Source organism: Vipera berus (assembly GCF_964194415.1).
Source record: "Vipera berus genome assembly, chromosome: 8".
In the NCBI taxonomy this organism is placed as follows: domain Eukaryota; kingdom Metazoa; phylum Chordata; class Lepidosauria; order Squamata; family Viperidae; genus Vipera; species Vipera berus.
The window spans coordinates 9,740,038-9,884,216 of record NC_138211.1 but is presented as its reverse complement, the minus strand read 5'-3'; the positions used below and the strand labels follow the sequence as shown (position 1 = coordinate 9,884,216).

General features: G+C 40.6%; 2 protein-coding genes across 5 annotated transcripts; both read left to right on the top strand.

Annotated features, from left to right (window-relative positions):
* Nucleotides 1-62,233: 62,233 nt before the first annotated feature.
* MSANTD2 (Myb/SANT DNA binding domain containing 2) lies at nt 62,234-133,795 on the top strand (the record flags this gene model as incomplete). Of its 4 annotated transcripts, XM_081333874.1 has the most annotated exons (5): nt 68,064-68,421; nt 70,533-70,576; nt 71,290-71,548; nt 74,104-74,164; nt 75,766-78,172. In XM_081333874.1, the coding sequence occupies 3 exons, from the start codon at nt 71,470-71,472 to the stop codon at nt 76,616-76,618; spliced, it is 993 nt and encodes a 330-aa protein (XP_081190000.1). In that variant the 3' UTR covers nt 76,619-78,172. The 4 variants fall into 4 exon arrangements, 3 of the variants coding, with proteins under 3 accessions (XP_081189998.1, XP_081190000.1, XP_081189999.1); XM_081333872.1 differs by lacking the exons at nt 68,064-68,421; nt 70,533-70,576 and adding an exon at nt 62,234-62,746; XM_081333873.1 differs by lacking the exon at nt 68,064-68,421 and having other exon boundaries at nt 70,485-70,576.
* ESAM (endothelial cell adhesion molecule) lies at nt 126,934-139,648 on the top strand (the record flags this gene model as incomplete). The annotated part of the gene is made up of 5 exons (XM_081333410.1): nt 126,934-127,041; nt 133,582-133,747; nt 136,319-136,441; nt 138,102-138,249; nt 139,177-139,648. The coding sequence occupies 5 exons, from the start codon at nt 126,934-126,936 to the stop codon at nt 139,646-139,648; spliced, it is 1,017 nt and encodes a 338-aa protein (XP_081189536.1).
* Between the last annotated feature and the right edge of the window lie 4,531 nt (nt 139,649-144,179).

Here is a 144,179-nt window from a genome sequence, read left to right as displayed (position 1 = left end):
TGACTGTGTGTAAGTTAGAACTAATTCTGCCATATTCTCCCATGGGAAAACCATGAGGTGTAGTCACCCAAACTTTGGTTTCAAGATAGGTTTTGGAAAAGAGTCAAACGTCTAGAGCGGGGATCTGCAACCTTGACAACTTTAAGATTTTGTGGACTTCAGCTCCCAGAATTCCTCAGCCAGAAGAATATTGATCTTGAACGAATGAGTTAGCAAAAAAATCACAGTCGCAACAGAGGAATAAAAACAGGATTCCTTCCCTGACACTTCCCCCCCCCACTTTTAAACTGGTATTTACTAGGGAAGAACTAGCCAAGTTTGTTGATTACTAAATTTGATCACTAAAAGCAAAAGCTCTGTCACTTTAATGCTGTTAAGATGTGGGAAAATAATGTGTGATAAGGGTTGGGGGCCATGCTGAGTAGCTCCACCCCACTCTTGCCTGGAAGAGGGCCTTCCTGCGAAGTCAGAGCCACATCAAGTGCACAGCATTGGTGGGACACAACTAGGTGGCTCATGCGATCCATGGAGATCGAGTTGATCCCTGTGCAGAAGGTGGGACTTCTAAATCTGAGGTGTGCTGAGGAAGCACATCTGATCACTTTCCAGTACTTGCATCCATCTGCTTCTTCCCTCATTGATTTGTGTTTTCCATCACAAAGCCCCTGAAGGTCAAAATTTAGTCAGCAAAACTCTGCAACTGTGCCCTACTCAGCACCTTGCACAGATCAGATATAGACTGAAGCTGCATCTGAATAAAGGCCCATAGAGTAGAGATACTCTAGATGATGTTATTGTTGTGGATGCTGATGCTGAAGATGTTTAAGATTTAAAAGCCTAAGTGTCAAAATAATCACTTGGTTGTCAAAGGGGAAGTCCTGCCAAGTGCTTCACTAAAGAGGACTTCCTACACCAGTGGTCTTCAAACTTGACCCTTTTATGACTTGTGGACTTCAACTCCCAGAATTCCTCAGCCAGCAATGTTTCTTAAACTCAGCAACTTTAAACTCCCAGAATTCCCAGCAGAACAAAATCACAACCAATGGAAGTTTTCCATAGAATCACTGGGATTACCCAGTGTGTTATAAGTCACAATGTAGTTTGAATTTTAATGACATGCATGTCAGCATCCGAGTTTTTGCATTCTACGTAAGCTGAAACTTCAAAGGAAACTCCGCTGCAGTAGCCTCCCCTTGATTACAAAAGACAAGTGAAGATAGGCATCAAGATGACAAAGGATTCAGAAGACCTCATTGCAAGTCAAGTGCTCTGAATATTCTCACAAAGCAGGTCAATTTAGTACAGACACAGGTGGCCTTCAAGTCATTGCTGGACCAAAACTCCCAGTGGCTTAACTGTCGGGCATGGTGGCTACAGCTGCTGATGCTGGTAATTCAGCAAGCACAGTCCTTTGCCCTTGCTGTTGCAAATGCCCTCAGTCTGAAAACCGCAGCAACAAACCAACATGGCTGGTTTTCGTTGGAGGAGGGTAGTTGCACCTGGGCACCATTGGTCTGATTTTATTTTCTTTCTTTCTTTCTTTCTTTCTTTCTTTCTTTCTTTCTTTCTTTCTTTCTTTCTTTCTTTCTTTCTTTCTTTCTTTCTTTCTTTCTTTCTTTCTTTCTTTCTTTCTTTCTCTCTCTCTCTCTCTCTCTCTCTCTCTCTCTCTCTCTCTCTCTCTCTCTCTCTCTCTCTCTCTCTCTCTCTCTCTCTCTTGTAGAAACTATTGAATGAATCAACATGGGTGATCTAAATACATCTAATGCATTGGCTGGAATGTCCCTGATACATTCTGCTTTTCAGCCATAAAGGTTATCTAGCTATTCCGTGGATATAAAATACACGCATAAGGTTTTCACGTTGCCATCCCTGAACTGCCTCCTCTGTCATTTAAGCCATTAGCATCGTTCCCTGACAGCACCTTAATGTGCCAGAACAGCTCAGGGTCCATCATGGAGCTAAATGAAAAGGGACAGATGGTTTCTATCCCAGCTCGATCAAAGGATGGACCACGAAGGCTCTGTTTGGGAGGGGCTTGCATTTTAAGTGGATTGCTTACACTCATCGGAAGCTGGTGACGAGATTGAACCTGTCTCATTCCACTCTGGACACATTTTTAGCATATCTGAGAGCCCCACATAAACAGGATTTCAAAACTCCCAGCTTCCCCCCCCCCACCGCAGCAAGGAGGATCATCCAGAGGTGAGAATAGCAAATGACACCTAAGCAACCAACTTAAAGATACCTTCTGTCTACCCATTTTGGCACTGGCTGTTCAATTGTCATTCTGTGTCAATTAGGGAACTCAGAGGAGAACCTCTTATGAAGGACAGAGTTAGGAGCCCCACCACTACCATCAGCATTTTGACAGACTAATGTCACAAGAACGGCTGACTATAGACGTTACATTTCCATAAAAGCAACTGAACATGTGGTTGCTGTCTTTTCCCTTTGGATCAGCTAGGCTGCCTGTTCAGCATTGTAATCATTCTGCTTTTAAACTGGTCACATTGTCCTCCCAAATATATATACCTTTTGTCTGAATATATGACAGGAGCCAGGAACTGCAGCAGAAAATTTGGAGAAGTGGGCAGGAGCAACCGGAAGTGTTCCATACAGATGGGACATCAACTTTTAAAAAGAGATTCAGAGAAGATCATGGAAATGATAGGCCATTGGCAGGGATGGTTACCAAAGAAAAGATACAAAGAGGAATAAACCCCATTGCAGGGGTGTCCAACCTTGGCAACTTTAAGAATTCAACTCCCAGAATTCCCCAGCCAGCAGTGGACAACCCGCCTGATTGGAAGAAAAAGCAATTGCTTTTGTATTCTGCAAAGGAAAAGTCTGCCTCACCGCCAGACATGTTGGCACTTTAGGCTTGAATTTTCAGAGAACATCTAACAATGTTTATCATCAAAGGTTCTTGAGTAAACTTAATTCTTGCGGTTTGCACGCTTTTATTGATTGCTAACTAGTTAAAAAACAGAATGTCACGTACAGAAATAATTGGGAAATTTTATCAAGGGAAAGAAACAAGAAGAGAGGTTTATGAGGATCTGTGACAGGTCTGTTGTTTTTTAATTTGTTCATAAATGATCTCGATTTAGATACATGCAATCAGTTGACTCTAATGGCAGAAAGTGAAGAAGAACTAAAGAGCCTCTTGTTGCGGGTGAAGAAGGAGAGTGCAAAACTTGGGTTGAAACTAAACATTAAGAAAACCAAGATCATGGCATCCAGCCCTCTCAATTCCTGGCAAATAGATGGGGAAGAAATGGAGGTAGTGACAGATTTTATTTTCCTGGGCTCCAAGATCACTGCAGATGGGGACTGTAGCCAAGAAATTAAAAGACGCTTGCTCCTGGGGAGGAAAGCCATGGCAAATCTAGACAGCACACTAAAAAGCAGAGACATCACCCTGTCAACAAAAGTGCGTATAGTCAAGGCTATGGTCTTCCCAGTTGCAATGTATGGCAGTGAAAGCTGGACCATAAGAAAGGCTGAGCGCCAAAGAATTGAAGCCTTTGAACTATGGTGCTGGAGAAGACTCCTGCGAGTTCCTTGGACTGCAAGACGATCAAACCGGTCAGTCCTAGAGGAGATCAACCCTGACTGCTCTTTAGAAGGCCAGATCCTGAAGCTAAAACTCAAATACTTTGGCCACCTAATGAGAAGGAAGGACTCACTGGAGAAGAGCCTAATGCTGGGAAAGATTGAGGGCAAGAGAACAAGGGGACGACAGAGAATGAGGTGGCTGGATGGAGTCATTGAAGCAGTAGGCGTGAGCTTAGATGGACTCCAGAAGATGGTAGAAGACAGGAAGGCCTGGAGGAACATTGTCCATAGGGTCGCGATGGGTTGGACACGACTTCGCAACTAACAACAACAAATCAGTTGACCCAGTTTGTGGATGATGCGAAAATATTCAGGGTGATAGGAACCAAACGTGCTTGTAAAACACTCTATAAAGATCTTCTTAAATTGGGATAATGTTCAATCAAATTGCAAGTGCAACTCAGTCTAAGTAAAGTTATACACAGCGGGGCAAAAAGCTCTAATTTCACATATATGCTGGTCAGGTCTGAGGTGTCTATAGGTAACAAGGAACAAGCTCTTGAGGCTATAGTAGATAACTTAATGAACAGGTGTGGGAGTTGTAAGGAAGTCAAAGTCCATGCTAAGTATCATTATCAAGGATTACGAATAGAAATGTCCATCTTGGAAAAAATACTACCTCCTTCTGGAGGATAGAATACAAATGTAGTTGCTGCATTTAAAAAGGATAAAGTAGAGCTGGAAAAAGAACAGAAGAATGTAGGCAAAATGTTCCATAGAACTTCCTTGTGAGAAAAGCTTACACGTTTCAAACTCTTTAGCTTGAAAGAAAGACAATAGAGAGACAGAACATGCTCAGATCATATTTGGCATGTTCTGGCTAAGGATTTTATGATGATTAAGTGCCATCAAGTCAATATCAACTCATAGGTAGACATTTTTTAGGAGAATCTGTCACCAACCAGGTCTTTTACGTGCTTTCGAACTGCTAGGTTGGCAGAAGCTGGGACGAGTAACAGGCGCTCACTCTGTTACGCGGCACTCGGGATTCGACCCGCCAAACTGCCGACCTTCTGATTGACAAGCTCATCGTCCTAACCCACTGAGCCACCGCGTCCCATCTTATACCCCAACAAATCAAGACAAGGAGATTCCTTTTTTAAGGCCTCCTTCTATCTTGGGACAGGTCAATCTCTTCTTCAAGTCTTTCCTGAACAGCTTGTTCCTTCCCTCCTCTGTCCCCCCAACCCCCCCTCCTATCCCTTCTCCAAGGTCAGTTCTAAAACTCATTAAAGAGGACAATAGGGAAAGTGGACCAGATCGATGTCTTCTACTAGTAAGATGCCTAGACCCTGGCAGAAGGAGCACTGGATCAGGATGGATCTTGGCTTAATCCAACAAGCCTGTTCATTTGTTCGAGAGAATAACTATATTCCACTCAGCGTGCAAGTCATTGTTAACTAGATCTATTCTTTAAAACCGAAGATTCAACCAATTCACGTGACATTTCTCAAGTCAGACCTTTGGCATTTCCTGCTTGGCTTAAAAGAAAAGAAAAAAGTTGAGTTCCCATCTAAAACACCTGGCAGCCTTGATCAGACCATGCAGTCTGTCAGTTTGAGTCCTCAATCTAAACCAGGGATAGGCAACCTTGGCTCTTTTATAACTCGTGGACTTCAACTCCCAGAATTCCTGAGCCAGCATGGCTAAGCATGGAAATCTCTCCCTTTCCCCTCAGCATGGCTGGCTCAGGAATTCTGGGAGTTGAAGTCCACGAGTCATAAAAGAGCCAAGGTTGCCTACCCCTGGCCCAGGCCTAGGCCACTTTATGACTCATGGACTTCAACTCTCAGAATTCCTGAGCCAGCCATGCTGAGGGTAAAGGGAGAGGTTTCCATGCTTAGCCATGCTGGCTCAGGAATTCTGGGAGCTGAAGTCCACGAGTCATAAAAGAGCCAAGGTTGCCTACCCCGGATCTAAACCAGTACTGTAAGCGATTCTATCTACTTCCTGTAAACTTCCTGTAAACTCTGGAGAGAATTGTGGGACACAGATGACTGTGTAAGCCCAGAGACCAGACTTTAGCAGTAAGCAAATTATAAATACATATGAAATCAGAATGATTGCATGCCTGTTCAGTCCTCATGTGGTAGCCTCTCAAAACAAATGTATATAACTGGCAGCTGGGTGTGCAGACCAACATACCTCCCATTTCAAATATATGAAGAACAGTTTCGGGAGCCAGTCCATCTTTTTTTTTTCATCTTAGATACTTTGGTGGATATTAATTTAGCTATTATTTACTTATTTTACTTATATTCTGCCTTTGTTATTTTATAAACAACTCAAGACAGCAAACGTATCTCATACTTTTTTCCTCCTCTTCTTTTCCCCACAGCAGCAGTCCAACAATCCAAACCTGGGATGGCAAACACACCCACCCATATATCTCAGTCCATCTTCTGGCCATCCCAAAAGCATGTGGCTTGCCCCAACATTATACCCGTTTCTCCCAATTCTCCCAGCTGAGCCTGGGAGGTTTTTGTGACTCCCCAGAGCAACGCAGTTGCTGAAGATGCGAAGGGAAAAAAGAGCATATGCTGGGAGGGAGAGATGACAAGGTAGAGATTAACGCTCTAACTCATACACACCAGGAGGGGACAGAATGAAAATTGCCAGAGAGTACAACAGAGATAAAAAGGCATGACAAATGAATGTCAGGAGGGAAAGTCATATCTATATTAATGAGATGAGCTTGGGAAGGAAAACTCAGTCCAAAGAACAGAGGGACAGAAGAAATACGTAGCTGGACTGGGCCCAGTCTCCTGCAGGAAAAGCACTGTGCAGTAGTCAGAAGAGGAAATTAATTTGCATTTCAATGAAGAATGGACTAGAAGAGCAGCACTCCACCTTTGCAGTGTGCACAAAAAAACAAAAACAAACGGGTGAGCTTTCTCCAAGATCTGATTAGTCACCAAGTAGGATGGACAACTCTGCCTTTTATGGTATGAGAGGGAGATCATATATCATATCTACATGCAGCAGATCATCAGAAGAAAGTAAATGAGCCCTATTCAGAGAAGGTTGGACTATAAGGAGCTGCTGTTGAAGATGGCCTTCATGGAAATGGGGGAACCACCAAGTGTGAGCTTGTACTTTATGAGGAACAGCTTGCCCCCAGAAATCGTGGGTGCTCCATTGCTGGAAGTTTTTAAAGAGAGACTGGGCAATCACCTGTCTGAGATAGTATAGGTCCTCTTGCTTGGTCAGGGGGCTGGACTAGAAGACCTCCAAGGTCCCTTCCAGCTCTATTCTAGTCTATTCTAAGGTTGGGTGAGAAAAGAACCTGAAATAAAGCTAAATGGTTTGTGAAAAGAGACAGGGATGTGACAGCAGCGGTTTCCCAGTTCATCCGTTACCTTCTCACTTCTTTATTTTGTTCTGAGGCTGAAAGAACATTGAGTGTAAGACTTTGCCCATCTCTATAATCTATCTTTAGAACCGTATTTAAAAAGGTGAGCAGCAGCTGCATCACTACTGCCCACAAACATTTATTGCTTAGATATAACCCCAACACCAAGAATTGACCCGCCTCCCACAAAGGTGGGATTTAAAAAAAAGGATTTTTTAAAAAATAAATTAAGTAAAATAAGCCACTCATATATAACACACCTAATTCCCCACCCAATCAGAGCACACCTCCACCCACAGAACACACCCCCTCTGGCAGTTTAAAAAAAGAGGAACAAACAGCCACTACCACATGCTTCTCCCAGAAGAAGGAAGCTGAAGCCACCAGCCTGAGGATGACGGATGGGATTCCGTCGAAACATTGCTCTTACACCTTCAATTCTACGTGGGAAAAAACCTGAATGACCAAAGATCCATATATATATATATATATATATATATATATATATATATATATATATATATATATATATATATATATATATATATATATATATATATATATATATATATATATATATATATATATATATATATATATATATATATATATATATATATATATATATATATATAGTATTTGTCAAGGCTTTTTTTAATACACCTTGCTAATTAACTCTTTCTTTCCTGTTTCATTATTTGTGTAAATTATTCAAATCTATCTATCTATCTATCTATCTATCTATCTATCTATCTATATATATATATATATATATATATATATATGTAACATTAAAAAAGCATCCCAACTCCATTTCTGTCCAGGGTGCAAATCTTGTAGCACTTTGGAGTCTAACAGCCAAATCATACATGGCATTCAAGATTTCCTTTGGATTTATATTACTGGGATTTCATTATTTTAAATGTTAAATAGGAAAAAAAAAATGCTCACGTTTAGAACTATGGCAACTAGATTAAGGAGAGTTCATTCGTATCTTTCCTTCCCTGCTGAGGTTCAAGTATGCTTTTCCATAATTCTTGTGGGGAATTCAGAAAATTAGTAGTTAGGGTTGTACTGACATGAAATCAGAAGCAGCAAGATCAGGAAAGAGCAACAGTTTTACTTTGGGACGTTTTTAGAGAGCCTAAATGAACGAATAACCAGGAAGCGCAATGAGAAGGCCAAAAAAAGAAACAAAAAAAATACAATGTGAGAAAGTTGCTTGTTTTAATTCAGTTTTTACAAATGTTGCACTTTCTCAATCTGTTGTCTGATGACTCCCAGTAGGCTGAACAGCATGGCTTGTTTGGAAGTCTGAGAGCTGTCTTTGCAATCTGTTTGAAAAATACCAGGTAACAGTGTCACCTGTATCTTGTTTTTCTCCATAGTATAGCTCCAGTAACAACGAACACAGTAAAAGTAGAAAGCAAGCATGCCTTATGTTAAAAGATACGTGCAGAGGAGTAAAATAATGCAGCTCAATGAAATCATAAAGACATCGGCTCTGAAACAAAGAATACCTACTGCACAGAACTGTCTTTAAAATCTGCTTGAAAGCAATGATTGGCAAGGTTTTGTTCCTTAAGCTGGGCATCATCTAGTGCTCTCCAGGGCTGTCTTATGCTTCCCTTCATCTGTTGTAAAACCAGACTGGACTGTGATGGAATGAAAATTACATGCTACAAAAGATTTTTGGGAGAATGAAGCAAGAAATACATATGGCCACGATCAGAAATCTGTCAATGCAGCAGTGCATGGCAGAATCTAGTAGACTTTTCATAACCCTTATGAAAGGGTAAACAAATATTACATTGTCGAGTCTACAGTTTATTTTGCTCTCTAAAGGTAATTTGTGTGAGAAGTTTTTCAACAATACTTTGATGGGAAAGCACTCCATGAATAGACAGTACCCGTTAAAAGTTTTCAAAAAGATGAAGAATTTCATCCTGTTAATACTGTCGTTGTCTTAAAATCAAGTCTCTAGCTAACACATGTAGAGAAAGATTTCCAAACTATAATCAAGTCTAGAAGCTAGAATTCCAGTCATTTCCAGCCACCAGGAGAAAGATTCAGCTCATTTGTCCAAGCTTCATAGCAATTCCAGATATCCATCCTTCCTTCCTTCCTTCCTTCCTTCCTTCCTTCCTTCCTTCCTTCCTTCCTTCCTTCCAGTTTACCACTATTCACCCAAGACATTCCATCAGAGAGAAGAGTGGATGACTGACAGATTGAGAACATCTCACAATTTCCCAACTGGACTGCTTCTGAATGGCCTACAAAACCATTTAATATCTTCTGTCTTGGAGGCAGGCAATTCTACTCAGTTTCCGAGCAGGACCATGGACAGTTCTTGGTGAGGAGCGTAGCAAAACCCTGAATTTGAATTTGCAGTGGTTCATATGCCATTAATGTCAGCCTACTGGACTTTCTTCTACCTAGGTCACAAATCAGGCAGATCATTTGCAAATAACTGCCATCTCAGTAATTTGCCATATGACCCAGATTCTCTAGAAGCTGTGTGGCTTATAGCTTTAATATATTAATTAACATATAATACCCAATAATATATTGTTAGCCTGTTTGAAGAAGTGTCCTTAATATAGAACAAAGAAACCAAGTTCTTTATGGAGAACAAAACTTTATGTCCCTTGAGGCTCCTTTTTGCTCAAACTTTGTTTATTCATGCAGTCTTGTTGCCTTTGTTTATTCTGACAAGTAATGCAAGAGTGATTATCAGAACAAGCACCATCAAATTGCTTTTTATTCTGCTGTTAGGAAACTCCCTCAGTGCTGCCATCTTAGTACAAAGAGATTCTTCCGAAGGACTGGTTCCTTGTCAGGTAAATGAATCCATCTGAGTATTTTCTTCAAAGTATCCCTTGTAGCATGAAAGGGTGTGGATTGCTTATTTTATCAAAGAGATTCATCATGCTCATAAAATAAGTGGACAAATGACACAGTTCTCCTCTGTGGTGACCTGGGCTTTCAAGTGCTGTCCTAATTCTGAATCATGTCCAGAGTTTCAGCATTGCAAGTGATTCCTTCAGCTCCATAGCAAATTACTTTTTATTTAAAGATAAAGGTGTTAACTTTATACCCTGACACATCTTTCAGCCTGACTACTATAGGCATCTTCCCCAGACTATGGAACCTTGCTAAATAAATTACAAGGGACATTAAATAAATATTATAATGAGTCCCTTTGAACTAGCAGGATTCCAGGATACTCAGATCCCTTTCTTTATCAGTCTTAAATGAAATAAAGGAATGAGATTAGTAGCGTATTTCTGCCTTTTATGACAGTAGGAAATCTATTCATGTTGATAAGATGCTGCTTTAAATTAACATAAAGAGCATCTTACCATTAGGCCAATAGTTGTTATGTATGAAAAGCCCATGGTTTAATTAATGTATGTATGGTTTAATTTGATGTATATCCCACTTTGTCTCAGCTGATTTCAGAGTTCAAGCCTATTTTTTAAAGAACAGAAATCAATGCATCTATTAAATCTACAAAGAAAAAAACATGTTTCATTTTATTTATTTTTTATATAACTGTTTTAAGAATGTTGACTATAACAGTATAATCTAATACAAGCTAAACTTAAAGAGAAAAAAAATAAAATAAAAAAGAAAGGCTAAAAATTGCAAGGAAAAGAAAGTCATTTTTTTCCCCTCTATATAAAATCTTTAGTTCCTTCTACTGTCCAGTTTTTACATCATGAAGTTATTTATCTCTGCTATCTCTTCCAAAAACCAGAATAGTTGCATTTCCTACAGGAATCTGTTTGTTCTTTATAAATTCCAAAATCTCATTGTAAAAGTTTCAACACTTCAAATTTATCTGAATGTTTAATCCGTTTAGAACTTTCTAAGAGTAAAATGTTATTTAGCTTTTTGCTATTTATTTCAGATTCTTTAAGTTCTTAAGCTTATAATTAATTTTTCTTTTGTTTAGAGTAGAAGATAAATTCACCCGATGAAGACTTTTCAAACTTGTTCTTCCACATGTCTCTACTTGCTTTAATATGATTAATAGACACTTTTCAAAAGGTGATTAGAAAGTGAAGTTTGCAAACTTAGTGTCCTTAAAAGATTCTGCCACAGTTGTAAGCAAAATGGCTCTTCCTGTCATCTCCTGATGCTCAAGACACTGTCCTGCGTCTCCATGTAAGAAGTAGCTGTCTAGAGGACAAATTGGCAATCTCCTGTCCTATTCTTATCCAGACATCCCAGTTTACTCATAGTTCCTTGGTCTTTTCATGGTTGTCAATTCACAGAGCTGTCTTTAATTTGCTGTACCTCCTCTAATTTACTAATTTCAATGAATCTAGTCTGATTAAGTCTGAATACAAGTACAACCAAGAGACTACTGTGTATCTAAACATAAACCACTTAGCTTCAGTAATATTGATCTCTGATTATCTTTAGACCTTCTGGGACTGGATAGTAAAAAGTAAAGGCAGATGTGTGACATCTACAAAGTAAACCTGAACAGTGGATCACCAAATCTAGTTTAGAAAAAACCTAATCTCCAAACCTTCTCAAGAGCTTTGAATAGTGATTTTATGTCTCATTTTGCTGCTCATCTTTTCTTGATTTCATAATAATATCCTTGTGACTATTTTTTTACTAGCTTGATCTGTACCTGAATTTACATTAATTTGAACCATGCCTGATTCATTTGACAATGATGATCCTTAGGCTGAAATAAGTTTTCTGGTTGCTCCTAAGATTCAGAATAGAAGCTTTCCTATTGTGACTCTTTGGGCCTATGTATTATTCATAAACTCTCTTGTTCTGGGTAAGTGAAGGAACCAAATAAATATTAATTTCAAAGTCATACAAAGCCCTCCATAGCTTCTACAGTGGCTCTCATTGCTCCAGGGACATAGCAGAACCTACCACGCAGAAAAATAGAAAAAAATTGCCTGAAAAATAATGTTATCAAACAATTATCAAAATAATTATTCCATAACCAGAATGAATAGTAACATTACAATGGAATATTAAATGCCATGCATTTTAAATATTTTAATATTAAATTGCAAGTGAGGAGTTGTGCCAAGTATTGTATGATATTCTTAAATTGCTACTTTAAATTGGACCTTATCCAACAATCACATTCAGCACCAATAGCTAAAAATCAGGTGTTTTTACTGTGTCCTATGCTTCTTGAAAGTGTGTCTTGAGACCATGCTTCAACTGTAAAAGCCAAAATTATAGAAAATAAATCCTGTTCATATAGATTAAGTGAACTCTGAATAAATAAGGTGAACCATAAACTTAGATTACAGAATGTTAACCACATTAAGCAGTTGCAGCAAAGTGAATTAAAAATATTTGACACTTATTTAGATTGTGGGGGCTCTGTGACCCAGAGCCTGGTTTCGTGATTTAGAGAAATTCTTTGGTCTTCATAAGAGACCTTCCGTAAGTTCTCAGACTATAAATGAGAGAGTGGGTGATCTGTGCTTTCAGACTTGCAAGATTCTATTAATGTAGCCTTACAATAAAGTAGAATTAGCCCATCAGTTCATGTTTTCCATCTGGTCTACCTGGGAAGGCTGATATAGATACACTCTTGAAATAATTTCAGTAAGGAAATGAAGCAACATCTTTCATTGTCAAACAGCAAAGATAGCGTTGCTTATGTTCTATTTATTGAAGTCTTCTCGTGACGGGGGGGAAAAAATAACAGTAAACATGGCAAGGCTACTTATTGCCTAAAAACAATAACTAACAGGAATCTTTCACCTTTTTTAAAAAAATTCAAGAGCAGACACCTGATGGGAGTCAGCGGCTCAAGGATGAAGCTTGAACGTTACAATCAGAGTGTGGCTTTGGCTGGATGACTTTCATTGGGAAAATTGTGGAATGAAAAATATTTTTATTTATTTATTTATTTTATTTTAATTCCATTTATATCCCGCCCTTCTCCAAAGACTCAGGGCAGCTTTACAAACTTAGCAGTATGCTCTTATTGTCCAAGGCTGCAATTAAGCCTCATTATAATTAAAACATTCATGAGATAAGAAGACAACAACACAGCAGGCTCTTCATATGAGTATTAGATGCCAAGCCAGGAAGAAATTCATTTCCATTATCAAGACCAGATTCAAATCAACTTCATTAGTGGGATGAAATGTTTTCCCCAAATAATGGCAGGGATTCTGATTTGGTTCAGCCTTATGACCAAAATTCCATTTATGGATGGAAAACACATAAATTGTTTTCACTGGCTCTGTATTCCATTTGCAACCATTTATGGCCTCTTAATTAAGTCAGGAAGATCCTATGGAATTGTGTGGAGAAAAGCAAACAAAAAGGGCTGAACGAAAATAGCTTCCTTCTCTTCTGGAATCCAGAGGGATCCTCCTATTCACAGAATCCATACCTATGCCCATAATGAAAGACAAATATGCTTAAAGGGGCTTTGGGACAATTGTCAGCAGAGAGGCCAAAAGGTCATTTGGCAAAAGGCATTTATTCCTGATGGGAAAGCCACTTTGACCTAGTGGTGAAGGCACTGTGTTCTGGTCTCACATTAGGTACAAAGCCAGCTGGATGATCTTGAGCCAGTCATTTTCTCTCACCCCTAAAAAAAAAGATGGAAACAGCAAACCACTTTTGAGAAATCTTGCAGGGACTAGGTAACATCAGAGCTAATGAGTGGAGGGTTCGGTCTCTGCTCATGTACAGTAGTTTGCCTTGTTAGAGTTGGTGGGACTTTGGACAACTATGAGATTAATAAGATCTCCACAAAGGGTGGCATCTTGAAGCAGGAATCTGGTGGCACCTTCCCCTATGAGTAAATTTTACTGCTACCGTATTTGTCTCCTCCCTAGACCAACCAGTTTCTCCTCCTGCAATGAAGAACGTTGCCTTCTCTTTGGGGTTGTCAATTCTAAATTTGGTACAGACTTCAGAAGAACCGCTGGAAGCTCCTCAGCCATTGATTGATCAGGATGGTTATAGAAGACATTGTAGCCATTGGCTTGTCTGAACTTTCAAGTGTCACCTAAGTGAATCCGATTCATCGTTCTAAAACTGTCTAGATAGAACCGCTAAGGCATTTCAAAGCTTCCTCCCTAATAGTGGATTAAAACCTTTTCTATAAATAATTATGTGAATCAGAAGAGATTTTAATGGATATACAGCAATCGGTTAACACCGACATCCACTATACCTATTAACCTTGGCCCAAATGAGTCACAATAATACTTAATTTGTCCTTCTTAAAACTGACTGGTGACTTTCAATTATTTTATCAGAGGTAGTTTTGCAGAGGCAATGAAATGCCACTTAACGGATGCTGCTGTGAGTGGAGCAATTGCTAAAGCAGATGCCCCTGTTGATCAAGCTGGAGATTCAATTCCAGGCAGGTTTGGCTTCCTTTTGTCAAGACAGACAAGGAATTGTGTTTGTCCCTTACAATAAGCTGCCCGATTTGTCCCCATTAATCTGCTTGGCAAACAGCAAGCGACTGGGATCTGGCTGTGAATAGCCAGAAGGCTGTATTCTTCTTACCAGATTTATTACAGGAGACATCACAGCTAATTGTCCCTTTATTCAGTGATTAGTATTTGTTTGCTCAGGATTTTCCAAAAGGAGGTTGGCTTCTCTTGTCAGATGGTTTACTCAGCCTTTTTCCAAACATCCCTTCAAGCTCTCATGTTAGGACTAGTCATGTTAATCCTCTTTGATCCCCAAGGTTTTTATTTTATTTTTTTTAAAAAATGTTCCAATGGAAAGTCTCTTTTTTTGTTCCAATGCTCAGAGTGTTTGTATCTCATTAAAAATGTAAAGATTGACAGTTGATTTTTCTTTTTTTTTCCTTTTTCATCCATCTCTCGTGCACTTGGTGATTTGCCTAGTCATGGATTCAGATGTATCAAATGTGTTTGTATACATCACACTTAGAAGTGCACAAGCCATGTAGAATTGTGTTATGTGCCCATCAGGACAGAAGGAGGGAAAGAGTAAGCAAGATACTTAAATATTGCAAGCCATGAAATGTTTGTGTTTTTACTTCCAGTCACTGTATAATTTGGAGAAATGGAGGCTCCAGTGTGCTGCAATATATCTGATTCTTAATGGTATCCCAAGACCCATCATTAAGTTTCAATTAATCAGTGTGATGTGTGCAAGATCATCTTTTGATTGAACCTGGGTGCGCAAACCTCTTTTCTGTGTTAAGAATTACTTCTGCGTACACATAAATATCTCTGTTCTGTAGATTAACCTATACTGTGGTGACATACCTTCATTAAATAAGAAAACATGTATGAATTACTAGTTGTATACATATGAAGCCTACGCACTTATGCAGATGTTGATTCATCATACAAGGCTTTGGTGACATAATGCATAAGCCAAACCAAGTTCTTACTGTAACGCTTTGTCTTAAAAAGGTATTAATATCAAGAAATAGTTTTCTGATGCAAGAAATCATATCGTTTTTAACTGGTCAAGAATATTCCCAGACTGCTTGGGATAATAAATTAATTTTTTAACACAGAGAATTTAATTAACATATGAAGATCTCGTACCAAGGGCAGCAAGTCTTTAAAATCAGACTTATCTCTTTCCCTTAAGGTGTAAGAATGAAAGTCCTCAGCTCAGTGGCATGTCTTTAAACTAATAGGAACAAAGCCATCAATTAAATAAATTGTGCCAGCCCTCCTAGTCAGTAAGAATCATATACCATAGCAGTATGAAGAATTTCTTATCTTGAAAGATCTTTGAAGTACACCGGACAATAATCTGCATATGACAAGCTAGAATAGAACAAAGAGTTGATGGGATATCAAGGTTAGTTTTCAGAAATAAAGAAGGAAACAATGCTTTGGGATTTGGTCAGAAGGGAACTTTCTGATGACAAAAAGAAATGCAGAAAATAAATATAAAAATAACCCTGTTTATTCTACAATAACAAGTATGCGGGGCAGGAGGGGGCAGGGTCCAAAAGAGAAGAAAGGAAGAACATTTATGATGCCACAAGATAAGGAGATTTTAAGAAGAGATTGACAATTTGTCTGAAATGATAGGGGGAGTTGGACTAGAGGACCTCTAATGTCCCTTCCATCTCTGTTATTCTATTACACTGAACTAGAAATGGACACCATTTTTACTACTTAAGGAAATTGTAAGCAAGCAATCATTTGTTTCCCTAATGGTCACCTCTTTGTCTTTGTGTGAACTAAGATTCCTTCCCCACACATGAGACCATATTGCCATCATTAAAGTATCATGAGAATACTCACCAGTCTAAATTTGATATGTAAAACAAAACAGGGTACAAAATTTTTGAGAATCTTAGGATTAATATATGTATTTTTTTTCTTTTTAAACAATGCTTGAGAAGTATACAGTATTGAGTGAAATGAATAGGCCCAGTTCACACAGTTAATGGATTTTAATTTTGTAAATCCAGATAATATCTTGAAAAACCCACATATTCATTCGGATATCATGTGAGCTAGTTGGTATTCTATTCTTGCCCATATTAAGGCAGGAGATTTAAAAAACTTAACAAAGATCCAATTCCTTAATAACATATAGAACGTGAATAGCCTGACTGGTATACAAGGATTCCTCCACGTACAAACACAATTGAGGCCAAAATTTCTGTTGCTAAGTGAGACAGTTGTTAAGTGGGTTTTGTCCCACTTTACAACCTTTCTTGCCACGGTTGTTAAGTGAATTACTGCAGGTGTTACGTTAGTGACACGGTTGTGAAGGGAATCTGGCTTCCCCACCATTGATTTTGCTTGTCAGGTCGTCGCAAAAGGGGAATCACGTGACACTGGGACACTGCAACCGTCATAAATATGAGTCAGTTGATAAGCGTCTGAATTTTGATCATGGGACCAGGGGGGATGCTGCAACTGTTGTAATTGTGAAAAACGGTCATAAGTCACTTTTATTTGGTTGTAACTTCAAATTTTGAGGACTACCTGTTTACAGTGGTGGGATTCAAATATGTCAACAACCGGTTCTCTGTGTGGATGCCGCTTCTGGAACTCCGATCTGGGCCTCGGCAACAAAAAAGTAGCTACCGGGTCTCCCGAAGCAGTGCGAACTGGCTGGATCCCACCACTGCCTGTATAGGATCGAATTGTTGTTGTAAGAATTATTTTCATATCTTAAAACTCTAACCACATAATCCCCTGTACCAACCCTAATGCCTCACAGGTATGTATTTGTGCATACAATGACCTAGTCCAGGGGTAGGCAACCTCAGCTCTTTTATGACTCATGGACTTCAACTCCCAGAATTCCTGAGCCAGGAATTGAAGTCCATGAGTCATAAAAGAGCTGAGGTTGCCTACCCCTGACCTAGTCAAGTAATGAAAAGTCTGCAAACAAGGAATCAGTCAAGTTCAGAGAGCACCAAGGATTCCTGGCTTATTTCTTCATCTGGAGCTGGTAAAAATGAAGGACAGGTCACTTCACTAAAGAAAGCACTTTAAGATAACGGCATCCGTTTTATTTTATTGGGGCCAGATGAGAAACAAATAAGAAAATTGTATAGTTTGCTATTGGGGTACAAAATGTTTGAGGAACAAGTTAAAGAACCAATGCTGATATGGGCTAAAAATTTGGGACATGGCATAGATTTTGATATTTGGCAAACTCTCTGGGATAGAAATAAAAAGAAAACGCTGGCCTCAGCTTACAAAGAAAATTTATATAAAATGTTTTACTGGTGGCATCTCCCCCCAGCACGATTAGCCAAAATGTACAAGACAATATCCCCTAGCTGTTGGAAGTGTTCCAAAGAATTAGGTACTTATTTTCGTGTTTGGTGGTCCTGTAATAAGACGCAAAAGTATTGGGAAAGGATTTGGATATGGTAAGAAGAAATATCAGGATGGAGTGTAGATTATAGGCCATAATTTTTTCTACTAGGCATAACAACAGAGAAGCATACCAAAGAAGAGTTATATATAATGATACACATCATCACAGCAGCGAGAATGACGTTCGCCCAGAAATGGAAAAACAGTGAAATATCAGACGAGAGTGAAGTGATAAAATTTGGGCATGCGCAGAAATGGACAAGTTAACTTTGGAAATTAAAAATAAAGATCAATCAGATTACTACAAAATTTGGAATAAGTTTTATTCATGGTGGGAACAGAAAGGAAGGTCACAACAGAAACACACAGGATTTCACATATTACTAGAATAAGGTGGTCGATAAGATTGAATATTCTATAACTGTATATAAATGATATGTACATAAAGTGTATATATGTATATAAAACACAAAAATGATGTAAGACAAGAAGGATTGTCAGACCGTTTACACCTTGTCCAAAGTTTTAAATAAAATTTGCTATAAAAAAATAAAAATAAAAGATAACGGCATCCGTCATTTCCTCATCCATGATTCAGACAGAGATGAGTGAAGTCTTCCTGTAAACTGATTTGGCGTTTAACTGTATTATCACTCAGGAAAGGCGATCTAAATCCATCCACCGGGCATCTGATGAAATGAGAAAGGATTATTTAGAGCCGATAACCCACAGCCATCCACGTCTTCTGGCCTTTATATATTCATTGCCCTCTCTGACTAGTGATCACCTGAATTATATTCTCGCTCATATTATGTCATTTACATTTTTTTTAAAAAGACGTGCGATTGAAATGAAAGAATTGTGTAGAGCCAGATAGATAATGTATCCGTTTAACTTAGGAAATATTCTACAAAGACAAGCCTATAGCTTTCAGCTTGGTCTCTGTCCCCCTAACTCTGCTGTTAGCAGAAGCAGGCTGAATGTGATGGTGCTTTCATCTTTGAGAAATCTCAGTGTTTCATCTGAGAGAACGAAAACCCATCTTCCTGAAATGCCAAAAAGTCACCACCTTGAGAAAGGTCCCAATATTTGCGTATATTCAGTGCAACACCATTCCTATAATAAAAAAAACTCATTTGTTTCAAGTCAGGGTTTTTTGTTTTCCAGAGTGAGCTTAATCCGTGTTTAATTCCACGTACAACTCAAATAACTGGTCAGAGATTTCCTACCGTAGTACCCAGGAAAGATGAACTTTAAAAATGCTCCTGATATATTGAAATTAAATGGTGTCTTTTATTATTTTCCCTGCGTTACATTTATTTTTTTCAGACACAACAGTCTGCAATCTAAATGCTTTAGGCAAGTCATGCTATTGCCAGGATGTCAAAACTCAATACTGAAGGATTGGGCTTACTACAAATTACTGTTGATGTATACCTATGGTCCTTGGCTTGCAACATTTGTTCAGGGACCATTCAAAGTTACAGTGGCACTGAAAAAAGGGACTCATGACCATTTTTCAGACTTATGACCCCATCGTCATCATGATAAAAATTCGGGTGTTTGGCAACTGTCACATATTCATGACAGTTACACTGTCCTGGGGCCAAATGCAAGTTTTGTAAACTTTCCACTGGCTTCCGTCAAGCAAAGTCAATGGGGTAAGCCAGGTTCACTTAACAACTGCATAAATGACTTAACAGTTGCAATGATTTGCTTAACAACTATTGCAAGAAGATCGTGAAATGGGCCAAACACTCACTTAACAACTGTCTTGCCTAACAACAGAAATTTTGGGCTCACTTGCGGCTGTAAAGGGAGGACTATCGGTATGCCTTTTCCAGAAGCAGAGGGAGAAGCCTGCTTTGGTGGGTGTTCCTAGAAATGTATTTCTGTGCTTTTATTTATTATTCATGTAATATAATTATCTCCTGGGAATTGTGAATTCCTCTCAATTGGAGCTGGGAGCAAGCTGCAATATGAAATCACCTGTGAGTTTTCATTCACAGGAGCAATTCCAAAGAACAATTTGGTGCTATACACTGGTTGCATTATATATGCATAATCAGAGGCTCCTATTATGATGCTTCCAGCATTTGAAACTAAGCCTCTAGTGACCAGAGGTCTTTTCGGTCTAATCGTGAGATGCTATTTAAGATACCTCTGGAAGAAAAGAAAAAAAGCAGCATTATTTTATGATTCTGAAAAGGTTTGAGAAAAAAAAAACTTGTGCTTTGCTTCATGCATCTTTGCATAATCTCATGTGCAATGGAAAAGAATCTGCTTTTATAACAGATTTATACTCCACACCATCTGTTTCTTAAGAGACCTGCAAAGCAGCAAACCATCAATATACATAAAATAATACAATCATTAAAACATCAAACAATCAAAACAAGAGAAATACAATAATATATAAAAATGTTAACCAGAGATAAATCAATTTATATGTCCCTTTTTGTAAAATAAGAAAAAAAAGAAGAAGAAGTAAGACTGTATAACTTTAAGGCAGCCTGGAATATATCCAAATAAGTAATCCACCAGATCTTGGGGACTGGGAGAAGAGAGAAGTCTGCTCTCTTATTTATCTTTCACTCTCTGTAATTCTTCATATGTTAACTCAATCCTCCCTACCAGCACGATCAATGGTTAAGATTACAGGAATTAATCTCACACATCCAGGGAACACAGTTTTCTGTAGGATTTCTTCATCCACAGTTCATTCAAATTTCACTCACTAATGAAATTTTAATTACTTATTTGATTTACTGTATACGGCCACTCATCTCATACATGACTCTGGCTGGCTTACAATAGAACAGATAAAAACAAATAAAATGCGTAATATAAAATAAAGACACATAGCAGTTATGGGTCATAAAATAACCACGCATCTAGGGTCCCAAGCCTTGGTACAAAGCCAGGTTTTTAGGGCCTGGTGAAAAAGGTCAGCGGAGATGGAGTTAAATTGCATTTTGTGTTTCAAAAAGAAGATTAAACCAAATTCCAAGTGAGGCCACATTGGTTGATTTTAGTCAGGTGAAAGCACCTAAGAGCAAAGGAACACTGCCAGGTGTGAAGTCAACCTTACTAGTTAGGCAAGACAGGAAACAAGACTAGATGAGCTAATTTTACTTTATTCTAAAGCTACATTAGCAGAATCTTGCAAGTCTGAAAGTACAATTCTCCCACTGTCTCTTTTACAGCCTGAGAAACAAGAAACAAGGATAATGCCCTATCCACTTATGGGCTATGAAGTCTTTTATCTGACCATTCCGTGGGTGGCATCCATTGCCCTGTCTCCCAAGGTCTTCCCTACACACCACTACATATATACCTGGATGTGAATGGCCATACCAAGCAACCCAAAAGAGCTTGCTCGGGCCCACGTTCTTCAATTGGGCTGAAGCCATTCCACTTTCCTCCCAGATATCTAAATCAAGATTACCATGGGGTCAATCCCAGTTTATTTCAATAATATAGCACTGCTTTGATAACAAGCCTTTGAGTTTTACACTAAAGCCTTGTTTCTATGGCTCAGTTTGGCAGAAGCTGCACTTGTCAGATAGGAATTTTATCGACTGCATAAATATTGATGACTCTAATAATTTGTGCCCTGCATATGCTCTCCTTAAAGCTATCGTGTAATCCTCTAGCCAGGGCTACGTCTGTAAAGAAAAAAGCCACCTCCATTTGCATGGTAATGAAGTGCTCTGAAAGTCCTCTTTGGAATTGTTAGCCACACTACAGAGTCACTAATGGATAGGGAAGCAAGACTTAAGGATAAATTAATTCTTCCAGACGCGCTGATACATTCACGGAATAATAGATTTTAGTAGCCACCAAGAAAGATGTGTTTGATGGGATCTAGTATCAGAAATTAGTGCAGTCTTTATCATTAGTAGCTATCGCACTACAGTTGCTGTTATGGGTGGATTCAGTTTCTTGGAGATAAAAACAAAACAGAGTAGAGTTACAATAGGAATAGCCAGAAAGTCATAATGATGGGAATGAATCTGTTAATGTAGGAAACAAAAAAATAGTTGAACTAAAGGGAAAATAGTTCCTTCTATGGTATTTATTCAAATTCATCGGTTAAATTTATATATTAATAGTTAGCAATAGGAAAGGCTAATATGGTCCCCTAGCTTCTATGACCAATGCCAAAAAGGATGGGAATGAACATTCTAAACATCTGCATGAACAGCTGTGTTTTTCATGTGAAATAATTTCCAGATCTAGATTCACTTTTGGCTGCCTTGCGATTGTTTTGTTTATTAATAGCGGATATTCATATTGACTGTTTGAAGATGTTATTAGTTTTGTGCTGTTTTTTTACTTTAAATCGGTAGACATTGGGTTACCATAAGCTGCCCTAGAAAAGCATTTGTTTATATGGATGGCATGAATATCCTTAAATAAATAACCGTGCACTCTATTATCTGAAGCTCTAACATTGGTTTTTTTAAATATTGTGTTTACTCTGAAATAGTGCGATCAATGACTTCCTAAACTTAAGAGGAGGTTATTTTATATATGTGCTTCCAAGTGAGATAAGATTTCTTGCTCATATAGCCTACAGCAGACTAATGCAACTACTCCCCCATAAATAAAGGAATTGAGTTCAGGTTCCTTTGAACTATTTTATTTAGTGGGCCATCAAGGAAATATCTCTTGTATGTCCAGGTCACGCCTTTTCAGTTCCTTCCCTTTCAATAGTACACAATATTCTTTGCATTTCCAATCTAGTATACCTTGGGCTCTTTAACTTGCTTATAATACAATTCTTCTCTTTGAGCTTAATGGGTTGTTCTTTAAATGGGAGAAGGTAAAACAAAAATCTATGTATCCCCCTGCAAAGTCAGAACTTCTCAGTATAATACTGTATGCTGGAAAACCTACTGCCCCAGAAAGATAAACGAGGCATTAAAACACAACATACTTAGATCGGCAGGAAAATAATAGCTTTGCCAATTTACTTTCCAAATTCAGATGACCTTCACAAACAAAAAACACAAAAGGGAAAAAAGGTAGGTTTTTTTTTTTACAACATCCACAATTCTACTGACTTCTGTTTCAGATTCCGGATGCTGGTCCCTCCCCTTGTCAGATTCCGGATGCTGGTCCCTCCCCTTGTCTTCACAAAAATGTGAGTAGCTGCTGCAGAGTTTCTAGAAATATGGCAACATGCCCAGAAAATGAAACATGAAATGGTAGGAAGTATTCCAGACTATTAAGAATAAGAGACAACAACAACAACAACAATAATAATAGGGACCTTGGAGATCTTCTACTCCAACCCCTTATACCCTTTCAGACAAATAGCTATCCAGTCTCTTCTTAAAAACTTCCAGTGTTGGAGCATTCACTGCTTCTGGAGGAAAGTTGTTCCACTGGTTCATTGTTCTAAATGTCAGGAAGTTTCTCCTTAGTTCTAGGTTGCTTGTTTATTTGATTAGTTTCCATCCGTTATTTCAGGTGCTTTGGAGAATAGCTTGACTCCCTCTTCTTTGTGGCAACCCCTGAAATATTGGAACACTGCTATCATGTCACCCCTCACCCTTCTCTTCATTAAACTAGACAGACCCAATTCCAGCAACTGTTCCTTATATGCTTTAGCCTCCAGTCCCCTAATCATCTTTGTTGCTCTTCTCTGTACTCTTTCTAGAGTCTCAACATGTTTTTTACATTGTGGTGACCAAAACGAGATGCAGTATTCCAAGTGTGGGCTTACCAAGGCATTGTAAAGTGTTATTAACACTTCACGTGATCTTGATTTTATTCCTCTGTTAATGCAGCCTAGCACTGTGTTGGCTTTTTTGGCAGCTGCAGCACACAGCTGGCTCATATTTAAGTGATTGTCCACTAGGACTCTGAGATCCCTCTCACAGTTACTGCTATTGAGCAAGGTACCACCTACTGTATACTATACCTGTACATTTGGTTTTTCTTGCCTAAATGTAGAACCTTACTTTTTTCACCATTGAATTTCATTTTGTTAGATAGTGCCCAGTGTTCAAGTCTGTCCAGATCCTTCTGTATCTTAAGCCTATCTTCTGGAGTGTTGGCTATTCCTGCCAGCTTGGTGTCATCTGCAAATTTGATGAGTTCCCCATCTATCCCCTCGTCCAAATCACTGATGAAGATGTTGAAGAGCACTGGGCCTAGAACAGAGTCCTCGGGCACCCCACTACACACTGCCCTCCATGTAGATGCAGTTCCATTGAGGACCACACGCTGAGTATGGCCAGTCAGCCAGCTATGAATCCATCGTGGTGATGCTGTCTAACCCACATTTTTCTATCTTATCAAGTAGTAGGTTGTGATCTACTTTATCAAATGCCTTACTGAAGGCCAAGTAAATTATATCCACAGCATTCCTCTGGTCCACTAATTTTGTCACTTGGTCAAAGAATGCAATAAGATTTGTCTGGCATGATCTGTTTTTGACAAATCCATGTTGGCTTTTAGTAATGACTTTGTTTGCCTCTAGGTCAGGGGTAGGCTGGCTCAGGAATTCTGGGAGTTGAAGTCCACGAGTCATAAAAGAGCCAAGGTTGCCTACCCCTGCTCTAGGTGTTTAAAAGGCAACATTTCTTTTACCATTGACACTAATAACTAAAAGTGCTTAATGGAACAAAATATTGGTGAAGACAAGGATAATGGCAAATGATAAAAATCTGCATGAACAAACAACCAAAACTACAAATACCATGAACCTGAAGGGATAAGGTTTAGAATATAAATCCTTGGCAGACCTAAATATTTAAAATGCCCTTTGAAAGACTGCATAGCCTCTTCCTTACTCAGTTGCCTATTTGTACATATTATATATAGCTCTTGGTAGCAATAACTTAGCTGGTTTTTTTTCGGTCAAGGGTCATTCTCCTTAAAGATAAGCATAATATATTATAGCATGATATGGCATAGCCCAAACTGTAAAATAAGAAAAATTAGGGAGACAATATGTGTAAAAAAAGAATCCAGTTAAAGATAGAACAGAAAGGCCAGAGTTGGTCATAACAAAATGAAGGAAGAAGATATTGAGTTGGCAACATAAAAAAACATTACCGCAAAAGATGGATATACAGAAGAATGATCTTTCTGTCCTTCCCACTGTTGCTTAGTATTACCATCAGCAAACCCCAGATTTTCATCCGAGGTTTGCTGATAAGACAGTAGGACATCATCTGTAAATAACAACCCCCACATTCTAAGATATTATAAATCCAATGAGAGGCAGTTTAGAATCAGATCCCTTGTCACGTCTTGTTCATTCATTCACTCTGTTTGCATCCCGCCACAATCAAAAGGATTCACAGTATCTTTTGTTGTTTGTTTTCTGATTAATGATTGGGAACTGAATGCAGTACACTCAGCTTCTCAGAGGGATAAAACTTTCTGCCAACCAGAATCTATGGCTCGAATTAATGGAAACAGTACAGAGGCAAAGAGAATATTTTTTTTTGTCCTTTAGTTAAGCCAGCTTTAGATGCACTTGCTTGATTCTCCCACTATGTGAGGATCAGAATTACTCAAACTTGAGCTTTTCAAAGGCGGCACTTTTCCTATAAAGTACTCCAATTATAAAAATTCATGAGAGTCCTTCTTTTAAATCTAAATACATTTTTTAAATGTCAATATTCTTTTGCTACTTCATCCCTCCACCACCTCCAAACTGTTTCGCCATAGAAAAAAGCATTTTTAAAGTATTGCTTTTGTTTAACTCTTCTACAAATCACCCTGGGATCTGTCACTAAATCCCCATTTTCATTCACTTTATCCCTCCCTTAAACACTGTCATGCCTCACTTACAAAAAATGCATGCAGCGCTTCCAAACATGTTTTTTTATTTTACAACCGACGATCCTAAATATGAACTTTAAGGAATGTTTCAAGACAGCTTGCCTTTAGCTGTAATTTCACCTTTTTGCCACCTTTGCAATTCAGACTCTTCAAGGCAGAAAGGAAATCTAAATATAATAAGCAAATAGCTGATGGTTTGTTTAGAAGTTCCCAGGACTGGAATCATGAATGAAATGGTCTTAGCTGAAGTAGTTAACATGCCACAACTACTTGACTGTCCTGCAAATTTCCAGAACAACAGAAAAGCTGATTTTGAAAAGATGGCTTGTTACCTAATGCCTTGTCTATCCCTTCTCATTGTTTCAAGCAATGGGTTTAGCCTGGAGAGCATGTGTTCTCTAAATTAGTGGCTTGGGGTTTATTAACATCCCATTTTCAGCTCTTTAATCTAGACTTTGCTGAAGATCATTCATCACTGCATCCTCCCTCTAGGTCCTAACATCCCCAGCAGCTTGGTCACCTGGGTAAGCCCAGGGATGTTTTGTCCCAGAAGAGTGTGGATAGTAGGTTTAACAGGTAGGGGCTCATGTGTGAATTTCTAGCTTGGGAAGGAAACATCATTGGGAAGGGTGATTTCAAAGCTGTGCTTAATTAGGTGGAAGGAGGGTTTGCATGACCACTAATAGTGGATCAGAGGGACAGTGAGCTATGACTGACTGCTATACAAAGGCAACCAATTACTTGCACGTTTGCATTATGTATTAACCCATCTGGGCCTAGTATATTGGCTTTGAAAGGAAGACAAAGGAGGGGGCGTGTCAATGATCACACACCAAATTATACTGTCTGTGCCCTATTGTCCAAAGATAAGCAATTCATACCGAGGGCAGCTGGAATGGTAACTGCCAAGGGACTATGGGCTCACTGTGTAATCTTGGGCCCCAGGATGGAGATGCTTCCCTTGCTGGAATTGTGGTTAAGTATATCTTTGTTTGTTTGCCTAAAGAAATGTATTCTCCAAAGTGAACGGGACGGTCTCCTCCCCCAGATGCTACCCTTGGAAGTCTAGAAGGAAAGACAGCTTTGGGATTTGGGAAACTTACAATTAAATTAGCCCTGCAAACAAATCTAACATGCAGAAGAATGAAGTGATAGAATTCTGAAGTGATGAAGAAGATTGCAAGTGGGATTTATTCCTTAAGTTTATTTTGTATCACAATTTCTTTTTTTAAAATCAATATATATATATACACATATACATTTGTGTGTGTGTGTGTGTGTGTGTATAAAGCAGATGTCCCTGTCCAGCTCACACTTTTGCTCTGCTATTATTATTATTTTTTTGCTGTTTTCACAAGATAGCAAAGTCATCCATCTTCTGTAAAAAAATGGCAAGAACTCAGTCTACCTTGTAATTTTGCTACACAAATGGGCTAGCTAGGCATTATTCTCTGAAGATAATTAACCCATTAAGACAATCACTCCCTCCTCATCAAAGGTTCTCTATAAAAGATCCCCTCAATCAAGACATCACTGGCGAAGTTCACATTTCTTCAACAATTGCCAGAAGAGTCAACTTTCAGTTTCTCACTCAACGCTCAATAAAGAGCCCTTTAAAATAATAACCCATTGATGCATCTTACTTCACTTTTGTAAACTTCCCAATAGCTGCTAACCTATCCCAGGCTGGCTGGAATAATAATAATAATAAAAAAAATACAGTGCAAGTTCAGGGGACAGTGAGACTTCTCAGCTTTTTTCTTCTTCACATAATCAATGCTTGATATCTAATAAATGTTAATATTATAAATGGTGTTTGATTCCAGTATGTAACAAACAGGGCTTTTTTTCTCATAGAACGCTCAGAACGGAGTTCCGGCACATTTTTTGGATGGAACCTTGTAGGGTAGGCAAGGCGGGTTGTATGACGTCTGTGAGTTCCGGCACCTTTTTATTTTACAAAAAAAGCACTGGTAACAAATATAATACATACATCTCTATTTCGATCTCTATCTCTATATCCATCTCTCTCTCCCTCTCTTAATTTCTATCTCAATCTCTCTCTTTATCTCTCTCTCTCTGTGAATATAAGTGTGTGCTGTGTCTGTGTATATATTTAAAATATAAATTTAATGACAGAGCAAGCCAGTGAAGGCTTTAGAAAGTTTTAGAGCAGCGCCTTAAGGATGATTGTGTGTCTCTGTTCACATCCAATACTGGAACAGTGTCTGTTTATGCCACCGATCACAGCCAAGCTTGAGGGAATTAGGGAGGTGACATCTGCTACACTGGTTTCCCTTTGGTGTGTAATTTTATGACTCCTGTAACTTGGAAAAGAAATAACAGCAGTGACCACATGGCAGAGGCAGAGTAATGTGAGGGCATGCAACACTCAGAATGAGGGACTTCCATGATGAGACAAAGGAAGTTTCCAGGAGATGAGCCATTTGACAGTTTCAAAAACAGTCAAGGAGGAGAAGGCCTGTTCTTAGGCTTACCTTTGGTTTCCAATGCACGAGGCTTAATTTCATTCCGATGCATACTTTGTTCATTTATGTTTTAAGCTGTCATTTATTTATTTTTTTAGTGACTTCCATAGAAATCCATCTCACTTCAGTAACTCTGACAGGCTCCTAACAGTTAAAGAAAACAAAATCAAATAAAACATGTACAACAACCAAAGAGACAAACTAATCTAAACAAATATTGATTACATTGCACTAAAATTGTAAATCTCCCCCCCCCCTCATGCTTGGACAACCATTCACATCTTAGAGCCTTGGTGGAGCAGTGGGCTAATGCCTCCTTAAGTAACACCAGCTGCCTGCAATTAGTGCAGGTTCGAGTCCCACCAGGCTCAAGGTTGACTCAGCCTTCCATCCTTCCGAGGTAGGTAAAATGGGGACCCAGATTGTTGGGGGCAATAAGCTGACTTTGTAAAATGCCGCTTGGGGGGGCCTGAAAGCCCTAATAAGCAGGCATATACATAGAATGAAGGCTATTGCTAAGCACATTGATTTGTGCTTCTTAGATTGTAAGCCGCCCTGAGTCTTCGGAGAAGGGCGGGATATAAATGGGATTTTTTTAAAAAAACGTTTTCTACAAAGTTAGTAGGAGCTGGACTAATCTAATCTTGGTTACTTCCAGAGTCCTGCAATATGATATTCTGTAAATGATGGGACCCACATCATGCTTCTCCTGCTGGGTCCAGTGGGATGGGTAGAAACAACCACACAATCCCATGAAGAACTTGATCCTATGCCACTAAGAGTTTTATAGGTAACTACCAATCCTTGAACTGCATTTAGAAGCAGAAAACCAATGACCACTGACTTCAGTTGAGTTCACCCTCAGTCACACCACTGAAGCCCAAAGCATACTTATATAGAAGTAAATAATTGTGAAACCTTTGTTTGTAAAACAAACAAACTTTGGCTTATTCTGTAGACTGCTGTCAAAGGTTAATGCTTGAAGAAATCAGCTGTTTATAGGACATACAATTATGGGAACAGTATTTTGGAGGTTACAACATAATCATGCAGACTTCTTTAATTAATGCAGGATAGTAGTGAAACTATTGGAAGGAACAGATGGTGTAGCAAGTCTAGCATATAATAATGAGAATTCTTAGAGAGCTAAGAAGCAAACATTGCTATAACTTTCCTTGAGAATCTGATAATGGAAAAGGAGCGCATAGATTTAATATATCAACTGATAAAAAGAAAATGCAGGGTATAATAAAAGGCAGGGGAGAATTTGTCTTTAATTGCTACATAGAATATACAATGGAGAAAGTGAACACCAGAAATATATATATAAATATATATATATATATATATATATATATATATATATATATATATATATATATATATATATATATATATATATATATATATATATATATATATATATATATATATATATATATATATATATATATATATATATATATATATATATATATATATATATATATATATATATATATATATATATATATATATATATATATATATATATATATATATATATATATATATATATATATGTTTTCTGAGGTTTTTAGAACTAAAGGTGTAGGGGCGACGTTTCGACGGAATCCCATCCGTCATCATCAGGCTGGTGGCTTCTGCTTCCTTCTTCTGGGAGAAGCATGTGGCTGTTTGTTCCTCTTTTTTAAACTGCCAGAGGGGGTGTGTTCTGTGGGTGGAGGTGTGCTCTGAGATCATAAGTAAACTAAACTTACAGCCCTGTGACCTACTTGTGAGCTTCGATGTCGTATCCCTCTTCACCCAAGTGCCAATCAAAGAAGCCTTGACAGCTATCCTAAATAAATACAACCCCCCAAAACACATCCTAGATCTGACCAACCACTGCCTATCTAACACATACTTCATCTACAATGGACAAAGATACAAACAAATGGAAGGAGCACCCATGGGATCACCCCTTTCACCTGTCATCGCAAACCTCTACATGGAACACTTTGAAACCCTCGCTCTAGAAAAATCCAACCACAAACCCAAACTCTGGCTCAGATACGTAGATGACACCTTCGTAATCTGGCCACACGGCAAAGAAAAACTGGATGACTTCCTCACACACCTCAATAGCCTACACCCCAAAATACAATTCACCATGGAAACAGAAGCTAACAATCAACTTCCCTTCCTTGATGTCTTAGTCTACAAGAAATCCAACGGCTCCCTAGGACACACTATCTACCATAAAAAAACACACACAAACCGCTATCTGAACGCACTCTCACACCACCACCCAGCACAGATCAACTCCGTAGCCAAGACACTCATCTCCAGAACAAAACGCCTAGCTGACGAACAACACCAAAAAACCGAACTACACACTCTCACTAATGTACTAACAGCCAATGGATTCCAAAGAAACACGATTACCAACTTAATCCGAAGAGAGACACCCACAAAAACCCAAGACAGAGAACAAGAAAATGGCAAAGCCCTCCTCCCATACTTAAAAGGGACCACAGACAGAATCAGCAAGGTCCTCCAAAAACACAACATCAAAACAGCATTCTACACAGACAGAAAAATATCCACCATCCTAAGAAACCCCAAGGACATAATTGGCTTAGAAAACCAAGGAGTATACGAAATCCCATGCACCACCTGCCCCACCACATACATCGGACAGAACAACAGAAGAATAAGTGCACGCATTGAAGAGCACAAAATCTCACTCAGAAAAGGAGAACAAACTTCATCCCTGGTCCAACACTTTGAAGCCACGGGACATGAAATTGATTTTAAAAAAACCAAAACTATCGCCAAAATTGAACATTTTAACAACAGAATAATCAGAGAAGCCATTGAGATAGAAAAACGCCCCCACAGCATAAACAAACGAGATGATACCTCTCGCCTACCAACCATTTGGAAACCCGCCTTGATTGACAGACGAGTCCCAACCACCAAGAATGATAGACCCAAAGTCATGATAACACCACATGACATCACCACCACACAACCATTCAAAAAGCAAATCCGAACCCACAATGATAACGAGGCACAACCACAAAACAGAAACCTAACTACAGCTGCAACATCAGCCACTTTAAACCCCTTCAAACCACACAATAAGCAAACTGACACCCACTATAAAAACATGGCACCACCACAAACACGAAGCCGAACAAAAGCAGCACAACTCACCAGCTCAGGTCTAAGGCTGGCAGCTGAGACCAGCCCATCCACTCAAAACACACCCCCACCCAATCAGAACACACCCACCATTCAAAACACACTCCCACCCAATCAGAACACACTTACTCCCCCACCCAATCAGAGCACACCTCCACCCACAGAACACACCCCCTCTGGCAGTTTAAAAAAGAGGAACAAACAGCCACATGCTTCTCCCAGAAGAAGGAAGCAGAAGCCACCAGCCTGATGATGACGGATGGGATTCCGTCGAAACGTCACCCCTACACCTTTAGTTCTACGCGGGGAAAAACCCGAATAACCAAAGATCCATATATATATATATATATATATATATATATATATATATATATATATATATATGTTAAATGCTTGTTAACTATTTAGATTACCTTGCTAGGCCCCAAACATGGGACAAATCTTTATTTCCTGTTTCAGCCTAACCGAAGGCCATCAACAAGCAGTAGTCACAACAGTGACAGCTCATATTTTAGCAATCTAAAAAAAAATTACATATATATATATATATATATATATATATATATATATATATATATATATATATATATATATATATATATATATATATATATATATATATATATATATATATATATATATATATATTCGGAACATCTACAAAAAAAGAAAGAACCATTCTTAGGAACTTGGCTGGAAAACGCTATTTAATTCATCTTTTGCATGGACAAAGTGGCTTCCTGGAAAGAAAGAACTTTTAAAATATTTCGCATGTTATTTTATTTCTCTAAAGAGTGAAAGGAAGAAAAAAACACAAAGACTCACAAATAGAAAAAATAAGAAATTATCTTGGAATTACCATATTGAAATACTGCACTTTGACACCACTGAGATACTACTGCAGAATGTTCTCATATTATGGCACATAAAATTCAAAAGCTATGAATAACATCTTCTAAGTTAGCTTTTAGATTCTTGCTGAAACTCTGCCATAGAAGCTCAGCTCAGCTCTGTATTTAATACTGAGAAAAGGTTAAAAATTAGGATGTGTGCATTGAACCTATTCTGGATGTGTTACCAATACAACACAGCATAAATCTGTTTAACATTTTTATTGTTTTTCTTTAAACCCTCTTTATTATTACTTTTTCTCCCCTTTGCTACAAACACCAGACAGGTTTTTTTTTCATTCCTTTCATCAACTCCTAATCTTGCTTGTGGCACGTGCCAAGCATAGGAAAGTATGGGAAGATAATAAAAATCCATTACAGTTTTGTTTCTGTAAGCCTGAATGAAATGCAATTTAATTGGCAGATTATTCTGTCACTGTTAATACAAGTTCATACCTCGCCTTCTCATCAATATACTTTACAGTCTGAGGTTAATTGTGAATGGGTCATGAAATTACAGTAAATACTAGTCAGGGAATATCTAATGACTTGTCTGCTTAGCTTTTTGTTAATTGTTAATTATCCTTATTTAATTTGAATTTTTAAGTTAGCATTCTACACGTGGCTGAGGTTTCTACGCACACCCTACGCCCAACAGAAAACTAGCACAGTCTGTGCTGATAGCTACAAAGAAGCCACCATTGTCTGCAGCTGATCTTTCTGCTTTCAAAGGTGGAATTTTTCACCAAGCCTCACCCACCAGTGGAAACAAGGAGGCTGTCACTTCCAGCTGTCCTTTGAGAAGCAGCTGGATCTGTGCCACCTGCCAGCTGCATGAAAAGCCATCTTTGAAATGAGCCATACCACCCTAAAGGACTCTATTTTTCAGTTTCTAAAGCCACACCGCCCTCTCATTTTAAACTCAAAATATTAACATTTCTACCATTCCCCTGTCTGGTAGGACACATGGAAAGCGTGATTCCTAAACTGCCACGTATTTTTTAAAATAAAGGTACATACGTGTATATTAAAGGATGCATTGGGGGTGGGAAGTTATCATAAACCATAATCAAATAAAAGGCACATAAACACTTATCTGTCTATAAAAGAACCTGAGTTTTCAAATTCTCGGGCAAAATGCCATCCTATTCTCTAGCAAAACATTTACAAATTCAGTGGTGGTTTTTTTAACCTTTGGGTGCGTATTCACATACAAATATGATAATATATATGCTATGAAATATATTTTGGCATGTCAGGACAGGAAGAGAAAAATTCAGTCCTTTGCTAGCAAAAGATTTTCTATATTTAATATAGCTGAGAATGTTCTTGTTGTAACAAACCTGGATGAATCAATGAAGGTTCTAGGCATGTATGTAACAAAAACATACTAAGATTTGCTTAATCATTAAGATAAGTACGGATAGCAAGATTTTTCAGCTCATTTAAGTACGTTTCAAATAAAATCACTTTCACTGCTATAGTAATAGTCCACAATATTTATGGTGGGAAAGGACACCATGCAATTCAAAAGCAAGGTACATTTATTTTTGTTATCCAACTTAGACTCCTTCTTGTATGAAGCACTTTCTCATTATATTTAACTGAGTATATCATATAGTCAAGATAAAGCAACCAATTCATCATCTGCAAGTTGCTCCCCCCAAATTAGTAATCTGATCATAATATAGATTTTGATATAAGAAAGTATCTCATTAGTACAATATTATCGGCTACTTCATGCAGACTTCTCCTGTGCTGCGGGAATGGATACATAATCCATAAATACAATTCTAAATAAAAGAGAACATTTATAAATCACTACCTTGATACAGAGGGAATTTCATTACTTTTCTCCAGATAATATATTTACATAAATCCAATATGCAGTAGTTTCACATGATTTTGGTCAGCGTTATTGCCATTGTGCAAAAAGGCTTTGGACAAAACCGATTATCCATTTTAATCAGTAACATTATGCTCCTACTTGCTAGAATGAAGCAACCTAAGACAAGAATTGAAATTCTCTAATTTTTCATGGAGTATCTTTAATTTATTATTGTATTTAGAAGGACAACACGAGTAGAGTTGGCAGCTGAAACAGCCTCCCACCAGAAAGATGGCAATAGAAAAAATGTAGGAGCATCACTGCAAGATGCTCATTAGTAATATAAATATTTTCCATGACAACCTAAATGAATTTCACCCCCCCCCAGATAGAAATGTATTGGCTTGGTTTCTTTGCAATAGATACTAACTTAGAAGAGAGCCAAATAAATTTGGGAGAGATCGGAACGCAACTGTCACTTTTTCTCTTAAGTGCATCTAATTTATTTATTTATTTTCAATTCTCTAACCATAAAATTAAACTGTGGCATATAAAATATCATTCTTCAAAAGCAAATGAAAAGCATATCCAGCTTAACTGTGGTCTTATTACAAAGGTGTTACGATGGACTATGTTGCCTTCTTAGCCACAGGCAAGCAAAGAACCATTGCAAACAAGTTACTCTAGCCTCAATTTTCTACTTGAAGTCATAAAGGTATAGCGCTTCCTACCTTTCCCAGTCACAGGGCTTGAGAAGGTTCTATTCCTTTCAACAACCACATGTACCACACTTCATACATACTATTTGTCATAGCCTCCCTCCCTCCATCCAACAGGATAGCTGACTCAGGAATTCTGGGAGTTGAAGTCCATGAGTCATAAAAGAGCCGAGGTTGCCTACCCCTGGTCTAGACAGCCTTCTTGGAAAATCAAAGGCCTTTGTTTCCCCTGTTCTAATACTGGGATAGAAGAGCCAGTTTGGTCTAGGGGTGAAGGCACCAGGCTAGAAACCAGAAGACAGTAAATGTTAGTCCTGCATTAGGCATGAAGCCAACTGGGTGACTGGGCAAGTCTCGCTCTCTCAATCCTAGCAAGAAGGATTCCATTTCTGAAATCTTACCAAGAAAACTGAAAGGACTTGTCCAGGAAGTCAAAGCATCTAGATAGATAGATGATAGATAGATATTAGAGAGAGAGAGAGATTTGATAGAGATTAGTTAGAGATAGATAGATACATGATAGATAGATAGATAGATAGATAGATATTAGAGAGACAGAGAGAGAGAGAGATTTGATAGAGATTAGTTAGATAAATAGAGATAGATAAATAGATTAGATAGATAGATATTAGAGAGACACAGAGAGAGATTTGATAGAGATTAGTTAGATAAATAGAGAGATAAATAGATTAGATAGATAGATATTAGAGAGACACAGAGAGAGATTTGATAGAGATTAGTTAGATAAATAGAGATAGATAAATAGATTAGATAGATAGATATTAGAGAGACACAGAGAGAGATTTGATAGAGATTAGTTAGATAAATAGAGAGATAAATAGATTAGATAGATAGATATTAGAGAGACAGAGAGATATTTGATAGAGATTAGTTAGAGATAGATAGATAGATAGATAGATAGATAGATAGATAGATAGATAGATAGATAGATAGATAGATAGATAGATAGACAGACAGACAGACAGACAGACAGACAGACAGACAGACAGACAGACAGACAGAGAGACAGGCTAGGCTCTCCAACATTATCTACTAGCAAGTTGATCATACAAACCATATGTTTTTAGCCTGAAGGCTGCATGAGAAATATCTACCCGTACGTTAAGAAAAGAGACTCCAATTATGCATCCCTGCATGTATGTATGTGCATAGGAACACTGGAAAACTAACATAACCATATGCAAAATGTGCAACTTCATTAAAAGGAAAGTGAGTGCTGGAGTTGCACGATGAATCACCCTGTCTTACCCAACCATAACAATGTCGCAGGACAACAAGAAGAATGATGCATGATATGCAAATTTGAGTGGGTTAAGGCTGAAAGCATTAGGATGTCTCAAACAGTGGCAACAATTAATTGCTTGCTTGCTTGCTTGTGTGTGATTGTGTGTGTTTGTGTGTGGAATTAGAAGAGATGCCTTATTTCACCTCTAGCTGCCTTCATCAGAATCCTTTCTTATTCAATTGGCCAAAGCTGCTCAGATCACTGTTACTCATCCAAATTGTTGCAGATTATAAATCAAATGACACTGTTTCATTCTGGAAATGAACAAATAATCTTAATTTAAATTGCAGGGCTGCTTTTCAATCAGCTGCTCTAGACAAATGAGGAATTTTTCAAAAAAGAATTAATCATTCACTTGATTTGCATTGCTTGTTCACTTTGGGCCACTCGGATTATCAAGAGTCCTTCTAATTTTGTTCTTATTATTTCCCTTGTAGCAGATTGTTATGTGCCAAATGGAGATTTTTGCCTAATATGAACTGTCCTTAGAACTACCATTTCTAGGTATAGACAAGATGAAATTACATTTTGACACATGTAGATTTTGAAGAAAATGAAGAAACACTTTACTTTGGGTGGGAAAAATCTATTTTTTTGATTACAGAAAATAGGAAAAATAAAATTACATTATGTTTTTCCTCTGCAGTCCTCTAGGACAGAAGGAAACATCTTAGATGCTGAACTTTTAAAACACAACAAGAAAGTTAAAACATTATATATAGTACCAATAGCTTTGCATTTTTAGACCAGAGAACTCAAAACAAGATGAGAATGGAATCTCAAAAAGTTTAATCCAGTTCAGAATGTGTGGCACCTAAAAATACTAACAAGGAACCATCAGATGGAATACAAAAATATTCCATAATTTACAGAGATTATCCACCCTTGTTTAGCAACTCGTGAGATTTATTTATTTTTATTTTTTTGGTAAGGAATGAAAAAAATGAGATGAGACAATTCAAAGGAGAAGCAGAAATGGAAGAAGGCATTACCACATTGAATCATAAACCGAATGGAAATTTATTTCAGATGTTAGAATCTGAAGCTCTAGAAGTAGAAGTGTAGTTTTTGAACATGTCTCCAAAGCACCAGAAGGCGGACAAGAAAAAATGGATGGAAACTAAGCAAGGAAAGAAGCAACCTAGAGCTAAGGAGAAATTACCTAACAGTGAGAACAATTAATTAGTGGAACTGCTGCCTTCAGAAGTCCTATATCAGGGGTGTCAAACTCAATTTCATTGAGGGCCTCATCAGCATTCTGGTTGCCCTCAGGGGGCCGGGTGGGTGTGGCCTGGGTGGGCATGGCCTACTGGGTGGGCATGGCTAAAGTGCATATGGCCTACTGGGTGGGCATGGCCAGCTCTACATCGTTCGTATTTAGGGTGCCTATGGGGGCCTGGGCAGGAGTGGGACAGATCTGGGGGTCTCTGGCAGAAGGAGGGTCTCTGGGCCAGGGCCAAGGCAGTGGGGGCCGTTCCCTCACTGTTTCCAGGATGGCTTTGCGGGCCGCATGAAACCACTTCATGGGCCGGATCTGGCCCCCGGGCCTTGTGTTTGACATGTCTGTCCTATATGCTCCATCACTGGAGACTTTTAAGAAGAGACTGGACAGCTATAATACTTGTCTGGAATGGTATAAGGTCTTCTGCTTGAGCAAAGGATTGGATTAGAAGACCTCTTGTTCCCTTCCAATTCTGTTATCCTGTTTATGGACATCAATGTAGCCTATATTTGAAGTCATTGGAGGGGCAGATCTCGACACAAAGGTCAGTTCCAAAACAGTTTTTTGCTTTCAAAAAACAAAATAACACTTTTCTCTTTACTGACCTTTTCTCATAATTCAATTGCGGATGTGAGGGCGATCTGGCTGCGACATCTGTCACCCCATTGATCGCCAGGGTTGATTCGGCTGATCTGGCTGGCTAGGCGGGTGTCCCCTTCCTCCCTCACCACTCCGTGTGCGTCCCTCCCGAAGCTGCGCGCTCGGTGGAAGAGGACGGCCATCCCAGATAGAAGGAGTGTACCTATCTTCGGTCATAATTCAATTGTGGAGACTTTTTCATATGGTTTAATGATGTATTTTCATCTTCATGTGAATATCTAGTTTAGATTCTTATTTTCCCCCTCCCCCCCAAAAAAAACCTCTCATAGTAGCATATCAAATAATAAACCTATTCTTTTTGATGAGCGATTGCTTGCGTGATCAGGATCACGTGGGTGAACAGAGTGAAACAAAATGCAGAGAAGATGCACCAAGGCTGGCAAACAGAGATGCCACACTCACCATCCATGGACATTAAGTAAGGTTCCATTTTCTCCTTTTCCTGAACCACGTTTTTTGGGTAAACAATTAAACACATTTGTTACAACTCATGTACCAGCACTTACTTGTGAGCAGCAAGATCTTTAGCTTCTAAAATGTGTTTCTCCAAACTGATAAGCCAGGACAGATTGATGGATTGACTCCTCAGCAGTTTTGAGACAGAAAATCAACTTTGCTGCATTTTCCTACTACATTTTAACATTTATGAACCGTTTGACTTGATAAACTTCTCTGGCTCCATTTATTATGACCAAAATTGCAATGGTTATCTATTATTTACACGAGCGATAGTTCTTTCCAAGATTAGACAAAATTAGTTTACAAGACAATGGCATACTAAAGCTTACACAATCCATTCTGAAAATTCAATCTTCACTATGTTTTGCTACAGTGAGTTTCGATAATTTCACAAGAAAGCAAATTACAGAATTTCACTGCTAATTTTCCTTCTTGGATGATTGTTAAGTAACCATTAGAAATAAGGGGCTTTCTTGATTTTAAAATGTAATTGGATAAAAGATGATATACTTTCACAGACTTTCAAATTTAAAAATAATAGAAGCCTGCAGATACTGCAAATTAGTATTTTACAGCCACATTCCTCATATATGTATATATAAGAGATAATAAATACTAGTACAGCAAGAGGAAAGAACTCTATTGCAAAGGAAGGAAAGTGTCCTGGAGTGGATTACAGTGACAAGGTCTATAAAAGCCCAATAGGCAGCTTTAGAAAACATTGGTATTAGAATTGCAAATTGTATTTGGGAACAATGAGCTTGCTATTCATCACTGTTAGGGTTACTCAAGGAAATGACAAGGACAAGAGACAAACGCTCATCATAAACAGGAGAGGCAGCTTTCACAAATCTTTTAGGATTACCTCCACTTGGCTCTGTGGGTGTTTTGTTTTTTGGTTTGTTTGTTTTGCATATGAGAATTTGTTTCAGGTTCACTGGTTGAATGAATCTCTGGGCCTGCCATCTAGTTCTTGAAAAGGTGCAATACCTTCATCTAGTATGGGATGCAATTTAAATAATAATGCATTTGAGTGGCTGGAGTTGTAAGCTGGAGGTGAAAACCAGTATGTAAAGTTCTGCTGTTCTATTTTTACAGACTGTCTTTAAATAGTTACTCCCTGGGAATTTATTTGGGGTTCTACTGATTTGTCTGTGGATCTCATTGGGTGGATAGGTCAGCTTTACTGAATTCCTAGTTTAATTCTAACAGTTGAATATCTCTGTCAAATGAAGTTGTAGGCCAGGGGTGTCAAACTCGCAACGTCACGTGATGTGCCACGAGATGCCCTACGCACCGAGATGCCCTACGCACAGTCACTCATGCACTCATGACCTCTTGGATAGACTACTGCAATGCTCTCTACATGGGGCTGCCCTTGAATACCACTCGGAGGCTCCAGCTGGTGCAGAATGTGGCCGCGCGAGTTGTGATGGCGGTCTCCCGATACTCCCATGTAACACCTCTGCTCCGCGAGCTGCATTGGCTTCCAGTTGTCTTCCAGGTGAGATTCAAGGTGCTGGTGATGACCTATAAAGCCCTAAATGGCATGGGTCCAGATTATTTACGGGAGTACCTTTTGCCGGCGTTAACTTCCCATCGTCCCGTGCGCTCCCACAGAGAAGGCCTCCTCAGGGTGCCGTCGGTCAGGGAATGTCGACTGGCGGCCCCCAGGGGGAGAGCATTCTCTGTGGGCACACCTGCCCTCTGGAATCAGCTCCCTGTTGAGCTCCGGATGGCTCCCGACCCTCGCTCTTCCCGCTGCGACCTGAAGACTTGGCTATTTGAACTTGCCGGCCTGGACTGAGGGACTGGGTTTTTAGATTTTAAATTTTAAATTTTACATTTTAGAATGTGTTTTATTGTTTAGGGCTACTTGGTTTAATTTATTTTAATTTTTGTATATTATGTGTTGTATATAGTGTTTTAATTGCCCTGTACACCGCCCCGAGTCTTTTGGGAGAGGGGCGGTATATAAATCCAAATAATAAATAATAAATAAATGTGTCACGACATATCGCGACCTTTTTGCCATTGCCAGCAATGGGGTGGGTGTAGTTTCGCTATGATCCATCCGGCCCGCAGGCCGGCAGTTTGACACCCCTGTTGTAGACAAAAGTTTTAATGATGTTTTATGGGTGGAAGCTGGAAGCATGAATGTCATCACTGATATCAATGCATTAATGGTTCAGCAGAAGAATTAAAGATAATTTCTTGAAGAAATATAGCGCAACAAGCACAGAGTAAAATATTTATTATATTTTATAATAGCTTTATAATATAATAAATATAATAGTTCATAGCTTATTGTGTTTACTCACATTTTTCTGGAGTGGATTATATATCAACACGCACAAAGAAAACACTATACTTAGATAACATTTTAAATGTTTGAGGACATGGACATATTCCATAAATACTGAAACTCTAGCAAATATGTAGGCTTCCTCAAAATCTTTGCTTTTTTTTGTAACATAGCTTCTCCAGCAATTTTATTTTTTTTGTCCTTATATGTATATACCTAAACATCCATATCTTTCTTTTCATCTCAGTGTTACCAAGTGCACACATTTTATCAGAGTATATCACACTGTTTTGATTCACAAGAATATTGAGAAAAGCTAGAATTGCATGATTGTTTTTAAACTACCGGTATTACTATTTCATGATAGGAAGAGTGATGAATCTCTACTGGGTGCTCAAATCCTCTGGAAACCCTTTTTTGATTGTTGAGATTTAAGGATGTGTTCACACTCAGCTGTCTATTCTATGGGACTACCATGTTGAATCCTATCTTATATAGACCAAATTCTGTTTAACTGCTGTCTGATCATATTCCTCTGTTCCATGCAAGGCATTTTGGTTTAGTCACCTGCTTTGCTCTGCTTTGTTTTCAAGTAAGCATTTAATGTATTCTAATGCCTGCAGTTCATGCAATTTGTAATGCCATGATCTCTGTAATCCCTGTAATTAGAATTGTATAATTACATATCTGATTGCTTCCATCCTGGAGTCCCAACAGCTGTGATTCCATAGACCTCCACAGTTTTTTGAGGATTTTCCCCCCTCAAGCCCTTCCCACCCAGCTGAGTTTTGCAGGAGGAACACTGCTTTCTCCAAACACTGATTTGTTTAACCAACATTGGTATAAATGGCTCTATAATTAAAGCATTTTGGTTAATGTGAAGAGTGGAATAGCCATAACAAAGGCAACAGGAATTAAGCAGTCAAGAACAAACACAGAGTCTTCTCACCCATAAGCCACAATTACCATAGGCTAAACAGCAGTTGAGATTTGGGCCTGTTTAGCATAAGCTTTTCCTATCCCAATAAATCGATGCCTTCCAATGATACCATTCTGCTGTAATTCTCCCATGAAGTGGAACAATTAGTGAAGACTTTAAGAGCTAATAATTGTCATTGTTTGGTTATAGACACAACTCTGAATTTATAATACAATAGATATTCTATGCTGTAACATAGTAGGCCAATTTTAAAAAACTCTATTAGGAACTCATTTGTGGAGTTCCTCAGGGGTCGGTTCTCTCGCCCCTCCTGTTCAACATCTATATGAAGCCGCTGGGTGAGATCATTCGTGGTTTCGGGGTGGGGTATCATCAGTACGCTGATGATACCCAACTTTTTCTTTCCACCCCGAACCAACCCAGCGATGCCCTCGCCGTGATGTCCCGGTGCCTGGAGGCGGTCCAGGTCTGGATGGGGAGAAACAGGCTTCATCTCAATCCCGCCAAGACTGAGTGGCTGTGCATATCGGCATCTCGGGTCAACCAGACTATTCCATCTCTAACGATGGGGGGTGAGGTGTTACCCCCCGTTGATAGGGCTCGCAACTTGGGTGTCCTCCTGGATTCACGACTCAATTTTGAAGACCATATAGGAGCCGTGACCAGGGGGGCTTTTGCCCAGGTTCGCCTGGTGCGCCAGTTGCGACCCTACCTGGACCGAGATGCCCTACGCACAGTCACTCATGCGCTCGTGACCTCCCGTTTAGACTACTGCAACGCTCTCTACATGGGGCTGCCCTTGAGGACCACTCGGAGGCTTCAGCTGGTGCAGAATGCGGCTGCGCGAGTTGTGATGGGGGTTTCCCGATACTCCCATGTAACACCTCTACTCCGTGAGCTGCATTGGCTTCCGGTTGCCCTCCGGGTGAGATTCAAGGTGCTGGTGATGACCTATAAAGCCCTAAATGGCTTGGGTCCAGGATATCTGGGGGAACACCTGCTGCCGGCATCAAGTTCCCTTCGTCCAGTGCGCTCCCACAGGGAGGGTCTTCTCAGGGTGCCACCGGTAAGAGATTGCCGGCGGGTAACACCCAGGGATAGGGCCTTCTCAGTGGGGGCGCCTGCCCTTTGGAACCAGCTGCCAGTGGAGCTGAGGACTGCCCCCGACCTCCGTTCATTCCGCCGGGGCCTGAAGACCTGGCTCTTCGAGCTCTCTGGCCCAGGCTGAGGATTAATCTTATTTTAACTGGGGTTTTATTTATACAGGGACAAATGTAATTTTTTTAAATTTGTTTTTAACTTTTGTATTTTTGTTTTTAATCACCCTGTAAACCGCCCTGAGTCCTTCGGGAAAGGGCGGTATATAAATGTAATAAAATAAATAAATAAATAAATAAATAAATAAATAAATAAATAAATAAATAAATAAATAAATAAATAAACTGGTCACCGTGCTCCTCGTAAAAGCTTCATAGGGTAACCAGTTGTCAGATAAATACATAGAGGTACCATTAGACAGTCTAAAGAAATATTAAAATAATAAAAAATTAATGGGTAGGTATTAATTGGAAGGCACATTTTATCATTTTAATATAGATACATGTAAGATTTGATAAAAAGCTGAATCAGAAAAGATCTCAGATTTACTTAGCATGCTTTTTAGTTAATGGAGAGTTTAACTTATTTACAGTTTGAATGTTGAAGCTTTCAACCTACAATAATTTTATTTCTTGATGGGGGAAATAAAAAATATTCCAAAGAATGGATAATTGTATGTGGAGAAGAGATAATAAGTGTTTCCCATTCTCTCTCTCTCTCTCCTTAGTGGTTTCAATATCATGGAGGCAAACTATGTAGTCACAACAGAGTCACAGAGAGCAAATCCCTTCATTAGAGCTTCTACTGTAAGCTATAAAAATATGAGCTAGACTTCGAATGCCTAATTGTCAACTGCTAACAAATCAATAAAATGTAAATGACTTCACTTTGTTAAATTTGTACCTTGCTTTTCCGGTAAATGACATTAAGGCAACAAACAAAAATACTAGTAAGGATAAAACATTTAATAAATTCATTTCCCTTGGAACTACTAGTCCTTCAGGCACTGTAAGTTTTAAACATTTAATATTTTTTTAACAGTCTGGATTTTAGGGAGGTTTTTAAAATGCATTTAGAACAGAATAACAAAGTTGGAAGAGACCTTGGAGGTTTTCTAGTCCAATCTCCTGCTCAAGTAGAAAACCTTACAACATTTCAGACAAAAAGAACCTCCGAGATCCCTTCCAACTGTGTTATTCTGTAAAATGCATTTACATGGAGCCAATTGTTCAAGTGGCTTACACACACCCAAAAAAAAACAAACACCCAACCCCACCCATAATAATAAATAACTAAAATTCACAGGGTTTGGTTCTTTAAATCAAAAGAAGCGACTTAATTAATACGATGTCAACGGTGATTATATCTGTCAAGCTGGTGTCATCTCTTAGTGACCACATAGATTTTCTCCAGAACGTCTTGCCCCTCTCCCTCAAATCCTTCAGATTTTCCAATGTTACCCCAATTGCTGTTGCAACTTAGTCTACCAACTTTGCTGAAGACTGTCTTCTCTTTGTCCTCGTTTCAAATGTCAAAAGCATACATTCAAAAAAGCATTTTTGTCTTGCAGGCTACTGAATGGAGCATGAGATCTGCTTTGATACTCATTTAACTTTATCATTACATCCAAAGACTATTAAAGTCCTTTATCATTTACAGTAGTCAATATTTTCCCATGTTTTTATTAGAATAAGAATAAGAATAAGAATAAGAATAGAATAGAATAGAATAGAATAGAATAAGATAATAGAATAGAATAGAATAGAATAGAATAGAATAGAATAGAATAGAATAGAATAAAGATAATAGAATAGAATAGAATAGAATAGAATAGAATAGAATAGAATAGAATAGAATAGGTGTAAGATAGAATAGAATAGAATAGAATAGAATAGAATAGAATAGAATAGAATAGAATAGAATAGAATAGAATAGAATAGAATAGAATAGAATAGAATAGAATAGAATAGAGGGACAGGTTAGAAACGAATAGAATAGAATAGAATAGAATAGAATAGAATAGAATAGAATAGAATAGAATAGAATAGAATAGAATAGAATAGAATAGAGTAAGATAGAATAGAATAGAATAGAATAGAATAGAATAGAATAGAATAGAATAGAATAGAATAGAATAGAATAGAGTAAGATAATAGAATAGAATAGAATAGAATAGAATAGAATAGAATAGAATAGAATAGAATAGAATAGAATAGAATAGAATAGAATAGAATAGAATAGAGGGACAGGTTAAAACGAATAGAATAGAATAGAATAGAATAGAATAGAATAGAATAGAATAGAATAGAATAGAATAGAATAGAATAGAATAGAATAGAATAGAATAGAATAGAAGGACAGGTTAGAAACGAATAGAATAGAATAGAATAGAATAGAATAGAATAGAATAGAATAGAATAGAATAGAATAGAATAGAATAGAATAGAATAGAATAGAATAGAATAGAATAGAATAGAATAGAATAGAGGGACAGGTTAGAAACGAATAGAATAGAATAGAATAGAATAGAATAGAATAGAATAGAATAGAATAGAATAGAATAGAATAGAGTAAGATAGAATAGAATAGAATAGAATAGAATAGAATAGAATAGAATAGAATAGAATAGAATAGAATAGAATAGAATAGAATAGAATAGAATTGAATTGAATAGAATAGAATAGAATAGAGTAAGATAGAATAGAATAGAATAGAATAGAATAGAATAGAATAGAATAGAATAGAATAGAATAGAATAGAATAGAATAGAATAGAATAGAATAGAATAGAATAGAATAGAATAGAATAGAATAGAGGGACAGGTTAAAAACGAATAGAATAGAATAGAATAGAATAGAATAGAATAGAATAGAATAGAATAGAATAGAATAGAATAGAATAGAATAGAATAGAATAGAATAGAATAGAATAGAATGGAATAGAATAGAATAGAAGGACAGGTTAGAAATGAATAGAATAGAATAGAATAGAATAGAATAGAATAGAATAGAATAGAATAGAATAGAATAGAATAGAATAGAATAGAATAGAATAGAATAGAATAGAATAGAATAGAATAGAATAGAATAGAATAGAGGGACAGGTTAGAAACGAATAGAATAGAATAGAATAGAATAGAATAGAATAGAATAGAATAGAATAGAATAGAATAGAATAGAATAGAATAGAATAGAATAGAGTAAGATAGAATAGAATAGAATAGAATAGAATAGAATAGAATAGAATAGAATAGAATAGAATAGAATAGAATAGAATAGAATAGAATAGAATAGAATAGAATAGAGGGACAGGTTAGAAACGAATAGAATAGAATAGAATAGAATAGAATAGAATAGAATAGAATAGAATAGAATAGAATAGAATAGAATAGAATAGAATAGAATAGAATAGAGGGACAGGTTAGAAACGAATAGAATAGAATAGAATAGAATAGAATAGAATAGAATAGAATAGAATAGAATAGAATAGAATAGAATAGAATAGAATAGAATAGAATAGGAGTAAGATAGAATAGAATAGAATAGAATAGAATAGAATAGAATAGAATAGAATAGAATAGAATAGAATAGAATAGAATAGAATAGAATAGAATAGAATAGAATAGAATAGAATAGAATAGAATAGAATAGAGGGACAGGTTAGAAACGAATAGAATAGAATAGAATAGAATAGAATAGAATAGAATAGAATAGAATAGAATAGAATAGAATAGAATAGAATAGAATAGAATAGAATAGAATAGAATAGAATAGAATAGAGGGACAGGTTAGAATAGAATAGAATAGAATAGAATAGAATAGAATAGAATAGAATAGAATAGAATAGAATAGAATAGAATAGAATAGAATAGAATAGAATAGAATAGAATAGAATAGAATAGAGGGACAGGTTAGAAACGAATAGAATAGAATAGAATAGAATAGAATAGAATAGAATAGAATAGAATAGAATAGAATAGAATAGAGTAAGACAGAATAGAATAGAGTAGAGTAGAATAGAATAGAATAGAATAGAATAGAATAGAATAGAATAGAATAGAATAGAATAGAATAGAATAGAATAGAATAGAATAGAATAGAATAGAATAGAATAGAATAGAATAGAATAGAATAGAATAGAATAGGTTTATTGACCAAGTGTGATCGGACACACAAGGAATTTGTCTCCAGTGCATAAGCTCACAGTGTACATATAAACAGGAAGTAATAGATCATTCACCATAACCATAGTTATAATCATTAATCATAAATTACAAACAACAATTGATAAATCATAAGAAACCAATGGGAGAAGATAGTAGGAAAGATGGGAAGATGAGAAAAGATGAGAAAAGATAAGAAGTGAGACACTGCTGTGCTTTGATGCAGACATTTGGAAACCAGAGAATAATTCTGACTTTCTAAAGAAAGTAAAACCTTTTCATTGACCCTTGCCAAATACCCATTTTGAATTCACTTCCTCTTCAGCTTGATTTTTTTTTTGCAAAGCTATTGTATTGACTTGTTCCTTATATTTACTGCTTTAGATGTTATCATTAATGAGAAACAAAGTTAAAAGCTTTGGATCCGAGAAATTAACCTTTTTTTAAAAAAGTTTCTATAATACTTTTTCTTCTAGGCATCCAGTGCCAGAAACTTAAAATTGAAAAGGATTTATTGTGAAATGTAGGGTTTTATTGATTCTCCCTTCACTGTGAGAGGCTACATTTGTAATCAGAAGGATTTCAGGAGCTTCGGTTTTCGTAATGAAATGGCTTTGAATGTGTCTATAATTCTCCTAAAGACATAAGAATTGTGCTTAGTTTTTCAATTGTCAATATGATACCGGTTAGCCAATCATTAACTTTCAGCAAATCTGAAAGCATTTTGTATATAATTACGTGGATTGTGTGTACTGTATATGCTTATTTCTCTTATGGTCTCATCGTGCACTAAATAATAATGAAGGGATAGTCTCCAAAAAAGAAGTTTAAAATAGTTTCCTGCTTTCATAGCACAAGCATATTTTATTAGGACATTTATTTATATGGAGAAGTCTGTTTGTATTTCTCACTGAATATTGTGCACTTTGACTGGAAAAAGCTTTCTCATGTCATAATAAGTAGTGCTACCTGCCATTTTTTAAATTGGAGACGTTAAGGCTGGAACTACAGACAGTCCTCATTTATTGATTGTTTAGCAACCATTGGCAGTTGCAGTAATGAGGAAAAAATAACTTTACAATAAAATATCACATTTACAGCCTTGGCACCTCTGAAAAGCAAAGGAAAGCTGTAGTGTGATCATAAGCACTTAGTGACTGCACCACTTAACAACTGAATTGCTGGTTCCAATTGTGGTCACTAAATAAGAACTACCTGTAGACATACAAGGGGAGAGGGAGAGAGAGGAAGGATGAAAGGTGGAGTAACCCTTGTCTTTCGCTAGAAGTCTTGTGAGAGAGAGTTAAAGTAAGGAGACCTTAAATGTGTAAAACTATAGATTATATCTATATACTCAACGTTTCCTTAGGCAAAATCTATTGGTTTCGGTTTTCTACCAATTGCACAATTCATATAGAGTTTGTCTGTATAGACAGAAGCTAAAACACATTTTAAACCTTACTTTTTAGGAGTAAATGTAAGGACTCATGAAATTCCAGTGAATGTGGTCAGTGAGTAACTAATCCAGAAAGTAATGGAATATGGTTTTCTAGACCAGGGGTCCCCAATTTGTGGGCCACAGCCATGGGGCGCATAATGGTCTGCCACTGTGCCTCAGGGAGCAAAGATGGGGCACCGCCGCACCACAGGGTGCAAAAACAGGCCGCCACAGCGCTGCAAGGTGCAAAAATGGCCACAGACATGCTGCGGGGTGTCGAAATGGGACACTGCCGCACTGCGGGGTGTAAAAATGGGCTGCCACCACGTCAAGGGGTGCAGAAACAAGGCACAGTGCCACGCAAGAATAGGACAGGGTTAGTGAATATCACGCGGGTGCTAGCCCTGCCCTGTTTGTGGCATGCACATGCTCTTGGCCCCATGGACACACGGACGCACACATGCATGTAAAATGCTTTTTCCCTCCCTTTTCCACCGGTCCGCCAACCGACAAAGGTTGGTGACCTCTGTCTAGATCATGCTGAAAGCTAATATGAACAAAGCTGACCAACTTTAAAAATTCACAACAGTATCATTAAAGCATCATACTCTTCCATTCCATATCCTATAGCAGTTGCCCTCAGGGGGCCGGGTGGATATGGCCTGGGTGGGCGTGGCCTACTGGGTGGGCGTGGCTAGAGTGCGTATGGCCTACTGGGTGGGCATGGCCAGCTCTACATCGTTCGCATCAAGGATGCCTATGGGGGCCTGGGCAGGAGTGGGACAGATCTGAGGGTCTCTGGCAGAAGGAGGGTCTCTGGGCCAGGGCCAAGGCAGTGGGGGGCCGTTCCCTCACTGTTTCCAGGATGGCTTCACGGGCCGCATGAAACCACTTCGCGGGCCGGATCTGGCCCCCGGGCCTTGTGTTTGACATGTCTGCTATAGAAGAATCCCTTTCTAGATCAACTGTAGGATGTCTCATCCTTCAGGAGACCTTCCCTGTTAGATGAGGCCTTTTTCTCTTGGGCTGTGCTTTGATGACTTGAGTGGAAAAGGGCTTCTGACCTTCCTTTTCTTCTCAAAGGTAAGGGGGGGATTTATGTAGGGGCAAGCCAAGCCCTCAGGGAATGCAGAACACCACAGTGGTCTGATCTGCTCAAGGAGGTCCCACTAGTTCTTCCAGTTATAAACTTACAGAGATTAGTTCTGTCTGTTCAGAGGAACAGGAAAAATACCATTGGAGATCATTCTCTGCATAAAGGAACTACCGTAAGTAGACAGCAGCAGCACCTGATCCCCAGCCCCAGATCACGGGGGCTGCCCGAACCCCTTAGCAAGTCCCCAAGAGAAAGAAGATGTATCAGCTTGAGCCACTCGCTCCTTTAAACTCTGTTTCATTAACTTCACCCAACCTCATTAATCAAAGATAGAATAAAATGAGCCCCAGGGAACGCAAAGTTTGCCCCTCTGGCTTCAAGCTCCTTTAATTACATTCTCAGTGGGAAGGGTTTCTTGCACACACACAGGCTCAATGCAAGTCTCCTGTCTTATGGGGATTGACAGTAGTGGACACAGGCCCAGGTCGCGACCTGGCCAGAGTAAAATAGACATCCTGACCTCATTTTTTTTCTGCTCTTTTGACAAGTACTTATGCTTTCTTGTAACTCTGAAGGACCCAGGCAGACCGGGAGACGAGTCAATTATTTCATCTTTACTTACCAAAAATTACATTTGTAGACCTCACTTAAATACAAAGGAAAAAGAAAAAGCCAAAGCAATTAGGCACGTATCGCGATTGTGCCAGCTGGGGATGGTTAAGTTTGTAATCTTAGGTATCTTATTATGTACCAATCAAATTTTCTCTGAATTACTCAAGGGTAAATGATGAAGAAATGTGTTTATGCATTTGAGATAAGTACACCTGGTAACAGGTAAAAGCAACATCAACAAAAAGAATGCACACTTCAAAATTGAGCCTTGGTGGAGCAGTGGGCTAATGCCTCCTTAAGTAACACCAGCTGCCTGCAATTAGTGCAGGTTCGCATCCCACCAGGCTCAAGGTTGACTCAGCCTTCCATCCTTCCGAGGTAGGTAAAATGAGGACCCAGATTGTTGGTGGCAATAAGCTGACTTTGTAATAATGCCGCTTGGGGTGTGTGTGAAAGCCCTAATAAGCAGGCATATACATAGAATGAAGGCTACTGCTAAGCTTGTAAGCCGCCCTGAGTCTTTGGAGAAGGGCGGGATATAAATGGGATTAAAATAAATAAAAAATAAAATAAAATTCACCAAAGTTTCATTGAGAACAAATGGTAACATTTTAAAACCATCATCACATTGTCCCCAAGTGGAGATCATGTTAAAGGTTTTTCTCATTTTCTGAAACGATGCTAGTTACGTTTTCTAAGAAAAATTCTTATACAAAATAGGTTTCAGCTAGCAACAATATGGCAAAAACATTAGAAAATATGCATGTTGTGATAGTAGTTTGCAATAATTAGAACATGGGTGGAGAAATACAAATCATTTAAGTGGCAGAAACCACTCTTTGCTGCATTTTACTTACATGAATCCTCTTCCAGGAAAGGTAACAGGAGAAATTAGTTTGACTTATTTGCAGAAGCTATTATCTGCAAATAATAAAAAAGTTGTTATCGCTAACATCACAAATGTTTTTTTTCTCCAAATAAAAGAGGGTGGGGTGCTTGTGGTGATATCTATATTTACAAACACCCATTGAGAATGATTTAAGAATAAAGGTAAACATGCAGGAGACGGATATATTCTTATGGGGACAAGACAACGCTGCACATCCTGTTTGCATTATTGTATCATATTAACCTAATACCCTATTTCTCCACAAATCATCAATCAAGTTAATATGCCATGGATTTCCAGATGCTTTCCATTTCCCCTATTTGTAAACATTTTATATTAAGCTTCAGTAGATTTCTGCCCCAGGTGATGGGTGATGATACAGCGTAGGATGAAGGACCTGTTCAGTGACAAGCAGTTCCAAATACAAGGACAGTTGAGACAGCATGAACAGCAAGTCAAAAAAATGGCACCAAGGAAGGAATGAGTTTAAACAAATTGCTCAAAGTTTGGATATAGTCCTGAGGAGCAGATCTCTTGATGGGCTGAACAGACCTGCCGGATCAATGTTAGATGCTAGAGTGTTAGATGTTAGAATGTTAGAGGATCTGTTTTAAAACAATTACCCTCCTGATTCATTATATGGAAACTCAACTGATCCATAAGTTCTAAGCAAGAGGATGTGTAATTCTTGAACTGGAATGAAGCAAATGGTCCTCTTAGTTTCATTGATAGACAACAAACTTGAAACAGGGAATTTGAAATCAGAAAGGACGAATTGATGGGGCTGATCAAATTTGCAAATTACCATCTGGTTGATTTACCTAATAATAGAAATATGTAATCAGGTCAAAGTGCACCTTGTTTAAATCTGAATATCTAACAAAGCAAGTTTAGATCAGATCAATAGTATTAACATTTCTCCCAGACCTTTTTATTTAATAAAAAATCTCTCACACACAAGAAGAAAAAACAGCAAATGAAAATTGTGCCCATTTTTTTCCCACAGCAAGACCACTAACTCAGTTTTCTAGGAGCTAATTTTGGTTAGTAAAATACATAGAGAATTGCTGGGGAAAGCAGAGATTTCTATAGCATTAAGACTATAAGCCAGTGGCCTCCAACCTTTTGGGCACCAGGGACCAGTTCAGGGAAACCACTTGCTTATAAAGTTGCAAAGAGTCAGACACAACTGAATGGTTAAAATAACAAGAAATAATATACAATAGTTTCCAGTTGAAAACTGATATAATTCGTCAGTCACACTGTATAAGGATCTGTTCTCTAAGTAAAATCAGCATTATATAGTAATTTTTTTCAACTTACTTACCATGTTTTGTTGTGCGTCACTAACTTTTACTAAGTAAATATTCTCTCTGTGTGTGTGTATATATATATATAACAAATGCATAACCATAGAACACTAGCTTTCTGGGTCTAGTGCAAAGATAACACTGATCTGGAGTGTTTTAAAATAAAAGAATATGGCAAAACCATCGAAAAATAGAAGAGGAAAGCAGTTCTTCTCAGAAAATCCAGAGAAATTCAACCTTTTCTTTGATGCGTTCTACTTCGGCAGCGCCAAAGCCTGACTCACAACAGCCTTCAATCTTAATACAATTAGACCAACAATCTTTTGTTCCGGACACCACACCAACCCCTCATTACAATTACTTCAAAGACATCACACTAATGAGGGGCTGTGTAATGGGAAAGCTGCAATGTGGCACCCTGCATGCCCGTGTGTGTGTTCTGGGATGCGGCAGAGAATTACTTCACTATCTATAGCTTGCTTAGCACCTGCTCTTCAGTCCGCTGGGGCGGACTGGCCTAAGGTGTTACTGAGGCCTCTGGGAGAAGGCTCAGCTGGGGCTGCAGTTGGTAAAAAGCCCTACCGAGTAGTGCAGCAAGATCTGGAATGTGCGGCGGGCGAAGAGAACAACAGAGACCGATAAATTTGAAACAGATGCTCTTCTGATGAGCTGTCTGCCAACAATGTGGCTGCTAAGAGACTCCTAGGCCCCGTTAGGAGAATGTCTTGAAGGGTGTCTCCAAGTTTGATATCAGTTTACTCAGTGGTGGGATTCAAATATGTGAACAACCGGTTCTCTGTGTGGTTGCCGCTTCCGGAAGTCCATTCTGGGCCTGGGCAACAAAAAAGTAGCTACCGGTTCTGCCAAAGTGGTGCAAACTGGCTGAATCCCACTACTGAGTTTTTACTCAGTGGTGGGATTCAAATATGTGAACAACCAGTTCTCTGTGTGGTTGCCGCTTCCGGAAGTCCATTCTGGGCCTGGGCAACAAAAAAATAGCTACCGGTTCTGCCAAAGTGGTGCAAACCGGCTGAATCCCACTACTGAGTTTTTACTCAGTGGTGTTCTGTACCAGCCTGCTACCGGCCCTGCAGAAAAGGCAGGGACAACCCCTTTTACAAGAAGGCAAGAGGCTGGAATTACGCCTGCCAAATTTATCGCTACAAAAACAAACAGAACAAGACAAACCAAGAAACAGGAGCTTTAAGAAACAGGAACTATCCAAGCGGTTGCCTTCAGCAAACCAGCCCTCCCACACATTCCCCTTATATAGAGTTCAGGGCGTGGCTTCTCTCTGCCTCCTTCAGAGGAGCCCCATTGCCTTCCTCTGTTTACTCCTAATTGACTGCCTCCTGCGTCGGGCGTCCTTGAACAGGGCCAGCTGTGGGTCATCTTCATCCACGCTGTCAGGCTCACACAGCTGGGTCTCCGTGGTGACCAAGTGGGAGGGGCCTGGCTGAGGGCTCTCATCAGCAAGATCTTCAACCCCCTCAGCAAGGTCTTCAACACCCCCCTCCTCCTCTGAGTCGTCCGACCCAACTGCCGAACCCACAGGATGACCCTGAATCACAAGTGGTGGGATTCAAATATGTGAACAACCGGTTCTCTGTGTGGTTGCCACTTCCGGAAGTCCATTCTGGGCCTGGGCAAGAAAAAAAATTAGCTACCGTTTCTGCCAAAGTCCTGAATTTACAAACCACAATTGAGCCCCAAATTTTCATTCCAGAAGCAAGACACCTATTAAGTGAACTTTGCCCCATTTCACGAACTTTCTTGACTTTTTCAGGCTGAATGGCAAAGGATTATTCAATTATAGGTGCTAACGGTTTCAACCGATGGTAACTCTATCTTTTCACAACGGATTCTATGTGATTTTATGATGCCTTTCCTCATGCTTACTTCTTCTTTATTTATTTATTTTTCCACTTCTAATGCAACGATCCTTCAAATAAATGGTCGTACTTAATATTATGGAACGTTTAGCAATCGGTCCGTTTCTGATGTATTTGGGCACGATGATTTTCTTCCAGCCAATCAACCTTTATACTTTTTTCTGCTTCCCTGAGTGTAAAGGGAAAGCTGAGGCTTTGTCCAAGGTTCCCTTCTTTTTTTTTTTTTTGAAGAGAGACCCGTTTTGTCGAAGTACTCTAATAAATTGTATAAATAATCTTCCGAGTCAGTGGCTTTATTGGACAGAGAGGCAGAATCTCGAGCCAAAACCATAGAAAACCAATAGGATGACGAGAGTGAAATAAACAGGGCAAAGTGCAGAGCTTGGTGTGTGTGTGTGTGAAAGCCCTAACAAGCAGGCATATACATAGAATGAAGGCTACTGCTAAGCTTGTAAGCCGCCCTGAGTCTTCGGAGAAGGGCGGGATATAAATGGAATTAAAATAAATAAATAAATAAATGTCCCAGGGCTATACTGTACAAGCAGTCTTCCACTTACGACTACAATTGAGCCCAAAATTTCTGTTTTTAAGTGAGACATTCTGTTGTTAAGTGAGTTTTGCCCCATTTTTCGACCTTTCTTGCCACGGCTGTTAAGTGAATCGCTGCAGTTTGATAGGTTAGTCACACGGTTGTGACGTGATTCTGCCTTCCCCGTTCATTTTGCTCGTCAAAAGGTTGCAAAAGGGGATCAGGTGACTTTGGGACACAGCAACGGTCATAAGTGTGAACCAGTTGCCAAGCTTCTGAATTTTGATCATGGGGCTGCTGCCGAGGTCGCAAGTGTAAAAAGTGGTCGTGTCCCTTTTTTTCAGTGCCGTTCTAACTTTGAATGGTCACTAAATGAACTGCGGTAAGTCGAGGACTGCCTGTATATACCAGGGATGGGCAAACTACGGTCATGCTGGGAGCTGAAGTCCACTGGACATAAAGGGACCATAGTTGCCCACCGAATACAGACTAGGACAGGAATGGCAAACCTTTGAGGCTCAAAAAAATTGGAAAATATCTAACGTTAGTCTGCTGCTGCTCTTTCTCTTTTTCTCTCTCTCATCGAACAAAAGATAGACAATTCTTTATCTCTCCCGCCGCCCCGCCCCCAGTCTAGTGAACAGTGGCAGTTGGGAGCAATGCCGAGGCTTGGCCTGAAGTAGAGGTCCAGGCCTCAACTTCAGCCTAGGCCACTGCTGCCCCTGAAGAAGGCCATCTCCCGCCATTCCCCAAGGAACGCAAGCTTTGGGGGATGAGATAATTGTCGCCGTGGTTCAGGGTTTCCCAGGATTTGTTGTGTGCCACTTACCTTCAGGCGCTGTTGTCTTTCTGTTGACAGGCCCCTATGGCCTACCCGAAGCTGTTCTGGATCACATGAGGCCTTCGTTCTTGAAACGGCTTCAGAGAATGCTCTTCCACAGCCTCCGCAGCCTCCAAAAACTGAGGAAAATCTTGTTCTTCACATGATTTTCTCTCAGGTGCAAAGAATCAGGGCCATGTGTTCAGCTGCACTTCAGAAGATTTATTGCTCAAGCCTATACACCAGATTCTAATCAATTAAAGTTCCATATTAAATTGGCGCCAGATAAAGGGCAATGGACTCCAAGAGGGGATGAACTTAGACCATTTATGGGAATGAAATGACTCTAGGCTGATGACTCATTTAACTCTGTCCTCCAGCTCTGTCTGCTTTTTTCCGCACATTGTTGGAGGTTTCTGAGGTCACACGGGAGCAAGGCCCTCTCGAGCAACTTCTGCAGGCTATCCTATTTTTATGAAGCTCCACAGACTCAAAAAAAATCACACAAAAATGGGACATCAGTTCAAGAATAGTTGTTGTTGAGTGCTGGTGAATGCTGGTATGTCCCCCAAAATCTTGTGGCATGTCACCTTTGATATTTGTGTCATAGGCTTGCCATCACTGGACTAGAGCGTTATGGTCTGTCTACGCTATGTTACTTCCTCTTCACTCTTCAAAACCAAGTTCACGTCAGACAAGGCCATATTCCATAGTTCGCCAGCCCCAATAGTTTAATACACTCAAATCAAACAAACTGTATTATAGGAAGTGAACCAGGGTATTGTGAATGGAAGCTTTAGCTATCAGTCAGAAAACTGTACAATCCTTTTGACCCCTTTCAGGGAAAGCTGAACTAAATCAATGTTTACTGTAATATTATATTACACATCCATTGTAAGTTACTGTTAGTATTACATTGGTTGTAACCATTGCTTTAAATATGCTGCTAGAATAGCCTTGATCAAAGCAGTCAAGTAAAATAAATAAATGACCCTTTGCACACATTCATTATTTCTGATTTTTGTACAGATAGTCCTCAACTTATGACCACAACAGAGCCCAAAATTTCTGTTGCTGAGACATTTGTTAAGTGAGTTTTGCCCTGTTTCATGACCTGTCTTGCCACAGGTCAAGTGTGTTAAGGGAATCACTGCAGTTGATAAGTTAGTAACACTGTTGTTATGTGAATCTGACTTCCCTTTTGACTTTGCTTGTCAAAAGGTCACAAAAGGGGATCATATGAACTCGGGACATTGCAACCATCATAAATATGAGCCAGTTGCCAAGCGTCTGAATTGTGATCATATGGTTATGGAGATGCTGCAAAGTTTGTAACAGTGAAAAATGGTCAGGTCACTTTTTTCAATGCCGTTGTAACTTTGAACAGTCACTAAATGAACTGTTGTAAGTCGAGGACTACCTGTATTTTCAGATCACCCCCTAAACCTTTCGAGAGGCCAGATTTTATTGCAATCTGGACTTCTCCCAAATCTTTTACAGTCTGAATCCAAACCGCTGTTCTAGACAGAAAGAAATTGGAATCTTGCCCTGTTTTCATATGGCATTCCATTTCAGCACCAAGAATGCTTTCTTTGTGGAGAAAAAAAATAACACTAAAGAAATTTACAAAGCAGACCTGGGAGCTCATAATTTAATCTGAAGTCAGGGCACCTTGTAAATGCAGCACACATTAAACATATATTATATGCACCATGTCCCACAGTTCCTGTGGTAAGACTGCACTTTAAAATGCTGCAGGGCTGAGCTATGGGACTACTTGGTAACTTATCATTTCAATAGAATCATTCAAAGCACTGCAGTGCAGAGGTGTAATCCCTTACCTATATGCCCCAAGCGAAGAAAAACAATTATAATTGTGAGTTGCTTGTAGGATATAAAAATGGGAAGGAAGGAAGGAAGGAAGGAAGGAAGGAAGGAAGGAAGGAAGGAAGGAAGGAAGGAAGGAAGAAAGAAAGAAAGAAAGAAAGAAAGAAAGAAAGAAGGAAGGAAGGAAGGAAGGAAGGAAGGAAGGAAGGAAGGAAGGAAGGAAGGAAGGAAGGAAAGAAAGAAAGAAAGAAAGAAAGAAAGAAAGAAAGAAAGAAAGAAAGAAAGAAAGAAAGAAAGAAAGAAAGAAAGAAAGAAAGAAAGAAAGAAAGAAAGAAAGAAAGAAAGACCATCCAGGACTTGACTGCAGAGGTGAAATATTCTGCATACTGCATTGAGAACTGCAGTGCTTGGGGAGGGGAGAATCAACTTAAACAGATATCCCTATACAGATGATTAGCATGGGTATATATATATAAAATCTAGCCTTCACCCTTCTTATAGAACAATTATATATCAAATTAAACCGAAATTTGTGATCTCATCCACAGTAAAATCCATTCTTTTACGGATATTTTTTTTAAGCGTTCCATTAATAGTATTCCAATTCAACAGAAATCTGGAGCGCTTCCCATCCCATGGATAATCAATTCTGATGCAGTGTGAAAACAATAGAAAGGAAGGCAAGGATTACATCACAGAGGGAGCTTATAAACATAAATGGAGGGTGAATCAAAGGAAGACAGAGTCTTAGCAGAAAGCATTTTGTTAAAATGTTCTGATATTTTAATGAAGCCAACTCTGATGAAGGATTTATACCACGCCAAAGGTCCAGTGCCAGCATGTGAGAAAGCTATTCCTATTATGGAGAATAAGAGCTCCCTTTTGTGTTCAGATATGGGATGACACATTTAAGCATAGCTACGTGCACAGGATTAGAAAGTGATGTGTCCTTTACTGTACCTCATGTAAGCATAAAGAGGGAGAAATGCTAGCAAAATTGTATGAAAACACATGCTCACATTGGGTATGTCTAGTTTAATGAAGAGAAGGATGAGGGGGAACATGATAAGTGTTCCAATATTTCAGGGGCTGCCACAAGGAAGAGGGAAGAAGCAATGGATGGAAACTCACCAAAGAGAGAAGCTACCTAGGACTAAGAAGAAACTTCCTGACTGTTAGAACAATTAACCAGTGGAACTCCTTGCCTCCAGAAGCAGTGAATGCTCCAACACTGGAAGTTTTTAAGAAAAGACTGGACAGCCATTTGTCTGAAATGGTATAGGGTTTCCTGCCTGAGCAGGGGGTTGGACAAGATGACCTCCAAGGTCCCTTCCAACTTTATTATTATTATTATTATTATTATTATTATTATTATTATTATTATTATTATTATTATTATTATTATTAATTTCCTAAAGCTAAATGGGTTGTTTCATAGCATTTTCAGGAACACAATTTAATATACAAAATGTAATACAGGCAAATCCTCAACTTGCAACCTTTTGTTTAGCAATCATTTGAAATTACAACTGCACTGGAAGAAGTGATCTATGACTGATCCCCATACTTATGACGGTTGCAGCACTCCCGCAGTCCTGTGATCAAATTTGGGTGCTTGGCAACTGGCGTGTATTTGTGATGGTTGCAACATTCTGGGGTCACATGATCACCATTTAAGACCTTCCCAGCCAGCTGCTGACAAGCTGCTTACCAACTGCATGAATCACTTAACTGTAATGGTTTGTTTAACGACCGTGGCAAGGAAAAGTTTGTAAAATCAGGCATTGCTCATTTAACAACCATTTTGCTTAGCAAAAGAAATTCTGCTCCCAGTTGCGGCTGTAAACCAAGGGCCACTTGTGTGTGTGTGTGTGTGTGTGTATGTATGTATGTATGTATAGTCACCTCGCTAGTTAAATAATTGAGAAAATTTAGACTGCCAACTAAACAAATGCCAATTGTATCATATATTGGAGATGCATACCTTCAACATATGTACAGTTTCATTCACAACTCCTAGAGAATATTTACAAAGTGGAATTTTTAAGTCAGTGTAATTAGGAAATGTGTAATGTCGGACAGATGGTTTGAGACAGCAGCTGCAAAAAAATTGAAAAGCCACAGAAAACACAACAAAACATGCACTTGTGGAAAAGCAAATCTCAGACGTGCAATCTGAGCTAATCATTACTGAGAAAACCTTGGCTAGTCATTTTCTATGGAGATTCTCAGTTGTCCAAGTAATGGTTGTCCCAAAGGTGTTTTTTCAACTGGACTTTCTTGTTTTTCTTCGAAGACGTTTTGCTTCTCATCCAAGAAGCTTCAGTCCAGTTGCCTCTTGAAAAAGCACCTTTGGGACTTGGCTAGTAATGTACAGTTCAAGTTCAGTAGGAAGTGAGGTAGGAATTCTAACAGTGGAAAGAAAAGGGGAAAACATAATCCCATAAAAAGTGGGATATCTGAAATATCTATGGATATAGGCCACACTCATCAGCATTGATGGTATTTGAAAGAAGTCAAACAGAGCTAGAAGGAAACAAGGGTTACCAGCAATTTCAGGAAAAGTTTGAGGTTTCCAGAATTTTTTTTCTTTAAAAAAAAAGCTAGACAACTCAGTGGGAAGAAAACATCTCTTCCTCTTCAAAGCATTGGAAATGACGGAACGCTGGCTTTCAGTTAAAACATAAAAAGTTGAAACTACTCTAAGTGAATGATAAATGATTCAGCTTGTTTCAACTCCAAATAATTTGTAGGGTAGCAACAATGAGATTAATAGTAGAAAAATAGAAGAAGAAGAAAAAAGATTTTTTTTTCTGTGAACTGGATTCCTTGGAGAATGTTGAAAAGAGATTAGTTGCAGTCACTTCCCATTACCAAACTTGGGCTCAAATGAACATGACTCTAGATCAGCTGCAGTGTTAAAGACACATATATTTATTTAGTAAATTTATACAACCACTCATCTCATGTACATGACTCTGGCAAGCTCAGAAAGTTAATCAAGAACAACAATTAATCACAAAACATAATTAAAAGCATTAAACACAGCAAAACTATTAATAGGTAGTAGTAAAGATAGGTAAAATGAGGACCCAGATTGTTGGGGGCAATAAGCCGACTTTGTAAAAATGCCGCTTGGGGGGGGGGGGCAAAAGCCCTAATAAGCAGGCATATACATAGAATGAAGGCTATTGCTAAGCACATTGTGCTTTAGATTGTAAGCCGCCCTGAGTCTTCGGAGAAGGGCGGGATATAAATGGGATTTTTTTAAAAAAAAAAATTAGAAAACACAGTTTATTGGAGGGTCTGTTTCTCTAACACAGGGGTGTCAAAGTGCCGGCCCACAGGCCAGATGTATTATGCCGAAACCATGCCCACCCCAGCTCCGGCAATGGGGAAAAAGTCGTGATACATCACGACACGTCACGTGACGTTGCGAGTTTGACACCCCTGCTCTGGTTCTTCTTCCTCAAGGAAAGAAACAGTCCAGTTGTTTTTTGGAAAAACACCTTTGAGAAAACCACGGGTATGACCTGGATGATTGAGCATTTCCACAGAAATCTAACAATATAACCATCTTACAGGCACCATATCCACATTATTGGATGCCCAGTCCTTATGGCAAAGCCATGTTTTCAGCCCCTGCTGACCAGGTCAACAAGGTGAAGGCCAATCTGTCCTCAGGGGGGTTGATATTGCAGAGGGCAGGTGCCACAACAAAAAAGGCTCTCCTCCTGTGTCCTATCACACAGCCTTGAGTTATTTATAAGAAAGGTGGGATATAAATGAATACATACATACACAAGACGTCTATACATACACAAAACAATACTCCCTTTGTAGAGGGGACCTTCCCTGCTAGAACAGGAAGATGTAGGGAAGGGAGTTCCCACAAATACAGGCAGTCTTATAACAGTTCGTTTAGTGACCATTCAGTTACCATGGCACTAAAAAAAGTGACTTATGACCAGTTTTCAGTTACGACCTTTCCAGCATCCCCATGCTCCCGTGATCAAAATTCAGACGCTTGGCAACTGGTTCATACCTATGACGGTCGCAGTGTCCCGGGGTTACGTGATCTCCTTTGGTGACCTTCTGACAAAAGAAGTCAATGAGGAAGCCAGATTCACTTCACAACTAGTTTACTAACTTATCAACTGCAGGGATTCACTTAACAACTGAGGCCAGAAAGGTCATAAAATGGGGCAACATTCACTTAACAAATGTTTCACTTAGCAACAGAAATTTTGGGCTCAAGTTATGGTCCTCTGTGGAAGATTATCTGCAGCCCGGCCCCACAGGGCTTTTATAGGTCATTACCAGCCCCTGACATGCACTGGGAAGCAGACCGGCAAGCAACACAATTTGTGGGGCAAAGATGTAACACGCGCAGATCGAGGCGCGCACATCGCTGCCCACCCCACTGCATTCTGCACCAGCTGCACGCTCTTTCAGGGCCGCATGGTTTCCAGCCCCTATTAAATCGTATAAAACCACGTGCACGCGGCAGGGCACACAGGTAGTCCTCGACTTATGACCACGTTTTGCACAGACATCGCTAAAAAAAATAAATCAACAGGGCGAAGAGATTCCAAAAGAAGCGAACTGGTCCCATTTAATACCATTTACACCAGGGGTCTTCAAACTTGGCCCTTTTATGACTTGTGGACTTCAACTCCCAGAATTCCTCAGCCAGCAAAGCTGGCTGAGGAATTCTGGGAGTTGAAGTCCACAAGTCATAAAAGGGCCAAGTTTGAAGACCCCTGATTTACACAATATGCACCTAAGCTCCTCCTAACTCGCCACGTGCGGCCACGCCCCCTCCCCCCCCGCGCGCGCGCGCCAGCCAGCGCCTTCCCTTCTTTCTCTTTGCGTTCCCCGCGCTTGGCTCTCCTGTTGCCGCCGCCTGGCGGAAGCCCCGCCCCCTGGATTCTCCCCGTCACTTCCGCCCGCTGAGCCCCGCAGTCCCAATATGGCGGCGCCCTGTGGCTCCTCACAGCTCTCCGCCGCCGAGTCGCCGCTCAAGATCCCCAAGATGGAGGTGTTGTCTCCCGGCTCGCCCGGAGCGCTGAGCGACGGCAACCCCAGCCTCTCCGACCCTTCCACGCCCAGCGGCGCTTCCCCGTTAGGCCCCACCGGAGCGGCGGCGGCGGCGGCGGCGGCGGCGGCTACCTCAGCGGGGGCCGGTTCGGGGGGAGGAGGCGTCGGGGCCTCGCCTTCCGTCTCCTTCTCCCCGGGCGGCAGCGCGGCGGCGGCGGCGGCGGCGGCTTGCCGAGGCATGTCGTGGACGCCGGCCGAGACCAACGCGCTGATCGCCGTGTGGGGCAACGAGCGGCTGGTGGAGGCGCGGTACCAGCAGTTGGAGGGCGCCGGCACCGTCTTCGGCAGCAAGGCGCCCGGGCCCGCCATGTACGAGCGCGTCTCCCGAGCCCTGGCCGAGCTGGGCTACGAACGGACCCCGTCGCAGTGCCGAGAGCGCATCAAGGTAGGCAGCGCCGCCGCCGCCGAGCCGGGGATGCTGAGGACGCGGCGCTCTCCAGGGAAACCAAGCCCCATCCCTCCCTGCCGGCTGCCGGGGCTTCTCCGAGGATGCGAGGGGGCGGACGGGACAGCCAGGGGTAGCCCTTTCCTCGTCCCTTGAACCTCGCCCCTTGCCTTCCCAGGGCTGCCGTCCACGCCTCGACGTTGCCCTGTTAGCTTCACACAGCAACCACGGGGGCCCCTCTTCTTCCTCCCCCCCCCGCCACTCCCCGGCGTGGATCCTGCTTATATTTCAGAATTTGTGAAGGAGCGAGGTTGTCGTTTAAGATGGGGAGCGGCGACTCCTGCCTGCCTGTTTAAAAGGGAACGAGGCGCTTAAAAAAAAAAAACCACCCACCCACGCAATTCAAAGCCCAAAAACACGAGAGGATGGATCATCCCAAAGGTGTGGTTTTTTTTCCCAGGAGGCAACTGGACTTGCTTTCCACCCAAGAAGGCTTCTTCGTCTCTGACTGGATGGTGGGGAAAGGAAGGATTTATCTTTCTTGCAGACAAAACAGACTCATCCCCAACAGCCTTCGGCTGTCTTCAGCAGTGAACAACAATCTCTGCAAGGAAGATAAACCCTTCTTTTCCCCACCACCCAGTCAGAGCTGAAGAAGCTTCTTGGTTGAGAAACCAAACGTCTTCAAAGGAAAACAAGAAGGTCCAGTTGCCTCCTGGAAAGAAAAAAGAAAAAAAAGCACCTTTGGAATAATTATGAGCTGGATGACTGAGAATCTCCATAGACAGGATGGATCCGGGGGAATAAGGTTAGAGGTGAGAATCCAAGGTTTTGTCAAGGCATAAAGTTGTGCTCTGGGGTGGTTGGGTGTTTTGAAGTTCCTTTGGGGCCGAGTTAAGAGGTGGTGTGAATAATTGTAAGTCCTGGTGAAGAATGGTATTTAGGGACTGAGTTTGTGATAGTTTAAGCCATCTAATGCAAAAGTTTTCATCTAAAAGATCAGTGATGTGCGCTTGGTTAGCTCTGTGTGGGGACTTTAAGTTTATCTGATAGTATGTCAGACTGAGAAAGGGAAATGCTGGCATTTAGGTGGGAAACACTCTAGGAAATGAGCGGGGAGAATGACGTGGAATGTGTGGCTTGATCTTCCTGCTGTATAAAGTCTCTTTAATGCAGTAAACTTCAGAGAGAACTAATACCAAACAGACCCATACAAGTAATCTTTGATTTTTCTGCCAGATTTCAAAGATGGGAGTAGTTACAAGATGATGCATATGTGGGTTGATTAAGGTGTACTTTTTTGAGCTGAATGAATGCTTCCATCTTTAAAAAGTAGTAGTGCCTTGGGTAGTATTTGAACTATCCATTGCTTCTTACGGTAGATGTAAGGGCAAGCAGACACCTTGTAAAATTCCTTCTGTTAAAATTAAGTTTTAAATTTCAGAGCTTTATATATTGTCTTTAGACTATTTTGATTCTGTGCGCTAGAATTGAAACTTCTGGGTATAGTCCAAAAAGTCCTGCAAATGTGGGTGACATAAATCATATATGGTCCACATGTATGTTGATCTATTATGATTGTGAAATTTGCAGATTGCATTACATTTTTATTTTAATGTTGCTTTTAAATAAGATATTCCATGCTTTCTTCAGGAGTTGAGAAGTAGATTTTCTAATGCATGGACAACTGTGCTCTTTTTATTAGTCAATCATCAGATGTTTGGTACATAGATTTCTGATACTTTGTGTGATTTTGTTTCTGGCCATAGTTATGAGTCAAATAATTTCAATATTTGACAACTGAAGGCTGTGTTTTGTAGGGCAGACAAAACCTGTTGGTTCTGGTGTCTGGAAAATATATAAAAAATGTACTCTGTTTCCACAACAGCATCTTTTCCATCTGCAGCTCTCTTGCTCAATTATGAATTTATAGTTATGATATTTGCTTGATACCTCTGCTTTAACAGAGTGGTAAATTTAAAATATTGTATTTAAAGTATGCAACTGTAATGAAGATTGAATATTTACTGTACGTGCATTATGAAAAATAGTTCTTATTTTATCTAGCTGAGCATAAATATTGTGAAATTTACCTTTGGGTAGAAATCCATAAGATTTTGTGTGTGTGCATGTGTGTGTGTTTAGTCAGTGCTGTATAGTTTTCAGCTGTATGAGAGTCATTCCTAAAGAAGTTTGAAAGGTTGGCCAACATTTTGAAATGGAATTGCATTTCTTGACAGAAATAGGTAGAAAGACAGCAAGCCAAATCTAGGAAAACAATTTCATACCTACATATTTTGTAAGACTGTGATTCGGGGGGCGGGGTTTGTCAGGAAAAACAAATTGAGGCTTTAAATTAAAAAGACACTTAACAAAGAGCAAATATGAAATAAACCTTGTATCTGGATGGCATCTGTAAATATATCAAAAAAGACGGTGTGATCTGAAATACATTTTTTTCTACACTGAAAGATGGCATAATCAAATCAAAGAGAGGTAAAGCTAGACTTAACTATGGAGAAGAAACTTCTTGTTAATTTATGCTGTTCCACAAACTAATAGAAAAGTTCTGTATTATTTTAACACGCCAAGTGAATTACATTAGAAATTACAGATACCTAGGGCAGTATTAATAATGATGAATAAAAATTGACTTTCTTTTCAAAACTATTTAAACTCGATATTTTCATCCATTTACATATTTTAAAAAGGTGTGATACGCTAATAATTACATTGTGGTGATCTAGGCTTCACAGAAAACACATCAGTTAAATTTGTAATGTATGTAATCTGAAGTCCACAAGCATTGTGTTATTTTAAAATTCAGCATCATGTAGTAAAATTTTGCATTCTGAGAAATTTTGCATGTTATGTATCAGATATTCAGCACAAATAAAGCAGGTTTTGTGTGGACTTTGAAAATGACAAATGTAAAATTAGGTTGCTTGACAAGGTGGCACAATAATGTACCTATTAATGGCATTTTTAGTACCAACAATTTATTTAATATACATACTTTGCTTGCTTAGATGCACCTTTCCTTCATTCTGCAGGAGAACTAAAGAAATCCTATTTTTAAAAAGCCAGCAGTTACTTAGGTACACAGGTAGTTTCTCAGAATCTGTTTTATCTACCAGAATGTGTTTTAAAGAACATGAAAATTCACCCTCTAAAAGAGTTAGATCTTATCATAAATGCATTCTTGCATAAATAACATACCCAAGCTTCTTGCTTCTCAGCACAGCTTTTTTGTGATTTCCAACCTCCCATATTGTTGTTCAGTCTCTAAGTCGTGTCTGATTCTTTGCAGCCCCATGGACCATAGTACGCCAGGGCCTATTGTCCTCCACTGTTTCCCAAAGTTTGCCCAAATTTATGTTTATTGTGTTGATGACACTATCTAACCCAGAGGTCCCCAACCTTTTTGGGCACCAGGGATCAGTTCTGTGGAGAGAGGTTTTTCCACCGACCGGAGGGTGCATGGTTTTGTGTGCTGCCTGCATCCCGCGGATGGGGAATTACTTGTTTGTGAGGACCGGTTGCTGGCATGCCATGGCCCGGTACCAGTTCACGGACCAGGGGTTGGGGATCCCTGATCTAACCTCCTCGTCATCTTTCTTCCCCTTCTTCTGTTGCCTTCCGTCTTTCCCACCACTCGGATATTTTCCAGTGAGTCCTGTCTTCTCATTAAGTGGCCAAATATTTGAGCTTCAGCTTTAGCAACTGTCCTTCCAAAGAACAGTCAGGGTTGATTGCTCCCATATAACCAAACTCTTTTCCCATTGTATTGTGTGGGATCCTTTTTAATGGGATCAGATCCTTTGGTTGCACATGTTTGCCTGTGTGCTTGCTGATATTTATGTTACTTTCCATTGATAGATTTAGGAACTGCTAGTACTGCAAAGCTATTTGAAATTTCCATATACGAGTACATATCTGTTTACACTTAATTAATTATTCCAAAGGTTAATTTTTACATCTAAGTCATTTGACGACTATTTTCATTAGGAAATTTTAGGGGGGGGGTCCGAGTTCTCTCTCAGCCATGGAAGTTCATCAGGTTAAGTTGGGGAACTTATAGTCTCAACTCATCTATCTCACTGGACTGTTGTGGGAAAAAGTATAGGAAGAAATGTTGTATATGGCTCTTTGAATTCTTGGGAAGGAAAGTGAGATGTCACTTTAACACAGAGTAAGAAATTGTAACATTGGGCTAGTGTTGCTGTGTTTATTTTTATTTTAGATTTGTTTAGCTTAGCATGATGTAGAAACTTATCTAGTGTAAATTCTGCTTTCTGCCTTGGAATGCATCTGTACAAAACCTGATGGGGGTGGGTGGAAAACTAACCATATTATGGCTTAAGGTTATATGCAAGCTGAATATTTTGTATCATAAAGAACAGTAGCTGTAAAATAAGTAAAACAATAAAATAAGGCATTTTTTTCTTAGTAAAGGTAAAGGTTTCCCCCGCACATGCGTGCTAGTCGTTTCCAAATCTAGGGGCTGGTGCTCATCTCCGTTTCAAAGCCGAAGAGCCAGCTCTTGTCTGAAGACGTCTCCGTGGTCATGTGGCCGGCATGACTAGACGCCAAAGGCGCACGGAACACTGTTACCTTCCCACCGGAGTGGTCCCTATTTTTCTACTTGCATTTTTTACGTGCTTTCGAACTGCTAGGTTGGCAGAAGCTGGGACGAGTAACAGGTGCTCACTCTGCTACGCAGCACTTGGGATTTGATCCGCCAAACTGCCAATCTTCTGATCGACAAACTCAGTGTCCTAACCCACTGAGCCACAGCTTTGTTCATTTGCAATACATGATTTGTTTTGCTGAATGAAGCTGTCACAGCAGATGTTTTTTTTTCATGGAGTTACAACTAGAAGATCCATGAGTTTTTCTATCACTGTGTCTCTAACTCCCCTGCTCTGCGTCTCAGCAGTCAGGTTTGTGCAATTCATTTGAAATCGGGGTTCTTACAATTGTTCTGAATACTGGGTAGGATTATTGCTGGGCCTGGTTGCTTCTGTCATATTGAAAGAGGCCGTTAAAAGAGACTTTCTTAAACAGTCGGCCTTAATTTGCTGTTTCAAATTGTTTGTGGGTGGTGGAGTTTTCTGATGATCTTATCAGAGCATGTGAAGACATCCTGGTTAGTTTTCTGGGAGGGACTGTTTATTTTAGCTTGGTTTTCAGTAAAAAAAAATTAGAAACTTTTATTAGTGACTTCTGTTTTTAGACTGTACGTTGGTTAGGTGATCAGCTTTGTCACACAACTAAGCAAAAGTGTCCAGATTTCAGTAGATGTGGTTTTATTTACTTGATATGATTCTAGACAGCATTATTTTGCCTTTTTATATGACCAAGTCAAATTCTTTGTCATAAGTGGATTATGCAGCTTGCTGAAAAATTACTTAAGCAATGATTTAAAATCTATTTTACATTGATAGGCAGCAACATTTCTGATGTATTTATCATCTCTTTCCTGCCCCCAAATTTAGAGAAAAACATATATCCATATGGTCTGGTGAGGAAAGGAACAAACAATATGCCAGTTTTTATTAAGAACTTCTTGAATTATAACCAGAGTTGACCTGGGTTTGTTAATCTTTTTTTTCCTTTCTAAATATAGTATAGCACTTTAAGGAATAAGAAGGGTGTACGTATTTTCCTGAAAGGTATTTAGACTTGTTTAAAATGTTTTTTTTTCTAAATAGGAAAAGGGGGTAGAATATTGCAATACATAAAAGTTAAGTAGGATTTAGAGAGTGATGAATATCAGACCCTATATGGGCTACCAGCAAAACGATAGGAAGCTGTAAAGTAAATTGTAGCAAAACGCTAGAAATTGGAATTGGTGATTTGAAAGACTAATCTGACTCCATAAACTTGAAAAGGGAGCAAGCACTTTTTGGGCAATGGTCTTGTCCACACTAACTTTAGAGGGTGATAGCAAATGCTTGGCACGCCACATTTCTATCCTTCTCAGTTTGACTCATTGCAACTCATTAAAGGAAGTTTTTAAACCCTCTTTGTGGAGAAAATCCTACTTACTTCTGAGTTGTCCACATCATAATCCCAAACTGTGTATAAGAAACTTAAAGGTGGACAGCAACTCTCTGAAAATGTTTCTGATTCAAGATCTGTCCCATAAGCTTAGTGGCTTACTGTGGGATTCGCCTTGTATCTCCCCCATTCTGATGCTCAGGTCATTTAATTAAGAAGTAAACAATGTCCTTGGTAAGGCTTTGCCATGCATTCCAAAGTCCCTTGTAATACCTATGATGGAATGGGATGAAACAGCCTATACAACAGGAGTGTTAAAACACACTGTATAGTTTAATGAAGAGAAGAGTGAGGGGTGACATGATAGCAGTGTTCCAATATCTCAGGGGCTGCCCCAAAGAAGAGGGAGTCAAGCTATTCTCCAAAGCGCCTGAGGGTAGGACAAGAAGCAACGGATGGAAACTAGTCAAGGAGAGAAGCAACCTAGAACTAAGGAGAAACTTCCTGACAGTTAGAACAACTAACCAGTGGAACAACTTGCCTCCAGAAGCTGTGAATGCTCCAACACTGGAAGTTTTTAAGAAGAGACTGGACAGCCATTTGTCTGAAATGGTATAGGGTTTCCTGCCTTAGCAGGGGGTTGGACTAGATGACCTCCAAGGTCCCTTCCAACTTATTATTATTATTATTATTATTATTATTATTATTATTATTATTATTATTATTATTATTATTATTATTATTATTATTACTGTTACTTCGCCCAAGCAAATGATTCTCGGTCCTCTTCATACCACCGCCCCACTTGTGTGTTTTTTCTTCCATATCTCAAAAGCAATTTCATTCTTGATGACTGTCACTCAAATTTCAGGGAATTCCGAAATAAAAAAAATCGCTTATTACAATAACTTTTACCTGACTGCATGTTGAAGAGATAAGATGCAGTAGAGTTATAAGGGAAATCCACTCTCAACATATAAGCTTTCTGGAAACGGTGTTGAGGTGTCCAAATTGCTTCAGCTTCTTAGAACTGTGCTAAAAAAAAAACAAGACCATTTTTGTTCTACTCTTTTTTAATACTTCCAAGTTATTGTCATCCCTTTTCTATCAATGAGTTATATTTGTTATGTTTGTATAACTGGAAACAGGCCAGTTCTTTCTCCCCTCTGCCTCATAATCTGCTCCCGGGAGTTGTGATAACTTGGAGATCTGTGCAGGATTGCATGAGAAGGAAAGAAAGCATTGGTACCCCACGAATGGGTCACCATTCTCATGGCATTGGATTCTCCCCAAAGTGTCATGTTATGTTGCATGGGTCAATCTTAGTGGTGCTGCTTTGCTCCCCAAATTGATGTTTTTAACCCTTTTGGAAGTGTTTTAAGTTCCTAACAGTTTGAACTGGAAAAGCTTTGCCCGCTCTTAGTCAATTTTTCATCAGTACCCCCACCCTTCGCAGTGAACTACATTAAGAAGCATAATTTAAGCCTTTCCCCTTAAGAACAGAAGTGGGGTAGAGTTAGAAAGAGGGGAAACCTAGATAAGAAGCATTTTTAGCAGTGTTTTATTCACACTTGCCTTAATAGGTAACTTGGCTTCTTACTGAATGATTTAAGGAGCAGTGAAAATGGGTAATATTTGATTGAGGTAGGGTATAAAAGAGACCTAAAAATCTAGAGTTGGGTTTAATGTTTTATTATTAGACCTGACCATCTTAGTATTGTGTGTTTAATATTTGATCATGGGAATACGGAGCATTATTGATTTCACTTCTTTTAAATTTCAGCAGCTTCCCAAGAGACAGAGTGAGTTAGTAAGGATGCAAACTATGTAAGTAATATATTTTACTAGCTAAACAGTTTAGGCCAACATTTTTAAAATAACTTCTTGTTTTCTTTTTGGAGTAAGGGACAATCCAGCTGTCTGCTTTTGGTGACTTCTTTCTTTCTCTCTCTGCCTTTCAATCTCTTCTTCCTCTTCTTCTTCTTCTTCTTCTTCTTCTTCTTCTTCTTCTTCTTCTTCTTCTTCTTCTTCTTCTTCTTCTTCTTCTCTCTCTCTCTCTCTCTCTCTCTCTCTCTCTCTCTCTCTCTCTCTCTCTCTCTCTCTCTCTCTCTCTCTCCCCATTTTCCCCTCACTTTTCCTTAACTTTCAGACTATGGGTACCACAGTAACTGTTCTTTCTCTCCTTCGTAAATGTGTATATCTTATGGGCTTGTTGGTATCTGACTTGGGGTTTTAGTTCTGCATATTATAGCAAGCTTGGGGATTAAGAAGAGAAAGCTTCGGCAATAAAAGACAAATAAATGGAACTGATATATTAAAATTATTGTTAAATGTGTTGTCCTCTTGTGGCTCTTTGCTGTGAACTTTAAATGGCTGTGAAGATTCAACTTGGCTTTAAAACCTCTTCCTAAAATCCTGTTTGGTTTAAAAGAGTCTAATCAATGTGGCAGAGTTTAGAACAAAGTTAAAGAAGAATAAAAATGGCACAAGAGGTATAGACGTCGGCCACTATAAACTAACAGGCATGTTTTCTGTCTTAGACCCTTCGCAGGTGTTACAGCCGAGTGAAGGAACATGGTGTGGGCAAAAGAAAAAGCAGTTACACTTTTGAACAGTTGGAGCAGGTCTTTGGTCAAGGAGGATGGGATTCTCAACTCTGCCAACCGGTGCTCATCAATAGCAGTGGCTTGTATCAAGAGCTGGAGTCTGATGGTAGCACAATGGAGGAATATTCGCAGGACGAATGGGGGAACCATAGTCAGGATCTTTACTGTTACCAACCAGGCGAGCAAGAGTTAGGTAAGATGTGGCAAACTTTACCGAAACACCGGTGACTGCTAATGCTTTAATTGGTGCCACTGCAACTTGCGTTGCAACCACGGACTAGTGTTTCTGTTTTGTACATCTTCCTGTTGCATGCCTTGAACTTGAAGTTGAGATATCTCATTTTAAGCAAGGAAATGGGGCAGTACCAACTCTTATTTTGGTAGACTATTTTGGTACACGCCATCTGCTTGCATATTTTATTCATTACATTACATCTCTCGTCCAGAAGTTCTACGTGACATATATTCTTTCCTCCATTTTTTACTCACATAGACAATTCTGCGAGATTGAACAACAGCGATTGATCCAGGTCAGCTTCCAAGGTTGAGGGAAGAGTTGAATTGGACCCAGATAGATCCTGGCCCAAAGCATTAATCAGCATGTGACTCTATTTACATACTGTAGTTATATGTTCCCAACATCAGTAGCACAATTCATATTTTGATACAATAAAAGCTCTCAAGATCATTGCTTTCAAATCTGATTTCAGAAAATGCAGTTAAATATTGAGAGTTTTGCTTTACAGATATTCCTTCACTTACGACCACGGGTTGGGTCCAGAATTTTAGTTGCTAAGCAATAGGGTCCTTAAGCAAATCATCTGTGATTCGATCAGATTTCACAACCATTTTTATCATGGTCATTAAGCAAATTGCTGTAGTCATCAAGCAAATCCAGCTTTCCCCATCGACTTTGCTTGTCAGAAGCCAGCTGGGATGGTTGCAAATCACAATCAAATGACTGAAGATGCTACAACTGTTACAAATTTGAGCTACTAGTCAAGCTCCCAAACTGTGATCACATGACTGCAAGGGTGGTAAAGTAGTCATAACTTTGAGGATGGGTTGTAACTCACTTTCTCAGGACCATCATAGCTTTGAACCATCATTAAATGAATATTCACAAGTTGAAGGCTGGCTGTATATAGTGAAACCTCATGTTAATGTACTAATTGAGGGCAGGGGATTCCATTATTGGAACTGAAAGAAGGCATGGATTACAGAGATTTCTCATTTGCATGATGATGTCATTATCCATTGCAATCTGTCCGTAATATCAAAAGTCCTTTCCAGTACAACACAATAAAATATGTTTTCACTCCTTTATAGTCTTTTTATTGTTTATTGTTCCAATTAACAGCCGCCATACGAATATTCAGACATACTGTTTTTGTTTTGTTCTTTAATATTAATTGGTGTTAGTTAATTGGTGTATGGTAGAAATTTGGCCTTTGACCTCTTGCTATTTTATAAGGGAGCCCCTCAGGCAGTCACTTATGCCATGGTCACTTCACAAATGCATTATTCCAATGTGCTTACGTGGGGCTGACCTTGAAGACCACCCAGGACCTATAGCTGCATGAAAATGTAGTGGCATGAGCAGTGATAGGCACCACTCCATGTGCTCATGTGTCACCACTGCTACACCAACTTCATCGGAATACTGGTTGTGGATGGGCTGCTGTGGTCATGTGATCTTCATGTTCAGTGACAGTTTCCCAGCCAGTCGTGCAATGCCTCATTCTCCCTCTCCTTCCTCGCAGCAGCAGCAGCAACTCACCTGCCTGCTGGGAAGGGAAGGGAGATTCTTGATACTCCCTGCCAGATTCCCATAAGGAATCTCAATGGGGAAGCTGGCAGGAAGTTAGAAGTTACTTCTCCCACTGCTTTTTTACCCGCCCTTAGTCATTATGTTTCTTTGTTTAGGTAAGGAAATATCTCTGAAACAATGACCCAGCAGGACCCGGGTTGTGTAGTTTCCTGTAAAGCCCTGTACAGCATAGGGCCTGTCTATATGATAGATCACTTTTCTCCAACCTTTTCAACCTACTCAGTATGTTCCAACAGAGTGGGTACATTCCAGTCCCTTTGCTAAATGTTGCCATGTTGTGGGTTCCTGGAACTCCCCCAGAGATAAGGATGGTGCCCTCTCTCCTAGGGCTGCAGAAGGCTTTGCAAACCTGGTTTTGGTCCTAGGTGCGCGGTTGATGTTTAATAGTTTTTTCAGCAGCCCGTCTTGCATTGTTTTGCCATGTATTAGATCAGCGGTCCCCAACCTTTGCACCTTGGTGGCCCAGCTGGGGGAGGGGAAGAGGGGAACCGGACCACGCAAGTGGTGGGCTGGCACACATGTGCATGCGCAGGTCGCCTTGTGCGAGTGGCGGGTCAGCATGCACCTGGCCACTGCTCACCTGGCCCAGTTCTGAATAGGCCCCAGCCCCAGCAGTAGGCTGCAGCCCAGGGGTTGGGGACCCCTGTATTAGATTACTATAGCTGTTTTTATGTTTTTCCTAGTTTTGTATGCCCCCCAGAGTCCACTGGAGTTGTGCAGTGAAATAAAGTTCTAATCGGACATGACTGGACAGGGGAAACCTTTACATTTTTTAAATGCATACATAAATAATAAACTACAGTGGCTCTTGCATTCATACTGAAATTGGTCACCATTATAATCTGGATATAATTGCATTTTTAAAGTAGCAAGGTTCCGTTACTATGGATTATTTTAACCTCTGCCTTACCTTTTAGATGAAATGCCTGCAGTGAAGAAATCACTGAAGATAAAACAGGAATCTTCAGAAGATTCTCAGTAAGTAATTTGAATAATGTTCTGCCTGTAAATTAAGACTCTGAAACTACCACTTTTCCAAGGGTAATGTAACAGACTCAGTTTTTCCAGCTGAACCAGACTGAAATACAAACTTGGGCTGTATCTCCTTGGAAAGTTGCAGTAACTCTGCATGTATATTATGAGTGGCTGTGCAATGTATGGGCGGTGTTTGTACTGCCCTGTTTATATCAGCAGTGTCCTGAATGCAGGAACTATAAAAGCCTAGCCAGATGTCTCATTGGATAGACAGAATAGGTCAGGAGGAGATTAAGCTGAGAGTAAGTTTCCATAAAGGGATGCGGTGGCTCAGTGGGTTAGGACGCTGAGCTTGTCGATCAGAAGGTCGGCAGTTTGGCGGGTCAAATCCCGAGTGCCGCGTAACAGAGTGAGCGCCTGTTACTCGTCCCAGCTTCTGCCAACCTAGCAGTTCGAAAGCACGTAAAAATGCAAGTAGAAAAATAGGGACCACTCCGGTGGGAAGGTAACAGCGTTCCATGCGCCTTTGGCGTCTAGTCATGCCAGCCACATGACCACGGAGACATCCTCGGACAAGCGCTGGCTCTTCGGCTTTGAAACGGAGATGAGCACCGGCCCCTAGAGTCAGAAACGACTAGCACGCATTTACCTTTACCTTTACCTTTTTAAGTTTCCATAGCTTCCACTTTCCATAGTGGAGACTTTAACCTGCATTTTCCTGGTCTTAATTGAACTCCTTAATCACTACAATGGTTCTTTCTATAAGATTGTGCTTTGTTAGTAGTTGCATTAGATACAAACATGTAGAAATCCCTATCACTTCTCAGGATGTAAGTAGTCCTCAATTTACTACTGGCTGCTTAGTGATCATTCAAAATTTCAACGGATTCCCCCCAAAAAGATACTTACAACCCAGATCTGAAGTTCCAATGGTACTTCCCCCTCCCCCCAATGGTCACATGACTGCACTTTGGGTGCTCAGCAACATGGCCACATTTACAGCCGTTTGCAGCGTCCCGCTATCATGTGACCATTATACAGTGGCAAAATGGTGCCATAACGAATCACAGGGCTCGCTTAACGGCTGTGGCGTTTTGCTTAACAGCTGCAGGGTTTGCTTAACAACCATCGCAAAAAAGGTGGTGAAATTGGACTGACGGTTGCAGCCTATGACCATAATCGGCAGGCTCCATTACGGTCATAACTCAAGGAATACCTGTATTTGCCACACAGCATTCACGATGACATTGCCTTAAAAAAAAAATCAGACCGCTGCTTCAATTTGCTCCACATCAACCATACGGACAGTTAGCTTCTCTCCTGTTTTCAGTCCTTCCTGTCCGAAACTAGAGAGGTCAGAAATGGAATTGGTTCCATTTTGCAGGCAAAGTATAGGCTCAGTGTGAGTTACCCCTTTGCTCCGTGCTACAAGGGTTGCAAGACACTATTGTGATTTATTTTTTTAAGCAACCATTTGTCCTTAGCATCTGATAGGCCTATTTACCTCCATTGGCCTTTGGTGATTGCGTCTTTTTCTTCTTCTGAACTTCTTAATTGCCTGCCTTAAAACTTAGTCCTCTTGTGTTCTTTTTTTTTATTTAAAGGAAGTGCGACCTAATGCAGAATATTGTACAGATCTTGGAATCCGTCCAGTTAAAATGGGAACTCTTTCAGAGTTGGGCGGACTTTTCTCGGCTACACCTTTCTAACAAACTGGCTATATTTGGGATTGGCTATAATACACGGTGGAAGGAGGACATCCGTTACCACTACGCTGAGATCAGTTCCCAAGTTCCCCTTGGCAAGCGACTCCGGGAATATTTCAACTCGGAGAAGCCCGAGGGCAGGATCATCATGACCAGAGTCCAGAAAATGAACTGGAAGAATGTCTATTACAAATTCTTAGAGATTACTATTAGCGAAGCCAGATGCCTAGAGTTACACATGGAAATTGACTGGATCCCCATCGCTCACTCCAAGCCAACGGGTGGAAATATTGTCCAGTATCTATTGCCTGGAGGCATTCCAAAGAGCCCTGGTCTGTATGCCATCGGCTACGAAGATTGTCACGAGAAGCCAGCATCTCCTGATCAGGAGAGCATCAGCCAGCAGCCCGGAAACGAAACTCTGGGAGGAAGCGAAACGCCCTTGTCGCAAGCGTCCCTCAAAGTGGAGATGGAGCCCGCCAGAATCATCTATTGTTACCTGGGCATCGCCGAGGTCAGGACTCTCCAGCAGTGCTTGTTTTTACATTTTCAGGCCAACACCAAAACCTTCAGCAAAGAGTGGGTTGGAATCAATGGATTTTTATCACAGAATTGTATCGTGGACCCGGGAATTTCGCCCAAGTCTATTTATATTAAATTTGTAGAAGTAGAAAGGGACTTCCTTTCCGCTGGCTCTTTGGTGGAGTGCCTGGAAAAAGCCATTGGATACCCCTTGAAATTTAACAACTGACTCTCATCCTTCATAAGGATCAGGACCGTGTAAGTATCACCTGTGGCATTTTGGGCATCTGATTAGTACAAGACTGGGCAAAATCAGATGCTCTAACCGAACTGAAATGAGAGAGACACTTCTAGGGGCTTTTTTTTACAAAAGTGTATCTCAAGTCAGTCCAATATGCTGTTTACTTCCTTGGGCCAGTCGACTGGTTTTATAAAGAAAAGGGACTTTCAAAGGGAGCATTGTAAATATGACAACTATTGGTACATTCCACGTTGGATGAACGTACATGTTAAATTTCATATGAAAAAGCTGTTTTCCACAATGTCTCATTTTTTTACACATGTGTCTCAAGTGTGATTACGGTTATGTAATAAATAAGCAATAGATAATGAGTGTCAACCCAGTCACACAAGACTGTTTTCCAGTGCCACCACCGTCAGCACCCCTTGTATATAATTTAGCATTTCAGTTTCCTTACCCATCAAGTGTTCTTACAATTTTCAACCAGTGTTGCCTGCAAAAAACCTCTCTTTCTGTGATGTACCCCACTTTTACTAGTAGTGTTGCCATATCACCTCTTTTATTTTGGTTTTTGTTTTGTTTACATTAAAATCATCCGTGGCCTTTTAAGAAATATTTAGTTAACCTCTGTGTGGCAGTTAAAAGTAACTTGGCCGCTGGGAAGCATTTGATCAAATCATGCTTTTATCAAATACAATCAAAGCTTTGAGAAAGAGGTGGGTGTGGGTGGGGAACTGGGGAGTTATGGACCAGGGGAGTAAGCATTTTTAATGCCTCATTAAAATGTTCCGATATAAATCCCATTGCGCTGCTGGCTAGTGCCAGGTTTTTTTTTATTTTGTTTTTTACAAACCTCATTGATCAGTGGAAGTTGTGACATACAATGAATGTGTCAGTCCAAATAAAAACAAACAAATGTGGATTTTCAGAAATGTGTTTCTTGCCTGATTGTATCTTTATGAAGATGTGTACTGGCATTTTTTAAAAGTGTTTTATTTATTATACATATTTTTTAATTATTTTGAATGTCTGTATATTCATATGTTAGCACTGTCTTCAGAAGAAAAAAAAAAGCCCTCAGGATGGCTTATCTTGCAAAATCCGTACAGTATTATATGAATAAATAATAGCAAATATAACATTTCCTAATAAAAATACAACGTTCTGTATACAAGATTATTTTCCATCTGCTTGCTGAAGGATCCTCATAATTTTGCAAGTTTGCGGATGCTTCATTGGAGAAAGCACTATCAGGATCAATCTGTGATCTTGAGCGTGCTATTTTAGCTCCCCCAAGATGGTCACATTTGTGCAACACGATCATCCCAAATTCTGAAAAGAAAAAAAAAACAACGCTCCTTGTTCACCATCAATACCGTTGGACCTGACCAACTTGGTTTTTTCGCTTGCAGGAAAAAGTTTAGCTTACTCTCCGAACCAGATTCCCGCTTGGCGACTGCCAATAAAGTCAACTTATCATAAGCCAACTCTTTGACTCCTAATTTCAAAGTTAGAATTCCCATTTTGAAAATGACGCTAAATGTTTCCTTCAAAGCCAGGTCCCCATTTCAGAAAGTTGCCCTCGCCCTTGAAAGAATTAAGATGTAGGGAAGGGGTGTTCTAGAATGATCAGTGACCTGATCGTGGAAAAAGTCACACAGGATCCACATAAACAGGCAGACAAGGGTTTGGCAGTTTGCAGAATTCCGCCATAGCAGCAGCTTACCTGAAAATAGTTTTTGGGGTGGGGTGGGGGGGGGAGGGAGGGATTGGGGTTTGAAGAGTTGCTGTCTGAGCTTGTGTGTAATTACGTCACTTTTTCGCTAACAGGATATATGATCAGTTCAATGCTCGGGTTTTGCAGTACTAAGTACCGGTAGGTGATAACATGAGCTCACCTGGATGGGGAGGATCACTGTTTCTGAAAATAAAAGCCCATTTTGTGATTTATCTCTTATTTTATGTGTCTACCCAGTGAAATCCAGAAGGGGTTGAGGAATTCCTTATTATAACAAAAGTGCACAAAGATAAAATTCAGAATCTCGTCTCTTATCTCACCTGCCTCTTTCCAAGTGGAGGGCTTTCCAGTGAAGGTTTAACATTTGTTCTTTGACTGTACAGGTAATCCTCGACTTACAGCCACAACTTAGCCCACAATGTATGTTGCTAAGCGAGACAGCTGTTAAGGGAGCTTTACCCCATTTTACAACCTTTCCTGCCACAGTTTTTAAGTGAATCACTGCAGCTGTTAAATTGGTAATGTTAAGTGTAACTGGCTTCCCCGATTTTCTTTGCTTGCCAGAAGATCACAGAAGGGAATCACACGATCCCGGGACACTGTGACCGTCATAAATATGAACCAGTTGCCAAGCATCTGTATTCTGATCACATGACCATGGGGATGCTGTAAAGGTCATAACTGAAAAACAAGTCATGTGTCCCTTTTCCCAGTGCCGTTGTAACTTTGAACGGTCACTAAACGAACTCGTAAATCGGGGAGTCCCTGTGTTCAAACTTTGGAAACTTCACGGAAAGCTCTCTTAGTTTCTGCCAGCAGGGGGCGACGTGCAACAAAGAATTCCAGGTTCTTCCAAATGCCAACTTTTTAAAAAGAATCCAAACTACTTATTCCCTTAATAATACTAACAGCTGATCTGCTTCACTCTGGAAAGCAAAATGGGGGCTCTCTCCCGAGAAGGAAAAAGGCAGGACTTTCCCTAAGCTGATCCAAAGAAATATTAATAGAAGAAATGTTGAAAATACGATGGTGACGTTTGCATATTTACTAAAACCCTGTGATTTGTGCAAAAGGAAAGAGAAAAGGAAAAGGGATCGAGGAGAAAATCCATGTGGTTGCTAAGAGACGACAGCGTGATGGCACATAAGCATTATTGATCGAGATTTGCAAGATTTTGTTTATTAACCCACCCAAAAAAAAAACAACAAAAGACCAAGCAGGCTGACTAGAATTAGTTGGAGTGAATGGAATGGAGTTTTCTAGAAAAGGGCACGGTTGGTTAAACTCTGAACAACTTTCTGAGGCTCCATTGCAACATTCTTGGCAGATTTGGAAGTGATGTCTTTGTAGCACACGTGTCAGGGTTCAGAAGCAATGGAACAGGCAACCCTGGGTACATTAAGGTGGTATAATGTCTCCCCCCGCTCCCCTATTTTTGGAAAAAAGGGATGCTGCCTCGATCGGCAGTTGTGTTTCCTGAGATTTTGAGAGGCACGAAACTTCTGCTTCAAAGTCTGTGGCCAAGATCACCGCCAGGTATGCTAGCAAATCAGGATATCTACGGGGATTCTCAACCATCCAAGTCATGTTTGTCCCCAGAACTGCTTTTCAAAAGGCAAATGGACTTTCTTGGGGGATTTTTTTCTTCTTTGAAACGTTTTCTTTGAAAATGTTATAAAGGGTGGGGGGGGACCCAAAAGAAAGTCCAGTTGCCTTTTGAACCTTCTTTGAAAACATTTCGCTTCTCATTCAAGAAGCTTCTTCAGTTCTGATCAAATGGTGGAGAATAGAAGGATTTATATTCCGTGCAGTCATCTGGTCCTTAGCATGCTGAAGGTCGAGCGTAAGAAATCGGGAGCTATAGGAGAGCGGGCATCCAAAGCTTGTGACAACATGCCATCTCCTTTGATGTGACTAATGTGAGAAACCTCTACACATGTTGCACTTTTTTTTTGGTGTGTGTGCTTTCAAGGCTGCTGTCTCCAGGTGACTGCCTGAACGGCAACTTTCTTGGTAAAGTTTTCCAAAATTGGTTTGCCATTGCCTCCTTCCTAGGGCTGAGAAAGAGGGACTGGCTCAAGGCCAAAAACTCACAGCCTCTTTAGTTTCTAGCCTGGTGCCTGCCTTCTCCAATACACCAGACGGGCTCTGTTATCAATAGCTGTAGCATTCGGAAATTGCTTGGTAGCGCTTCTCGCAAATAACAGGCGAAAAGTGAACATTCCAGAATGTTTCATGCAGTTTTATTCTTTGTATTTATTGTACCTGTTTTCACTGTTGTTTTAATGACTGGCCCTGGACCAAAATTAAACAAGTTGCTTTGTAGGTGAGGTGAGCAGTCTCCAATTTTTTATAATACAAATATATATGTGTTGTGTGTGTGTGTGTGTGTGTGTGTATTTGTATATATAAAAATTTGGAGCTGGAAGAAACATTAAAAATGCTAATCTATTTTACACACATACACAAACATGTATATGTAGGTATAGGTGTAGGTATATGTGTATATCACTCTCTCTCTCTCTCTCTCTCTCTCTCTCTCTCTCTCTCTCTCTCTCTCTCTCTCTCTCTCTCTCTCTCTCTCTCTCTCTCTCTCTCTCTCTCTCTCTCTCTCTCTCTCTCTCTCTCTCTCTATCTCAGCCAGTGGGGCAGTGATGCTATAATGCCTTTAAAAGGGATCGGTTTTGAAGCCCTATATAAATCCCACCCATTTCAAGGGCATTCTAGCATCACTGCTTCACTGGCTGGGTAACCTCTCTCAATATAGAAAAAGTATCACTCCAGCTACAACCCCCCCTCCCCCAAAAAACACCCACTCCCAAGGGGAAATCTGCCAGTGACTTGACTTGTTTGAAGGCAGTTTTTCTGCATGTGTGGAGCACAGCATGCTAACCAGAATACGATAGAACTGGGAATGCCTCAGCACCACAGTTTCCCTTCTGAATCGAGATCTTCAAGAACTCTTTGACAGGGAGGATTGAGAATGACATGCTGTAGATTACTGAGCATGGGTCCCTGCAGTTCTAATCTGCCCATATTTGGAGATTTGGTTAAATCCTGATTTAAGAACATGTTAAATTTGTTACTCTGCTGTCCAAATCTGATTAGTCTGGAAGCTGGAAGCAGACATTGGCTGCTTTCGTTCAGAGGTTAACTTCTCCATCTATTACTTATCTCAGCAGAACACTGAAAGGGGGACTAAATCTGTTACTTTTCTAAGTATGGGGTGGGGGGGGACTTAAATGAAGTCACGTGAGGATTACCAGAGATACAGTATTTGCATCAAAAGAAACTCCAATTTTTGTTTTCTGTCTTGTGATTCATTTCTTGACGGGTGTGTCATTATTCCAAGGTTAGCTAATGAATAGATTAGCTCTTCTAATGCTTCTTCCAGGTGTTTTGGACTACAAACCCCATAACCTAAGAACCATGAGCAGTTGGAGGTTAGGGGTAATGTGCATTGGACTCTCCGTAAAGAAAGAAGCTCTAACACCTGGCCAATGCTAATGGGAGCTGCAGTTTGAAAGATTTGGAGGGAAGCTGGATGAACTTCCAACTGGCCAACCTGGACTGAGGATGGGGGTTTTTAATATTGTTTTAATTTATTGGTTTTAGTAATTAATTATGGGGCTTTGTAATTTAATTCTTTTTTAATATTTGTATTACTGTTTTTTATAGCTGTTTTATTGTTGTGAGTTGCCCTGAGTCCTTCGGGAGATAGGGCAGCATAAAAGTCCAATAAATAAATAAATAAATAAATAAATAAATAAATAAATAAATAAATAAATAAATAAATAAATAAATAAATAAATAAAAGAAACTTAGTCAGAATGGCTTCAAAATATAGCCTTTAAAATATAACCGACAGCAGTTATTTTTTATATATACACACAACCCAAAAGACTTGTGTTCAACTAGAAAAGGGGTAGGAAAGTTACCAGCCCAGGTTGTATTCTTTACATTGCTTCATAATAGCTGGGTTCACATAGATGAAGCCAAGTCCTTATTGTTGAGCTCAACCCTAGGTGACTGTACAACAGATCCACGGATGTATTTTGGAACCGTTCTGAAGTAGCTTCCCACTACCCTTTCTGCAAGGTGTATTTATTTATGAGATTTACAGACTGTCCTAACTTGTTATAGTTCCAAGCAGCTTATATGCAGTAATACAACAATAGTGTCAATGCAGTAACATTGGATGCTCCTGCTCATTGCGGCCATTTTTACTTTGCTTTTAATGTGCTTTTTCTTCTGTTTAGAAATTAGGTGTTGAAGTGGGGGTGGGGTGAATGGCTGGGCTCAGCTAGCCATAATAATAATGCTGCTCTGTGGGAACTCAAGGCCGCAAACCGATAACGTTTCGGCGGGCTGAGGAGCTGGGGAGAGAGCCCGCGCTCCCGGCTAATTGGAGAATGTGATTTATGACTGCTTTCTAGGGGTGGGACTTGCAATTTGTTACTTTGTATCTGGGCGAAGGGAATGTAGTTTTGGGATCAACTGTGTAGTGCCGATACTTTGTTTCCTGAATAAAATGTTCTCTAAGGAAGAATTCTTACCTTGAAGTTCTTTACTGGGTTTCATCTATCGGATCCGTGACAAATAGAAGATACAGTAAAATACTGTATCTGAATTGGATCATCAAAAAACGTTTAGAAAAATCTGTCATTGAAAAAAAAAAACTTTACAGAGGAATCTTTCACCCACTCTGATCCAGGCCTGATCAGAGCTAAATTTTAAGAATTCATTTATATAGAGGCATTTGGGTTGTGGGGGGGGGGGGGGGAGGAATGCCTATTTAAATGAACTTTTGGGAAGGGGATGGTATTCTGGAGGGCATGGAATGATGGTTTGTTTTCAAACCTTGCTGAGGTTTTGATGAATTGGTGTTGGAAGCTTGTGGATGCAGGAACTTTTTCTTCTAGTTAACTACAGACTGAATTTCAAAATAACTTTGAAGACAGATATTCTCCCCCCCACCCCAATAGATCAATCTTTCTCAACCTTGGCAACATTAAAGCCAGGAATTGTCTTAAAGTTGCCAAGGTTGGGAAAAAAACACGAAGCTACAACACTCTTCCCTTATTTCTAGCTTAGTCGATTCTATGAGCCGACCGGTATGGTTCCTAAGCCATGCTTTCTTGCTTACCAAATGAATCCCACCAATTGTGGCGTAGCTGTGAAATCGCCAATCTATCCGTTTTCTTCTTTGATGTATATTACCCATTTTCGTTCGTTTGTTTTCCCTGGCTGAAGAGCTCTGATGAACCGCAAAGCTCCCTAACAGGTCTGTATGTCGTTTTCCCATCTGGGCTTCATGGTCTCAGCGCCCAAGCCAACTTCTCCTGCAGCAGCATCAGTCTTTGCATTGATTTAGATCGGGGATGTCCAATCTTGGCCACTTTAAGACCTGCGGACTTCAACTCCCAGAATTTCCCCAGCCAGCCATGCTGGCTGGGGAATTCTGGGAGTTGAAGTCCACAAGTCTTACTGTAGCCGAGATTGGACCGCCTTGAGTTAGATGAGGGGGTCCTCAACCTTGGCAACTTGTGGACTTCAACTCCCAGAATTCCTCAGCCACCTGCTGGCTGAGGAATTCTGGGAGTTGAAGTCCACAAGTCTTGAAAGTTGCCAAGGTTGAGGACTCCCGAGTTAGAAGTTTGGATATAAATAACCACGTCAAATCAAAAACTGATTTAAAAAAATCTGATCTAAAAACTTATCTATTCGAACAAGCCGGCCTGGTCTGATGGGTTTGGGGTTTTAACATTATTTTTAACTAACTTACTACATTGGGCATAATCATTTAACTTTAAATCTTGTATCCTGTATTCTTATTTTTATTGCCCTGTACACCGCCCTGAGTCCTTCGGGAGAAGGGCGGTATATAAATTAAATCAAATAAATAAATAAATAAATAAATAAATAAATAAATAAATAAATAAATAAATAAATAAATAAATAAAAGCCACCCTGCACAACGGAATTCCCAACTGCCCCTCTCCAGCCCTGCCTCGCTCTCCCCTCCCCGCCCCGTCCTCCCCAGCCCCTCTGTCTTCACCTGTGGGGGCAACGCCCCTCCCCTTTTCCACCTGATAGGTCCGCCCCTCCCCCTCGCTCCGGGGCTCCTCCCCCTACGCCACCTGCTGGGCACGCCCCACCTGGAGAGCTCCTCCCCCGCCTTCCTTCGCGCTCGCGGGCTCCGGCAGCTGCACCTGCTACTCCGGCTTTCTCCTCCGGGCGAGCGGGACGAGCGCTGCGCCCCGGCTCTTTCTCCGGGGTGGGGAGCCGGCGCAATGGAGCCGTTGGCGTTGGCGCTCGGGATAGCGGCTCTGCTGGGTGAGTGAGGGGCTGCCAAGAGGGGGAGGAGGAGGAGGAGGAGGAGGAGGAGGAGGAGGAGGAGGAGGAGGGCGGCCGGGCGGGGGGGGGGCTTGGGTTGGGGAGTAAAGCGCCGATCCTTTACCCGTCGCGGCTTGCGATCCTGAGTATTCAGTCGAGGAAGGAGGAAAGCGGAGGTGGGTGGGATGCTCGGAGTTTTCTCCCGCGGGAGTTTCTTGAGGTTGCAAACTTCGCAGGTCGGCGCCCCCTTGGGAGGCAAGTCCTGTTGAGAGTAACCTAGGAGTAACCTAGGATCAGTCTACAAAGACCCCGGTGGGGAGAGGAGGAGGAGGAGGAGGCGGCAGCTGGGAAGGGCGGACGAGGGGAATTGCGCGGGTTTAGCCGCTGCCACTGAACAAGGGAGGGGTGATGGGCTCTGGGCAATTGAGGAGGAGGGGGCTGCTGGAAAAATTGGGGAGCTGGGTTGGGGTGTTCTCCACCTGGTTGATTGAGGGAAAGGCCCCTCCCGAATCCTGGCTAGCGACTGTCAGCCCAAGCAAAAAGACTCTGGATTAGCAACGCGTGAGAAGGCGCAGCTGGGTTGGCGCTGGGACGCTATCGCCCGTCCTTTTAAGTTCCCAACTTAGGGGCGCAGCCTTTGCCTGCCCGGGGTGTGTATGTGTATGTCACTATAATCACACAGAGCCTGAGCGCCCCCCCCCCAGCTGTTCACCCCGTTGTTCCCCCCCCCCCCCGTCGCTAGATATGGGCAACATGGTTTGCAGGAGAAAGCTAACTTTGTGGAGCATTTCTTCAGGTATAGGCTAATTGGGCAACCTGCTTTGGTTTCTGCGGAACCCAGTTAGACCCGCTGTAGTCCTGCGTAAGTTCGCCGCTTTGCCTTCCTAGTCCTTTTTATTATTATTTTGCTTTTCCATCAGCACCGGCGGAGTTCTCATAAGCACATCGGCTAGGAATAGTCTTAACGGAGGAGTTGACAATCGCTGCTTTGCAAACGTAACGTGTCTGGCCGAAGATCCTTAAACGAAGATGCCAGCTTCTCTGGCACTTCTAGAGTTGGACCTCAGGCCGTGGGGGTGGGGGGGTGGGGGGAAGGCACTCACATGATCGCCTAAAAGAAGGGATGGGTGATGAACCAGTGGCCTCTGTGAGTAGCCAAACTGGCACGATTGAGCGTTTCCATGATCTAAAGTGGCCTCATTCGCTTATCTATTTCAGTAAGCAGTTGGCTAAATATACTCATAGTTACAGGTGCTGGAATTATTGTGTTCTTTAGAGATTTGTTTTCCCTTCCCTAAAAAAAAACCCCAGAAACAGTGTTTCTTCCCAGGCAATTTAAAGCATGTCGTTCATCAGCCTATTAAACCCGGGTATTAAAATTATCTACCTGCCCTGCCAACTTCGATAATAATTTATCTGGAATGAAAGGCTGATTCCTATCTCCCTTTCTTTGCTTTCCCCTTCCTGCTTTATATGGAGAAATCAACAAAGACCACCCCTTACATCATGGATTCTTTTTCTGCGATGTCCCCAGATCCTGCATAGCAATCAAGAATGTTTGTTTTAATCCAGTTGGTTTGCCTTTTAATAAGAAAAAACAAAAACAAAACATGCATCCGTTAGTAATAGACTTTTCAGATGAAAGGTCCCCAGAATTCCAGGCATTGTGGAATTATTTCATTTTCTTCTTCTTCTTTTAGCCTGAATTTTCTCTGGTAGGTTTGTAGATGGAAGAAAGTCATGTCTACTAATCATGTGGAAGAAAAGGTTGAGGGCACAGTGACTGTGTGAAAACCTTGGAGATACTATGCCAGGTTCTGCAGATCCCATGAATGGTGATCTGCTAGGAAAGTACAATGTGAAAAGTATAACCTTTCAAGTATTGGACTTTGGAAACCCATTTTCAAGTCCTCTCCCCCCCCCCCACACCATCCCTCTACATTGTGGAGCGCTCTTAGTAACTTTTAGCCAGTCACTCTGTTTCACTCCAAGTTACCTAACCTATTTTGGGAAGTAACATTAGAGGAGAACTCAGTCATTGAGCAGATTGCCTTGAGTCCTCAGAAGAATTGTGGAAGGTAAATGCAAATAGGTTCAGGACTGTATAGGTTGGAAATATGCCGAAGAAGCCTTCAACCTGCAGTGGATAAACCAGGGGTCTTCAAACTTGGCAACTTTAAGACTGGCTGAGGAATTCTGGGAGTTGAAGTCCACAAGTCTTAAAGTTGCCAAGGTTGAAGACCCCTGGGATAGACAATGGCTAAAATGATGATGATGATGACGACGACGATGTGCAATAGATAATAAGGTTTGAGCCATCTATGGATTCTAAGGGATAGGGTTCGGTGAGGGTAAGGGGACAAGAAAAGAAATGTCCTCAACATTGAGGCAAACTCTTAACACTTGCTCTTAACTGAGATCCTTGGGTTATCATTAGCCTGACCTTCAGTCAGAAGGGCCAAGTGGTGTGAGGCATATGGGAGTTGTAGTCCAGGCTATCTGGAGAGCACCAGTTTGCTTCCTCCTGCGTTCCAACTCTTTACAAGCTTCCCGGTTTTGGAGAGTGAAAATGGGGCACCCACTTTAAAGCTGGCTTGGCTTTCTGCCTTTGTGAACCAGGGCTCTTTCATGCACCTTTGTTTGTTCTGTTAAAACTTGGACTGTAAACTCTTCATTTGGGCACAACTGATAATCTCTGTCAAACATTGTTCAAATGCCAGAAATGTTTGAGCTAATAATATCGTGAAAATTTTCTGTGAAACCAGGATTTCTTCTTAAACGAGATATTCCTGTGGTCGGATTGAGGACTGCAATTGGCCCATCAATCCTGGTTGTCCGAGAAAACCCAGTGAGTGGGGAAGAGACAATGGTTTTCACAGCTTGTGCATAAGGGTGAGGATGGAAAGGGCTACATTTGATGCACTACGTGGCTTTTGAATCTGTTGAATCCTGGACTCATTTAGAGTGTTGAATATATGTCAGTGGCGCTTCTACAAGTCCCTGCTTGTTGTGGCAGGGCTAGCATCCTATTATTATTTTTTGGTGAGAAAAATACAGTATTAAAAAAATTGTGACATTTGGTGACCACCTAAGGAGATCTCCATAGGGATGTGGGTAACAGACCCTGATCTGTGTCTACCAGTAAAGCTTTAGAAGAGAAAGCACCTTGGGTGCCCTACAAAGGTCAGAGGTTCTGGGAGAAACAGAATTCAGACCAAGATGGTCTCTGTTCCTTGTCTTCCCTGTTGTACATTGTTGATGAAGAGCGAGGTTTTTGTAGAACAGCAAAACCTGCTAAGTAAAGCTGCATCGCTTTTTAAAAAGTCAATAACACTGTTGAATATTGGGGGAAAAAATCTTTCAAGCTCCCAGGTGAGAGTTCATTTTTACTGTTTATATCCAAATAATATCTCCAAGACTTTAGACTAGAAAAGTTCAAAGTTGCATGCTGGTATTATTATTATTATTATTATTATTATTATTATTATTATTATTATTATTATTATTATTATTATTATTATTATTATTATTGTTGTTGTTGTTGTTGTTGTTGTTGTTGTTGTTGTTGTTGTTGTTATTATTATTATTATTATTAATTAAAAAACCTCACTGGAGTCAATATGTTTAACCAGACCACAGTGTCTCAACTCAGTCCCCAATGTGAGAATTCAACTTGGCCCCGATGAAGGCTACTTCTCTACAGAACGATAATTTCTAAGGTGCTAGAGTGCTAATCATAACCTCTTTGATGCTAATATTTTCTCACTTGTCTTTCTGAATCAGTCTGCAATGCTTTGATGAAGGGAAATGTGAAAAGTGAGATGGACTTGCATCTAAGGCTTCAGCATAATAATAATAATAATAATAATAATAATAATAATAATAATAATAATAATAATAATAATAATAATAATATGATGATGATGATGATGATGATGATGATGATGGAAGGAACCTTGGAGGTCATCTAGTCCAACCCTATACCATTTCAGACAAATGGCTGTCCAGTCTCTTCTTAAAAACTTCCAGTGTCGGAGCATTCACAGCTTCTGGATGCAGGTTATCCCACTGATTAATTGTTCTCACTGACAGGAAATTTCTCCTTAGTTCTAGGTTGCTTCTCTCTTTGATTAGTTCCCATCCGTTGCTTCTTGTCCTGCCTTCGGGTGCTTTGGAGAATAGCTTGACTCCCTCTTCTTTGTGGAAGCCCCTGAGACATTGAAACGCTGCTATCATGTCTCCCCTCGTCCTTCTCTTCATTAAACTAGACATACCTAATTTCAACAACTCTTCCTTATACGTTTTAGCCTCCAGTCTAGCAGGCCTATAGCTTGTAAAAAGGTCTGCTAAGCTCTGAAGAAGAATAACCAGGATGGAAATGATGACTTAAGTCTATAGCTTGACAAATGGTCTGTTAAGATCTAAAGAAGGATGACCAGGATGGAAAAGATGACTTGGTGGGCATGGGGTTATTTGAGCTCCAGAACCCTGTTCTCATAAATATTAAATCTAGAAGGATCTTAGGCATGTTCCTAAATAATTTGAATGAAGTCATGTGCCTTTGGTTAGTGCTGTAATATCCTAACATCTTTACTTCTCTCTCTCTTTCCCACCCCCCAAGTCCTACATGATCAAGAATATTACAAGTCAGAGTTCTGAGACTTGGTATAACTGCTTCCGTGTAAAGGAAGTCATTTGTGTGTGTGTGTGTGTGTGATAGCTTTCAAAGGAAATGAATGCAATGACGCTCTAAGTCATGAGGCTGGGAACATGTTCTGTTTCTCCCAAGAGAATAGATTGGGTGGGCCCATGTTTTCACTTCTGGCTTGGATACCCAGGATCCTATAACAATATTCTTAACTGGGCAGAGGAAAGAACAAGGGGCAGCATCAAGAATATATAATTGACAAGTGGATAAATCCAGTTGTGTGTTATGTTTCTCCGTAAAAACAAAATTCTTGACCACACGGGCAATGCACTAACTAGACACCTTTGGTAAAGTAACTGAAATTGTATATTGGTATTTAATTTTTCTGATCCAGAAGTTCTATTCTTTTTCTCATTTCATGCGTATCATGTGAAAGAACAATCAATGCCGAGATGCTAAGAAGCTGCCTGTGGAGAGGGCAGGGAAGAAGCGGGGGTCTCCCAGCACTCTTAAAAATGAAAAAAGGACATAAAGGGAAAGAGTTGGACCACAACAGAAACAATCTATAAAGTTGTAACACAATAAATAGGAAATTTACTTCATCTACTTCTTTTATCCTGAGAATGAAATCTGAAGTGTCTTAGCCACTGGTCGGGATGAAACTCTTCTGTCCCACTTCTGTTCCACTTTCAGAACCGACTGTCTTCCGGGGATGAGAACGGTTCCACCTGTCACATGGAAGAATTAACTCAGAAGAAGATAATTTGGCTCTAAAAAAAAACTCCAGTGACAGGTTGCAGCCCTTACAAGGTAGACCAGACAGGTGTGGGGGCCTTTGAGGCTCTCTGAGCTTGGTTGGTTTCTTGCTGACATTTCATTAGGTAACTGGTTAGGTGCTAGTAATGATATTACCTAGTTTGGTAAGGAAACCTCTTCAAGGAAACAACCAAGCTCAGAGAGCACCATAGCCCGAGCTACACATAATTCGCCTTTATTACAACCGGATGAAATAATTCTACTTTGTTGTAAGGTTACATCAATGGAATCTTGTAAATCTGAAAGTACTTCTTTCCTCCTGTCCCCTTTACAGCCCCAAAACTAAACAGGGCCTCTTCTTCTGAGTCTTTTGCCCCACTCACATTCCAGCTATGGGCTAAACTGCCTTTTATCTGACTGTTCCTTTGTTTGCGATCATTTGCCCCATCTCATTCCCACATGTCCTTTCACCAGGTAACTGGGCGATGGAAGAAGGAAAAGCTTCCAACTGCTATCTGTCCAAAACTATCATCAGATCAGCTTCTGAGCCCTTGATGACCCTCTGATGGCCTTCCTGCTTGCCCTTCCATCTTTTAGGTCTCAGTTAATGCTCGCTGCCAATGGTAATAATTTGTGCCATGCTAATCAAGAGGATGGGTTCACGTACCCAGTAAACTACAATGTAGGATGTGGTTGTTACAGAAATCTTGTTCCACCTGGTTATAAGTCATGGTTGATGGATTAGTGTGGTGTATGAACTTGTATATCTGCTCTTGTATAGATTTTGGACCTTCAGTGAATCTGGAGAGAATATTGGCTATTAGCCGAAAAGGAGGGAAATTGGGGTGTTTCTGATATTCCTGTGAGCCAACCTATTAATATCATATTAAAGCAAGCGTGTCTCCCTTTTGGAAGAGTGAGAGTTAAAAGCCTTGTTTTGGGTATGAACGGAGAAGTCACTTTTTTCATTATTATTTTTTTAAACTCTCTCGAGTTTTAAAAGTTCCTCCTGCCCTAGGGTCGTGAGAAATATAACAAGGGACTTTCTCAACAAGCGTTCTGCTTAAGGCCAACTCATATCTGTTAATTTTATAAATAGTCACTACTCACAAACAAATGTTCCGCTTCTGTTGTCCCTACCCACCCACCCACCCACTTTGTACTGAAGCAGAATAGGAAATTCCCATTTTGACCGAGGAGAGCTAATAACAGATTTATCGGCTTAGAAGGATGGGAAGAAAAAGTGACTTTATCATTTGCTGCTTGGATGGCTTCTTACCCTGATCGGTGAAATTTGCACTTATTAATGTGCGTGTAACAGCAGAAATCCATCAAGTGGATGTCACAGCCAAGGGGGAAGCACACAGCACTCTCGCTTTAATTTTGTCTTGGTTTCATATTGTGTAAGCATCTTACTTTCACAGAGCAAGAGCACCAAATGAAATCCATCTTCATCCTTTAATTCCAAAACGTTTAATAGCTTAGGGGAGAGGAGGGGACATCTGATTGGAAACCTATGCTCAGGAATTACGTGAAATGCCCCAAATCCTATTTTTGAGATTTGTGTTTTTAGATTTTTATATGTTTAAATGATTAATGTCTGGTGGCTGCTGTTGTTTAATTATCTTTAGAAAAATAAAATAAAATAAAATAAAATAACGGAAGCTCGAAAATGTTTTTTGCTTAATGGGCTTTAATTCCTGCTGATGCTTTTCTTGTCTTTTTCTTCCTCTCTCATCTTTTTTCTAAATTTTCTAAAAAAAATTTTTTAAGGAGTGGATGTTTCTTCCTGTAAACTGAAATGAAGGGCAGTGTACGTATATATTTTAAAATGAGAGGAATGGGTAGGAGAAGCAAGGATGGTGAAGAATCCCTCTTGATAACTAGCACGGTCTGCTTTCTTCTTACATTATTGGGAGGTGGAAATTCAACGTATCTCTCACATAAGACTTTTTTAAATGTTCAGGGGAGACCAAACACATGCAATAGACGTGCAAACTAGGCCTCCGGTAACATCAGGAGGGGGGGTCCTTAAATTACTCCTGGCTTTGGGATTCAAAGTTGTATGAAAGGATGAGAAGTTGTTTATTTAGTACATTACTATTCCAGGATTGGATCTGGTTGGTCTGTGGGGAGATCAGAAAGGAATCCCAGGGTAACGGGCTAGAATGAGAAGTTTGAAAAGCTTTTTTTCAAAGAAGTTTGAAAAGGAGAAATTTCCTGACAGATAGAACAATCTGTGGAACGACTTGCCTCCAGAGGTTGTGGGTGCTCCAACACTGGAGGTTTTTTAAGAGACTGGACAGCCATTTGTCTGAAATGGTATAGGGTTTCCTGCTTGAGCAGGGGGATTGGACTAGATGACCTCCAAGGTCCCTTCCAACTCTGTTATTCTGTTATCCTGGGAAAAATCAAAAATTAATCCCTTCTGAATAATTTACAGGAAGCCCCCTGAAGCCAACCTCAACTCAGAGGAGGCTGAATATTTGTCAACCTTTCCTCCAGGAATAAAAGGGGACATTTCTCATTCTCCTTTTGGTTCTGTTCTTGCAGTGCCTTCTTGGTTCTTACGAGAAGATTCTCTAGGAGGAAGGTCAGGTGAGGAGGGATAGCACCCAGCTCCAAACTATAATTCCCAATTCTAGTTCAGCATCCTGCCCACTGAGATGCACGTTTCTCTCTGGTACCTAGATCAAGGTCAAGGAGATGAGAAGAGCTGTGACTGATCAGGTGCAGTTTTTTTGCCTATAGGATGCCCACAGCAACTGCTCTAGGGCATGGGTGCTGAATTAGCATTTGGAGACCTTCTATGTTCTTGTGTGCTGATGATGCATAATTGGCAAAGCTGACTTTGATTTTTGAAAGTGTCCTTGTACTTTTCCCACTGCCTTGGTCCTAGGCAGCAAAGACAGAAGATTTTGTGCCCTTGGGAAGATTAATCCAAGATTTTTAACTGGGATTGAAGAAGGAACAAGAAGGAAATAAAGCTTATTCTAAATGCACATGATGTATCAAATCTCTGTAAACCAGAATTTACCCCTTGATGAGCACAGGACTGCACAGATCTCCTTTCGTTTTTTTAATGAGATTTTCTAACTACATTTCTGATTATTTTCCAAGGCAAAAGCCCCAAGCAGCCAAAATTGCATCATAGCGCACCAAAGAACATTTAAAAACAAGATAATATTTTTAAAAAACCAAGATTCAATAAATAGATGACAAGGAAGGCTTCCAATATGTCAGCTCTTGAAAAGCAACAACAATAACAAGAATTCAGCATTCTTCTGAAATGAGCTAAGGAAGAGGCCAGAGGAAAAACCGGCTGACAAGTGGCCAATCAGAATTCAGAGCTACAACATAAAATGGTCCTCTATGCTTGGAGAATGTGCCATAGCTTCGTGTGTTTGCACAAATCGTTTTTCTATGTTGGGTGACTGAGATTGTGTCCAAGTTCCTAATCCTAGGTGGCAGCTTTATTACTAGACTATTACTAGACTTTTATAGCTAGACTATTCTCAGAGGATAAGTCTGTGATTGTTAATGTGATGCAATCTGGTGTTTCTTCAGGGGCATATTTGCTGGAGTGTGGCAAGGCAATTAAAAGCAGTGTGTGGTCTTGGGCTAGAAAAGATGGAACATCCCTACTTTTAGAACCGCCAAAACTGGAAAAAAAAAGAAACCAGGTGTGACTTTGGAAATGGAAGACACACGTTTTGTGTTTGATTTTGCCACCACACCTGGTAATTAGGTTATTCTCTGGGATCTGGTTCCCCTTGAAATGGATGTGTCAAGCAGGTTGCTAAAATCAGACAACTTCTTTTAATTCTGAACGTTTGCCCTGCCTTTGAATGAGATAACTACTGCAAAACAGCAGCCTGTATCTGTTCAGATGACAAATGCCCAGAGCTGAACAGAGATTTCTATCCACATGAGGTATTTATATCTAGACACAACTGGGCTGTGCAGTGAGAGAGATCCAGGCAAAAAATGCCATGGGTTTCCTTTAAGGCTCAACAGGAGGAAGATCGTTTTTCTTGGATCACATTTGGATCACACTGAGATGTTGAGTAGGCTGCCTCCTTAAATTGGGGGTGCAACCTTCTCCAACTATTCAAGGATTTGACATCAGAACATGTGTATAAATTGTTTTTCTTCTTGGATGTGTCTCTCCACTTTCTCCTGCCCACCAGCTAACCTTGTATTTTTCAACCTCTGCAATTTTAAGATGTGTGGACTTCAACACAAAGAATTCCCCAGTGCTGGCTGGGGAATTCAGTGGATTGAAGTCCACACATCTTACGTTACTGGCCTAACCATTGCACATGGCTAAAAGTCTGTCTGCTGCTTTCAATTTTCTTTGCTTCAAGGTGACAACTCTTTGCTAGAAAAGCAGAATAGCCTTATTACCTGTTATCAGGATGAGATGACTGCATTCTTTTGATCCTGAAGATCTCTTGCATATCTCAGCTGTCCCAGAAAGTGGCTAGAACAATCAGGCTTCAGGTTCTAGAGAGAGGCGAGATTCAGGTAGCAGGTTAGAAAAATCATTTTGAAAGTCAGAGTCGGTCATCCTTGGATCAGATTAATGGAAATGATGGAGAGGGTAGGTTGGTTGCTGGTGGCCTTCAGATAGAAGCCGGAAGTGTCAACGCTGCTAACATAGAATGTTTTTGATCTGACAACAGATGGAGATGCAACCATTTTCTTCTTTTGTTTTACTCTTAGAGTTAGAGCTAGATGATGCTGGGGGGAGGAATGTGCATGAGAGTTTAGCTAGACATAACAATACTGAACCTAGTGTGTGAACCAAGGTTATTGAAAAAAGAGATGATAAGAATTGGCGGCTGGAGAACTGGAGGGGAAGCCTGCATTTCAAACTACCGGTAATTGGAGAATGTGATTTATGACTGTCAACTGGAGGAGGGATACTATGTGTCCAGCAAAGGGGAATTTAAGGTTTTGGCTTCGATTATGTTAGTGCCAATGCTATGCTACTCAAATAAAGATTCTTTAAGGTGAACAATGCCTTGAAGTTCTTTGAAGAGTTTCATTCAGAATGCCATGCTTTGGTATCTTTATCTACAGTTTGTTTCTGTTACTCTTGTTCATAGTGAAATTATTGCAAAGTTCAGAAATTTAGAAGAATGCCTAGGTTTTTTTTCTCTTAGAAACTACAGTAAGCACAGCTAGCGTGAGACTTGTTTTTATTAGTAATATGTCTCCCTCGGCTTTTTCATTGACTCATGAGCATACCTTGCCCGCTCTCTAGAGTTAGAAACTCAAGTGCTCTTGATGCAAAGAAAGTCTCAGTGGAGTGTGATGTTTAAAAACTTTTATCTGAAATATTGGGAGCTAGGTTCCAAATCATTTGGGTGAAGTCTAAGCTCCTTCGGCCTCACTGAGTCTTCGGCGCTGATGCTAAAATGCACTGTCACCTTTGCAGATGAGAGCTTTGCAAATCCTGGTTCTCTCTGCAAGCTGGATTCAATGACCTAAATCCATGGATTTGCATTCCACCCTCCCCCCCCACCCGCCCACTGCCGAACAGCTACATACAATAATGGGTTTGATTTATTCGGCAAGATTAAATTTTAGTCTCTTGTGGGATTCACTGGCTACCCTCTTCTGACAGAAATTCATAAAGCATCATTCCCCTTTCCTGTAGCAGAGATACTTAATATATGCAAGGCAAGTTTACTTGTGGGAAAATGTTGATTTTGATCACGGTGGTCATTCCCGACTGCTGTGATTTCATTTTAAATTTCTTGGACTAAATGTGCACTGTAAGCGTAGAACTGCACTGGGTGTAACAGGTCCTCCTCATTTCTGTGCGAGCAAACTGCTTCACCATCTGACATAACTTTGAGCAAGTTATGGCCTTTAAATATGCTCTTAAAATATGCATGTTAATGGGCAGAATAGAGCATTTTTTCCCCTCTCTTCCTCAAAACTCTCGGTTCCTTTCTCAGGCCCAATGCCCCCGGTATAATTGCATTTTGGAAAATAAGATAAGGAGATGAATCGGTCCCACCAGAAATAAATACCACTTATCTTCACACAAAAATAATATTCTGCTAAAATTCAGGATTATTTTTTTTCTAGACAAGAAGTCTTTGTAACTTGCTCCAATAATCCTCTGACTCTTCTAGGGAATGTTTACAGTTTCTTGTCTTTCCCACTATGCTGGCTTCTTCATCCATCTTCTGGTATGCCTTATGAGAGCCTTCATGCCCTGGCACAGGGTAAAGATTTAATGGCTTTTAAACAGTTAGGTGGCTAATGCCTTAATTGGCTATAAAAATTAATCTTCTGTGGATGGGTTTATATAAAAACATGGCATGTGTCCAAGACAACAGAGCAATAAACATAAGATGGTGCCATAACAAGCTCTTAATTACATACATGGCACAAAAGAAGAATCCACTGACTCAGTAATTGATGTAAGGAAGCAGGTATTATTATTATTATTATTATTATTATTATTATTATTATTATTATTATTATTATTATTATTATTATTATTATTATTATTGCTGTATTGTTTTAATAGCCATTGACTTGCCTACCAGTTTGCCTACTGTCTAGGTTGAGCATCTTAATAATAATAATAATAATAATAATAATAATAATAATAATAATAATAATAATAAAAATAATAATAATAATAATAAAAATAATAAATTATTATTATTATTATTATTATTATTATTAATAATAATAATAATAATAATAATAATAATAATAATAATAATAATAATAATAATAATAATAATAAATGATGATGATTATGATGATATATAAAGTTGGAAGGGACTTTGGAGGTCATCTAGTCCAATCCACTGCTCAGGCAGGAAACCCTTTACCATTTCAGACAAATGGCTGTCCAGTCTCTTCTTAAAAACTTCCATTGTTGGAGCAGTTGCAGCTTCTGGAAGGCAAGTTGTTCCACCGGTTAATTTTCCTCACTGTTCAGAAGTTTCTTCTTAGTTCTAGGTTGCTTCTCTCCTTGATTAGTTTCCATCCATCTGAGAACCATTTGCAGAAATCCTATCTTCAAGGAGAACAAGAAGGGATAGAAGCTTGTCAAACAGAAGTCCAACCTAGATTTAAGGCAAAATTTCCTGACCGTTAGAACAATTAATCAGTAGAATGACTTGCCTCCAAATGTTATGGGTGCTTCATCACTGGAGGTTCTCAAGGAAAGATTTGTTTGTAATGGCATAGGGTCTCCTGCTGGAGCAGGGGGTTGGACTGGAAGACCTCCAAGGTCCCTTCCAACGCTGCTATTCTGTATTCCAGGGCTCCCCAAACCCCGGTCCGTGGGGCTGATCTCAGTTTTGTTGCTGCTGTTCAGATCACCAGCAGCAGGAAACCTATTATCTGCCTTTTGCTCCATAGCAAGCAATTTACTTTTGCTCCTGCTAATAGTGGAACCTGCTGTGCTGAAATTTTCTTCTGCATTTTCTTTTAATCTATTCCAATTCAGTTTGATGGGAGAAGGTGACTTTCAATTTTTTTTTCCTCTGAGGAGAAGAACATTTCAGTGAAATTCCTGGGTGAAATATGGGGCTTGCAGATCATGAGTGCCCCCCTTTTTAAATTTATATTACAATCCTTTCAGTGATGCTCATTGCTGGCTATCAATATATTCAGAGACCCTTTGATTCTTCCACACTATATATACTATAAGGGACGCGGTGGCTGAGTGGGTTAGGACGCTGAGCTTGTCAATCAGAAGGTCGGCAGTTTGGCGGGTCGAATCCCGAGTGCCGCATAGCAGAGTGAGCGCCTGTTACTCGTCCCAGCTTCTGCCAACCTAGCAGTTCGAAGGCACGTAAAAATGCAAGTAGAAAAATAGGGACCACTACGGTGGGAAGGTAACAGTGTTCCGTGCGCCTTTGGCGTCTAGTCATGCCGACCACATGACCACGGAGACGTCCTCGGACAAGCGCTGGCTCTTCGGCTTTGAAACAGAGATGAGCACCAGCCCCTAGAGTTGGAAACGACTAGCACGTATGTGCGGGGGAACCTTTACCTTTACCTTTATATATCCTATGATACATTCTTTTGTCTCCTCTAGGATGCTTTTAATGCAATACAATAAGATCTTCTTCAAAGTCTTATAGGCATCTCATTTCAAAATAGGAAGTTATTACCCCCTCTTGAGAGATCCACCTCTTTTTTATTTCTCATTGATGAAATATCAACAAAGTACATTGAAATATTAACTATTGACCCTTCTCATAAAAGAGCAATTGATCAATAGCCATAACTTTCAGAAAAGTTCTCTGACTAAAGATCGCATGACACCGCTTACATGTAGACGTACAGCACTAGTAGATGGATACTGGCTGTATCCTTGTTCACTCAGGGCAACATCAAGAGATGTTCAGGTGTATGAAATGGCCAGATCACAATCCATGCTGAAAACTTTGACATCCCTCAGACATGATGTTGATCTTGTATTGCCAGCTCAGATTTCCTGTTATATATATATATTCAAGTGCCTGGAGCTGCCTAAAGCTGGAGATATATTTTCTATTTAAATACAATAATCAAGTCTGAAGAATGTGAGTTTTTACTCCCTGGGTGACTCCACTGTCCTCTAATTCTATGATACATAACATCGGATACACCCAACGGATGTACATTCATCCTTGTGCCTTCCTCTGGCTTGTCTCCAGAAGTTGTGGGTGCTTCGTCACTGAAGATTTTTAAGAAGAGATTGGACAGCCATTTCTCTGAAATGGTATAGAGCTGTTCTGCTTGAGCAAGGAGTTGGACTAGAAGACTTCCAAGGTCCCTTGCAGCCAGTGGTGGGATTCAACCAGTTCATTACCAGTTTGGCAGAACCGGTAGCTAATTTTTTGTTGCCCAGGCCCAGAATGGACTTCCAGAAGCGGCATCCACACAGAGAACCGGTTGTTCACGTATTTGAATCCCACCACTGCTTGCAGCTCTGTATTTTGTACCATAGAGATCTCTTAGCTAGATCTTTGGCATGGGGAAACTGAAGCCATCCATTATGTTTGTTGTCCTTTCGGAGACTTTGTTCTATGGGAGTTTTGTGCCAACTGCAACCTGACCCAAGAACGAAACATGACTATCCAATTAGCCCTGATCTGTGTGCACACCATAACTGCTCAGCAGTATTTATTCAGTGAGGATAAAGAGGCATAGTCCATCTGAAGCCAAAGCTGGTCTAAACTATTCCTGGAATACTTTTAGGGGAGTGGAGCTATTGCTCAAGGACTAAACAAATTGATTTGAATATAAAGAATTCCTAATTTAGTTTCCAGTGTTCCTATTAGAAAGAGGGTTGCAGATACAGTGGCTGGGGAAAGAATCTGCCTGGTGATTAACGTCTCCTGCTTTTTTCAAATCCTGCCCTTTATATCATCGCTGTTTAGTTCCTCTGGTGAATTACAGGTAAACTTGTAACTAAGCCCCCCCCCAAAACTAAGCTTTTGCTGAGAAGGTGGAGAATTCGCCCTCCCTCGTTTTCTTTTAAAAAAAACTGTCCGTATTAATTGCACTGATGTACAGGGTGTTCCGCGGTGGCTCAATGGGTTAGGACGCTGAGCTTGTCGATCAGAATGTCGGCAGTTTGGCGGGTTGAATCCCGAGTGCCGCGTAGCAGAGTGAGCGCCTGTTACTCGTCCCAGCTTCTGCCAACCTAGCAGTTTGAAAGCACGTAAAAATGCAAGTAGAAAAATAGGGACCACTACGGTGGGAAGGTAACAGCGTTCCATGCGCCTTTGGCGTCTAGTCATGCTGGCCACATGACCATGGAGACGTCCTCGGACAAGTGCTGGCTCTTCGGCTTTGAAACGGAGATGAGCACCGGCCCCTAGAGTCGGAAACGACTAGCACGCATGTGTGGGGGAACCTTTACCTTTACAGGGTGTTCCAAACACCTCCCATAAGCCAATTATGATGTCTTTTATTGATTATTATTTTTTCCCCAAAGATTATTTTACCGCACTTAGGAATGTTTAAAGGTCACACATCAAGTGAGTAAGGAAATGTGTACAAGGAAATGGGAAGCAATTTGAACATTTAATGTAATTCATAAAATAAGTTGCATATGTCAGAGGTCCCCAACCTTGGTCCCCAGCCTTTTGGGCATTAGGGACCGGTTCTGTGGAGAGTTTTTTCCCACGGACCGGAGGGTGCATGGTTTTGTGTGCTGCCTGCGTCCCACAGATGGGGCTTTGCTTGTTTGTGCGGCCCGGTTGCTGGCATGCTGCAGCCCGGTACTGGTCCACTGATCGGGGGTTGGGGACCCCTGGTATAGGGAGCCTGGTACAAGCTGGTGGGAACCTCAAGTCAAAGCTTTAAGGTGGGTTAAATGAGAGCCCTAAAAAGCCCAGAGCAAGTTTATTTCATATACAAATGAATAAAATAATAAATCACTGACAGCTCCCCACTACCACCAACATATGCAAAGAAAAACCAGTTACTTAACTGAAGGAAATACCCTTTTTTCTGCCCAAATTTTACTTTTAAACTGGAAGAGGGGAGGGGAGATACACTACATTCACACTAATGAATGCAGTTTTTAATTTTGGAGAGGATTGTCTTAAACTCAGTGTAATTTTCCTTTCATGCTGGATTAAGAGTAGAGGTAGTTCTCAATTTTCAGCCCAAAATTTTGGTTGCTAAGCAAGGAGGTTGTTGAGGTTTGCCTCATTTTATAACTTTTTTTGCCACAGTTATGGGAATCCCTCTGGTCGCTAAGTGAATCCGACTTGCCCCCTTGACTTTGCTTGTTGGAAGCCAGCTGCGAAAGCGCCAAATGGTGATCACGTGATCCTGGAACATTGCAATGGCCTTAAATTCATGCTGGTTGCCAAGTGCCTGAATTTTGATCACATGACCATGGGGATGCTGCAAGGGTCATAAGTATGAAAAACGGTCATAAATCACTTTTTTCAGTGCTCTTGTAACTTCAAACGCTCAAGGACTGCCTGTGTAATTAGCTCAGTGTAATTCAACATCCTCATGTGTTTTGATGGTGTCTATGTTTGCATTTCATTTTAAGGAGAGTCTGATGAAATGAAGGTGTCTTTTTTATGCCTTCAAGTCAGAGTTGACTCCTCACAACTGGTGACATAAGCTCCCTGCAATTTTGCTGGCTAAATTTTTAGAAGTGGTTAGCCCTTGTCTTCTTTTTCTTAAAGCTGGGAGAGAGTGACTGGCCCAAAGTATCCCAGATGGTTCCATGTCTAGAGCAGGACTAGAACACTAGGCTAGTGATTTAACCCCCTTCTCCAAATTAGCTTTCTTGGTATCCTTTACTCTTTCCATAGTTTGAGAAAGTGACAGCAGTGGTTTTTATCATTCCTACTTCCTTGGGGAATGTGTCATTGGCAAGGCACCGTTTAATAAATGCCATTTAAGAGCCATGGTGGTTAGAATGCAGTATTGCAGGCTAGCTCACTGACCAGCTCAAGGTTGACTCAGCCTTCCATCCTTCCGAGGCTGGTAAAACGAGGACCCAGATTTTGGGGGGCAATATGTGACTCTGTAAACTGCTTAGAGAGGGCTGCAAAGCACTGTAAAGCGGTATATAAGTCTAGGTGGTATTGCTAAGTGCTATTTACAGGAGAGAGACCTGGAACCAATGCCTTTGGATCAGCCTCAGCCTGTTCCTAGTCATCAAATTGTAATCAAGGGCTTCTTTGCAAGCACATTGTGTACACATAATAGGAGGTGAGAATTGCTGCAGTCATGTGGAACCACCACTGCAACACCGCAGTGGCTCCCTCTATGTTTCCTGTCTAATACGAAGTGTTGAGTTTGACCTTAAAAGCCCTAAGGGGCTTGGCTCCTAGGCACTTAAAGGGCCATCTCTTCCAAGTCAAACCAGTTTATTTCGTTTTCTGGTCTCATTTGGAATGGGTGAGAGTGCTCAGCCTCTTAAAAGATGAGATCTTTAGTGGCCCAGAACTGATGGTTTTCATTTTCTAGAACAGCCTCTCTTCTGGAGGTCCAATTGGCATCTGTTTGGATGTCTTTTAAGATAGGTTGACAAAACAGGATTATTTCACAGGCAGTTTGAATTCATCCCTGGGTGAATTCCCTTAATTCCTTTAATGGATCTTGAGGATTAAATGGACAAAGAACCAACAGTACCTCATCAGACCAGATTATTAAACGCATCTTCCAAATTTGACTGAAATGTATCTAATCCCTGCCACCGAGATGCCCACAAGTAATTGCATTGAACTTAACATTCCTGTTCCTAAAGACAGTTCCTATCTTTCTTCGGTCCTTCCACAACAACAACAACAAAAGGCAACTTACATAAAACTTACATTTGTGGGGAAAAGGAAGGAAAATAAAGTATGGGTTCATCTGATCCTTTTTGTTTTCGAAATTGAAGTAGCTATTTGCAATCAGAGGAAGGTCACCCTTTAAAACTGGTGGGCACTGGGCTTATTTGGAATTTTAAGAACATGTCCCGGACACTCCAATAAATGGTCATTTTTGGCTCGGTTTGCCCTTTCATGATACATGTGACCTGTTTGGCCAGTTTGGTCTAGCAGTTAAGGTGCTGGCCTAGAAACCAGGAGACAGTGAGTTCTAGTCCCTTCTTAGTCATGAAAGCTGGCTGGGTGACTTTGAGCCAATCACCAGGAGACTGTGAATTCTAGAACTGCCTTAGAAATTAAAGCAGGCTGGGTGACTATTAGCAGTCACCCTCTGCCCAACTCACCTCACAAGGTGGTTGTTGCAGGGGGGGAAAAGGAGGAAGGAGTATTATATATGTTTGCTGCCTTGAGTTACTCATAAAGAAATAGAGGTGGGATAAAAATCTATTTAATAGACAAACAAATAAAATGAGCAGTCAATTGGCGAAGCCAGATTCACCTGAGGACTATGTGTTTCACTTAACAACCATGGTTAAAATGATTGTAAAAACAGGTCTGGTCACATAATGGCTTGGTTTATGACCAGACCAACTTACAATGGAGCTACTGGTCCCAATTGTCGTATGTCAAAGCTTACCTGTATTCTGTATTCAGCATTCTACAACAAACCTTGTGAAAGATCGATGGCGACGCTGGGAGAATGATGGGAGAAAGATTAGATGTAAACCAGTACAGAGGGGAAAACTTGGTTAATAGTTTATTATTTCATAAATGACAGCTAGGTCTGAGTTATAAAAATCTTGGGACTTCAGGGAATCAGAATATTCAAAGAGAAGCAACCTTAACCATCTCACCAGTGAATGACAATTAGAGGCCCCATCACTGTTTCTAGATTCCATACTTTATCTCTTACCTTACTGGACTTCTTTTTTTTGTTCAAAATGTTTTGCTTGTTATCTGTCTGACTGAAGAAGCTACTTGGATAAGCAGCAAAACGTTTCAAACTGAAAGTGAAAAAAAGTCCAGTTGCCTTGACTCAACTTCCAGGAAACTCTACCTGGATGACTTAAGAATTTTCACTAACACCTTACTGAAGTCTGTATAATTCTTGTTTACTTGATTGTGCCTTGTCATGGAGGTCTTGACAAACCCCTGGCAAATGGGGCAACTCCAAGGGGGCCCAGAAAGTGGTGATATGGTCATTGGATATCTTATGATTGACAATGATGGTTTAAATGTTTTTATAAAATGGACCAATGCAAGGATTGGGGTTTTTTTGTATTATGTTTTTGATTTATTGTGTTGCTGATGGTTGGTTTTAGCAATATCTTGCCATATGTTTAGCAGAGAGTGGTGAAACTCAGGAAGTAAATCTGGAAGATACACCAGTCTTAAGGCAGTGTGTATTTATGGAAGTGCATGTCGTTTTGACCCCCAAACAGCAGAAGAGAATGGGAAAGGAAGATTGAGATGTTTTCTCCTCCCTTCTAAAGACAAGAAGAAGCTATATTATACCCAACCCTGAGCAAAGAGCTTCAGAATGAATAATTTTCACTTCCTCCTTGAAAACCAGATCCATAAACCTCAGCTGACATTGGAACAAGATATTCATGTCATGCCAGGTATCAAAGACTGAGTGTCAAAGGCAGACCATATTTCTTATTACTCTTAGCTTGATTTTTTTTTCAAGTTTGGAAGCTGACGTGGCTTCGCTTGGCATAGAAGGCTGGAAGGACCAACTTCTTGTGTGTCAGGATGAGCGCATAAATTTTGTCTATGTGTGCACTGAGTCCTGAACAAATATGACCGATTAAATTTCTTGTGATTTTTGAGATTTTGCATACTTGTCTGGTAAGTTTTCCTTTTCCCTGGATTTCTCCTCTCCCACATCCATAACTAACGAGGGAGTGTGGGGAGAAGTGAGGGATGATAAGGGATGTGGCGGTAGGGCTTGGAGAATTTGGAGTTGTGCATGAATTCAGCCTCAGTGACACAGCTAACCCACCCATCGTTTTAGAAGGGGACAGGCATTAATTAGGGGTAGGGGGAGATTATGTAAAATGGGTGGGACTGGGTTGCACACAGCTTGTGTTTTATTTCAGGAGGTGTGGCGTAGTACTTGTTTGTTATTTTTAGCTGGTTAAACCTTTGTAATGTTTGCATTGGGTTTGTCATTTTTCCCCCTCTTCCGGTGGAAAACTATGCTGTCAAGTTTTGTCTGCCTGGCCAAAGAGCTGCCTGATGGGCACATAAAGGGATTTCTTGGCCTTTGGGTTGTATAAGAGGAACAAGTTCCCTAGTTATGTTTTGGCTTAGAAATAAGTTGTGGCAATTCTCTTGCAAATATATATATATATCAAGATTTGTTCCCGTTCAGCTGCGATACATATTCAGTTGAAAACTGAAGCAGGAATACAGGGGTGTCAAACTGCCGGCCCGCAGGCCGGACATGTCACACGGAAGCCGCGCCCACCCCATTGTCGGCAATGGCAAAACAGTCCCGATACGTTACGCAACATCATGTGACATTGCGAGTTTCACATGTCTGCTCTAAGATCTCTCTTGGGACATTAAAGCAATGCACACAGATACACACACACACACACACCCCAAGAAACATTCAAAGATCTTTTCTACCTGTGGTATTTGATTTTTTTTTTCTTTGTGCCTTTCTGTCAGCCTTGATCTCCAGAAACTGCCTGGACAAGTCTTTGCGGATTTCTTGGCAACATTTTCAGAAGTGACTTGCCCTTATCTTCCTAGGGCTGGGAGAGAGGGACTGGCCTAAGGTTTTGTTGCTTAAGGTGGGACTAAAACTCAGGGTTACCTGGTTTTGAACTTGGTACCTGCACCTGTGCTAATTTTTAAGGTGTTTATTGGGCAGGGAGGGGCAGAAACTGCTAAACAGTGAAACTTCCCATAACTTGATCACCTTTGAAGTTCAAGATTGGCACCATAAACTGCATTGCCCGAAATGGATGACTAGACTCAACCTCCCACTAGAACAAATGGGAGGAGGGTTCAGCTGCCCTTGAACTCCACCACCTCTGCCATTAAAAGCAGGTTTTTTTAATGCCACATGATAAATCCTTGGTAGTTCTTGACACTAAACGAGAGTGATCTTTCAAGTGTGAAAGACGAGACATGCTTGTCAATATTATAGAACTCAGATTCAACTTTTTTTTTTTTTTGGCTTCTGTAGGTTCAGCGGAGAGCATATTTTTTATTGTCCTTCATTTAATAAATGTTGTGAGCTGCCTAGAATCATTATATGAAATGGGCAGCCATATATACTCTGTACATAACATAATTTAGCACGATGGTTTGATCCAGAGATGATATTTTAAGAAACCCGAATAATAATGTAACAGCGATAGGATTAGAAATGTGCAAAATTCTTCGATTTGGGAGTGAGGAATCTCAGATCATTCCAGAAGATCCTGTCTTGAATGGGTCTCTGTGGGTAGTATTTGCTCATGAATGGGGTCTCAGTCTTTCTGAATGGGATTGTCCAATCTGCATTTCTCCAGAACATTTTCTCTCACCTCCCATCCATGGGGAATCCTCTCCAGACCACTTTGGTGGTTTCTGGAAGCTAAACCTCCAGACAGGGCGGGACATTTCATTACCAAATTGTTAAGTTTTTGTCAGGAAGGAATGCAAATATACATGTCCCAGGATAACATTGTAAGGTCCAATCTGGTTCAGTCACTGGGAGGTTTAGTCTTCTGAGCTTTTGGATTTGTGCTGGAGTCCTTTCTCAAGGAACATCTCTCTACCGGAATATGTGCTTTGGGCTATTCTATGCATTGAATTTTATGTGGTGCCTTCCTGTTGACTGGTTGGTATGTTGATGGCTTGGCAGCTTTTTTGTCAGGCCCAAAGAACCAAGAACAACACGTGGAGTTCCTTCTGAGCAGTTCCCTTATTGTTGTTCTCCTACAGACAGAATCTTGCCAAACTAAAGCAATTTCCTACCATAGACATATTTTGTGAATTGCTAGAGAGGAGCTGACCTTCCTCTCTTCCTGCCTACCAGAGATTCCAAGCCCTGCTCTCTTTTTGCCAGAACCCTTCCCTCTTGCAATCCTGGATTATATTACACCACAGTTTTATATAGCCTGACATATAACTGAAAACAGTTTAAAGAACTACCTGCCTTCAGCCCATTTGGGTAGATTTCTTAGTGATTTGCCATTATCTTGTGGAAAGGTGTTTGTTTTTTTTCAACTTTGTGGTCTATCCTATAGCCCTGGAATTTCTTGTCGTCTTCAAGTACTAACCAGGTCCAATCCTGATAGTTCTGATAAGGGATCCTTGGTGTTCTCTGAGCTTGGGTGCTTTCTTGCAGACGTTCATTACCCAACTAGGTAACGTCATCAGTGCTAGTAAGGAAACAGGATTGGTTTCCGTTTATATCCTACTGGTCTGACTTGTTAGTGATGATGGGAACGGTCTTGGAGATTCCTTGGTTGGGCTGTTTACTGTGAGCTTGCTTAGCAGTTCCTTGATTGGGGTATTGATTACTTATTGATTGTGTTTGTAATCTCAGTATTAATCTGTGCTCATCTGCGTCTTGATTGCTGGTGGGGAGTTAGTTCCCAGATGAAAAATATTTAGACAACGAACAATTGCTCTTAGTCTAGATTTTTGCTGGTTTGCAAGAAGGCAGTTAAGGGAGAAGACTGCATCACAATATTGTTTCAGATACAATGAGTTTTGGATGGGAAATTTTCTGTGGCTAGCATCATTTTCTTCTTAATAAACCTTATACAAAAGATTCCAGGAGATTCCTGCTTGGAGAAGAGTTATTTTAGTTCAGGCAGAAAGCAAAAATCCTGACGTCTGCTCTTTTGGAGATCAGCCAAAGATGACTCCATACGCTGTGATCATAGTTATGTTGATGGGTATGTATATATATATATATATATATATATATATATATATATATATATATATATATATATATATATATATATACATATATATATATATATATATATACATATATATATACATATATATATATATATATACATATATATATATATATATATACATATATATATATATATATATACATATATATATATATATATATATACATATACATATATATATATATATATATACATATATATATATATATATATATATATATATACATATATATATATATATATATATATATATATATATATATATATATATATATATATATATATATATATATATGTATATGTATATGTATATGTATATGTATATGTATATGTATATGTATATATATATAAGCATCCATTTTTGGAAGTTTCCATATCAGGGCAATTCAGCATTGCAAAGGCAAAAATATCTTCCAGTATGGTGATACTTCCTACCCAAAGAGTAAACATACAAGTTGAGTAATTAGAAAGCAAATCATTCTTCAACAAGGTGGATTGAACAGGAAGTAGAAATGGGAGAGGGGCATTTTAGATGAAAGAGAGGGCAACCCTGAGATCATTTTATGACCAATGCACCTCTGTTTCAAAACAGAATACTTTGAGTGAAGACAGGAAAGCAACCCTAGGTACGAAATCCCAGGATGTATCCTATCTAGGAGAAGTCTCGGTGTCTGTAGGAGATGGCTACTTTCATCAGAATGAGGAAAACAACACAGCAGCAGCAGGCCACAAGCATTGTCCCTTTGGTACATGGCACGTTGCCACCGCCCAATAAAAGGGGCAGACTCTCATTGGGGTACAGTATTTAGACATAATCCTCATCTTACAACTATTTGAAATTACAGCACCAGTGAAAAAAGTGACCACCGGTCCTCCCACTTAAAACCATCGCAGGGTCTCCACGATCCATGTGATTTTTTTTAAAAAAGTCGTAAAATGGGGCAAAACTCGCTTAACAACGTAAATACTACCTGTATTGTGTCATCATCCTGTTCCCCCTTGCCCCTCCCTGCGTCTGGCACTGCTGATTGGCTGGAAGGTGGGACCAGAGCAAACCCCATTGAGTCACTGTTCCCTTTTCAACACCCCATCATCATGAAAAAGCCCTGGGGTGTAGCAGAACAGCCCCCCAAAAGAGCTATTCTCCCCTACACCCCGAAAACCTAGTCCTTTCAGAGATTCACACAATGAAGGTAACCAGAAAGACCGCCCATCCCCACCCATTTCCTGTGAGTAAAAATAAGCTTAGGAGCTACAGCAGTTGAGGCTATTTCGTACTGCTGAGTGATTAAATCCTCTTGAGTTAGTCTAGTGGGTGCAGTCACTGAATGGGCCTCGTTCTGGATTCTTGTTTATTCACAGAGCACATTAGCAAGGGCTGGCATTAATCACACTGAATTAAGTGGCGCGTTAAAACTGTTAGGTAATGCTCAACGCAAACTTCTCTCTGGAGAGAAGCCTGAAGACTCCGATGGGAGCAGCGGTCCATGTAAAGTTTCTGGATCTGCTGTGGTAGGTCAAACAGTACAATTCCCAACCAGCTGCATTGTGCTTTACTTGGTTCATGCATCCCAAAAATAAACAAAGAGAGTAACAGTAAGGGGAATCCTTACTGACTTGGTACAGTAATGCACCAAGTAGAGCACAATTCTGCTCTTCAGCTATGATAAGATTCCTTTCCTTTCTCCTTCCATCCTTCTTTCTTTTCTTCCTTCTCCCTTTTTCTTTCTCCCTTCTGTTTCCCTTTCTTCCATCCTCCTTCTCTCCTTCCTTCCCTCCCTCCCATCTTTGATTCCTGGCTACTATTGCCTAGACAGATCCAAGCACTTTTCTTGACAATATCTTTGGAAATGGTAGCCCAGAGTCACCAAGCTGGCTGGCTTTATGCCTGAAGCAGGATTAGAACTCACGATCTCTTGTTTTTAACCTAGTGCCTTTAATCACTACACCAACCTGCTCCCCCACCCCCCACCCCCCGAGAAATATTATTGAGTTAAAAAGACGAAGTGCTTGAAAAGTGGAGCCTTGTGAAGTTCCAAAACCTAGCGGAATCCTAAGGATCCTAATCGCTGGTTTGACTTAACTATGTTTATTGGACAAACAAAGCTATATGTAACCACCATCAATCATTTCAGTTGGATCTCAAAACAAACCAGGAATGTTCTGGGAAAGTGGAAACAAGCAAGCTTCCCCATTTGTGCAATGCCTTATACCCCAGCCGCAAGTGCTAAGCCAAGAAGAAAATATGGCTTCGGCCATAAAACTATGCTCATTTATTCTCTGACCCTTTTGAACGAAGACAAATCACTCCAGTGGCACCTAAAAGCACCTGATCTGACCACAGCATTATTAAACTGGCAAATGATCAGGAAGAACTGTCACAATTTTTTTTAAAAAAAAATAAAACAAAATCTAGATGTCGCTAATTTAGCGACATTAGCAGGATCTGAGACCCAGAAGACAGCGCCGGAGGCGTCGAATACAACATGAAACCCGTGTTAGCTACAGTTTCGCTGGAGCTGAGTTCAAAAACTCTACGTTTGCTTTTGGCAGAGAGGTGGAGTGTCTCCGAGATGAATTTCAGTAGCAAAATTGTCCTCTGTTTGTGTGGTTTACCTTGGGCAGGCAGAGCTAAACAGATGGTCGACCTTAACTGAATCGAGAAACTTGGCTGACCCTTTAATGCTCTTGTCGGGAAGGATGCTTTTGAGTCATGCGTTGCCTGCTTCTTGGGCTCAGCTTCGCTTCTCTCCGTGAAGAGTTGCCCTCTTCTTCCTTCCTTCCATCCAGGGACTTCTGAAACTCAAAGCTGAGTGAGTGAGTAGCTGATATCAGTCCGGTTGGAATGTTTTGGTTTTTTTTGATCCCATTTATATCCCGCCCTTCTCCGAAGACTCAGGGCGGCTTACAATCTAAAGCACAAATCAATGTGCTTAGCAATTAAACCTTCATGCAAGTTACAAGGGGAAGCTGAATCTTAGACAACTTATTATTATTGTTATTATTGTTATTGTTATTATTGTTATTATTGTTATTATTATTATTATTATTATTGTTATTATTATTATTTATTGGATTTATATACCACCCTTCTCCTGAAGGACTCGGGGCGGTGTACAGGGCAATTAAAACACAATATACAATATACACTATACAAAGTTAAAACAAATTAAATTAAATTAGCCCTAATAAGTAAAACACATTCTAAAAGTTTAAAAATTAAAAAAATTAAAATCCCAATCCCTCAGTCCAGGCCGGCAAGCTCAAATAACCAAGTTTTCAGGTCACAGCGAAAGGAGCGAAGGTCGGGAGCCATCCGGAGCTCAACAGGGAGCTGATTCCACAAGTCTGGCGCGCCCACAGAGAATGCTCTCCCCCTGGGGGCCACCAGTCGGCGTTCCCTGACCGACGGCGCCCCGAGGAGGCCCTCTCTGTGGGAGCGCACAGGACGATGGGAGGTTGACGCCGGCAGAAGGTGGTCCCATAAATAATCCGGACCCATGCCAACTTAATCAGGAAGGGGGGGGGTGGCGGCACAGAAAATTAGAATTCATAGAAGTGAATATCCTAAAAATATCCTATGCTTTAAGGAAGTAGAACAAGGAAGAAATGGGGTAAGATAGAAAAATTGGAAGAATGCGGGAGGTGAAAAAAAACACGAAAAAACCCCCTGTGGCTTTATAGAAGCCTAGAAGATTGGCAGAGTTGTAATCCAACGTTGAAGGGCACTGGGTTAGAGAAGGGTGTCCCTGGTTAACTTTCCAATTCTTGATTTTTATTTTTTGGGTGGGGCACCTGCCAGTTTCAGCCTTCTCCAATGATGAGTTGTCTTTGCAATTATTTGAAGTGTTTATTTTTAATTTAGTTCCCCTGCCCTGTCCACCCATTCTGATCCATGATTTTGAAGGTACCGATTAAAAGTCTGCTCCTTAACATTTTCATATATATATTATTAATTTATTATTTTTTTAAAAAGAAGGCTTGAATTTCCTGGCTCTGTGAGCATCAGGAAACGGCTGATTAAACACTTAGAAATTTGAAAACGACATCTTTGAATTAAGTGTCAGTTTTGCCCTTTTGAAAAGCGCTTACATCTTTAATACTACATCCAGGGTTGCCAGAAATATGGGTGTATTCCTCAAATGGCATTTCCTGTTTATTAGAATGTAAGTTTTTTTTTTCTTATTATAAAAGGAACTCTTTTAGGAAAGCTACATCTTCCAATATAGTCCTGTATCTAGTGTTTATATCTGCTGGCTCCTGATTCCAACAGTTATGGATTCTGCCTCTTTCCCAAAAGCAGAGCTATGCTGTAAAATATTTCAGATTCTTTCTGACATACATTTCCATGCAGAAATAACAGTGTCGCTCAAAACGTTGTATGCAAAATGCTTATATCCTTGGCTAAGACATGATTAGACTGCAGCCTATTCCTTCTCTTCCCAGTAATATCTCTCTGCCAAGCAGCTGGTGATCTTTTTTCCAAGTAATCAGTATGTGTGTGTGTGTGTGTGTGTGTGTGTGTATACACTCACTCACACACACACATATATAAAGATAAAGATAAAGATAAAATTTGGAGATTACCTATCTCCTTCACAGAGCAATTCTGCATGGTATACAATTAATACAATTAAAGCATAAAAACCATATAAACATTCTGATAGAAGGCAAATAAAACAAGGGTAAAATAAAAATTAAGGGGCTAACCAGGCCCCAAGGTTGGTGCTTCTCTGCGCACCCCCCCTCCCCCCCGGTGCTATTTGCAGAGCCAGGTTTTCAGACACTTCTGAAAGGTTAGGAGAGTGGGGGTCTTTCTCACTTCTGGGGGGGAGAATACTCCAAAGGGTGGGGAGACAGCAGAGAAGGCTTTCTTCCTGGTCGAAATTCTTCAGCAGGGTGCATAGCCTACCCTCCCTGCACGACCAGGTAGTGGGACAAAGACGATTCTGCAGGTAGCCTGGCCTCATGTGATATACAGCTTTAAAGGTCACAACTGACACCTTGAATGGGACCCAGAAGCAAATTGACACCCAATGCAGCTTGCACAGTGGAGGTGTTATGTGCACTGCCCTTGGGGAGCCCAGTGTTGCTCATGCAACTGCCAGCTGAAGCTCCTGGATAGTTTTCAAGGGTAGCTCCATGTAGAACACATTGCAATAGTCTAGATGGGGCAAAAGCCTTTCTAACCAGGCCTGCCACTTGCTCTTTAAGGCAGTCCTAATAGCGATGGGCATTATTTCTTATGACAAAGATCCAGTGCAATATAAATGAGAATCCTCCAGATACATCCCTTGGTATACCGCCAGTACACAAACACACAGGACTATTTATGGGATTCTCTCATGCAGTTCATGTTCAGAAAAAGGTTGACCTTTGTCTTACAAACTTGTGGCTTGTCTTTTGATCGCATGACTAATCCAGTGGGAACCTCAAGCATCGCGTCCTCAGCTTTGCACGTGAAACACACAGTTCAAATCTGACATTCCCCATCACATTTACCTTTTGCTTCAAATAATAAAAAAGCAAGTTGCTAGTCCTCATGGCAGCAAAGATCAGCTGGCAACTGTGTGACTGAATAACCAAACATCTACAGCTGAACAGAGTCCAGATTATAGAATAAAGAAATTATGGCTTCCTAACCATTGCTTGTTATCTCTCCTTGGGTCAGCAAAAGCAAAATCAACAATTATGTAACTGTGTTCAATTAATATAACGAATGCCAATAAACCAATGCATTGTGATAATTAATGCTAATTTATCCAGGTCTTTATAATAGGGTTTTTTGCAATTCATGTTAATTTATCCATACATTATAGTTTATTGTAGTTAATGTTAATATGCTGATAAAATATGCTGCCTTATTCTCAATCATCAAACCAAGAAATTATAATGCCATTAATTTAATCACTGCAACTCTTAAGATTTATGTCATTAAATCATGGTTTTAAATTTGTGCATTTTATTCTCTGTGATTGCAAAAGAGTCATGGCACTTGTGACAGTCTAACCCAGGGGTCTTCAAGCTTGGCCCTTTTGTGACTTGTGGACTTCAACTCCCAGAATTCCTTAGCCAGGCACAGTGTTCCTGGCTGAGGAATTCTGGGAGTTGAAGTCCACAAGTCATAAAAGGGCCAAGTTTGAAGAGCCCTGGTCTAACCTGTTGCATCCACTCTGAGATGACCTGTAGCAAGAAGCAATTTTCCAGCCAAGAAATGTCTTCCTTTCAATGGAGGGTCATTAAGTGAGAGAAAACAACCTCCAAAGATGATCAGCAAATCAATCAATCAACCAACCAACCAATCAATTATATACAAATTGTTACTATCTAGGCCTGTTCTAATCATCATCTACGTTCCAAAAACATTTCCAGACTGGATCCTGGAGCCTCTCTGTCCTTGGTCCTCAGCGCCAGTTTTTGAAGCGTTGTTTCTGGCTGAGATTTGTTGTGGGGAAAATATTAGATTCCATCATCTTGCACCACTAAAAGGAAATGGAATAAAGAATTTGGCTGGAATCTCAACACACACACACACACACACACACACACACACATCCACGTTGTGGAAGGAAAACACTGACAGAAATAACACTTGCTACCATCTATGGCTTTAAAGATTGAAGCTGGAGATATAACAGTTTGCAAAACAAGTTAACAAGCTTGTTAAAATGCCAGAAAATGTACAGAATAAGAAAACAATGAATTTAATCCTTTCTTTTTAAACCACTGCTGCCTTCATTCTCTTTTAATTGACCCCATGTTCTCATGGTCTTTAAGGGGAGATATATGTGACACCATCAGATGGGGAATGCAAATGTCCTAACTTTGGGTGCCAACTTCTGGCAAGGTCAGCTGGCACAGTCTGCTTAGCACTGGCTGTTATCAGGACTGTGGTTATGCACCATTGGTTTACAGCCAAATATGGTGCGAGGTGCAATTTGACAATTCAACCCATTCTACAGTATGCAGTCAGCAGAGCCAAACAGGGTCAAACTGGCAAGCTTGTACTATGTGCTCACCCTTTTCTCTTTTTCCTTGTATAGCATCAAATTAACTGACCCCTTTTCAAAGGTCAGGAACTGACTTGGGTGCTAAAAATTGCCATTTTCCCCCCCAACCTGATGCCTTCTGAATGTGTTGGACTTCAACTCCCAGGATTCTTAGCTAGCAAGACGGCCATTATAAAATGATAGAGAAGGGAAATGTAGGAACAATCAAGGAGCTTTGCTTTTTTTTTATGACCCTGGAAATCTCCTATAAGCATGATTCCTGAAAATAATTGATTGTGTAGTATTCCATCATTTTGACTTGGGAAGCTAATGAAGACTGCATCTCCAACTTTGTCATTTTGGCCAACACTTCTGCCTAAGGATCAGTAGATCTTCTGGAGGAAAGTAATCCTGTTTCTAGGTACTAAAACCTAAAAGAATACAGGAACAATTCTCGTCGTCCAATGCTCTGTTTATAAATAATAAAAATCCCCAACGTTCAATGTCAGCCAATTTTCAGGGAAGCTGAGTTCTTACTTAGCCTTCTAAGTGTGTTGTCTAGGACCTGGCTGCTTCTTCCTGTTAAGTAAGTCCATCTGGGCAACAAATCTGAATAGGTTGCAGATAATGTGTGAAATTGTCCAGATTGAGAAACTCACAGACCTTCTACGTGTGGGCAATTTCTGCAAAGAGTAGCATTTCCTCTCTGAAGAGATTGACAAAGAGGAGATAAAGGTTTCAGTGACCTCTGTTGACACGTGGCCGGTGGCCACTACGAAAAGAGGCCACCGCCAGTCCCTGAATGATATCTGCTGTTTCTCTGCATATTGCGATCTCTTGCTCTCCGACTCAGATGGCTGGGACTATCGTCATTTAACTTGAATCCCAGCCAGTCAACTGGAAACAGTTTTCTTCAATTCCTGAGGGAGTAAATATAAATGTACAAATAGAGAAGAAGCTGGGAACAACAACCAGACAAGATTCTCTTCAACCAGAGAAGACGGCCTTCCCAGGCTGCTGATTCCATGCAGCTTTATTTACAAAATGCTTTCTTAAGAGGATAGCTCTCTCTGAGTATTTTTCTCTTGCGCTCAAACTGCAGCTGTGAATACACACGACACGCAGAACTGATGGGAACTGATCTGTGGAGAACAAGTGCCTGAGAAAAATGTGCCACTGGAATGCGGGTGTGTGCACGCACACGGGCCTGCACATGCAGACATTTAGGCAACATTTCTGTGTGTTGTGGCCGAGGTTGTACTCTGAAAAATATAGGGGATGGGGCCAGTCCAAAACGAAGTTTGAATTCATTTCATTCATCTTTCTAATTGATCATTTCACAACAATAAAGGTCGCACCCAAACACATTTGAAAGCATCCTGAGAATGAAGAAGAAGGAAAATTGCAGGAGGGGAAGACTTAACAGAAAATTGAAGGTTTAGATTTTGTACAGTATTCATGTTTTGGGAAGTAGGGGGATTGCCACCCAAGCAACCAAATCCTTACTTACATATTCCCTCCCCCTCCCTTCTCCCCCCCCCCCCCGGGCATCCTGGCTCTTGGGTAATCTCAGGCAAGGGTCCAGATTAATTTCTCCCAGGTGTGTGGGAAGCTCACATTTTAAGTTTTCTCACAAGAGTACGAATGTCTCAATGTGGGAATAAAAAGAAGCTACTGAAGGAAGTTCTTAGGAGTGTCCAACCTTGGTCATTTTAAGACCTGCTGGCATGCTGGCTGGGGAATTCTGGGAGCTGAAATCCATAAGTCTTGAAAGTGGCCAAGGTTAGTCACCCCTTGTGTACTTGGTCAACCTGTGACTTGGCTGTAAACTCCAAGGTACAGTTCCAATGTTCCATGATGTAGCATAAACAATTTATAGAAAATAAGTCAGGAAGAATGCTGAGTAGGAACTCGGCTTCCCTGAAAATGGCTGATGTTGAATGTTGTGGAATTTTTAGTATTTATAGATGGCAGCATTGGACAATGAGAACTGTTCCTGTATCCTTTTAGGTTTTGGTACCTAAAAACAGGCTTATTTTCCTGCAGAAGATCTATTGATCCTTAGACAGAAGTGTTGACCAAAATGACACGGTTGGACAACAGACATCTTCTCTTGCTGATGATTATAAGTCCATTTCACATACAGTACATAGTTCTTGCTCAACTCTGAAATATGGATCCTTTGCTTTCTCTCCCACCTGTCCTATTTCTTCAGCCATCTCAAATCTCTGGATTGTTAACCCACTGGATTTCTCCTCAAGCCAGGATTTCTTAAGGTCTTATATTCTTAAAATGGAGTAAGCTATTCTTAGTCTTTAACAGTATCAGTTAATCTACTACCTTGTCGCCATAAGATGACTTGTACCATGGCTGTTCAGTGGAGGAAAAGCTTTGTGGGACTTTGAGTATGTGCTTCAACAGCTACGTTGTATGAGCTTTTTAAGGTTGGTTTAATCCCCGCCTTTGTTTTAGTTGCCTCTTGAGGCGCTTGGAATCTGGTGCTTTCCTGAGAAACCAACTTATCGCTTTTCCGCAGAGCTTCCTGCCCAGAAGTTGCAAGACATGGCCAGGAAATCGGATAGAACATCTGGTGGTTGGAAGGATGCATATCCAAGCAGCTTACAAGGAATTTAAAAATATCTGCGTCTCCATGAAAGGTCATTGCCCTAGGAGATCTTGCTTCGTAACAACACCATTGTTGCAGGATGCAAAGTTACACAATGACGAATAAAGATTTGGAAGGGTGACCCTTTTGTTGTCTCAAGATTGATCTCCAATTTAGCATTTATTTCATCCTTGTTCCTTGGTACATAGCAGGATTCAGCAGGAAGTCATCTGCTTTCTGTACAGAAGGTCCCAGTCTGAACTCCAGGGTAACCAGTTAAAAGGTTTTATGTGCAAGTAATTAGGATTATCTTGGAAAATAAAAGTTACAGCCCAACAAGTCTGGAGATCACAAAGTCTACAAAGTTGAGGCGATTCATCTATATCAAGACTTTGATCCCCAGTCTGCATGCAGCCATCCAAAGTTTTGGTTGTTGCTCCCAGAATTCCTCTAGAAATTGTCATCCTTTATGTTTATGTTTATTGTGTTTATTAAGTAACACATTTATTTAACTATAGTGCAATATATAAATATTTAACTGATTTTAATCATGGTTCAAGGTAAGTGCAAATTAAATCCATGCGGCATTGATTCTAGATCCATCCACTTGCTTTTCCCAGTTGTACCTACTTTTGATAGGAGAGCACCCACGTAGCCCAGGTTGCTGTTCTAATGGCTGATGCAATCCTCACTCATTCACCCATTCTCAGATAGTGAATAGGACAAGGACCCATGAAGCCAGAAGTCTATGGGAGTCCAGAAATAATGGAATAACGCAACTGGAAGACAACCAATATTGTCAGATCCTCTTGCAGGTATCTAAAGATATCCAGGTCTGGAATTTGAATTGTTAAAGAATTGCAGGAGCTATCCTGCAATTTTGTTTCTGTGTTTCTATAGAAACTATTGTGACCATGTTTCAGGATTGGTTTTAACTTTCTTTGGTTTGGGGCATTCCCTACTGGTGATTAAGCTCTCTAGCTTATCTGCAGTCCAGTTATTCTTGAAGAAGTTAACCTCCCGTCCAACTATTGTGTACTGTAGAGTTGGGAAATGTATGGCTAAATCTTAGTTAATCGGACCAACCTTTGATCTCAGGATCAATGCAGAAACATTTTTGAGTATTGTCTGTTCCACTATATATCATCTCCTGATGGTGTTCTCCTGATGTGGACACTTGTAAGAGTGAATCTCTGCAGCATGAAATACTCATTTTGCTCTTCAGTGATGATCTGGGCATCTGAAAAGCCCTGGATTTCTGGCTGATGGGAAAACTAGCCTTATACCATGGCTGTTTTTAAAGCTTCTGCCACACCCTGTGTAGCCATGAAGTCAAACCTGGGAAGGATGGTGAAAAATTGTAACTTCAGCCACTGTTTCATTCTAATAAGCTGAGCTGTTGCCTTCAGATAAGAAGGAATGTGAAATTAGACAGCTTCCACTTGTTCCCGAGCTGATCTAAAGAGAAAGAAAAATCGTAGGCGCTCTGCAGCTTGAGAGAAGTGGAAAACAAAGCACAGGTAAGCCCCAGTTGGGTATGGCCCACCCAGGAATCACCTGAACTGCCTCTTTCATGATTCTGGGATCATCTGCCAAAAGGAAATGACTTCTTAAGGTGGTTCATGAGTAGTCAAATGTCCCATATTAAACAAGATTTCCACCTGGCCCCCTCCTCCCCCAAACCCATTTCCTGTCTAAACCAGAGACATTGTTTAGACAAGAAATGGTTTTGGGGGGACTGGTGGAAACCTTGTTTAACATGGGGCATTTGACTACTCTTGAAACATCTTCTTTCTCAGGAAAACAACAGTTAAGAGCAAGCAGCCCGATTTCCCATGATTGAAACCATTCATTCATATGGATACATGAATACGTCCTGAATGGGCACTAATGTTCAGCATGAAGGATGTTCAGGTTGGTTGTATAAAATCCCTGCAGGACCCTTCCACAGAAAATCAGTTTGTGGAAGGTCATAACAGCCCTATGTCCATGTCACAGGATCATCCCTCGTGTGGCCTTCTGGTTCCGCTGTTTCTGCCCCACTGATTTGGAGACGGCTTGTGTCAGATGTTCTATCAGGATATTATCTCCCCTGTAAGACTAAGCACATGTCTTATTAAAAGCTAAACGTGTCAGCTAACAGAAGATCTATTCAAAAAAGAGCTCAAACTCATACAGTCAGAAGTAAGCACTGGGGAGGTCATTAAAGTGGGTGGCAACCATGCCAGATAAACATATTTGTGAAATGTTATTAATCAGCCTGGCTTGTTGATTTTGAATGCCTGTGCTGTTTAATGGGTTATTAAACCAGATTGTTCCTTTATTTGAAGATAAATAATACAAAAAAATATATGCTACTTCTCTTTCTCTCCAACGAACATTTATTTGTATTCCATCAATACATTTTTATTGACCCCAGAAGTATAGATAAATAGATTCTCTTTGAGGTGCTATGATGAGCTTCCACATTTCAAAATCTATCCCTGAACCACCAAGTTCTTTGCTTGTATTGGAATTGGAAGATCAGAGAGATTTCACAGAATAACAGAATCGGAAGGGACCTTGGAGGTCTTCTAGAGTCCAACTACCTGCCCAAGTAGGAGACCTATACCATTTTAGACAAATGGTTGTCCAGTCCCTTCTTAAAATCCTCCAGTGTTGGAGCAATTTCTAAAAGGCAAGCTGTTCCACTGGTTGACGGTTCTTACTGTCAGGAAATTTCTCCTTAGTTCTAGGTTGCTTCAGTTTCCATCCATTGCTTCTTACAGCACTGATGATGTTACCTAGTTTGGGTAATGAAACATCTGCAAGAAAACAAGCTCAGAGAGCACCAAGGACCCCACAGTTCTCCTCCTCCCCCTCCTCCTCCCCCTCCTCCTCATCCCTGCAAACCACACTCCTTACTAGCATTGATGATGTTACCCAGTTAGGGTAATGAAATGTCTGCAAGAAAACAAGCAGGCTCAGAGAGTACCAAGGACCCTTCCTTTCAACCCTGAGCTACAAACATTCTCTTTATTGGCAACCATGGTTAGCCAAGAAGTTCCCAGGTAGGGTATGAAATGAGTGGGACCATGGCTGTTCCAGTACCTTTGCTCCCAATTGCATCTTGCCCCTAAGAGAGAAAAACGCAAGGACTTAGTCTCAAACTCGGAATTGTTATGTTAGGAGGGAAAAGCGGAAGCAATGATTTTAACATTAGCAACTCTCTTCATGCTGCTTTCGGGGATGACCTGTTGGTGTCTCTTCAGAAGGACATTCTTCCTCTCTGCTAGTCCTCCTCTTGCATTGCCACTGAATACTCCAGGGGGGGCTCCAGGTAGCCTTTACTCTGCTGACCTCAAAGGACTGTCCTGCTCAGGTCTCCATCCTTGGAACCCCTCCAACTTGGAATTTCATACTCTGACCTGTTAATATTCCTTGAGACTTGCCTTCTGGCTCACCTCATCAGATTTACTAGTAGCAACGCCCGCTTTCTGTTGCTTACCAGACAAATCACATTGGCAGGTGGCCTTTATGTTATGGACTATCTCCAAGGAAACAAGTAGCACATCTTTACTTTTTGCTAAAATAAGATTTTAAAATTCAGGGAGGGAGGGAGGGAGGGAGGAAAGGGAAGGAAGGAAGGAAGGAAGGAAGGAAGGAAGGAAGGAAGGAAGGAAGGAAGGAAGGAAGGAAGGAAGGAAGGAAGGAAGGAAGGAAGGAAAGTTCCCACCTACCCACTTCCATTTTGCCTGGGAAAAATCTATAGAAATAAGAGCCCATCGGTTTCAGAGAGAACCAAACAGGAATAGTAGATTGCCGTTTATACTGGTATTTTCCCTTGTCCCAAAGTCACCTGGTTTTCCCTATCTGTATGTTCCAAGCAGGCTGGACCCCAATTCTTGTCATCCCCTCGCAGCATAGAACAAAGTTTTCTAGACATATTTCCCTTCATTCTGCAAAGGTAGACAATAATGCCGAGGGTCATTTTTTTGCTGTCATTAAGAAGGAGAAATGTGTTATTGGGTTTCTTTTGTGAATAGGAAAAGGGAAGGTAGTTTTTGCTGTGGTTTGTTAGATGTAAATTCCACCTTTCCTCCATGAGCTCAAAGCTTTGTGTGTAGCTTCTCTCCTCCTCCTCCTCCTCCTCCTCCTCCTCCTCCTCCTCCTAATATTTCCTCACAACAGAAGTCTTGTGGGTTGCAGAAGGTGGACTGACCTGAAGCCGCCCAGACAGTTTCTATGGATAACAGTGAACTTGAACTCAGCCCTAATCCAGCACATCAACCATTCTGTCGTTCTGCCTTTTAGTGTTAAGTGTCCCCTCTTCCCAGATGAGTTGATGACCTGCAGCTCCTGGCCTCCATTAGCTAATGGCAGAATGTCTTGGACCATAACATGAAGCACAGAGGGCTTTGAGGACTTCACACTTCAGGTTGGCTGGCTCCTGATTTATCCAACCAGAAGGCGAGCACTTGTTCTTCAGCCCCATAACTCCAGCCCATTAGTCGGTGGACTGAAGATCCTGTTGGCTTGCCTCTCAAATAAATTGAACAGCTTGGTCCTTCTAGAAATATTCTTCTGGATCTCTGGCCTGAATGCCCTCGGGATGGTGGGCCTGGAGAGGGTTAGTGGTCTCCGTTTCTTGTAGAGCGGTCCTAACTTCCATGGCTAACAATAGATCCGTGATTGCAACTACGGGGAACCGATAGCAAAGAGGGAGGCCCCTGGGAAAAAATCTTGGCATCTTATCGAGCGAGACAGAAGGCCAGCTTCCTGTTGTTATCCCAGGCGGTTTCCTAGGTTTTGTTTCCCCAAAGCCTTTGGTGGAAATGACTGGACCTGTTGCCAAAGGGCAGTTTCTGTAATGGGTTGTGTGTGTGTGTGTGCGTTTGCGTGTGTGTGTGTGTGTGTGTGTGTGTGTGTGTGTGTGCTGGGGGCTGGACTCCCATTATCGCCAGTGTCCTGCTTCCGGCATCTTGAAGTCAGGCCTTGGAAGACAGGAAATTTCTTTCTCCTGATGGCAGGTGGTGCATCCTTTGTAAGGAGCCCGAAGGGGCCAAAAAATACATCTTGACTGTTAGCAACATATAGCATTTTTTGCTTTCTGACAAAGGGGTGTGTGTGTGTGTGTGTGTGTGTGTGTACGTGTGTACGTGTGTACGTGTGTGTGTACGCGTGCATGCATCTGCCTTTCTAAAGACAAAATGTATTTGAATACTTTCCATCCTGTTTGCAAAGAAATTTCATCCTGTTTCATTTAATGGAGATGCAAAGCAAAAAAAACAAAACATAAATGACCTGTCCTTTGGGAAGGAATTCCAAGGAAGCCGGTGCATTAAAATCCATTCAAAAAATCAGTTTCCGGTCCTTGAATGTGACGCTTCTCACTGAACAAACTACATTTCTGATGCTAATCAAGGTTGCTGTCCTAGTATTTGGAGGGATTTAAGCAAGTAGCAAGTCACAGGCCAAGTCTTAAGGATGTATGATGATTCTCTGGACCTCTGGGCAATTTTGTTTCCTCTCTGACATCTTGGGTATTATTGTGTCAGGAAAATGCAGAGCGTTTTCAGAGCATCTGATTCCACTTGATTTTCTTGCCTTGAAACTGTGAGATTCCACTTGGGCCAGTCACTTTTCAAGAATGGTTAACTTTCCTCTGAAATGCTTATTGGGGCTGAGATGCTTAATAATTACAAATTTCAAAGAAGGAGATCCAAAGCTCAAAAGAGAGTAATTTGTAAGCTAATTTGTATCAAAACCTACCTTCCAATTTCCCCCAAGTTTCCCTTTTTCTTATTCATTCCAGGCACCCTTTGGAATTTCTAGGGGGGGGGGTTTGCTCTTTAAGCTTATTTTATTATGCTATTTTTCTGAGAGTTGGACAGAGGTGCCATTGTTGTTTTTCTTTAAAGAGCAACAATCTTGCTTCTCACCCAAGAAGCTTCTTCCGTCCTTCACTACTGAAGGAAGCTTTTGGGATGAGAAGCCAAATATTTTCAACAAAAACAAAAAACAAAGTCCAGTTGCCTTTTGGAAAAGCAACTTTGGGACAACCATGACTTGGATGATTGAGACTCTCCATAGACACATAATCTCTATAGGTTAACCATTCCAATGATATACAGATATTGCCATCTCTCTCTCCCTCTCTCTCTCTCTCTCTCTCTCTCTCTCTGTGTGTGTGTGTGTCTGTGTGTTGATACAGTGTATATTTAAATGAAATCTAGGTAGCTTCAAAACTAGTTTCTATGGCAATGTAAAATAATTTCTGATCATCTTCCCTATGGCATTCCTTGAAGAACATTGGTGCATTCTACCAGGGAAGTTGTAAGCCATCAGGGATCTGATCAAACAACAGATGACAAGTTCCTCCCAGGCTTTATTAGGTTATCTTATAACTCGGGAGACCAATCCTACATCCCAGACCTGGGAATTTGCTCCACTTCAGAAGAATGAAACCCTTTTGTGTTTCTGTGCGCATATATTTTCAAGGAACCAAAAGAAAGGGGAATTTAAAAAACATTTCAATGAGAAGTGGAAATCACAGGACGGGTGAACAAAATGGGATAGCTCCAGGAAAGGCTCAAGTGAGCACGAAACCCTAAAAGAGACAATTTCAAGAGGCAGTTTCTATACGATGCTTTTCACAGAAAGTCAACATATATGCTGATTGAAGACATTTTTCTTCACTCAAGGAGGCTTCCAGAGAAACGAGAGAGAACGACAGTCCTTGCCAGCAGGTTTACAGCCTAAAAAAAATTTAATATAAAAGGGAATATGTAGAATGACTACATAAACGTAGTTCAGGAGGCAAGGAGGCTGGTGGCTCTGCTCTTCCAGCAGACTCTGACTTCATCAAGCAACATCATCTCCTCCTCATGTTGCTCGGGGGAATGATCTGCCCCAAACCCTTTCCTAGGAAAAAGGAGGAATCCCAGTTATTCATCTTTTCTGACCTCTTCACTGTCCTGGTGTTCCAAGGGACCCCCGAAATGAAATAGATTAGCAATACTTTTTTCTCCAGACTTGAGAACAGGCGGAGGGCACATCTCACAAGGACAATTTTATTCGCTGAAGAGGAAAAACCATGACATTATGAACTCAATTCCATCATTAAGAAGAGACTAGACATTCACCTGTCTGAGACGGTATAGGTTGTCCTGCTTGAGCAGGGGGCTTGACTAGAAGACCTCCATGGTCCCTTCCAGCTCTGTTCTGTTCTGTTGTGTCCCATATTCTGTTCTGTTCCATTCCATATTCCATATTCCATATTCCATATTCCATATTTCTATTCTATTCTAGTCTATTCTAGTCTATTCTATTCTATTCTATTCTATTCTATTCTATTCTATTCTATTCTATTCTATTCTATTCTATTCTATTCTATTCTATTCTATTCTATTATTCTATTCTATTCTATTCCCTGTTTCCAAGGGTAGTTTTGGGGTGAGGATCACAGCTGCAAAACATCCCATCATGCGTTTATTAACCAAAAATCCTCCAATATTGTAATTGGTTTGGAAACTATTTCATGGGAACAGCAGATCCACATTGTGACTGCCCACAAGCGTTCTCAATGCCCCCCAAGGTCGAATACTTACAATCTTGAATTGTAACCTGTCCTCTCTTTTTCTTCTTTCTACAGTGACTTGACTTACAATCACTTGTTTAGCCACTGTATGAAGTTACAGCAGCACTGGAAAAAGTGACTTACGATCATTTTTCACGCTTACGACCATTACAGTACACACACACCCCACACACACAGTAACACAATCAAAATACCCACTGCTTGGCAAACCAGTTCATATTGATGATGGCTGCTGTGTCCTGGGATCAGGTGGATCCCCTTTTGTGACCTTCCGACAATCAAAGTCAATGGGGAAGCCAAAGTCACTTAACCACCAGGTCACTAACTTAACCACTGCAGTGATTCACTTAGCAACTGTGACAAAAAAAAGCTGGTAAAATGGGGCAAACCTCACTTAACAACTGTCTTGCTTAGCCATAGAAATTTTGGGTTCTGTGGTAGTCATAAGTGAAGGACTACCTGTACGGAGCATCCTGCCAGAGGATGGGTATCAGATGTCTTTGCTATAGAAAGGGGTGATCTAAAATGCTTTTACAATTTGAGTTTTCAGTGCTCTGAATTCAGAGAGAAATTGCCCTCTTCTGGCATGCATATTCCTTTTTTTTAAAAAAAAAAAAATCATGTTCCCAAAATAGAAATACTGATGAGAGAGGCTAGCAGCTTTTCCAAGTGTGATTAAGTTGGGGGTTTTTTTGTTTGTTTTTTTGTTTTGTTTTTAAAAAAAGCCAGTCTCTCATGATGAGTATTTGAAGATGGTAGCCATTCAGTGGTTAGTTGAACATGCCGAGTTGAGTTGAGTTTAACGGTTGCTTTTGAGAACGGTTTTCCTCAAGGCCTAGATAGGAAGTCAGTGGGGGGCCGAATGATTTAGCTTCGGTGGTGTATTTCCATCAGAAAGAGGGTAAGATTCCACTGAGGGGAAAAATGCTGGCAATTTGCTAGCGATAGTAAAAGTCTCCACCTCTTCCCAGGGAACAATGTGGATGGGGGAGCTAGGGAGTTGATGGAAATAGTGGTGGGAAGTTCAGAGGTCACGTCAAATAAAGCAACATGATGCATCTAGTGTCGAAATCCTTAGCAACAAGATTGTTAGGTTAAAAAGCTATCGCTGTGTGCAGTGGTAGGATTCAAATATGGGAACAACCGCTTCTCTGTGTGGATGCCGCTTCCGGAAGTCCATTCTGGGCCTGGGCAACAAAAAATTAGCTCCCGGTTTGGCCGAAGTGGTGCGAACCGACTGAATCCCACCACTGGGTGTGTGGCTCTTGGAATGGATATTGGTTTGTTTTCTTGTTAAATATCCTGAGGAAAGATTCTTAGACTCATCTGCTTCTCACTGGCTTAATTTCACAGTTCAGACTTCATTGTTTGCCTTAATGTCAGGTGTCATTTGGAATTAGTGGGAAGCATCTTGCAAAGACTCCTTTGAGCCCCAGTGCTTTATGTATGGACCTAGTGAGATCCTGAGGTGGCCATGACAGGAACAGATTTCAAGGAAGTCTATTCATTTTCGTTGTGTAAAAACACCCATGCAAAGCAACAATCAAAAAGCAGACCAGAAGAAAACATTCTAGTTCAGTGTTTCTCAACCTGGAGTGGTTTCTGAGGTGGGGACATCAATTCCCAGAATTCCCCAGCCAACCCACTGTCCCAAATAGAAGTACTTCCTCTAAGGGGATGCTCTAAATTCTCTGCACCCTAAGCAGCATCCCAGTTTTGTCGTCTGAACACATTTAGGTTACACGTAGTTTTCTCAGTGAAAACTGCCTGTAGGTATTTCTTTCCCTGGGATGATTTCAGACAATACTTCATAACATGTCCATACTCCATACTGTATTACTGTAGTCCTTGACATACGGCCACATTTAAGCCGAAAATTTATGTCGCTAAGCGAGAAATTTGTTAAGTGAGTTTTGCCCCATTTCACACGTTTGTTAAGTAAATCACTGCAGTTGTTCAATTAGTAACATGGTTGTTAAATGAATCTGGCTTCCACATTGTCTTTGCTTGTCAGAAGGTCGCAAAAGGGGGATCACATCACACACACACACACACACACACACACACACACACCCCGGGACACTGCAATCATCATAAATGTGAGTCAGTTGCCAAGCGTCTGAATTTTGATCGCTTGAGCATTAGGATGCTGCAATGGTCTTAAGTGTGAAAAATGGTCACCGGTCACTTTTTTGAGTGCTATTGTAACTTCAAAACGGCCACCAAGCGAACTGTTGTAAGTCGAGGACTATCTGTAACCAGCCCTTCTCTTGCTTTTTGCCTTGCAGGACTGTCTTCTGCTGTCTTGGAAGTGGAAGTTGGACAAACGTCAGTGATGGTGATCCAAGGACAGCAGGCCATACTTCCCGTCTCGTACACATCCACCAGTGTCAGCGTGCCCTTTGTTACCTGGCACCGGGAAAGACCCGGGGAACGTCTGCAGGTATGGTCTCACTTTGCCAAGACTGGGGGGAAAAAATCCAAGGTCTGTTCTAGTCTAGGGAGATGCTCAGCCATTTGGTTTGTCCCAAAGATGCTTTTTTACGAGTCAACTGGACTTTCTTGTTTTTCTTTGAAGACGTTTCTCTTCTCATCCAAGAAGCTTCTTCAGCTCTGACTGGATGGTGAGGAATGGAAGGATTTATACTCCTTGCAGACAGCTGGTCAAAAAAGAAAAGAAAGAATGCAAGCGACCAGCTGTCTGCAAGGAGTATAAATCCTTCCATTCCTCACCATCCAGTCAGAGCTGAAGAAGCTTCTTGGATGAGAAGCGAAACGTCTTCAAGGAAAAACAAGAAAGTCCAACTGCCTCATGAAAAAGCATCTTTGGGGGAATGTCTGCTCTTTTTTTTCCTAGAAATGGGCAACCGGTAGGCTCCTAAAAACAGTTTGAATGTTGAGTAGAGTTTAACAACCCAGTTGACTGATCAATGGCCCAGCACTACAGATAAGAAGTAAAGGTAGTAATTTGAAGGCTCCGTCTGTCCGAAAGAGGCATTTGTACATTTCTTGAATGGATTGGTTTGAGTTATATGTAATAAAATTCCACAATAAGCATGACCTCTTTCTTTCCATGTGGGCTCCAAATTATATCCTTAATGGCCATAGCAATGAATCCCATGTGCCTGCGATGAGGCCCTGAAATCTTGGACTACACGGAGAAATTCTATACCTGTGTGATGATCTGCATGTAACATCCCCCTTAGTCTCAATTGTGGTCATCATTGAGCACTAGCTGCACTGTATCAGAAAGACCACTGGGGCCAGCAGAACCAGGTGGCAAGAATCACGATGGCCACTAGAGGGCAGCAGACTACAAGGGATGTCTGTATTTCCTTGGTGGTAGTAGTCGTCCTTGATGTAACAACAGTTCATTTAGCGACCGTTCAAAGTTACAATGGCACTGAAAAAAGTGACTTATGACCGTATTTCACACTTGACAACTGTGGTAGCATCCCCATGGTTACGTGATCAAAATTCTGATGCTTGGCAATTGGCTCATATTTATGATGGCTGCTGTGCCCTGGGATCACGTGGATCCCCTTTTGCCACCTTCTGACAAGTCAAAGTCAAAATGGGGAAGCCAGATTCATTTAGCAACAGTTTGACTAATTTAACAACTGCAGTGCTTCACTTAACAACTGCGGCAAGAAAGGTGGTGAAAGGGGGCGAACTCACTTAAGAATGTTTCACTTAGCAACAGAAATTTTGCATTTGGCCTTTTGCAGCCCAGTTCTCTCAGCCCAGCTTACACCCCTGGGCCAAAAATGCTTGCGAGTCGAACAACGTCAGAACCGGATCACAGAGCAAACTGCGGATGGAAACATTTCAGATCGAAGGGAAAGTCTTTCTTTTTTTTTAACGTAAAAATAGATGACAGTAAATGCATCTCCTCCTCAAAAATTGATCAGTTCCATGCCAAGATAAATAAGCAGAACTGTCACAGAGACGTCAGTACAGCTCACGTATCTAGCAAAATGTCAGTCGACTTAAGACCACCTCACATTTAGGTTTGGTTCACTGAAATCCTTAAAGTGATTCAGTGACCATTTAAGTCAGTCTGATGTTAAGGCTGTTTATTTATTTATTTATTAAGTTCACTTTTACTTTTTTTTTACTTTTTTTTTTCAGTTGGGACACATCCCAATTCTGTCAAGCTTCCAGACTCTGCATCTAACTCAGGAGTTCCCAACTGGGGCTGCGAGATGATATTCCAGGGGGTGTGAAAACTTGGGTTTAGAAGTTTCAAAATTATAGTGGATATGCATAATTCATTTTGAACTTTTCTAAGGGGTGCGAGACTATATCAGACGCGTTCTAGGGACACGGGGTATAGAAAAGGTTAGGAATCGCTGATCTAACTCGATGAAAAAAATAAACGTTAAAAAAATCAAGAGGCTTAATACATACATACATATATACATATATACATACTATATATATATTATATATACATACTACAAATATATATATGTATATATATATATTTATTTTATTTATTGTTTTTAAATGGTTTTTAACTATTTAGATTACCTTGCTAGGCCCCAAACATGGGACAAATCTTATTTCCTGTTTCGGCCTAACCGAAGGCCATCCACAGGCAGTAGTCACAACAGTGACAGCTCATATTTGTGTGTGTGTGTATATATATATATATATATATATATATATATATATATATATATATATATATATATATATATATATACACACACACACACGCATACATGCATACATACATACATACATATATATATATATATATATATATATATATATATATATATATATATATATATATATATATATATATATATATATATATATATATATATATATATATATATATATATATATATATATATATATATATATATACATACATACATACATACATACATACATACATACATATACATACCATGTTTGGGGCCTAGCAAGGTAATCTAAATAGTTAACATTTGACTCATATACATACTATATATATATATATATGCACATACTATATATATATATATATATACACACACACACACACATTTTATAAATATGAGAGCTAAAAAGCATGCTTGGACACTATATGTCTTCATTTTAGAAGGGTATAGACTTAGGCAGCTGTGGACATTTCAGAAATCAACATTTTCTATTTACGGGGAAGATGAATTAGGGAATGTAATGCCACTACGATTTGAAGCTTATTGCTCAACAGTGAATCTGTTTCCCTTCAAATCTGGATGGGGTTTTTTTGGGATAGGAGAGTGTCCCCACTTTTGTATGCTCGGCTTGAGTGTTTCTTAGAGCACTTTGCAGCCTGTAACACATTTGGACCCCAAAGACTGGCGAAGGCAGAGGAAGCAAGCATTATCCCCTGGTGTTATCATAGCTGGCTGAGTTGACATAAAATGGAAGGGTGCTGCCAACAGATTCTGAAATTAAGAGCCTCTACATTCAAGTGGGAGTTGCACAATCGTCTTAAAAGTATTTTTGGAAGATGAGGGCTGTCAGGGGCACGGAAGCGATGGCAGCATTGCTTTGGCACGGCTGGGCGTTTTGCTCCATTAGGTGGAGAAGGGATAGGGGGCTTTTTCTAAAGGGAGAAATTAAATGCATTCAGTTTTATGTGAGATTAAGGAATATATAGGTGGTCCTTGACATACGACTAGAATTGAGTCTAAAATTTTCGTTGCTAGGCAAGAAAGTTGTTCAGTGAATTTTGCCCCCATTTGTGACCTTTTTGGCCACAGCTGTTTCAGCGAATCACTGCAGCTGTTAAATTAGCCACATGGTTGTTAAGTGAATCTGGTTTCCTCATTTGACTTTGCTTTATCAGAAAGTTGTCAAAGGTGATCACGTGGCCCCGGGACACTGCATAACCCTCACAAATACTTGCCAGTTGCCAAGTGTTTGAATTTTGATCATGTGACCAGGGGGAAGGCTGCAGTGACCGTCAGTGTGAAAAAAAGGTCATGTCGCTTTTTCTCAGTGCCGTTTTAACTTTGAATGGTCACTAAATGAAATGTTGAAGGTGGAGGACTACCTGAATTTTACATTACTGTATTTCCCTCAAACTGACTGTATTTTCCCCCCAAATTAAAGGTAAAGTAAAGGTTTCCCCCGCACATGCGTGCTAGTCGTTTCCGACTCTAGGGGCCGGTGCTCATCTCCGTTTCAAAGCCGAAGAGCCGCTTGTCCGAGGATGTCTCCGTGGTCATGTGGCCGGCATGACTAGACGCCAAAGGCGCATGGAACGCTGTTACCTTCCCACCGGAGTGGTCCCTATTTTTCTACTTGCCTTTTTATGTGCTTTCGAACTGCTAGGTTGGCAGAATCTGGGACGAGTAACAGGCGCTCACTCTGCTACACGGCACTCGGGATTTGACCCGCCAAACTGCTGACTTTCTGATCGACAAGCTCAGCGTCCTAACCCACTGAATCACGCAGGCAAAATTGATACTTTTTGCCATGAAGTTGGCTGCTTAAGCTAAGAGTCTCCAGAGAGCATAAAAGGAGAGTTTAGGAAGGGTATTTAGATGCTTTGCCCACCTTATGTGGTGCTCACGCACATAGCCGCAAGGGGCAGCCACTTCTTATGTCATGCTGAAGCCTTGAACTGTTTGCTGCTGTTGCTATGCCGACAAAGCATCATCCCTATGATGTGCTAGACTGATCATGGCTTTGTGTGTGGAAGGAGCCATGGAAGCGGAAGAGGTGCTAAGTAACGCTGACACCTTTGTGTCTCTTTGAAAAAGATAGGGAGGCGGGAAAGATGGCTGAGAGCCAGGCTGAAGAATCAAGAGTTCTTCAGGAAAGCATGCTAAAACAGGGTTCTTCAACCTTAGCAACTTTTAAGATGGGTGGACTTCACTTCCCACACATGCTGGAGCAAGTTTTCTCAACCTTGGCAACTTCAAGTTGTGTGGAATTCCAGAATTCCCCCAGTCAGCAGTGCTGGAATTCTGGGAATTGAAGTCCACACATCTTCAAGTTGGCAAGATGGAGAAATACTGTGCTAGAGATTGCTTGGAATTTGATACAGCATTCAAGGGTCCTGACAGGAGGGGGATAGTAAATGGACAATAAATTGGGCACTGCTATTATTTTGAAGTTCTCCCGTTTAAAACTTGATGGACTCCTTCCACCTGCAATGTGTTGCTGATGTACAAGGGCATCCCTCCGCCCTGCATTCTTCTCCGTTGCAAGTGTAAATCATAATTTCTATTTTCTGGGAGGACAGAAGTATGTCCATGGAGCTGATTCAGTCTGTAAAGCCATGTTTTCTCCTCCTCCTCCTCCTCCAAATTAACTTGAGCAATTAGAGGGAATGTTTTAAGAATCTTGCAGAATCTCTGGTTTTTCACAGACATGCACCCCATTTCAGCTTTTCATTGATGCCCATTAGTTTTCATTTGCGAAGGAGGCAGTCTCAGAACAGATGTTCCTGATCTTCTATGAGAACTTCCACAATTTCATTAGGCATTGCTTTTCAAAACGTTGGTAGAATCCTATTGCTTACGGCTGGAGTAAAAGATTTTGCAAGAAGCAGGTCTCCACTCATTGAGGTAGACAAGGTCAAGGGCTTTCTCGGGACTTTGTGATCACAAAACCTTCCTCATTGCTCGCTCTCAGGGCAGGGTTTACATTTCTTCACAGCAGGTTTAGGATCTGCCTGCAATCCTGTCCATGATTCTGCTGCCTTCTCTGCAATCTTTCACCCCTCAATCAGGTCTCTGTAATTGTTGGTTTTCAAATGCTTCATGGAGAAAAGGATCCTACGGGTGATGAAGGGGAGAGAAGCATCTTTTGTTACCATGGCAACCGAGCTCTGCTAGAGCATCGGAGGCAACTTTTTCTCCACTTTAAAGTCCCAGGGTGGCTCTCTGGTTCACTAAAGTGCATGTCAAGACACAAATTCTGGGATGGATTCATTGAACCTTTTTGGACCAGGAAGAGTTAGATTGGAACATCCCATCTGAAGGCAAAGGTGGCTTCCTCTGTCACTTGCAGAAGACCAAAATGATGTCTTTGGATTCCGCTGGTATTGCTGTTCTTGGGGAAGACTGATTGATAAAGGGGAAAGAAATGTCTGTATTAACTACTTTAAGATGATGGCAAAGACACAGGAGAAGACTCAGCAGGAGGAAAGAGATGCAAAAGGAGTCTTCCAGCCCCTATCCAGAACATCTCTGTTTCAAAAATGGTATGAAAGAAGTTGGTAGTTTACGCCAGTGTTGCTCAAACTCGGCAACTTTAGGATGTGTGGGCCACACAGGTGAAAGAGCAGCCAATATTTGAGTACACAGAGAAAGAGGCCAAGTCATAAGGTGAAGGATTGCCAGTGGGTGACCCCCAGAGAGAGGGCCTTCTCTGTGGGTGCGCCTGCCCTTTGGAACCAACTTCCTATGGAACTTAGGACTGCCCCCGACCTCCGTTCATTTCGCCGGGACCTAAAAACTTGGCTCTTTGAGCTGTCTGGCCTAGACTAAGGGGTTTTTAATTGGGTTTTAAAGTTTTAACTTTTGGGCTTAAATTTAATTAATTTTTAAAATTTATTTTAAGTTTTGTATTGTATGGTTTTAATTGCCCTGTAAACCGCCCTGAGTCCTATGGGAATAGGGCGGTACATAAGTCAAATTAATAATAATAATAATAATAATAATAATAATAATAATAATAATAATAATAATAATAATAATAATAATAATAATAATAATAATAATGTGTTGCTCAATCTTGGCAACTTAAAAGATATCTGGATATCAGCTGCCAGAATTCCTCAGCCAGCCATGCTGTCTGGGGAATTCTGGGACTTGAGGTCCAAGCAACTTAAAGCTGCCAAGATTTAAAACCATTTGGATATTCTTTGCATGCAATTTTATGCATCTCTCACAGGTGTATTCAGACAAGTTTCACGTTGTGTGCTGTGTCTCATATCAGCAAGCTGCTGTTTCAGCCAAAGCACTGAATCCTTTAATCTGCATTGCAGATCCTGGCCTTTATGTATGACACAACGAAAGTGGAAGACCCCGATCTCAAGCAGCGCCTTGGATTTTTCTTCCGTATGCCTTTTCACAATGTCTCCCTTGTAATTAATAACACCAAAGAAATGGATTCCGGACAATATATGTGCACCGTGAATGTTCCGGATGACAGTACGGTGAATGGAAGAAACATTGGACTTGTTAACCTCACTGTTCTAGGTAAATCAACTCTGGTTTTCTTCTACTTTGCAGAGGTTAGATGGGGAGATGTGATCTTGGATCACCTAGAACACTTCATTTTCCTGGAAGTAGTCTTTGGGTTATGATTGTTCGCTTGGCAAATCGTTCAAAGTTAAATTGAACTTCCCACTTCCCTACCACCTGGTTCTGAAGTTCTGATGGATGCACTCTGTCTGTGGTCAGGTGACTACATTTTGGCCTCTTGGCAACCAGCCTGCAGTTTGTGATCAATTGCAGCATCCCACAGTCCCATGATTATGATTTACAATTTTTATTGTCCCACTTTCCAGCAAAAAAACAGCCCTTAACATCAATGGATTCGGTTTATGACTGCTAGGTAAACTGACTTCAATTTATGACTCCCTCATCCCACAAAAAAGATCATAAAATTGGATCGGTTAAGTGATGACCTGCTTTACAACCATCACGGCTTATAGCCGTCATTGCATGGTTGTAAGTTAAAGGGGACCTGTACCAGCTTTGCATGCATCAGGAAAGATTGTTGTAGATCTTTCCATTTCTGCACCATACACTGGAGCCTGGGAGTCTGACAATTCATTCTTCAGCTCAGCCTTGTACTCTGCAGTACTCTGTACTCAGCCTTGTACTCTGTACAAATTGCATAGCAATTTGAAAAGAGCATTCAAGTTTCAGCTTGTGAGCTGCTGCAAAAAGTCCTGTCAGGTGCAAAAGATCAGATTGACACATGAAAGTCCAGTTAAACTGATTTGTTGCTGTTCATGTGTAGGTACTGAAAATCTTCTCAAATAATTGTTAACAGCTGCTAAGAGTTGGATAAGGTTCAATGGAATTCAAAGGGGGCTGTACTTAGTTTGCTGGTGACCACCTAAGGGATTCTAGGCTGATTCCTCTTTTAACTCCACCTGCAAGTTCTGCCCCTCCTTCCCCAACAAGTCCCATGGGATAAAATCTAGAAGGAGTGGTTCTCCTTCTTTGTGTCTTGCCCAAAGTGAGCACTGAAGTTTCAGGAATCCTTTTCTTGCTGATATTTCAAGAAGACACCTCCAGAGGGCCAAAGATAGAATGGGATCATTTCTGACCCCCAATATTTTAATAGCACAAAGAAAGGTCAAAATCAAATTTTGCCAGAGGTAACATTAACTACAACCTCCTTAATGCATCCGTTAATATTTAAGATCCCTCCATATTTGCGGTTCTGCAACAGGCTAAAAACATCTCTTCCCCTTTGAAATCTGATGGATCCTGAACTGATCCTTCCCCCCCCCCCCCGCTTTCAGTGGAACACCAATGTTTTCTGTAGCCAGTAGATGACGCCATTTACTACCTTTTCAAGCATTGAATGGTTTTTGTATTTCTTTAATAAAAAAAGAGACCTTATTATTTTGCAGTCCCACCATCTCCGCCAAAGTGTCAGATTCAAGGCAGCACCCAGGTTGGAGGTAACGTTACCATGTCCTGCAAATCTGCTTTTGGAAAACCAGTCCCAGTTTACCGTTGGCAGCGGACTGAGCCCAGCTCCCAATTTTTCTTTGCACCCACACAAGGTAGGAATCTTTCTTCTGAGCATTGTAATCCAGCACAGCTGGACAGGGCAGGTTGGACCTGATGTGTATCTTTTGTGTCGGCTTTCCAAAAGAAAAGGGAAGATTAGTCAAGGAACGGGGTTTCATTCAGTTCAATGTGCACAGAATTTAATCCAAAAATTGTAGGTTGGATTTACTCTCTGGATATTTTATATTCTTCCTCATTCTCCTTCAGAATTCACTGGCATCCTTCAGTCTCGAGAGACTATGGTATCGTGCTCTGGAAAGAGGTCCTAAAGCAGCATCTGGTGTGGCTAAAAAGGCCAATTTGAGAGTGGCAGTCCCTTCCCACACTGAGGGCAGATACAATCTGTCCCCTGTCCAGCCCCCAGATTTTGCTGGTTCGGGGACTGCCTCTTTGCATCAGCCTGCCGCACAAGTGTCTCTTCGAATTGGAGAAGGCCATGCTGCGTCTTTAGCCTCCAGACTGAGCGATCAGAGATCAAGGTTTCCCAGCTGTTAATGTCCATTCCCAAGGCCTTTAGTTCCCTCTTGCAGATATCCTTATATCGCAGCTCTGGTCTCCCTCTGGGGCGTTTTCCCTGCACTAGTTCTCCATACAGGAGATCTTTCTGAATCCGACCATCAGCCTTCAGAATTACCATTTGATGAAAACTTCCGAATGAGCTCCAGGGAAGGAACCAAACTTTTTGGTGACACTTTAGGCTCATGTTTTACCACTGTTTCTCATCCTTGTCAACCTGAAGACGTGTGGACTTCAACTCCCAGCGTTAGCCAGACCAGCACGGAACTCTGGGAGTTGAAGTCCACATGTCTTCAGGTTGACAAGGTTGAGAAACATTGTTCTTCCCCCTGGCTTAGTGTAATGGGAACACTTGATTTAGGTGCTCAGCCAGGTCACTGAGAGAAAGTTAATGGGGTCCTCTTGAAATACAGTTCTGTTGGTCTGAATCTTGCTTGGCATTTTTTTCCCCAGACACAAAGAAGGGGCTCCTGATGCTGACCAATCTTACTATTGAGATGTCTGGGGTGTATCTCTGCAACTCCTCCAGCCTAGCTGGCTATTCCAACTGCACACTCAGTCTGGAAGTTCAACCACGTAAGTCTCATTTTAACAGCCCACAACCTCCCTCTCCTCTGCTTCCATTTACATGGGAACTCTTAGTAGAAAGAGAAGGTCAACATAAATAAAACGTCACCATTGCAATCAGTTGTATCTTTAAGAACGGTCTCCCATTGCCATTTGAAATAAACACCTTCGGCATCAAATTTTAGGAAAATGTAGGGTGTTTCCTTGGCTACTGTATTGAAGGTCTCCATTTAGCTAACAATCTGTAGTGGTGACTGTTCCATCGGGATTGAAAAAAAATGTTGTGCATATTCCTGGTAAAGATCTCCATTGTCCTGACAATCTGTTCATGCGTCGACAGCCAATGTGAGGTAGTGATCAGGGCATCCTTCCTCAATCTGCCTGCTCTCCGGGTCTCTCCAACAGAAATATGGGCTTGAACGTCCAGAATTCCCCAGTCAGCAGCACTGCTAAGAATTGTCAGTGTTGGTCCACAGAGAGCATGTCAGACAGGGAAAACAAAGGGGAACCATCTTGTTTGTTCATGAAATGGTTTGAGCAGTCAATATCTCCCAATCTAGTCTATTTCACAGTTGCTTATGATAACCATGGGAAGAACAGTCCTGTATACAGCAGGGGTCCCCAACTCCTGCAACCTGCAACCCAGTACCGGTCTTTGAGCCATTCTGAACCGGGCCACAGAGGTGGCGGGCAAGTGCTTGCACACATGCACTTCCTCACTTGCATGAGCAGCAGGTGTGCACATATGCGCTCCTTTGCCCACCACTCACAGAGAACCGTCCCCTCTCCTGCTGCCCCGCCAGTCTGCAAAATCTTAAAGGTTGGGGAACATATATTTATATGTCATTGATATATATATGAGAGAGAACAGAATAGAAGCTGGAAGGGACCTTGGAGGTCTTCTAGTCCAGCCCCCTGCTCAAGCAGGGGGCCATATGTCATTCCAGACAAGTGACTGTCCAGCCTCTTCTTAAAAACCTCCAGTGATGGAACGCCCACGATTTCTGGAGGCAGGTTGTTCCACTGGTTAATTGTCCTCACTGTCAGGAAGTTTCTCCTTAATTCCAGGTTGCTTCTCTCTCTGATCAGTTTCCAATCATTGTTTCTTGTCCTGCCCTTTGGTGCTTTGGAGCATAATTTGACCCCCTCTTCTTTGTGGCATCCCCTCAAATATGGAACGCTGTTATCATGTCTCCCCTATTTCTTCTTTTCTTTAGACTAGCCAAACCCAAGTCCTGCAGCCTATCATCTATTTATGTATCATGTACTGTATATCTCTATCTCTATCTCTATATCTCTATCTCTATATATATCTATCTATCTAATCTATCTATCTATCTATATCTCTATCTATCTCTATCTCTATCTCTATCTATCTATCTATCTATCTATCTATCTATCTATCTATCTATCTGCTTCTTTTTTGGAAGTAAGATTGATATCAATGATATATAAATACATGTTCAACACAGAGATTGGATCCAAAATTAGTTTGATGTAAAGACACTAAAGGGATTTTAATCAGGATTAACTGTACCCAAACATCTAGTGAAGCAGGAGGTTGGGAAAGGCTGAGAGGGATAGGATTGTTGAAATCTTGATCCCATCTCCATTACAAACAACAACAACAACCAACCCCAAAACATCTTCATTGTGGCTCCTTTTGCAGCGTTCAATACAGCGGTGGTGGCCGGTGCAGTCGTGGGAACCCTCATTGGACTTGGCCTGATCATATTTTTTACACTTCAGATGTTTATCTACCGAAAGAAAAAGAAGGAAGCCCAAGAGGATGTAGCCAATGAAATCAAGCAAGTATCGTAGAAATCTGGCACTGCTGATGGTAGAGTTAGAAAAGAGTGTCTACCACTTGTTGGGTTCCAAGTCCATCAGCCTGACACTCACTATAGCAGGGGTCCCCAAATCCCGGTCCGTGGACCAGTACCAGTCCGCAGCATGCCAGCAACCGGTCTGCACAAACAAGCAAAGCCCCATCTGCGTGATGCAGGCAGTACACAAAACCACGCACTCTCCGGTCCACGGAAAACCCTCTCTCCACGTAACGAATCCCTGGTGCCCCAAAAAGGTTGGGGACCTCTGCCATAGAGGCAATGACCAGAAATGGTAGGAATTGTCACCTGGAGCATCTGGAGGAAATGTCCCCGCTAGAGACCCCAAACATATTTGGGTCACCTTCAGTATTTCCTGCAGACTATGTGGTCCTTAGTGCTCTCTGAGTTTGGCTGTTTTCTTATAGATGTTTTATTAACCAACTAGGTAACATCATCAGTGCTATGCCAGGTAGCTCTGATGATGTTACCTACTTGGGTAATGAAATGTCTGCAAGAAAACCGCCTAGCTCAGAGCACCAAGGACTCCACAGTTCTCACCTGAGCTGCAAATATTCACTTCTATTGGTTGTTTCTGACCAGTTTCAACGGGAAAACACTTTGTCATGTTAAAATCACTGTACAACAGTGGAATGATTAATCTATAGAGGTTGTGAGTTATCTTTCTCTATCATGGATGATTGGATTAGTTTTGTAGTAAACCAATAGGAATATAAATCCTTACAAGACAAAAACCCAGTTAGGTACTCTGCTTGATGGAAAAAAACACAGTTTAAATATCCATCCCAATTTTAAAAGGACTTAAAAAATAAATAAAGTATGGAAATGGAATATTGGAAAAATAACTTCATTAATTCCTATTTTTCTTTCCATTTATTACTTCCTTCCCCACTGCAGGGAAGATGCTATAGCTCCCAAGACGCTCTCCTGGGTGAAAAATTCCTGCACTGATGGACTCTCCAGAAATGGAACCCTGTCATCCATGAACACAACCCGGGATCAGAAATTATATCCAGTCCGCCCCCCCTCGGACACTGCCTCCATCACCACTGCTGCAGGAAGCATGGTGGGCTTCAAGGGCCCTTTCAGTGACCGCAGAAACGGGACTCTCACACCGACGCCCAGCCTTTCCAGCCAGTCACTGCCCCTCTATTTTCCACCAGTGATTAACGGGGTCCAGTGCCATCATGCCAATGTGCCCACCCACAGGAATAACCTCCACCGGACAAACAGGGCTCAGCCACAGGCCCCCCAGCAGCAGGAGCCCCCTGCCCCCACTACTCAAGGGCTAACGGCCTCCACTCTGAATCGTATGGGAGCAGTGCCTGTCATGGTCCCTGCTCAGAGCCAAGCAGGGTCTTTGGTGTAAATGTGCTGTGACTCCATAGCTCTACTGTTCGGCTATCAGTTTGACTCATCACAAGTATTGACGAGAGACAGGCGTGCATTGTGCCGCTTCCGCCAGCCTGTCCACAGAGGTCCAGGGTCTGTGTGGGGGGTGGGGCTTGGATCTGTTCTTCAAGTGACCAAACGTCAAGACTTTGCCATAAGTGAGACCTTATCGGGACTTCTGAAATGAACTTCTTTTTTTTTTGGGGGGGGGGGGGGATAACCAGAAGAGCTTCTGTTTATCTGTCCAGTCTTATTCTTCTTGGTGCCCCAGCCCCATTCCATCTTCCCTGCCTAACAGAGACTAGGTTTAACTGGATTTTTTTTTTTAAAAAAAGCTTGTTCTCTAACATGACTCTTAATGTTGAGGGAGAGAGGCAGGCTGTGGTTTACTCTCTTGGCTTAGCATAAGAGAAGGAGGTAGATCTGAAATCTGTAAGCAAAATGGGCCATGCTGTCTACTCCAATCCTTTTCCCAAACTAGCCCCCACAAAAGGAAACCCTTCAGACGGTTAGGAAGGGAAGATAAAGGTAACTGAAATCTACCTGACTCCATTTCAGAAGTCTATACATTCCAGAAATCTGCACAAATAAAAAAAAAAGTGATAGAATCTCAGCTGCCGTGTTCCACCCCCTCCAGGTAGACAATGTTTATCAGCAATGGGTAGAGCTGCAGTCAAGGTGGTAGAGTGATTTTCTTGTGAGTCTTGCCTCCTCCTTCCGTCTCCCCAGAAGAAACTAAAGGGCAGTTCAGTCTCACTGTTGGTTGGGCCGATGGCCTACATGCAATTCTTGATATGGGTTCAAAGGTCATTCATAAACCCTTCCGCTGCCTCTTGATTTTAGATCACTACAGTATGTTAGAGGTGTGCAACTCTTCGAAGACCCAGCCTTCCATATGTCTGGAGAAGCCACTATATATTAAATTTGAAGAAAGTATCTTTTAAATTGAATTTATAGAATTAATGAAAGATCAATGGTGGTGAGGAATGAAATGACGCAATTATTCCAGATTTCTGTAATAAGCCTTCAAATTACAAATTCAAAGTTTGGCACTTGTGAAAGCCCATCCAAGACTTTTGGAGATTTACCTGCACTTGTTGGGCACTAAATCGGGCACGTGGGTAGTATCAATGCCCAGTGAAATAAGTTTGGTACAGAATAAATGCAGCCCTCATCAAGAGGTTGTCTTCTACAGTGGGCGCAACTAGTGATGTAATGTCCTTTTTCCTGAAATGGTATCTTAGATTATTTAATTGGACAGCCTTATGGACAAGATAAATTTAGCTCAAGATGGAACTATTTGGAGAGACAAGTGCCATGACGTTGTCAAGGTTGTATCATAAAGGCAAAAAGAGATCAAAGTATTGGTGTTCACCTGAAGATGTTTGGAAATGGTTTCTGACAAGAACAAGTTAAGCAGAATATATGAAGCAGATAATAATTTGGTGGGTCATCAAGTTTTCGAAGTTGGTGGTTTTGAAACTGAAAAGTGGATGCCACCTTTAAGATATAAATCTGAACAGTAGCTTTGCCACAGAAATCCATTTTTATAGGACCAGAAAATGCTTTCCTAAGGCAACATATCACTTTAATTCAAGCTAACAATATAATTCGGCATTGTCAGATGGCGCAGTCCTTATGAGGCTGATGACCCACTGATCAAGAGAGGTTTTTTGCCAGGACTATCTATCTCACCGCTCTTGTGCTGAAAATTTGCTGGGTTTCTTTTGTTTCATAGCATCCTCACAAGCCCACTTTTTGAAGTAGTGGCCCTCTTCCAGTTCACGTTGGCTATTTAACTCACCGAAATACAGACGTAGAATATGCTTTTCAGGAAGGGCTCACAAACCCAAGGAAGGCTAAAAGGCAGGTCAAGTTGAGGTAGGATTCTGCTGATTTTGTGTACAAGTTGAGACTGGAACATCCGTTGCTACGTGAGGCAGTTGTTAAGTGAATCTCATTCAATTTTATGAGCTTTTTTGGCCATGGTTGTTAAAGGCATCACCTCGGTTATTAAGTAAATCACAAAACTGTTAAGCGAATCTTGGCTTCTCCCGTTGACTTTGCATGTTGGAAGGTCTAAAATGCAGATCACACGACCCCGGGATTCTGCAACTCTCAAAAATGTATGCTGGTTGCCAAGCACCCAAATTTTGATCACATGACCATGGGGATGACCATAGACATGACACTAAAGGAAAAAAAGAGAGAGAGAGGCAGTGAAGAGGAAGCTATTAGTGGTGTGGCATCTTTTCTGCTTATTGGAGGGATCAGATCTGGGCTTCAAAAATCCAGACATGACTATGGAGATGCTACAGCGGTTGTGGGCATCAGGGCCAGTTGCAAGTCACTTTTTTCAGTAACTTTGAATAGTCACACACACACACACACACACACACACACACACACACACACATAGTTGCAAATCAAGGACTACTTGTAGTCATCCATGTAGCTTTATTACCAGCAATACAAGATTGATTTGAAATTGTTTTCTTCAAGGATGATGGTTCTTTGTTTTCCAACTTGTTGGTCTAAGCCAGGGGTCTTCAAACTTAAGACTTGTGGACTTCAACTCCCAGAATTCCTCTGCAAGGCTGCCTTGTGTTCTCTGGAGGTGTCCCTCCCCTAAACAAAGCCACTCAGTTGCTCTAAGTCAGGCATGTCCAACCTTAGCAACTTTTAAGACTTGTGGACTTCAACTCCGGAATTCCCCAGCCAGCCATTTTAAGATTGGTCATCCCTGCTCTAAATGAGCAGGCTGTTCTCATCTAGGCAAAATGTCTGTCTGTTTTGGCTACAAAACCTATTAGTTTTGTTTTTTTTTTAAAAAGAAACTTAGAATAAATGAAATCCCCTTTATTACTGTTGTGGTAGGACCTTCACACCTGCAGGATTGATGTTGGAAAATATGCTTTTCTTCCAATTTGTGTCCTCCTGTTCCTTAGTAATCGACACCTGAACTCTACTCAGATATTCTGTATTAGCATTTTTGAAACTTGGCAACTTTAAAATGTATAGACTTCAGCTCCCAGAATTGTCAACATGTAAGTTGAAAAACATAGCTCTACTTGCTCTCTTGCTATTAAGGCTGAATGCTGCCTCAGGTCTATCAAAATATTACATCTTCCATAACTCTTTAAGAATATGTCTTGTAATATTTTAGAACAACTTTCTACCAGGCCTCTTAAACCAACTGTTTAAAGGACACCTTTTGCATCTTAATATATATTGTGCAATTATGTTTATTCAATGGACAAATTCCTATATTTCTTTTTCTTTTTTTATAAATGTAGATGGAGTAAATAATTTATACTTCTAGATATTAACAGGTCTGTGAATCTGGGCTGGAGTCCGCTAACCATTTTCATGCTAGCTATTTTTATTTTTCAATGGCAATAAGATCCTTCTGTTGTGTGGGAAGGTAGGGATACACTGAAGAATTTTTATGTACAGTTTTGAAATGTATTATTTTTCATAAACAATCATTAAAAGTATTTGTTTTTATATCAACTAAAACCAGCTGTAGTAAGGCAGCTTGCATGGGACTTGCCTCTCTCTCTCTCTCTCTCTCTCTCTCTCTCTCTCTCTCTCTCTCTGTGTGTGTGTGTGTGTGTGTGTGTGTGTGTGTGTGTGTTGTATGTGTGTGTGTGTGTGTGTGTAAAGGGGCATGCATTGAAATACACTTACTCCAGCTTTCCTTTATTTTCCCACTGAACTAAAGCTCCAGGTTTCTTAATTGTTTTCTTTTTACAACAGGAATTAAAATAATATGAAACAATATAGGAATGAAGAGCAGAAGCAAATAGAAATGCAAGGTTAAAAAGAAACTCAAAAGCCCTAAACAAAAATCAATTAAAATAAGGCTTGGTTTCAGACGTTGTGGATGCCCATCATTAGAGGCTTTTAAGAAGAAACTGGACAACCATTTATTTGGAATAGTGGGGTCTCTTGCTTGAGCAGCAGGTTGGACCAGAAGATCTTGGTAAGGCCATATTTGGAATACTGCATACAGTTTTGGTCACCATGATGTAAAAAAGATGTTGGAGACTCTAGAAAGAGTGCAGAGAAGAGCAACAAAGATGATTAGGGGACTGGAGGCTAAAACATATAAGGAACGGCTGCTGGAATTGGGTCTGTCTAGTCTAATAAAGAGAAGGACTAGGGGGGACATGCTAGCAGTGTTCCAATATCTCAGAGGTTGCCACAAAGAAGAGGGAGTCAAGCTATCCTCCAAAGCCCCTGAAGGCAGGACAAGAAGCAACGGATGGAAACTCATCAAGGAGAGAAGCAACTTAGAACTAAGGAGAAATTTCCTGACAGAACAATTAATCAGTGGAACAACCTTCCTCCAGAAGCTGTGAGTGCTCCAATACAGGAAGTTTTTAAGAAGAGACTGGACAGCCATTTGTCTGAAATGGTATAGGGTTTCCTGCCTGAGCAGGGGGTTGGACTAGATGACCTCCAAGGTCCCTTCCAACTCTCTTATTCTGTTAAACAAGAACAAT